Source organism: Falco punctatus (genome assembly GCF_963210335.1).
Source record: "Falco punctatus genome assembly, chromosome: 3".
Taxonomy (NCBI): Eukaryota; Metazoa; Chordata; class Aves; order Falconiformes; family Falconidae; genus Falco; species Falco punctatus.
Genome location: NC_137582.1, coordinates 108634594 through 108750932, shown reverse-complemented (window position 1 = coordinate 108750932; position 116339 = coordinate 108634594). Strand labels below are relative to the sequence as shown.

General features: G+C 45.6%; 4 protein-coding genes across 8 annotated transcripts; 2 read left to right on the top strand and 2 right to left on the bottom strand.

The window, feature by feature from the left end:
* Positions 1 to 20613: 20613 nt before the first annotated feature.
* On the top strand, positions 20614 to 39200 carry LACTBL1 (lactamase beta like 1). 2 transcript variants are annotated; one of them, XM_080379666.1, is made up of 8 exons: positions 20614 to 23397; positions 23882 to 23969; positions 27188 to 27329; positions 29361 to 29470; positions 29813 to 29970; positions 31682 to 31929; positions 34862 to 34967; positions 36781 to 39200. In XM_080379666.1, exons 2-8 carry the CDS (start codon positions 23949 to 23951, stop codon positions 37757 to 37759), a joined length of 1764 nt encoding a protein of 587 aa, XP_080235792.1. In that variant the 5' UTR covers positions 20614 to 23397; positions 23882 to 23948; the 3' UTR covers positions 37760 to 39200. The 2 variants fall into 2 exon arrangements, with proteins under 2 accessions (XP_080235792.1, XP_080235791.1); XM_080379665.1 differs by having other exon boundaries at positions 27185 to 27329.
* Positions 39201 to 59706: 20506 nt separating this feature from the next.
* Positions 59707 to 82026, bottom strand: LOC308060699 (guanylin-like). The gene is made up of 3 exons (XM_080379749.1): positions 80130 to 82026; positions 76453 to 76642; positions 59707 to 75558 (listed from the first exon to the last, which is right to left on the bottom strand). The coding sequence occupies exons 1-3, from the start codon at positions 80202 to 80204 to the stop codon at positions 75491 to 75493; spliced, it is 333 nt and encodes a 110-aa protein (XP_080235875.1). The 5' UTR covers positions 80205 to 82026; the 3' UTR covers positions 59707 to 75490.
* Positions 82027 to 83542: 1516 nt separating this feature from the next.
* On the bottom strand, positions 83543 to 100377 carry SDF4 (stromal cell derived factor 4). 4 transcript variants are annotated; one of them, XM_080379746.1, is made up of 8 exons: positions 100118 to 100377; positions 99341 to 99394; positions 98590 to 98950; positions 91980 to 92116; positions 91373 to 91486; positions 87672 to 87830; positions 86389 to 86564; positions 83543 to 84875 (listed from the first exon to the last, which is right to left on the bottom strand). In XM_080379746.1, exons 3-8 carry the CDS (start codon positions 98895 to 98897, stop codon positions 84699 to 84701), a joined length of 1071 nt encoding a protein of 356 aa, XP_080235872.1. In that variant the 5' UTR covers positions 98898 to 98950; positions 99341 to 99394; positions 100118 to 100377; the 3' UTR covers positions 83543 to 84698. The 4 variants fall into 4 exon arrangements, with proteins under 4 accessions (XP_080235872.1, XP_080235870.1, XP_080235873.1 ...); XM_080379744.1 differs by lacking the exon at positions 100118 to 100377 and adding an exon at positions 99726 to 100003; XM_080379747.1 differs by lacking the exon at positions 99341 to 99394.
* Positions 100378 to 100570: 193 nt separating this feature from the next.
* B3GALT6 (beta-1,3-galactosyltransferase 6) lies at positions 100571 to 111248 on the top strand. Its single transcript, XM_080379748.1, has one exon. It carries the CDS (start codon positions 100915 to 100917, stop codon positions 101956 to 101958), a length of 1044 nt encoding a protein of 347 aa, XP_080235874.1. The 5' UTR covers positions 100571 to 100914; the 3' UTR covers positions 101959 to 111248.
* The last annotated feature ends 5091 nt before the right edge of the window (positions 111249 to 116339 follow it).

Genomic DNA, 116339 nt, shown 5'->3' with positions numbered 1-116339 from the left:
AGGATGCATCGCATGCAGCGAGATGCATTGCTCATAGGATGCATTGCACACAGCAAGAGGGCAGAAACCCACTGTGGGTGAACACCGGGGCCCTGAAAGATGGTGGCCAGGTCCCTTGAAACCAGTGCTGGCTGTGGTATAAAACCCATGGCTGGGGTCTGTGGTGGGAGGGAGGAATGACAGAGGTCACTGTTGTATCCCATGGTGAGCACTGTCCCTTCTTCACATCAGCTTAGCCCCCCTGCTCTCTGGCAAACCCCCAAAAGACATGGACATGCTGGAGAGAATCCAATAAAAGGCCACGAAGAGGATGAAGGGACCAGAGCATCTCTCATGGGAAGCAGGGCTGAGAGAGCTGGGACTGTTCAGCTTGAAGACGAGAAGGCTCAGGGTGGATCTTATCAGCGTGTATCGATCCCTGAAGTGGGGGTGCAAAGAGGACGCAGCCAGGCTCCTCCCAGTGCCGCCCAGTGCCGGAACAAGAGGCAATGGGCAAAAACTGACACAAAGAGGCTTCACCTGAATATCCTGAACACCAGGAAACACTTTTTAACTGTCAGGGCTACCAAGCAGTGCAACAGGTTGCCCAGAGAAGTTGTGGAGCCTCCATCCTTGGTGCTATCCAAGTCACCTGGACATGGTCTTGGGACACCAGTCCTAACTGGCCCTGCTTGTGCAGAGGGGTTGGATGCGATGACCTCCAGAGATCCCTGCCAGGCTCAGCTTGTCTGTGATTCTGTGATTTTGTGATTATGATATATCACCTTTAGGTCATACTATTCTAATAAGCTCTGGGCACAGAGTCAGAGAAGATGCACAGTCTCTGAAGTCTTTGCTCTAACACATCACAGCAGGAGGTTTTGACATGAGTGGTGGGAACATTTCCAGAAAGTAAATGTAATCCTTGCAGCAAGGGCTTCATGACAAAATGTCTCAAAGACCATTTGGGAAAGCATTTTTCTTGGCTTGAGTCCTCACTCATGAATCTTTGAAGACCAAACCAACCACATACTCTGCTAGTGGCTAATGGTGCAGGAAACCAGCGCTCGGAGAGAAGGTACCTGTTAGAAAAGACAGTCTCCACAAGCCCCATAAAAAAACAGTTGAAAGCCTCGTGGCAGTCACAGATTAATCTCATGGCAATCTTAAGAGGCAGCTTATTCCAGCAGGTGAGGGATAGGAGAGCCTTAGGACTAGTTTGGGTGGCAGCGTGGGCTTTCCAGGAGTGGAGGTAGGGGAAGCCTCCCTAGGGCAGGAGTGGTTGGAGGACAGTGACCTTGAGCTTGACTTCCAACCATGCTGTCCTACAGGAACACTCCAGCTGGCTCCACAACTCCCACCCAGACAAGCAGTGGATACCCTAGGGTGGATGCAAGAACAGAACAAAACTATTCTTCAGCCCTCCTCAGTGTGTTATCTCAGCATCTGTAGCTTATGGATTTTTTAAAAACAGGTGGTATTTTCTCTTTTATTAATCCACTTAATGGCTTTTTGAACCCATGACGACTTTCAGCAACAAAGGCACCCTATGGTGATGAGCTCTGCGGCTTAATTACATGTTGCACTTGGCCATTCATGCTTAATGATGTGAGTCTCAACCGGTACATCTGTGCACTGGGTTGGGCTGACAAATCTTCAGTGAACCTAAAAGAAATTCACAGAATTACAGACTGGTTGAGCCTGGCAGGGATTTCTGGAGGTCATTTGGTCCAACCCCCCTTGCTAAAGCAGGGCCACCTAGAGCTGGTTGCCCAGGACCATGTCCAGGTGACTTTTGGGTATCACCAAGGATGGAGGCTCCACAACCTTTCTAGGCAACCCATGCCAGTATTCTGTCAAAAGTGCAAAGTCTTTGTCACTACCAGTGGAAAAATTGTGTTTAGAAATGTCAGGCGTACACACGGATAGCTCTATGATCTGTGTGATGGTGGCATTTAAACCAATGAAGTTTTGGACTGAACGTGCATCATCCAGGTTCGTAGGGCTGAGGGTAGCCCCAGTGATACAAAGTCACGGGCACAGCAATAGGGTCACCATCAGCTCCAGGAATCTGCGTGTGGCATCAGGGTCGGAGCTTCCATTTCACCACCCCAAGCTGCAAGCTGTGGGTTTGGAGTATCCATTAGCACCAAGGTGATGGGGATAAGTGGAAATAACAGCAGGATAAAAAACGTAGCAGAAAGGCGTCCCCAGGAGTCCCAGCCCAGTGACAGGGAAGTTCAAAAGTTCAGGAGCATGCCTGACAGTGAAACGTGTCGGAAAATAAAGACCTTAATTACAGTGACCATTTCTGACCCCACCATTGTTAGTGACTCGGTTGCTAAAACGCCGCGTTGAGCGGAGGCTGGTGGTGGTGACGGAGCGAGCCGGCGTGGTGGCAGGGCAGCAAGCGGGAGCGCTGGCAGCTGAGGCTGTACGGTACATCCCTCCAGGAAAAAAGAACCCTGTGCCATCATTTTAGGCTGAAAATTCCCCAAGCCTGCAGGTACATCTCTAGAGAAAGAGCGTGTAGCAAGGGCTGTGCATGCAAGCACCTCAGAGAAACACAGACATGGGAGAGTTTGCTGGCAGAGCAGGAATCCACAGGGGAAATTTGTGGAGATAAGTGCTGGATTTGCAGGTCCTTCTGCAGACGTTCCATGATGCCTCTAGCAGTGACTTTAACTTACAGTTTGATCATGTCAAGGGCCAGCAAGGCTGGAAACAAGGTATTATGAAGTGTGACTTTATTTCTTGCACGTGACTTGGGAGCCAGACCTGAGACCTATTGCACCCACAAGGTGAATTGTCCCCCCCACTCAAGGAGTTAACACAACGAGCCCCAGTCACACTGAGGAGTTAACAGTGGGTTCATCACATCAAGCCTTAGTTGCATGACCCAATTAAAAGGAATCCTTTTTATGAAACTTGCCTTCCACAGATTTATTGCGGTTTTGTCCATTTTGTGCTGTTAACTGTTTATTTCAGGCGCCAGCCTCACTCATCAGTGTTTCTTTGTGAGGGAGCAAGGTGAATCTATTCCTTTTACTCTTTGTAAAAGTAAAGCCAAAGAAATAAACTGTGCCAAATGCGGCGGCGGCCTGATCTCCACCAAAGTAAAGTAAATCGCTTACGAGAAGTTCTGGTCTCTGCACCAACTGAGCGGAGTCAAGACCTTTGTGCTGCGCCACGAGAAGGACCACAGGGTGGTCTGATGGCTCAGCAGCCTCTCCTTTCACAGAAAACAGTGGTGCTTCAGTAAGCATTGATTTGGATTACCAGTTTACAAACTACAAAAGGATACGGGCTGAAGTCCAGTGCTGGCAAAACCCCTTGCTTCTCTGCTATCACAGCCCCGCTGCGCTGCCCGCAAGCCCGTTGCTTCCCCCACCTCCTCCATCCTCACTGTCTTCATGCTTCCCAGGGGACATGGATGTGCTGGGCAGCTTCAGGCTTTGTATACACGTTGAATTATTTGTGAGGTACCTTACACATCCTTACCGAGTACTTTTTAGAGAGTGTGCTTATAAATATATTAACTCCTTACAGCTCTGAGACATGACACTGGACCCCTCCCCTTTTCCGTGCTGTTTAGGAATCAGTAAGCAAGGATAAAACTTTATTTCCTTAACAAATAATTTTATATATATGACCTAAGCTAACCTCAGCCTTTCACAAGAAGAAACCCCAAAATTATGTCATCCTACTGTCCGCAGTGTGCAATTTATCCAACAAACCGATGTTTTACCTTAGCCTACTGCTTGCCAACATGCATGTGGAACTGGTTTCCTATGGGAACTGGCTTGATGAGTTTGTTAGGCGCTTTAGAAGAACAGCTTCCTCTGCTGTGTGAGCTGACTCCTGTCTAAATCTTTTCCCTTGACTGAGAAAGATATTTATTAAGCCATAAGGTGCTTCTAAGCTCTGTAATGAATATTAGTATTCATGCAGGACAGGTATACAGGGGTGAGATGGACTCTAAGAAGCAGTCAGGCCTGGAAGAGTATTTAGGATTAAATGAAGGTTAAAAATGGCCTGTACAGGAGAAAGGATGTCTCTTCCCGTGCAAAGACAATACAGCCTTACAATGAAGCAGAAAGGGGTCAGGAGGAGCAGAAGCACTAGCAAACGGTGGAGTGTCTGCAGGTGCACATCAGTGCAGCCCCACTGCTGTCATTAGCGGCGCTGTTAAAATTCGCCCAGGTTTCGAGCTGACCTAGGGTCTTCAATGACTTACTTGAAAAGTAATTGAGAACACGGCAAAATGCTTCCAAGCTGCTTCCCCGAGCTGGCTGGGAAGCAAATAGCCTGGACCTGAGCAATCAGCTGGCCCGAGTGGAGCACCGGGGTAAGCCTGAGTGTGGATGAATGCGGCTCCTACTCGGCACAGAGCTCTTTATTGCTCTACACAGGAATCCGTTTTCTCTTCTGTTCTCTGCTTCCGAGCCCTCTGCGGCAGTAGTGGCAGGGTGGTAAGGTACACCTCTGCTCGGAACGGCAGGTCAGCGTTCCCAGTCCCCTTGCCTTTGGTAACTGCCGGATTTTGATCTGTTGATCATTCTCTTTCCACCCAAAAGGGATTTTTGTTCCCCCAGTTTTTACTCTGGAGATAATTGTATCTTTTCATTTTCCAGTGGTGCTGAATTGGAGGATCAGGGTTTTGTGTTGGGAGCTTGTTTAGAAAAGATACTTTGTTTAGACAAACTAATTCACTTTTTTTTTTTTTCTATTTTCTTTGTCTTTCCCTGACTCTTGCAGGGTCATCTTGGCTAGGTCTACAATGCTGGACAAGAGTTCAGTGTTTCACAGTAAAGAGCATCTGTGTCAGCGGGAAAGGCTGAGGTGGCCTTTATCAGGGTATTCTGACCTGTCCTGAAAACGCATCCCTTAGGCCAGGATGAAAGCACCGATCTCCATGTGACAGGGTAATGCTGGTGCTCTCCTGTATCAGGGTGAAGCTTGGCATGAAGAAAAATGTTGGTGTTAGCTCCCCAGTAAACTGGGGTACCAACCGGTGACCAGCTATGGTCAACCAGCACGGTACACCAAAGACATTACCCAGCAAGGAGAAAATACACATTTTTGTGCTGAAGAGTGACGAGGGACGTTCAAGGTGACATTCACCGCACAGGGGTGCATCCAGGACTAAAATGAGTGGCAGCCTCCGATTATCTCCTCCAGCCTCCTCCGTGCTCTGCATCCTTTGCACAGCAGTGGGACAATTCAGCGGCAGAAGGTCTGAAGGGATAACTGAGGCTCAGCTGTTTTAATTACCATCATCCCCTACGAGGGGTGTGTCTGGGGCTTTGGACAGCAGCTTTTTCTCCTTCACAGAGCACGTTGTACCTTGCTCTGCCTTCTGGGCTGACTCCATAAGCCAGTACTACCACAGCGGGAGGGAGGGAAGGGTTTCCTTGTATCAGTGCTGATCTGATAAAGGTATTTTCCCTGCCCGGTCCTCATGGGTTACCTCTTGCCACGCAGCCGCTGGGCTCAACCAGAATGTCTCTCTTTTGCTCTGCTTTTGGTTGCACATCGGTCTCTGCCCCTCACCATCTGTGGTGCACAGAGGTTTGCTCCCTGGAGAAGACAAGGCGTAGTTGGAGCCTCTGGGTGTGACATTGGAGTGAAATGCAATAGCCTGTACTAGTACAAAGCTGAACTACATGGACCCATTGGTTCCCTCTGGCCCTGAAGCATGGGATGGTCTGAAGAAATGTAGAGAAGAGCAGGAATCCAACCTGGATCTGACCAGTCATTGGCCACGTCACTGCTGCTGACTTTTCCTACCGTGCAGTAGGTCCTACCCCCTTTCTGTATCAGTAAAACAAAGGCAGAACAAGCAGGATCTTGCAGGAAGGAGACTCCAAATGTCCAAAGACACGGAGGGTGCAGACAGAGTGGTGCTGTGGGTCCCCGCAGCCCCAGTTAATTGTCACAGAACCCCAAGTGCAGGTTTTCTCCAGCGATGGACACTGTGTGTAAAGGACACACGTCAGCCCCTCGTGCCATGTGACTTGGGGTGAGCAGCTCCAGCTCTCCGAGGAGGTGAGCACTGCAGGGGCTTTGGGCAATGCATTCAAATACCGCTCGGTCTGTGACTTACGGTGTTCGGCCTCCCATGATCTTCCATCTTATCATGGAAAAATGTGTGTCCTGCTCAGCCCTAAACTGCTCCCTTCTCGCTGCCTGGAGAAACAGATTTTTGGCAGCACCTCCAACCCTGCCCAAGCCCTCAGTCTCACTCCCTGCTCTCTAAGTCCTTGCCTCTCATCTTTCCCATCAGTTGCTTGCTGTCTGGAGGCAGGGAAAGGCAAATAGGAGTTTGGAAGCGGGAGGCTTTATTTTTTCCCTAGAGACCTATTACTTCACCCTGTGCTGTCAGGTATCCTCAGACGAGACAGCCTGGCCTTTGTCTAACCCCTTGGGAGGCACTGGGCCTGCTCACCTCTTGGCTTTTTGCAGAAAACATCTGCAGAAATACATCTTCCTTGAGATTTGCATGCAAGCTGGAACAAGCACCCTGTGGTTCAGGGAAGAAGGACAGAGCCCTTTGTGGAGAAAATATCTCCATTCAGCCATGCAAACTAGCCCCAAGGAGAGTCATACCTTTGCAGGAATGCAAAAGAAAGGCTCTGTCCTGCAAGCTAATGCAGAGCCCGGGAAGGAGCTTGGCACTGATTGTATGTCGTGAGCTCACCAGAACTCCAGAGATGGTAAGGAAGCAGAAAAGGATTTGATTTTAATTTAAGTGTCTAAGGAAGCTGATTCTGCCCACCTGCATTCACCCACGCACACTTACAAACACCAGGATGCACGTGCCCCGGTGGTCTCCACAAGATCACTTGTGTGCAGTGTGGAGGACAAGGAGCATCAGCCACTGTGTCCTCACAGTGCCCTCCTGGATGCTCTTGACTGGCAGGAGAAGGGTTTTTTGGACAGTAGCTTTGACCCAGGAGTCCATATGTATTGCAGTGTGACCTTTTGCTTTAGAATTTCACTTGCTTCACCCTCTGTACCTAGGTGAGGATGCTTTCTGCTGCCTGTTTTCTCATTTTGGGCCATTTTGTGGGTCTGGTCTCTTTGTTGGGGCAACAGGAGGAGGAATGGCACGTACATGGTGGTGTGTGGCTGCCAGAGCTGCCAGGCTTTCTGCTGTCAGGCCACCTGAGCCACTGGTCTTTGTGCAAGCAACAGTTTTTACTGCTGTCAGTCATGTCTTTTTAATCAGCTTGTGCTTTCCTGAAGACAACTTGTGCAGTTCTGCTGTGAGGAAAGGCAGGATGGATACCATGGATTGTGGTATTTGGAAGAAAGCATTTCATGTGAAGAGCAGGGTCTCGTTTTCTGGGTTCCTACGGGGGTCTGCAGCACCACATTGCGGGAGTCGCTAATTGTAGCCCCTGGCTGGCTGGAGTTTGTCCTGTGGCTGAGTCCATGAGATGCTTTTGGTTCCCTGTGACTTTAGCAAGGAGCTTTGACAAAGGCTTTTGAAAGACTAAGTAAATTGCATCCTTCACAGCTGGTTTGCTGACACACTTAAAGCAGGCAGAGGAACACAATTTTCCTTTAAAGAAGACATGCTGGGTTCTCTGTCTTACATGCCATAACCAGTAATGAAAGTCAAGCACGTTCCCTGCACACTTCAAGGATGGTTTAACCCTTCTTGATCCGCTGTCCGCTGTGGGATGCACAAGGGAAGACACCAAATTGTTAATAACCTGAGCAATTCTGCAGGCAAAGGGGCACTGATGTGACCTGAAACAAAAAAGTCTGGTTCCAAACAAGGAGGAGGAATGGATTTTGAGGGGTGAGTAGGGCTATAAATAATGTTTTTTTCTTAGATAGAGATCACATCTACAGTTAGCCCTCCTAGAGTTTTAAAAACAGCAGAGGAAATTGCTAATTAAAAGGTACATAGCTCAGAAGACTAACTCTAAGCATCTGTTAAATGTTGTTTGTAGCTAAAGCTTGCATAGGTAAGTGTAGCTGCATTTACCTGCCAACAGAAATATTTCTCTGCTTTTCTTCCTCAATTCAGTCGATTTAAAGTCAAAGGTATTTTTTCATCATATAGGTGGCTGATGCTGGGTTTCCTGAGCATCATGTCTGGGCTGTATTTTTGTATTTGCTAATACTGTCAGTAAAAGCTCACTGTTCCCCTTGTTTGGATCTTACCCTGGAAGAGAGCAGGTGGGAGTAACTAATGTTAATTTGAGGAGTAGACTCCTCATTCCTTAATCACAGATGAAATGCACTTGCTTGTTCCCTTGGGATTAGACTTAAGAGGTCCTCTTCCAAATTTATATCCTTCAGGCTCATCCCCAAACCATCTTCCTTCTCTGGCAACGGAATACCTTGACTTCTGTTTGGGTGTGAGCTCTTCAAACGACGCCTTTTGCAGAGCTCGCTGTGCAAAGTGCCCTGCTCGGAAGGAAGCCCTGCCTTGGAGGACCTCACCTGTTCCTGTTGGCGTCTGTCTACATCCCAAGCTTGTAATAATATTTAGTTTTTTCCCAGGGCGTTGATGATACAGTTTAGGTACTTAATTAGGTTTGTGCTTTATGGTTAAGAGTGAGCATCAGTACAAATAAGTCTGTATTTCACCTGGGACTTAAAACCAGGGAAAGACTGCCTCAGCATGGCAACAATCTTATTGAAAAGGGAAAGTCTGAGAATATCACCATCGCTTTCCCTCTCTCCCACTGACTGTAAATAGTCCCCTCCTGGCCACTGAAGTAGATTTTCCCTCTAATTGGTTATCATGATTAGCTAAGCAAGCCATGTACAGCCTTTGTAAAGGCTCCTGCCTTTCCCCCGCAGCATGTGGAGCAGCGTGCAGGCACCGCGTAGGGCACGTGCTACTCTGCACTGCGGTGGCAGGTAACTGGGATAACACCTGGCCAGAGGTAACAGAGCCATGTGGGAATGCATCCAGGCTTCCCTAACCTCAGCTATGGATCCCTGAACCTGGCGGGACAGTGCACATCTCACCAAGCCTGACTGTACCTGGGGGTCCCAGGAGGGAAGGCTATGGGGGATGCTTATCAAGCCCATCTCCTGCCAGGACAAACAATCACAAATCATGGGAAGAGACAGTGATCCAGGAGCCGCAGATAACGTGGCAGTGATCTCAGGATGGGGAGATCAGGCTCAAACCAAGAGGAGCATCCCACAAGCGAGGAGTTAGCTGGTAGTAAGTGGAGAAAGTGGGATGGGAGGCACCGGAGGCAGCACAAAGGTGGTGGAAGAGAAGACTAGTTTCAAGAGAGGATGCCATTGAGCTAATACAATGACAAATCTTGAGTTAAAGGCTGCAGTAGTGAATGGACCACCCATCAGTGGGTGCAATCAGGCTGAAGTATGCCTGATGTCAAGTAACAGTCAGTATCCCAGGATCAAGCAGCGGACCGACACAGTTTGATATCTTCATATGCTTTCTGGGCAATAATACAGATGCACCCTCACCAAATTGGTAGACAACTGTAAATATGGGGAAGCAGGTGGTGCATGAATGGCAGAGCTTCAGGCCAGAGGGACCTCGACTAACTCAGGCTTGGGCCAACAAGAACCTCACAAAGTTCAGCTGCCAGGACAGCAGAGCTCTGCATCCAGGGCAGGATAATCCCAGGCATCAGTGCAGCCCGGGAAGCAATCCATGAGCCCTGCTCGGGAGCAGGAGGAGGACAAATTGAACATGAGTCAACAGTGCACTCTCATGGCAAATAAAGGAAACCACAAACTGGACTACATTAGAACTGGGACCAGAAGGGAGGAGTTATCACATCCCTCTATCTGCTCAGGGCTCCTGATGTTGCGTCTTGAATCATCTGTGTCTGCCCATCTGCCGAGTCCCCTCCCTCCACCCAGCACAAGAAGGATATGAAAAAAAGAACAGGGGAGGTCTGTTAGGGGGTGGCTGAGGTGTCAGGGGTCTCTGACACATGGCCTGAGGACAGGAGCTGTTTTGTGTTGTCAGACAAAGAGGTTGCTGGGGGGGCTGGTAAATCACAGCCCACACATACTTGAAGGGCAGCTACAGCAAAGCAACCACTTCTCGGTGATACCAAACAACATAAGGGCCACAGAGACAACAAAGCTTCAGGTAGGATATTAGGAAAAAATGTCAACACAGCATTAGCTCTTGCTCAGTCGGGTCCCACTATGACCTCTAAGACATTTCCCAAAGCATCTGCTTTTACCCAGACCCCCGCTGCTCCGTGCAGAACAGGCAGTCCCAGCCTACAACCTTGCATCCAGCTCCCTCAGCCACACAGCAAATACCTGTTAGGGTCATTTGTCTTCAATATTTGTTTGTGCAGAATTATACTTACCCAAAACTTTGCACCAAGCGAATTTTGGACACGTACTTGGGACCTGTTTATACGGGGAAGGAAATGAAAAATGAAGCAGCGTATTAAAATCAGCCTGTGACCGAGCAGTGCTGTGTAAATTGGATGGTCAGGGACACAGTCTGGGATACTATTCCCTACTTTGTGACCAACTGATAGAATAAGTTTTGATATAAATACTCATACAGTGTAGAAAAAGAAAAGGGCTCTAAGCTAAGGGTGGAAGAGAGGTGAAAAATGCAATAGAAAAGGAAGAAAATCAACTAGTAGCTGAAAAATGAGTATCAGCAAAAGAGAAAACATAAGAGAAGCAGAAAATTTTGACTCATTCAGACCAGACAATATTTTACTTGTTCTTAAAGGCATCACAGGGAATGAATGCAAACTGAGAGGGAGATGTATGCAAATTCGTATAAATTTATATGAAAATCAGCACATACCATCAGTCACTTGGCAAGTTACCCAGTGTCTCTGTGCCTTGGTGACTGCATATGACTGAGTGGGAGGTTGAAAGCGAGCGACAATGTAAATGTTGCAGTACATTACAGCAAGTAGCCCCAGCCCTGGGACAGGAGCTGATAGACTGCATTTACCCGGAAAAGGCCAGGGTTATATTTCTGCTGCCCTTTTCTCACTCCAAAATTAACAGCATAGCCTCACGTTCCCCACTGACAGCATGGGAAAGCCAGCTACAGAGGGCACAGTCAGGGAACTAACATGTACAGTTGAATTTGCTGGTCATTACAACTTCTGCCTCCAATAATTTTACCACTGTGTAAACAGACATATTCTATATTTCGGTTTCTCCAAGACCAGTTCAGAAATACCTGTGTTTTTACCCTCACATGCACATTTATCCTGTATCTTCGACTCTCTGTATTTAAGGATTCAACTCTTCTGTTTGTCAATATAATTCCTTCCACCCACACAAAAAACCAATAATAGTTGCTTATTCTTTGCTTTTCTTTCCAGATCACCTATCTTTAAATATTCTCTCAGAATGAAGCATTTATGACTGTTCATCACTATGGGCTTCATCCTTATCTCCTGAGACCAGTGGTCCCTGCATGTGACATCCAAACAATAGGACTCAATTTTCTCCCTTTCTTGTCATGGAGTTTAGCAGTTTATTGTGGGGTTTGGGGGTTTGGGTGGGTTTGGGGTTCTTTTTTCCTTCCTTGTGATTTGTTGCAACAGCTTTGTATGAATTGTTCTGGGGAACCAAAGTATTGAAATAAAAAAGCTACTCACCTGAGCACGCCAGTAACTCCACCAGGACACATCTGCTTGGGAAGCGTAAGTACTAACACCCAGCTCTGAAGACTGAGCAACCCTGTGAACATCTCCCTGATTCCTTTCACCATCCTACCCCTTACCTGTTGTGATGCTCACCTGTAGATTTTAGCCTGTTAGAAGAGGTGACTGGAAGTAGCAGAGGGCAGAAACGAGTATTTATAGTTGCCTACAAAATAGCAAGTACATTTTTAGGGCTATTCTGCTATGAAATAGGTTGGCATGCATCTAAAATTTCCACAGAAAAAGAAATAATGTGCATCTGTTTTTATGAGTACAATCAAGTGTTGGAGGAGGTTGTCCAGAGAAGTTGTGCAGTCTCTGTTCTCGGAGGTTTTTGAGACCTGACTGGAAAATGCCCTGAGAAGCCCCATCAGGCTGGATGGGTCTTTGAGCAACCTGATCTAGCAAAAGATGTCCCTGTCCCTGTCCACAGCAGGGACTAGGTGAGCTTTAAAGGTACCTCCCAACCCATTCCATGATTCAATGGACCAAGCCAGACTCTGTAATAAGCTCTGAGCTCTGTAGAGGGCTGCCAGAAAAGTTGTCAAGACCTGCCCACCGTGGCTGAAGAAGAGCTAAAGCCATTTTGCAACACACATCAAGCCCACCACTGGGCTCCTCTTTCCCCTCTACCCAGTTTGCTTGGTGCTTAGTATTTTTATCACGTGCAAATGATAAACAGCTTAGTGTTGTCAGCTTTAAGCTAACACACTTTCCCTGTTGGACAGGTGAAGCACAAGAAATTAACAGGAGTCTCACGAAGGCTAAACCTAATGCTCCGTAGGCTGTTCCTGTAGGATTGGCTGTGGGCTCAACACCCCGACTGCCTTTGTAGAGGGAAGAGAGCCCTGCTAAGGTAGTGGGTGCAAGGACAGCCCAGCCTAGTTGGTGGCATCTTCTGACAGGCTGCAGAGAGCGCAGCACTGCGCTGTGACCTTAGAAAATTTTAACAAATGTCTCACACTTCCACCTCCCGACGTAAAGCCTCTGGCAGAGGCTGTGTTAAGTATTAGAGAAATAGTCTTGCATTACCCAAGGAAGAAAATGCTCTTTGGCTTCAACATGTAGGACAAACTCACCTAGATCCTGCAACAGCACATCAGAGACTGCTGCTGGCTACCTCTTCTCCTGAGTAGGTATCTGAAGGTGTCTTTCTTCTCCTACGTAGGTATCTGAAGACAGACTGTAGGGTGGCAATGGGAACTCATGAACTTGAACAAATAGGGCAGTGAAGACCAAATAAACACAGAGCGCAGCTAGATCGCATGGCCACAGTGTGTCTGCTCTTGCAGAATGTGCCACCCATCTCCCCTGGGCAACGGCCTGAAGGTCTTCTCTTCCCCCAAGGCAGATGTGGCAGCTTGCAGGGTGGAACAGAGAGAGGTCACCTGGGCCTCCAGGGTGGCACGTGCAATGGAGCAGAACCATCCATCTAGCCCAAGCCCACAGCTGCAGCCAGCCTGCGTATGTCAGAACCACAGGAGATGCTGCTATGAGGTGGGATTGCCTCTACAGCAGCACAAAAGGCATCACGTGGAGCTAGTTGCTCCTGGGAACAAACCCTGTAGCCGTGGAAAAGGAGCATAGATCAGGAAGGGACTTTGTGGTTGTGAACCTAGTCTGTAGGCATACTGCAAACAAGCCTAGCCCCTCTAACGGGAATGGCAGGTTTTTACTGCTTAAACTCCAAAGGTATTCCAAGCTCTCCTTCCCTAATAACCTTCTCATCTCCAGCTTTCCTGAGTTCATGGCTTGTTCCCTTGCCACATCCCACCGGCCGAGCAAATGCCTAAAGGCAGGGGAGATGATAAACAAAATGGAAAGGACCATACTTACATAAATTAGGATAATCTCATTAACAGAGGTTACTCTGAAGCTTAGGGGCTGGCTCAAATGTAGCCAAGACTGGCTCAGAAGTGGCAGTTATTCCTTGCCTGAGTTTTTGTGGGAGCTGTAGGAGATATCTTAGGGTTGCACTCATGCTGCTTGGCCATCCTGGAGTAGAGCTGCTGCACGGTGGCTTTCCCCATTTTCCCTAAGTGCATGGATCACCCACATCACACCTCGCAGGGATTCCTGGGCATGCAGCCTGCTCATGCCTGCACTCCTCCCATGGCAATAGAAGGAGGAAATCCTCCTGCATTGGTAAAAAAGAGCACGGTGTCTCAGTGCATCCATGCCACAGTGGAAGCAGGGTGGCCTCCTGTCCTCTGTGCCTCAGTTTCACCACTGCACTCTCAGTTTCACTCTCATCCCGAGCTGAGAGCCAGGAGATGCCACTCTACAGTGTCCAAGTAGCACATTCAGGCTGTCACCTGGGCAAACTAGTAAGTTTTTGAGTCATATCCCTAAAACCCAAGCCAAGATAGCCATTGGCTATCTCTTTCAGCAATTAATCTTCCTTAAGGAGACTTCAAAAGAGCCATATTGATACAAAAGCACTTGCCAGAAGACCAGAATACTTTGGGGGTTTCCAAGATCTTACAGAAGACAGCCATGAGTAACTTGGTGTGACATCAGAGCTGACCCTGGCTTGAGCTGGAGGTTGGACTAAATCACTTCTGAAGGTCCCTTCCAGCTTGAAGGGCATCATGGGAAAAGCCAGGGGAAACCCAAACCCAGCTCAGAAGAGGCACAGTGTCTCTCTCCACTGTGCTGTTGCAGGACCTAAGTTTGTCCTACCTGTGGAAGCAAAAGGAATTTTCTTCTCCGGATTCCACAAGGCTATTCCTTTAATAATTCCACATCTGCAGCATTTGTTTTAAAAGAAGCAGTGATGTGACAGCTCAGCACAAGGGGGAGGTCTTGCTTTACCTTCCACTCTTCCAGAGGTGACCAGCGGACATCTCGGTGGTGCTGTGCTCTCCTAGAGTAGGTTTGTGAGTTAGAACTCCCTTGCAGAAAGGTCCATGCACACACTCAAAGACCAAGATACTGATGTTCATTGACCCCATTCTTCTCAGCCATCATCATCACCTTGTCTGTTGGGAAGGCAGAGAAGGGATAACCATGGGAGTGTTGGCTCCTGTAGGAGCAGAAGGGACCACAGCCAAGACCACAGCCCAACGGAGATGGTTCTCCCCAGCGTTGTTCAGGGCTCTCTCACCTCTGACAAGACAAATCAGTCCTCTTTGATTCACACTATCATGTTTTACTGTCCTTCTGCCCCATGCAGCTCACTGAGCACCTGACACCACAAGCCTGCTCCAGCTCTGGGCTAATTCTCAGCCCTCATCCTGCTCTTTTTCCCCAGAGGCATCCTAGCCCTCATGTTCACCCACCACCAGACCTGATTTTGTCCACCATTCCACCCCAACCCCTGCTTCCCATGGTGTCCTGCTGCACCCGCAATGTCCGTATCCTGATGTTCAAGCTATGCCCTTTAGTGTAACCCCACTTGCTCTCTGCCACCGCACAAGTCTGCTGGCACCCAGTGACATATGAAGACCAGCATTGTTCTCTGTTTACCTCCAAAAATGGAGAGATTTTGATCTCCAGGCTAAACTGGCACTTCACCTATAGACCTCCCCACTGACTACTGGAGGACTAAGGAGAAGGGTTTACAGTGATGGCTGTAACAGAGCTTTACAGAAGGCTCCCCAGTGATGGGTTTGTACCACTGTGGCCCACAGTGATGTCTGGGACATGTCCCTGTGCACGTTTACGAGCAGTGACAGCATCCTTCTGACCCAGCTGGTGGGCAAGGCTGAACGAGTGCAGGCACACGGCGTGTGAGGAGTTAATAAAAACTGCTGGATTAAAATCATTACATTGCCACTGAAAACCCCTGCTGTTAGCCACAGGGAAGGACCTCGTCTGCAGCTCCCTTACAATAAAATGAAGGGTAATTTCATCCAGTCACCTGCTGCTGACCTATTTAAAGTACCCGGAGGCAGGGCAGAGCAGGGCGCCGCTGCTTCAGCCCCCAGCAGCCAGGGTCAGGCTGCAGGGGAGGCATCCTGGTGTCACCTCCTTGGGGAATGGGGTGCCCACACCTTCTTAGCCTGGTCAGTGCAGGCAGGTGCTGCTGGCAGCATCGCTCTGCCTCTGCCCCCAGCGGGCTCTGTGCTGTGGGTGTGTGGCTTGGCAGAGGCTGGGGTGCCTGGCGAGTGATGGGGCTGCATGAGCCTGGCCACCACCAGCTGTACCAGGACTCAGGAAGGTCATTCCCCACCACAGAGAGCCCAGCCTCTGCACCCATTCTTTGGGGAGCCCTGCGCATCCTTCTTCAGCATTTGCCCAAATCCCACCACCCCGGGTCGTGTGGGCTGTGGAAGGGGAAGCCTCCCTGCATTAGCCACCACTGGGTCTGCAGCTTTTCCACCTGTGTTTTTAAGACTTGAAAAAATTGCAGTGACTGGGTTTGCACAACCATGGAAATGGGCTGTAGGGGTTAACTGTGCACTGGTATCTAGCTGGCTTGAAAGTCAGTCTGGGAGGCATTCGGGCACCAGCTCCAGCGTCCTGTAACATGATGGGATACTGCTCTGCTGAGAAGAGGTGCGCAGCTGCTACAAAACCCTTCCTTGGGGTCACACTGGTACCCAGCCAGCGTTGCCTGGCTGGGTTAGGTGGCTCTTCAGGGAGATACAGAGCTCAAGCCTTCAGTCCACTCTACAGAGGATATACAATAATATTAAAAGGTTATTATGACTTATAATAGTCAGTGTTTCCCAGCTCTTGGAGTCCCATGATGACTGTAGGAGAAACGCTGCTTCCATTGAAAGATGTTGAAAGCTTTTGTAGCCCCATTGGCACAGAAGAAAGGCAGGTGATGCAACCTCGAGAGTTCCAAAAGCCATCTGCAGAGACAAACACTCTTAGAAACTTCATATTTCTAAGCCACTCACGTTCCTCCAAGCTGTGTATTTCTTAGGACGTGCAGTGCCATCGAGCCTGGTGAACGCAGGTGGCCACAGGGGTCGGGTGCTGTGGCTGTGTGCCCTGTCCTCTCCGCCAGAGCTGGTGCACCCCAGGACAAGTGTTTCACCAAGCTGCTTCCAGAAGCTCCCCTGTCCACACTGTGCACCGAGCGTCACAGACACACAACCACTCCCACGTGCAAGTTCCCCTCTGCCGTGCCCAGCCTGCAGGATGATGGTGCTTTTGCTGGGGGGAGTTGCACTTGGGACAAAGGATGACCCTGGGGTGTTGTGATTTCCCTGGCGATGAAGAAGGCTGGTTGGAGAATGTGCACTGGATGCTGCATCCAGCCAGTATCTTCTCTGCTGGTTGCTCTCAGCCCTCTCTGGGGTTGCTGCTTATCCATGCACACCTCCAGTTCAGGCTGCCAGCTCTACCCCACCCTGTAGCCTCTCTAAACCCTGTCTCTCCACCCCAGCCAGCTGCCATTCCAATTTTACCAGCCCTCTCCACAGCTCCAAACGATTCTGATTTGTCTCCCCCCTGGTGACAGGGTGGGGGAAGGTGGCACAGGGGAGGCAGGAAAGGAGAATAATGGGCTGGTCCTGGGTATGTGCAGGATGAGGCCACTACCTGCCATAGGGACAGCTGGGACCACCTATAGTTTTAACTCATTCTGGCTGAAGCAGGTCAGGATATTCATCTTACCATGTCCAAGGAAGCTAAAAAAAACCCCGCTGGCCATGTCAGGGGTGATGGAGCTACCATGTGGGTAGAAATCCATGGGGAAGGGAATTTACCTGGGAGAGCCAGTGGCATGGAGCTCATGGGGACAGGGATTCGCAGACTTGCACCACGGATCCCTGCAGTAGGGGAGGGTGGTCAGTGTGTCTGTCTTGTGGAGAGGGAAGTTGTTGGCTTGGACTTACTGGGGACAGAAAAACAGCCTGAGTGCCTGCTGGGGCCCAGAGCCCCTCAGGATGCCTCGAAGCATCATTGTCACTGCCATGCGTGATGCCTGCCTGGATGAGGATGGTGCAAAAGAGCTGTACGTGATCTTTCCAGCTTTTTCCGTCCTCGTCTTGAATGCTGGCTTTGCACCGGGCTGTATTAAAGCAAGCATAGCTGGTGAGTCAAAGTGATTCTTCCCATTTCCTCCGCACAGATAAGGGCACACCTGGAGTACCATGCCTACTTTTGGGACACCCTGGTGTGGGAGAGATGCTGATGAACTGTAATGGGTCCAGAGAAGGGTCTCTGAGATGGTTGGAGCTGGAGCACAGGACACCAGGGGAGCTGAGAGCTGGGGTTGGTCTGACGAAGGAGAGGAGGCTGAGGTGGCTCTGATAGCATCTTCCACTGCCTGAAGGGGCTGGAGAAAGGGCAGAGCCTGGCTGAGGTGCACAGAGAAAGTACAGCAGCAATGAGCACGTGTTGCCATACGATGGGACATGCAGGAAAATTTCTTCGACTTGAAAGTGGACAAGCACGGGAACCGGGTCCCAAAAGTCTCTGTCAGAAATCAGGGGAAACGAGTCCTACCCTTGAAATCAGATTCCCTGTTGTTTCTCGTAAGGATTCCCGTATCTTCACTTGGCTCTGTGAAAAAAAAAAAAAAAAAAAGCAGTATTTCAAAATGTTACAAATTACCCTGCCAGGCCAGGTGGTATCTTTTTAACATACTTGTGATTGTGTGTATTTTTCTGCCTTACCTGTGGAGGGAAATCATAATAACTAAAGGACTTTGCTAGAGGCAAGAGGTGGATTACTAGAACTGTGTCCTTCATTTAGGAATAATAGCCATTAAACTCCTTGTTGCTATGGGGCTGCAATTTCCAGAGGCGATACCCATTATCAGAGAACTGGCTGCTGGCAAGCAGTTAATGAGAGAGCTTTGAAACGGCTCAGTAAAAATCCAGCTTCCCTGCAGACTTCTGAGACGTGTGTGAAAGGGGAAAGGGAGAAAAAGCTGGATCCAGCTGCGATCTGCACAGATGTGGGGTGGTGGCGGCTTCGCTATTGCTCCATGGACTGAGGAAAGCCCTTTTCAGACCCAGCACAGGAGGGTTTTGGCAAGGCTTTAGGGGCTCTGCTGGTCTGTGGCGAGGCAGGGCTTTCTGCCCTGCGTCCAGACCCCCTTCCTGTGGCCCGAGCCAACATCAGCATCCCACTCAGCCGAGAACACACAAAGGTGTCTTTAAGCCATAAGTACGCATGAGAGCCGGGGCACGGGGTGCGAAGGGGTTCTTACATCAGAGTCTTTCTTCTGCTTGTGCTGGGTTTTTGGCTCTTGACTGTGTCTTCCCAGCAGCAGAGAGGAGCTGGGAGAGCCGCAAATCCAGCTGGATGCAGAAGCTGCACACCCCCGCACCGACCCAGCATCTCTCAGCGGCACAAAAGCATCTCACCAGCCTGCCAAAGGGAAGCCAGGGACATGCCATCATCCTCCAGTTCCTCTCCACTGAGCTAAATCTGCAGTAGATATAGCAAAGATCCTTGCAGAGAGGCACATGGTCATCCCAAATTCTTAGGGAAAGGTAGTTTCCCTGCGGCCCAAGGCAGTTTGATGAAATAAGGCAGCTCACACTTTCACTTTTACTGTTTTTCTCCCTGTTTGTTTGTGTTAGGAGAGCACTGATGGGAATTAACATTCACCTTTCCCTTTCCGAGATGAGAAAGTCTTTATCTTGCTTTGCAGCCGAGGAAGAAACAGAAGGAACCTGAAACAAGAGGGCTCTGCTGCTGCCTGGCAGAGGCTGGAGGGATGCCCGGGTTGGGACAGGCACTGCCACCGTGACTGATGTCCCCAAGCATCTCACTCTCATGCAGGGTCTTGTTAACAGTGCAGACATCACTGATCACATGCTGACAGTAGCCCTTCTGGTTGCATGAAATTCTCCCTGAAGCAGACATGTTACATATCCCTGCTTGGGATACTACACTTTTTAATATATACCCTAAATGTTTTAATATATATTGCTGGAATTGCAAAATCTAAGTGCAGAGTATCTCGGTGCAGCTTTAGAGAAGACAATGGGATGTGCCACATTGCCATAGTTATGCTCCAGAAAGTGGAGGGAATTTTCCAGCGTTTAAAAAACCTAATTTCAGCATCAGCAGATCTAAAACATAAATGGATGGTTCGTCAGGGCCAGGAGTAAGTTTCTGGCTTTTCATTTTATTTTTTTTTCTCTAGAACCAACCTCTAGCCTGGCATTTCCACGTTGTAACCAAGAGGGTTAGAAATACAGATTTTTATTGACATGGTGGCCACTAATCACAGGACTCCAGGACCTGCAGATGGAGGTAACTGTCAAAAGATCTCGTGATGCAGAGCAGGCAGCCTGTAGTTTTTCAGGGGCAGGAAGACTGGACAGCCTCACCTAGTTTAACGACCTGCAGTTACCCAGTAAGGCTGTGGCATTCACACATGTATGTTTGCTGTCTGCATAACTCCAGGAGCAGGATATTTTTGCATCAACACATTGGCATGTTGAAGAAGGTTTTCTGGTAAATGCAGTAAATAAATCCAATGGATCAAATTTTGTCAGGGAGCAAAAGGGCTTTCCAGTTCCTGAGGGACGGTGAGCTGGGAGCTGAGGGCAGTAGCACGGGCAATGGGGCAGGGACCTCACCAGCCAGGACCCAGCCCTCAGTAGCCACGTGCAGTGAGCAGCACAGCACCAGACATTGTGGCCAGGTTCCATCAAGAGTCTCCATCACCAGGGAAGCTGGTGTGGATGAGGCAAGTCCACGTGTCAGGGTCAGGATCAGTGGAATCCATGGGAATATGGCTGCACTAGGGACCAGCAGTGTTACAACTCCAGCAAGGACAAAAGGCTCAGGTCTTGAGCTTAACTGCAGCCCTTTGGGCCAGCAGGCAGGGCAGGTAGGTTGCCAGGAGGCTTCGGGCGAGGCTGGTCTGGGCCATTAATTCTCTCCGGGCCCTGACAAATCCTCATGGAACATTATGTAGTACATCCCATGCTGTAGCATGGAGCAGCATTCTCCCTTTCTATAGACTTTCGTTTGACTTATATCACAGATCTGCTGATCAACAGTTTTTCAATAAAAACCCAAATCCTGAGGTCAGGGGATGATGGCGTGTTAAACAAAAGGGGGGGTTGGGAAGAATAAAAATCTCTATTACTGATTTTGGCAAAACCTTCAAAAACATGTGCCAGCTGTCTCCAATATTGAATATTTCTTCTGAGGCTTCTGACTCTTGCTTTCTGAATGCCTGAGATGGGCAATGCTGGCCACCTCCTCCATCGCCACCTGAGTCCGCACCATTGCTAGCGTGCCTGGATACAGGAACGTGCAGCTGGAGCCCATTTGGCACTCTGCTCTATCTTTTGACTTTCAAAGCTCACTTCAGCCATACAAAACCACCAAGAAAATGAACCAGCTGGTAATGGGACACAAAGGCTGACAATGGTGCCCAGGAGGACACAAAGGACACCCAGTGGGACAACAGAGTCCCTGGCTGAGCCCTGCAATGTGGGGCTGGAAGGGGGGGAAAAAAAAAATCCCCCTTCACCCACACGCTGCTTCAGAGGCTGGCAGGGAGCGGAGGGCAATTAGAGCCGCCAATTACTTTTCCTGCTGCAGCTTCCCCTTTGTCACTGCTAGAAGGCTGACAGCCAGTAACCAGATGATAGTGGGCTGTGTCCCTGAAACATGCTCACTGCTCTCCCCAGCAGATGCAAAGTGCCTCAACCATTCATTCCAGAACCTGCCTCTGTTCATTGCCTAATTCCTTCTTTTAAGCCATCCCTACACCTGATTCATCCAGTCAGGCTGTTTCATTTGAGATAGCGCAAGTATTGCGGGTAAAATTTTACCTGGACAACTTCTGTTGGTTTTGAATCATCAGATACCTAGAGCAGGAATAGAGGCATTCCCACAGTGGGATAGAGCCTGTTTAAGGCTGAGCTTCTGCGCGTGCTTCACTGCCAGACTTCACAGAAGACACGATTATTCACCACTTAAACATTGCAGGTTGAAGGAAGAGCTCAGAGGTGTTTTTTCTCCCCATCTAGGAGCAGCACACCTTCAAGAACAAGATTTCCCATCAGTTCCTTCTAGCTAGCAAAAAAAACCCCTGACAAGCTCTCTGCATTGGGATCTGCTCTGAACCAGTGGCCTGGGAACAGCTGGGACCTTCCTGGAGACCTTGAGATGCATCTTTTTTTTTTTTTTTTCCTGCCACCGGCAGGAAGACCTTTCAAAGGCAGAGATCTTGCAGAACAGTACCAGGAAAAAACTACACGGGATAGCTTTTCCTGATGCACTTGTGGGGAGTTAGCCTCGGTTAACGGCAAAGCTCCCAGCCAGCTGCACACTCATTCTCCTCGCTCAGCAGGGAAGGGGAAGAAAATAGGAAAAAAACAGGAGTGAGAAAGCTCTTGGGCTGAGATAAAGACAATAAAGTCCCATACAAATTACTTTTGTGGGAAAAACAGACACTATTTGGGGAAAACTGACTTCACTTATGGCCAATTTAAACAAATGTGGGTAGTGGGAAACAAAAAGATAGATATTAAGCCAACACCTTTCCCAGACTCAATTTCACTCTTTCACTCCAGACCCACCCCCCCAACCCTGCCCAAGAGTGGTGCAGGGGGCCAAGGGCAGTACAAAGTGGTTTCCCTTAGCTGCCCCTTCCTCCTCACCTTCCCAGTGCTCCAGCATGGGATCCCCACAGGCTGCGTCCTTTGGGAAACGCCCCCTCCAGTGGGGGTCCTTGGGGGGCTGCATTTTCTTCAGAAATATCCATTTGCCCTGGAGCAGCTCCCCCATCCGCTGTGTGGACTTCTACTCCAGCATGGTCCCTTCCACAGGCTGCAGGGAACATCTGCTCTGGTGCGAATCCTCCATGGGCTGCACCGTGTGGCACGTCTCCACGCACTTACGTGCAGTATATGTTCAACCTGGCAGCAGGGAGTAAAACTGCTCCTCCTTCCCTGGTGGCGGCTCTCTGGGTCAGAGGGATTCTCTGAGAGAGCAGATCAGGAGGGGCTTTGGTCAAGAAATATGGGAATAACAAATGAATTACTGCAAATCACACCGAGTTGAGGACCGGAAAACTGATTTTTTTAATGAACTCTGCAAAAATGGAGTGAAAATGAAGGAGAAATGGGATGAAAGTGTGCAATATATAAAAAGTATATGTTACCTACAAGGGCATTTCTTCTCTTTGGCTTTGAGAAGATCACTGCACAGACTGTGAAGGAAAGCCTGGGGACGTTGGTAGCAGGGACAGAAAGAAATAGGAGTTCCCAGCAACGAGGTGCAACAAAACTGTGAGGAGCTTGATCTACTCTAATTAGCAAGGAGGTCATCTGCAGCCCCATTCAGCAAGATTTGGGCACGACTCTGGGACACAGGGACGTGACTGCATAGGCTCCACTTGGAGTATTCCAAGCGCTTGTCAGAGCCTGGGCCACTACTAGAGATACTGAAATGAAGAAAACACCCTTACCTGTGGGCATCTGAAGAAGGCAATAGGATGACAGGACCCCTGAGGTGTATAATCCCCCTGGGTATGGTGCATAACCAGGGCCATGACCATATGATCCCTTTTGAAGAGCATTTATGATGTACTTTACATTACAATGGCCGTTTGTTATTACCATTTCCAGCTCACAGTGTGTTAAGAATAACCCCCCTGCCCGTTTTCCACTCTGCTGTGTTGGTCGAGCCATGAAATCCCCAGCAATACTGCCTTTTGGCCACATCCCTGGGCAGATGCTGCATTGCTTAGGAGGGGTGAGGAATGGCCGATTAATCTGTGCTCAGAGAAGCTGACTGTTGGGATTAGTGCTTCAGATGCTCTTAACATCTGCAGCACCAGGGCAGTCCCACATTCGTCGGCGCTGGAAGCCGGAGGGTAGCAGCAAGGCTGGTAAGAGCTCTTACGGTGGGGGTTTGCCTATTGAATTGCTGCTGCCAGGTAGCAAGACAAGAGGGAAATTTTATGCGAAAAATGGCAGCTGTGCCATTATCTTGGCACTTCCAAAACTGTCACACCATTTTTTGGCTGCCTGTGATTGCCAAGACTGAGGAGAGGACTTGAAGGACCCTGCAGAGCAGGCACAATGGAAATGTGTCAGCCCTGAAGGTCTCACAGCTCCAGTTTGGGGGGGGGGGGGTGAGGATGGCAGTCCCAGAGCTCAGGTCCAGCCCCTTGCAACCAGCAAGGTGCTGCCAAACCAGAGGGAAGGTGTTACTGAGGACTTTCCTCATGTGGTTGCTGTGGTCTACCTCCCTGTCCAAAACTAGTCCTCCCCTGTTGGTCTGCTTACCCGAGCTGGTCTTTGTTACTCTGGGCTTCTTTCATTGCTTTGACTCCTTTTTTCCCTGCAGTAACTTCTTTCTCTTCATCACAGGGTTTTATGAGCCTTTTGTTTGTGGAGACAGGCAGCACAGGGCATGAGAAGAGACTTCTGAGCAGCCATGGATGGGTTACAGCTCCAGGTAAGGCTCGTCTCCTGCAAATCACAACCTCCCACCATCCTTCAGAGTGCCCAGCAGCTAAGGGGAAAGAAAACACCAGCTCCATCCGCATCTAGGGAGCTCGTTAGCTGGGATCCCTTGTCTGTCACCGTGGGGAAACTCCAGGAGGCTGTTCAGGATTAAGCCCAGACGGTGCCTGAGCTCCTGGCTTAAGGTCCCCCACATCCCTCACCTCCCCTTCCCACAAACAGCCCAGCCTGCCCCCCCTCCCCCAAGCCTGCTGAGGGACAGCTGGAGATACACAGGGACTGTCCACCTCATGAGTTAATCACCTCCTGCTCAGATGTCAGGAGGAGATGAAGGCTGCTATAAATAGATCACGCAGCCCTCCTGGTTTCAGCTGTGATTCACCAGCACAGCAGAGAAGCATTAGGGAGAATTAACATTCAATCTCTCAGGCACTTCACTAAGTGCAAATGCCATTCTACCCCTGTCAATCTCCTTGCCTGGGGGAAGCCATCAGCACTTTCTGGAGGGTCTGAATGGGTCAAATGGACAGGGAAACCCGGAGGAGGGCTGTCAGGGAGCTAAAAACAGCCACTTCAGCCAGGGTGACTGAGCAGCACCTGCTGCATTTAGGAGCGTGGCAAGGTGCTTTGCTCCCCCCTTGCTGGGGCTGAGCTGGGACGGTGTCAGTTTGTTATGGTGTGCACACACTGGGATGCCTGACAACAGCCTCTGGGACCAGATGGTTTCTGGTGATGGTACATGCAGGGAACTGGGGTGGGTTTTTTTCGGTTCTCCCTAACCAGCGCTGAGCTGTGCCTGTACCTGAGCGGCTCATGAGGTCCATGGCAGTCTGCCCAGATGAGTATGGTGGGGCAAGAGTGTATCTGGATGGTTGATGTGAAACCCCCATTTCTCCTTTCCCCCCTCCAGTAATTTTTCAAAAATCAGGGGAATAAAGGCAGCATACAGCTATCCTACCCACCAGAAGCTGCTCCTGCACGTGTTTGCATTCATTTGCACGTGCCTGAGACCTTGGTAGCCTCTCTCCCCCTGCCTTGCTGTCTTTATGCTGGTCACTGAGCAGCGTACGTGCGATGGAGAAACCAGCTGAAAGGGAGGTGACACCAGCCGGGTCCTGGAGTGGGAAGCGTGAGGAGGCTGTTTATACAGCTGTTGATACCTATTTTATAGGTATCTACCCATCTGTTTTGACAGCCTCCCAGGTACAGGGAAAGAGTAATATTTTTTCTGAAAGGTATCTTAGAGGATAGAGCAGCTACTCAGGGTGATGAATATTCTTCTTTTGCATCTTTGGTGCGTTGTCAATAAAAGAGAGATCCATGTTTCTAGTTTCATGGCATTGCCACGGTTTTATTGCATTGCCACTAGATAATGGGTCAGAGAACAAAAGAGACATTCGGGGCACTCGTCACCCACAAGATGTAAAGGGGAGATTGGACTAAAGGATGGGAGTTCGGTGTTGGCATCTTTGGGTCCTCAGTTAGCGGTCTAGGGACTCTGGAGTTTGTGAGATGATGCATATACTAGAAAATCTTTTCCTTTCACCATGCTTTTAGGGACCATCAGGGTTTCTCAGTGAAGCAAGGCAGAAAAATCGTCAAAGGAACTGCCGGCTGGTGGGGGGGTCACCTTATTATGATGGGACTAAATCCAAGAAAGTCACCCCATGACTGCAAAGAGGGCCCTGTCCCACTCCTTGCTGCAGGAAAACAGCATCTCATTGCAGCTCTAGGCAACAGCCTTCAGCACAAATTGGAGCCTGCCAGCACAGGACTGCTTAAGACGTCTCAATACACTGGCTTCTCCTTGGGTGGGAATGATCTGCCCACTAAGGCCCTGTAAGAGGTTGGCATATCCAAACCAAGCTGGTTCTGGTGTCAAAATGGCATTCCCCTACTTAGGAGCACATCACTTAGGCTGCAATATGGGCTGTCTGTGTGCTCTGGGGGTCAGATCTGGGTGGATCTGCAGGCACCTGTATGGTCTTCAGCCATCCTTGAAGTTGTAATTGTGTTATGGAAGAACCTGAAGTAAGCTGCCTTCAGAAATGTATGCGGGAATGCCTGAACAGGCTAAAAGGCTTCAGAAATAATTGTGATGTATTTCTGTTACTGTACAGAAAGTGAAATTGCAACCTAGAGTTGCAGCAGCTGCAGCCTAGATTACCCAGTTAGATCCTTAGAGAGCCACGTGCCAGTCTGGAAGGGGCTTTGCAGATGCCCTGGTTGTGAGCGACAAGGCTCAACCGACCTGCAGAAGCTTTGGTAGGAACTACCCTGTATCTCCAAAAAAGAAAAAAAAAAGGGCCGTGTGGAAATCTAAAGGGAGTGTTTTAGTCTGTCTAGCCTACAAGTGAGTCCAGACAACCTGAAACAGCTTTGGAATTTGGATCATATTGGATGCAAATGGCAGGCCATATGTTTTATAACATTAATTGCCAAACTTTCAAAAGCACCCTATTGACCTTCTACCGTCAGGGAATGAGCACACAGCTCATGCTTAGGCACCTAATCATTTGTCATCTGTTCCTTGTTTTTCTTCAACATTTCTGTGGTAGTATCACCAACCTGGATTGTCTCCAGTGTTGTGAGAGCTGCACAAACCCAAAATATTAGCCCATTTTCCAAAACATGTAAATGCCAAGTTTGCAGATGGTACATGATATAACAGGAATTACAGGCACAAAATAGAAGGCTAAGGACAGTACATGGTGAAAAAATTCATCATTCATCTCTAAAAGCTGGACCTGCTCAGATGATCTGGCTGGTGGCTGCCATGAACAGGTGCTGGACTCCGGAAAAAAGGGGTTGGAAATACATCCAGGAATAAGTCGTGATGGTTGAGAAGGGAGGCAATGAGAGCTGTAACAGAGAATCCCGTCAGCCTGGCTGACGAGGTTCACCTGCAGGGAGGGGAAGAGCCTAAAGGAGTGGATGATGTCCTGCATGGTGTCCTTCTGCAAGAACCAACAAGGTAAGGAGAGTAACGTCTTGAAAAACCCATTGAAAGACAAGAAGTCATCTCTGTTTTTTTCCAGTCATTTCCATATGGGCTGGTATGCCCAGATCTGATGCTGCGATAGTACTGGAATTAGTCCATGCTCCTGCCGTAGCTTGATTCCGTGCTGCAGTGTGCCTCTTTCACCTAGCTGGTATGCACGAGAGGCGGGGTTTCTCTCTCTGATACCATAACTTTCCTGCTTACAGCAGACATCCAGCAGCCGGAGCCTCCTCAAGCTCACCCTCACGGAGATGAAGTGGATTCATGTGTTGGTCATCTTCTTCTTCCTGTTGTCTGTTGCAATGACGGGCTGCTTTCTGTGGCAGTACAGCCTTCCCAAGGTGGAGCCCGGTGAGTAGTCATCTTTAAGCTTGGTGATGGTTTGGCTCAGAAATTTGTAAGACCGTGGATGACTTTCTCCCCATGTGGACATTTTTCCCCAAAGAGCATTTCCCCAGACAGCATACAAATTTGCCTCCTCTTAGCTGGTGTGAGGACAATTAGCAATCACAGAATCTCGGCACGGTGGGGCTGGAAGGCACCTCTGGGATCATGGGATCACCGTGTCCAACCCCTGCTGGAGCAGGTTCCCCCCGAGCAGGCTGCACAGGATCCATCCAGGCGGGTTTGGATGTCTCCGGAGAAGGAGACCCCACAGCCTCCCTGGGCAGCCTGCCCCCCTGCTCCGTCACCCTCAAGGTAAAGAAGTTCTTCCTCATATTCAGAAGGAACTTCTTGTGTTGCAGTTTGTGCCTGTTGCCCCTTGTCCTGCTGCTGGGCACCACTGAGAAGAGCCTGGACTCTGGAAAAAAGGGGTTGGAAGGTCCTCTTGACCCTGGCCCTTAGAATATTTGTAGGCGTTGGTAAGATCCCTTCTCAGTCTCCTTCAGACTGAACAGCCCCAGGTCTCTCAGCCTTTCCTCACAAGGGAGATGCTCCAGCCCCCTCATCACCTTTGCAGCCTCCGCTGGACCCTCTCCAGTAGTTCCCTGTCCCTCTGGAACTGGGAGCCCAGAACCGGACACAACACTCCCAATGTGGCCTCACCAGGGCAGAGCAGAGGGGGAGGATCCCCTCCCTCGACCTGCTGGCCACGTTCCTCATGTAGAGGAGATGAGCACTGGGCTGATGGAGTACCATGTAACTTGGCTGATGTTCAGAGGAGCTCCGTTACTTCTGGCACTAATCTAGGTTAACTGATACACCAGAGAGACAGATTTCTTTTTTAACCTTCTCTATCTTTTCCATTAGCATCCTGTTGTAAAAGTCACTCCAGTTTAGAGTGGGGTTGGTATTTTTACACCTTACCATGTTCTCCAGCTTACGGGTTTGCTTCCTTTCCTACTCCCCTAATCTTAGATCTTTGAATTGACTCAAGCCTCGGTTCACACTAGAATTCCCTTGTGTTGATTATGGCAAACTCAACGGTTAGGCTCAAGGCACAGTATGTGCAAGGATGAAATATATACAGTAGAACAGGATAAGAGTTTTACGTAGCCCAAAGGTGGCATAAAATCCACGGTGAAGGTGCCAGAGGTACTCCACAGACCAATATCTTGAAAAGATTTTAGACCCTACATTTTTATCACAGCGTATCAGAGGCTGCCTGTAGGCTTCTTGTGTACCCATCCCCATTCATCTCAGGTTTTTCACAGTGCCATGTCTCTTCTCATCTGTATTTCTAATGTTTCATGCTCAGTTGGTAAGTGAAAAGATAAATACATGTTTTGTTTACAGCTTACAGAGCAGAGGAGCTGTGTTTATGAACACCTTAGGATCAACTGGGAAAATAGTGCCTCCAAGTAAGAGAGTTCCCATCTCTCACTGAGTTTAATGATCTTTGCTTGCCACAAAAAATTAAGATATGTCTCTGGCATGTGCAAGGTACAGCTAGTTCAGAAGACAGATAATATACTAGGTGTGCAGCTCATCAGCTGTTGTCACAGCATTAGATTTCAGGTGGCACTCACAGTTTATTTCCATATCCATTTTCCAAGTCTGTAAGATGCATGGGACAACTCCATCCTCCTGAACCTGAGCTCAGGCTTTCCCCCAGACACAGGCAGGGCACTTTCATGGTGTCTAAACCCACTGTCAGATACCCTACAGAGTCTTCTGTACTCCCAATTCCTTACTCTTCCAGGCTGCAAAGCCAGATAAAGCCTATGGCAGCTCCTGCCCATCCCGTGTCCATCCCATGATGGAGCACAGTGCCCTCTTCAAGCCCTGTTTTATGTGGGACAGAAACAAGTCAAGATTGACTCTTTTCCTATGCAGAAGTGTCCTTCAGTGTTGGGCAAGCAAGAGAGCTGACTGCTGGGTGAGGGTAAAGCTTGTTAATCTATTGAAGGTCATGTACGCTATCTTTGAAATGTTTTCCAGTCCCATCTGTGTTGGAAGTGAGATCAGAAGCTGTGCAGATGTGCCCCCGCTACCCTGAACCTGTACCGCTGGACCACCCCATCCCCATTCTGAAGGACTCATTGGAGAAGGTCCGTGAGGAGATGGGAACAGAGGGAGAGGGAGCTCATGGCTGCTTTTCTGAAGGTGCAAAGGGGAGAATATGTATTTTGCCCCTCAGCATCTCTGGGGAAGGAGATGGGGAATCAAGGAGGTAGAGAACATGTAAACCTAGAAATGGGTAAAGTTCCTTCACTGGATATGCAGATGTGGCTGTTCGACCCTGACTGGAGGGCAGCTGCCCACCAAACCTGCTCTGTCACTGCCCTCCTCAACAGGACAGGGGAGAGAAAATACAACAAGGGGTTGTGGGTCAAGGTAAGGACAGGGGGAGGTTACTATTTGGAAATTCATGTTTTCCCATAATTCTCCAGGTAGATATGATGCTGCGCGAGAAGATTCACAGCTCTGGTATCCCTGCCATGTCTGCCATCGTTATCTACAACGACACTGTGCTCTGGACCGGCAACTTTGGGAAGAAGAATGGTTCAGACCCCTCCTCCGTGGTGCCCAACGAGTACACTATTTACAGGTGAGACAGACGGATGGCACATGGGAGAGCTAGAAAAAGAGCAGATGCACATGTAGTGGTGTGATATCTGGATATAGAGCCGCTGGCACCCGCTGCATCTTCTATGGTCTCAGGTCCACTGCAGAAACCCCTTCTGGGTTACCCTGAAACTTCACGAGATGATGCTTCAGCCAGTCCCTGAATTATCATATGCTCATGGCTTACCGAGTTGTTTACTTTGGATTTTTTTAAAATACATTTTATATATTTAATTATATATATAATATTATATAACATATATATTATTATATATCTCTTTTAAATATTGTCAACATTTTAAAATGGAATAACAGTGACCACCCTGAAGAACCTGAAAAACATACTATTCCTTACTAGGGCTGTCTCCATGCTTTGAGGATGCCTAGGGCACGAATCTGAAGAGGGAGAGCTAGCACAGATTTTGTGAACAGCCAAGGGACAATGTCATAAGAAAAAAAAAAAATCAGTCTAGCAAAAAATGGGGTTTGGGAAGAGTATCCTCTGAAAACATAAAGTAGACCTGTAGGCTTTTTCATTCTCCCAGTGAAGTCAAAGCTGTATTGGTCATTATTTTTTAGATAGCATCAAGATCTTAGTGTGTGTTTAAAAAACAGATAAAAGGAAGTGTTTGCTTCCTTTAAAGATCTATTTTCAGTGATTTATAACTGTGCTACATCTGAAACCTATGGGCTGCACTCTGACTACCAAATGTTGTCCTCAGAACATACAATTAATTTTGGAAATTTCCAGCAGCTGCAATTACCTGTTTTTTTTCCCTCTGTATCATGGTAAAATGCCTGCATCGGTGACTTCATGCTGTTTCTTCCAGAATCATAGAACCACAGAATTATTTGGGTTGGAAGGGAACTGTGACGGTCATCTAGTTCCAAGCCCCCTGCCACTGGCAGAGAGAGGGGAACATGCCCCTGGGTGGGTTTTAACCACCAACCTTTTGGTCAGCAGCCAAATGCACTAATCAACGGCACCACAGAGACTCCCACCCCCCAGCCCAAAATCTATCTCCAGTCAGCATCATTTATGATCAGAGCTACAACAGTATCTGATCATCTTTGAACCTCTGACTTTCATTCTTGATTAATGAAAACATCCCTGGCAAATGACTTTTCTCTAGGCTGTCTTGTGCCAGTCCAAGAATGTCACCTCTGGTGGCACAGTGCAAATGCCCCCAGCTGTCCCTCTGAAGCCTGACCCCATTTCTGAAAAGCAACAAAAAAGACCTGGAATCCCATTCCAGGAGCCCTTTTGTGAATTCTGTTCTGAAGCCACCCAGATATCAGCTCTGACTATGAAATGTAAAACTTCATGGCACTTCAACCTTAAAATTCCAGTAAATTTGGAAAAAACAAATTGCTTGCAACTTGTTATGCTATCTGCTAAGCAATGATTTACGAAATATGTCATTATGTGATTATTAAGCTCACAGAAGAAGTTCTGTGGCCCAGTGCACTATTGGGGAGATACTAGTGAAGGTTGTGTCGTAGGGGCCAGAGTTAAGGATATTAATTCAAGCTTCTGACCTGCATTTTAGCCGTTCTCCTCTGAATTAGTAAAGATGTTGCAAGTGAAGGTACAGGCAGTGGGTCAGTTCGGCAATCTCATGTACTGGCTGTCTTTCCTCTTGATTCATGGGTTTCTTGATTCTTCATTTCTATAAATGTTTGTTCCTTGATAGAATTGCCAGTGTCTCCAAGATCTTCCCCACGATTATGTTGTACAAGATGTGGGAGGAAGGAAAAGTCACGTCTCTTGATGACCCGTTGGAACGTTATGCCCAGAACTTTGTTATTAAGAACCCTCTGGGGGGGGTCAAAGAATCGGAACAGAGATACACAGCAGATGGGCTGATTTTTTTGGAAAAAGGCTCAATGCCACTGAAGCCATCACCGGTTACCTTGCGCAGGATGGCCAGCCAGCTCTCAGGTGAGACAGCACCGCTACTTGCTTACCCCTGCCCACCACCGTGCCACTGGAAAGGGACCACAGAGAGAAGAGGGCATCTGCCAGGGATAACAAGGATGCTGTTGAGGTTATTTCCCAGTATGGACCCTGCGCCTTCGCACTTCCCAGAGGTCAGGCAGGACCCTTGGAAGCAAGCTGTCAGCAGCTTCGTGAAGTGAGAAAAGGAAACTCTTCTCCAGGCCACTTGCTAGGAAAGGGGTCCAGCTGTGCTGTGGGCTGGGGAACTGGTTTTCCCATGCAAGGTCAATATGTATTTCTTTCAACACGGTAGCATGACCTGAAATCAGGCTCCAATTGCATAACAGTTTTTTGCACTCCAGCCCAGGGCGCTCTCATTTTTCTGAGATGTAGAGTTGAGGGTCAAAGTGGCACCAAACCTCTTTGCTTTGAACAGATAGACCTTGATTGCTAAGCTAAATTCAGCTGTCAGTGTAGTTCCTGATCTGGGATTCCTGAGCTATTAATAGCTTTGTACTTTCTGGCAGAAGACTATTAATCTGCTGCTACCTTGATAATTGGTTAACTCTTACATTAAGGTACAAGGAGCTCACAGGACTCAGGAGAACTTTAACCTTTCTTGTAAATAAAGCTGCTAATACTTGACTCAGAGATTCCAGAAATTAACAGCCAAAGAGGCTGTGCTGAAATCTCATGTGGCATTTTGATTAAACTCTGTAGCACCTACATTATTCCAGACCAGAATAAATGCCTTAAAATTAGGACCTCAGATCCAAAGAGCATGGAGGCAAGCTGCAGTACCTCGGTTCAGGCTACAGCATCACCTGAAGCAAGCCAGTATCAACATAAGAACTCCCCAAAAAGGAATGAGCTCACTGAAATCTGGAAAAAAACAGACAAACAACCTCAAGTGGCAGCAGGAGGCAGAAAGATGTGTGCACAACCCAGCCCAGCCCCTCTCCCTGCAGGTAAGGGGTTGCTCTAGCCAGCCTGGTGATGGCCGTAGGGGCACCAGCTCTGCCTGGTCCCCTCTGACTCTTAGAAGCACCTGAAGATGCTCTGGCTGCTCCTTGCAGCTACTTGGGCTCAGCTCAGCTCCCAGCCCTGCTGCTGTTCCCTGCCACCTCCTGAGGTGTGAGGTATGCCCTAGAAACACTTGTAGAAAGCATATGTCAAAAGGATACCCGGTCATAGCATGCTGCCTTGTAACGTGCAGCCACCCCATTGCTTCCAGCCCTGTGCTGGATTTGTCCCCCTGCTTAGCTCCTTTTACATTCCTATGTCTTTTTATTATTATTATTTGAATAATGTGGCCCAAATTTCCCAGACCACACCAGAAGTGCACACCAACCATCTTGGACCCTGACAATTCAGTAGAAGGAGAAACAGTTTCAAAATCCCAACTGAAAGTCAAATGAATGTTGAGGTCACACGTTACATTTCCTGCCTGTCAAAAACCCAAAAGGAATACGTTCTGCTTAGCGTCAAGATCAAAGCCACTGCATGACATGCAGTAAAGTCTTTTTCATCTAAATTCTTCCAGTGGAAACTTATCTATAATATATCCTCGTTGTAAACGGGTTTTTTCTACATTGCATATTACAGAAGTAACTCCAAAGATTTTTCTCCTCAACAGTTCACAGGCACGTTGCTAGAGGGAAGCTCTGGCTTGTTAACGCTATGATTTTCAAATATAAATGACAGTCTGAGATGCTATTGTAAATTATTAACAACACGCTTGTCACATCAATTAGCAGCCCATGAGGTATAAATCAATGACTGTGGATTTTCTGCTATGCTCACTCATTCCCCGGTTTATCATTTCTAATGAACCTCAAGAGAGGCACAGCACTGCTGTCATGGTGCCGATTGAACTCTGCCAGTGGTGCCACGTTTTCTTTGCTGTCATCATGGCTCACTATCTACTGGAAGATGTTCAGCGCATCTGTTATCTGGGCGTTCAGCTGCACAAATAACCACCCACAGACCAGAAGCAGAAAAAAATGCTTCTGTTCCACTCCAAAGCCCAAGGACAGGCCAGCTGAGACAAACAGGTGCTGCTGCTACAAAAGAATAGGGCTTCATCCAGCTTTGCCACGATTAAGCACGTGCTCACCGAGCAGACAAATGCAAGTCGTTTTTCTGCCATGTGCCCTTCCCAATTTCCTCCTAAACTCGACATCAAAGTCAGCTGTAAACTGCAACGAGGACTTCACTCCTGATATAATCCACGTGCTGGACTTAGTGAGTCATATATCCCCTGCAAAGAACTGTGGCATTTTAAAAAGTCCTGGCCAGATGTTTCCAGGGGGTCCACGCTCAGTGTTGTGGAATTAAAAGTGAAAAGAACTTCAGCTCTTTAAACTTCCAATTCAGTTCTGAAACCCTGAATAAATTTTGCTAAAGCTAACAAAACAAACAAACAAACAAAAAAAGTTAAAAATGCTTTAGGCCAAGCCTGGAATGATTCAGAGAAGTTCAAGCCCTTGTAGCGAGGTGTAAAGAACAAAAACCTGTTTAAAGGGGCTGTTGTTACACACCTTTGCAGTCAAGGGAACAGTCACATGGAAATACGGACGGGGATTTCCCCCAGCACTCAATATGCCCTTCTCTTCCGAAATACTCTTGGGGATGCAGGGCTTTTGTAATCATTCATCAAGGGTTTGTTTGGGGTTTTTTTTACTGAAATGTAGAAACCCAGAGATGGTGCTGGGGTAGGACTTACATTACCCAGATTTGGTGGTCCACAACTTAAATACCATGTCCAGCAGTCCGGTGTGAGGTCCTGGCAGCACATTTGCTATGCGAAAGTGCATGCATGCATCATCGTTGTTTCCACCTTGCCATAGAACCTTACCTTTTGTTTATTCTTCACCAGCCTCAAAGCTTCTTGGACCATGATTTGTCTCAAATTGTTTGTTCCTCTTTTCTGCAGGTCTGCCCAGGAGGCTGCGATCTACCAGCCTGCTGTGGAAGGGCAACACACAAGATGCTCTAGCTCTCCTGAAAGACGATGTCTTGGTTGCTGATCCAGGAACCAGGTCAGGTATACTCGCTCACGAGCTTTTGGTCTGGGTTTGCATTCTTCACTCATATTAGCCTCACCTGGCTAATAAGGATACACCTGGCTCACAATGGATACAGCCATGCCTACACATTCCTGTATCCATCACAATGGATACAGGATACAGCCATTCCGACGGGGAGCTTCACCATCAGCCCATACACCCGTCATAGCCTGGGAAGAGTGACTGACTGTTGGAGGTGCCAGCATTTTTATTTTATCTTATTTTATTTTAATGTGTATAGAGCCTGAGTGAGAAGACTAGATGAGGCACGTTAAACTGCTATAGTTAGGTCCAATAACCCTTAAGCTGTGAAAGATGCAGATTTTCAAAACTGGAAAGGCATCTTAATTTAATCGGTTTAAATCATCATAGACTTCACTTAAAATCATGCTATGTCTGTAGTCGCTTGCATGTCTCTAGATTATCTATAAATTCTATTAATGTTTGTAACAATTTATATAGTCTATTACCTAAGCTGCAAACACTCAAAAAATATGAACAGTATCCAGCAGACAGCAGGCGAAGGAAAGCATTCAAAGTAACTGGGAAAAACTTTCCAAATCTGCACAGTTTTTAGGGAATAGGATTACATTCTGAAATAATTTGGCTAAGATTGCTGAGGCTTCGCCATGGCTTGAAGCCTGCAAGCTTAGAAAATTCAACGGCTCAGTCATAGCAACCTTGTGGTAGTCCCATGTCATGTACGTTACGATAGATACTCCTTAAACGATTTTAAGACTTTAATACCATCATCTTCTTTGGTATTTACATTATGCTCACCATTAAGATGCATAAGGACAGCCACTCAGAGTCTTTCAACCCTTTATTACTTGATACGTTGATCGTTTTAACTCTGTCTCCCTGCTCCTGGATGTACTTCACAGCTAATAGATCTTCTTCCTAAAGGAGATTCCCATTCATTGATATGGCAATTTTAACTTTTTATGGTTTTCCTGGTATGCTGAAATTCAGCCTCATTCAGATATAAAATTTTAGATCTAGAATATATTTATTCTCGAGGTGGAAACATAAATGCTCGTTAAGCTTTTATTCAGCTAGATGGACTGGAAATGGTTGAAGTGGTACCAAATTTATGATGGTATCATAATTATAATTATAAATCCAAATAGGCCTCAGGAAGATAGTGAGATGTGTGGCTTTGCACAATTAAAAAAGTAAAAATAAACCAACAAAACCCGAGGTTGAAAACATGATGAATTTTGAAAGTATGTTTGAAAAAAGAGTTGCCCATTCATGTCTTCATGCCATTAAACTTCATTCCAGTATAAATATTAAAATCACTTTATGGGTATTGAAGACTAAAACACTCAGGTGTCTTTAATAACTCAACATTGCTGGATGCAGCTTTATAGACTTTTAAGTGCTTTTCAAGTGCTTCTACCATCTTAAAGTAGCTGAGGTGCTTAAGTGGTTATACCGTTTTAAATCTCCAAAAAGGCTTACCTGGGATTTTGAGACCTTCAAGGTAAGCAACTGTAACTCTCAACTGCTCTTAAAAGGAATGGATATATGGCTTGGTGATGAATCATAATAAGTCAGAACTTTTCTTTCTTGACTTAACAACAACTCAGGGCCACAACATCTGGTTGTTCTCCATGACTCCTTCAGCTCTCCTCTCTCTTTAGCGTGTCATCTTTGAGAATGATGATAAAAACCAAGAATTTGTCCCTGGAGTAGAGACACACGGCTGGTGTTTTTGCCCAGCCATACCCACACCGTACCACGGAGGTAAGGCTGATCCAGATATATTCCTCTTCCTTTCCAGATGCCACTACAGCAACCTGGCCTTCTCGCTGATGGCACACGTGCTAGCCGACCATGCGGCTGAGGGGCAATACCAGCGCTGGGTCTCAGAGAACATCCTGGACCGCTTGGGCATGGAGGACACTGGCTTCGATATTACACCCCCGATCCGCTCCCAGATGGCTGTGGGCTTCTACAGCAGCGGGCAGCCAGCCCCTCTCTATGACCTGGGCTGGTACAGGCCTTCTGGCCAGATGTACTCCACAGCTGCTGACCTCGCCAAGCTGGCAATGGTCTTCTTAGGCACCTACCACCGTCGTCTCCTAGAGCCTGACACAGTGAAGACAATGCTGACCCCTCTGTTTAAGTGCTCCACTGAATACTTCGCTAACAAGACCGGCACACCCTGGGAGATTAATGAGCAACTGGGATATGATGTCATTAGGAAGGATGGAGACCTTGACGGTTACTCAGCCACCTTCTCACTCATCCCCAAGCTCTGCCTGAGCTTCATTGTACTGATGGCGGGGCCGAGGCCACAGGGTGGAGATATCGTGACTCAGGCATATGACTATCTGATTCCTGCCATGGAGACAGCGTTCAGAGAGGCAGAGAAAAGCTTGATTCCTCCTCCAAGTCCAGGCCCTTATGTTGGCTACTATACCTACTCCAACCTGACTTTCTATGAGATCAAAGTTGGACCTGGTGGGGTGCTGGTCATGCAGCAGTTTGGGCCTCATGTGGAAGAGCTGATTCCCAAAAAGTACCGGACAATCAAGCTCCACCACCTGGAAGATCGTGTTTTCCAAGTTGTTTTTGATAAGGAGTTCCCTTGTGTCCTGCACCTAGGCTCTGCCTCCATCTCACTGGAGACCCAGAATGGGCAGCTCTTTAACTTTTACCCGTTCGATCGCCAGGGTTTGTCTCCCGGGTTTGATGCACCAGGACTGAACACATACAACGTGGTGCGTGTGCTCCGTAAACCCGTATTCTATAGCTAAATGTCCCCTCTACTTATCCGACCACTTCTGGGAGGTGGCTCCAAATCTGTGTCTCACCAGACTCTCCTGTCTGTGTGGCTTTATGGATGCCATTTAAAAGGGAAAGACGGTGGCAGACGGCTCTTTTGCCCAACAAATATGTCATATCCCGCTTCTAAAATGACGTTAACGGCACGTGATCCCTGGCAGTGCACAGCCCAGCTAGTAACTGGGGATGCCTGCAGAAAAAAGAGGTGGGAATGTGCTGGCTGGATGGTGAGTGCATCCCATAAAAAAAATAGCCAAGCACTTAAGTCTCCAACACTTACACTGTTTGATGACTGTTGTGGTGATTGACTGGCACCTTCAAAGGGCTGAGGATGTCCCATCTCTCTCAGAAAATATCTCTTCTTCAGTCCAAGGGGGTTTCCAGGGCTCTTCAGGAGCCCACCTACCATGAACGAGATTCCTTACTCGGGTTTGCCAAAAGCATTATGGGCTAGAGAATGGCACCAGCCTGATGCCAAGCCTTGCCTGTGGTGTCTGTGAAGGAAGGGTCCATGTCTTCCCTGGGTCACAAGAGGGGAGGTGTGAAAACAGCAGAGAGCAACGTGGTTATGTATTTGCTCCGTAGATTTCTGCAAAAGCAGAAAGGATATTGTAGCACTTAAGTATAGAAGTATGAAGCTTACTCCTGTGAGCAGGGCCGTATAAAGCCATAGGCTGGTGTATCCCAGCTGGACTCAGGTCTGTGACTATCTCAGTCTCCAGGCAAGTGCGTGAGTGTGGCGTTTAAGTAGTGGGAAACTTTACGTGTACTTAGTATAGGAATCTTTACGTGTGTTTGAGGCAGGGTGTCTGTATGCGTATGTACCCGTTGTGTTTAGGCGTGTGTGAGGGAGGATGCTAAGGGAAAGTGCATTAGCCCCGGGAGCACTGCATTCAGGAGAGGTGTGCCTGCAAGCGATCTGCAAAGCCACAGGTGAATTTTCTACTTCTTTCTTGTGCCCACTCCATGCCAAGGCAGGACAGGCCAGTAACACCAACACCGTGTCACTGCGACGGGAACAGTGGCAGGCATGAGCGCAAGACAGGGCAAGTACCGCTGATGGAGGAGTCTTGGCTCCTGCAGTGCCCCTTCAAGTTGAGGAGAGTATCGTCATCGCAGCCCTAACCGGAGCCTGAAATAAAAGCATGCAGCGCCAGGGCAAGATAACTCTTAGGTTACAATGAATACCCTAGCTGCAGAGTATGGCAGTGGCTGCACAGCATGTAAATCCTGGGGGATGTAGGAAAGGGTAAACACACCAGCACAGCCAAAGGGCATGTTCTCCCCTACCGTGACTGGTATGAGGTTGGATCCTCTTGCAGAGTGATGTCCTGCTGCTGCTTGCCCACACCGAGTCATGGAAGTGGACATGTCTCAGAGAGGATGAGAAAATAAATCTTCCTGCTTCCCTTGTCTCTTGTTGTCTCTCACGGTTCTCACTCTTTGTGCGGTTCTTCAGCTTCAGTGTTGTGTAGAGGGGCCATCGCTGAAGGCGGAGAAAGCGATGATCTGCAGACTCTGTTCCCTGCCTTTTTTCAAACAATTTCAGTTCCCTGAGAAACATAAGAAATAACGTAGCCCTTGCCTTACAGGCAGTCATGGATGCTGCTATACTCATTTCCTCTGGACTTTGTAGGTTATTGCATTTCACACCTTGTACCACCTCGTATGTTCAAGTATTTAATCTGGGCTATATCAACAGCAATAAACTCGATGTGAATTCTTGCTGCTGTCATGTGTGTGCTCATGCCCAGAGGTACGTGTGCAGGCAGATACGTTGCCCTGGGGCTGATTTCCTGCAAAGGTGCCTACACAATGACATAACATGCCTGACACATTTCTGGGCTTTCAGCTCACTGGAGGTGATGTCTGATTGCAAGATATTTGAGTGCTCTAACCCTGGTCTTTTTGAGTGAGGGCAAAGTGCCAGTTTGGGGCTGGTTTTCCTGTTTTGGAACAAAAGGAGTGTTTGTTTAGCCATCAGCTACCTTTAAAGGCTTCCAAGAAAAATTAGGATTTATATCCCATGTCACTCAGTGGTCAGGATGAAGCCCCGCACTGGACTGTCTCCATCTGTCTGATGAAGTGGTTGAGATGTTTTACTTTTCCTTCAGTAATGCAGACACTAACAGGTCTGTCCTTTCCTAGTGAGTCACCCTCACACCTGTACACTGATACTTTTGGGTGCTCTTGGTCATTCCTATTAACAGCAAAGTGCAGCCTCTTCCTCTTCACAGCACGAACCCACACTTGCAGTAAAGCTCATCTCACCGAACCTTGGGTGGCACTGGGAAGGTGACCAAGAGCTTCCTACACTGCTCCTGTGGGCAGGCAGGAGAGCTCCCTTACCTGGTATGGAGAGCAGGGAGGAGACCATGGGATGTCTGTGCAGAGGGTTTGGGAGAGGCTGTGTGGGGCAGGCAGGGTAAGGTGGGGTTCTGGAGGACGCCAGTCATCCACAGAGAGTGGCGAGTCATGGTGCTGAGTCAATGCTACCGACAGAAATGCCCAATTTCTTCCTGTTACTTCATGCCCAACAGTATCCTAAGAAGAGCAGAACCAGCTTCTGTGACCTGGCGTGACCTGAGATGCGTTAGCAGCTGCTTTATACCAGCTTTAACAGCTCTTCATAAACTTCCCATTTTAATACAGAATCTAAGTTACCATTCTGAGTCCCTTTTTTAAGCTTTTGTGTGCGCTTGTTGCTGAATTAAAAAATATCCCAGTGCTATTTCATCAGTGTCAGAGACTGGCTCCAACAAGAGGAACGATAAATGTGTAAACATCTCCTCCACTGCTCACTTTTCGCAGAAGTGTGTGTTTTAAAGGTGACTAGCAGCAGCCTGTAGAAACCATGTGCTTAAAAATGTTTGGGTTTTTTTTTACAATTACTCATCAGGGAACCAAACAAACAGAATATGCTTCATTAACATTCCCAGCACCAAAAAGGTTACTCACTGGTTCAAGGAGACCAAATTCTGCTCCAAGGAGCACTGGTGGAGCCATGTAATATTGAAATAGGGTCCCTGAATACTGTGTCTAGTCTACAAGTTCAAAGGCTCTTGGCCACTAAGAATGAGGTTGATGTGGCAAAATATAAACAGCTACGTCTGAGCTAGCCCCTTTGAACTCCCTTCTAATCAGTGTGATTTAACAACTCTAGTCAGTAGAATGGATTCATCTTATCTTAAAGCACATATTTGAATAAGTTTATGAATCAGCCTCTATGAATTCCCAGCCTCCCGCTGGCTGAGACGGACCCAGCCCTTGCTATCACAAGCAACTCTTCTGTTAGACGTGAAGGATTTCCATGGGCTGCCTGCCACCTAAGGGCAAGTTCTCAATGTGTGGCATCAACATCACCCCGAAGAGCTGAAGTTCACCGATGAGCAGAACGTGGTGGTGTCTGTCGGGGTCCCATGTTACCATAACATTAGTTAAGCCAACTTCTTCCCTTTTAGAACTTCACCTTCAGGAGTATTAGCTCAAGTGAGGGTGATATCAAGCTTCAAGCTTCAACCTACATTTTGAAAACAGCAATTTATCCCTACGTGCTTCACTTCTTTATACTTCTCCTGAACCAGAGCAATGTGGCCCAGATGTCTGCTGGACAGCATCTTCGCAGAAGTTTTCTGTTTTGAAGATGGGAGTAAGATGATGTGTCCATCTGTCTGCAGCCACCACCGGGGCAGGACTCAGAAAAGACATGAAGTCAGGCTAGAGAAGGCTGGGTCTTGGTGTCAGGGTCCAAAATTTTGTTAAACACCAACTCCAGGCTCTGTGTTTTCCTCCTCAGAAATGTGTTGATGTCACAAAGGCGTGTGTTAAGTTCCTGTGATGTGAAGCCCAAGCTTTTCAACTTTTTCAGTTCCACAGGAGCTTGTAGGAGTTGGTCAAAAAGAAACATCAGCATCCATCCTTTAAGAGAGAGGAGGTGAAGAGAGCTGCTGGGTCAAAACCAGTCACTGTCTCCTTTTCACCCAGAAAGTGAATACTGGTAAATGTTTAACTACTTGGCAGTTAGCAGGGAAACATCAATATATATTGCTATGAGTGCAATTCTCACCTAGATAGGGTCATATATGTTTCAAAAGGCAAAGGCAAGTTTATGCAAGTTTAATTCTTTCTTCTCCATTCACTTTTGCCTTTATGAGCAGTCGTGAAGAAAATAGATGCCAGAAAATCTCCAACATTGTCTCCAGAGAAGTGAGTCAATCTCTATTTACATTCCATAGGCATTTGGGCAGCCCAGCTGCACACGAGCTGTGTGACGAGCTGTGGCTTGACGTGACAACGGCTCTCGGTAGGGCTCATTCTTGCACTCATAACAGTAGTATGTCACCAGCAAAGACAACCCCTACTTTAGTTCACTAGGTAGAATCCTGTGTTTGCACTTAGTAGTTAGGCCCACCATACTTTTGGGGTCCTGATGTCGTGACCATGGAGGAAACACTCTGTGGGCAGTTTCCAATATCAATAAGAAACATTGATAGTATCCAAGGTCCAGTGCCATAACATGAGCAGAAGGAGTAGAAGATCCTTAGCAGGATGTGGACACCTTGGAAGACAACTGCACCAAGTCTTCCCAGGGGCCACCAGATCTCCACAGCATCCTCTTTACCTGAAACACCATCCAGCACGTCCTGACCAGCAGTACCATGACACGTGCAGAGGAACTGGGAAGAGACCAAGTGTTAAACAAAAACAGAGTGCAGAAGCAGAGAGGACTGGCTGAGAAATGCTGTGAACAGCATCCCTCTGGGCTGCCAGGGATGCTGGGCAAAAAGTTGCTTGCTGTTAGGTGAAGGATTGTTCCTGTGGGACATGCTGAAGTTCGTCTCAAGCCATCTGATACTGTTTGATCAGGCATTTGGCTTGGGTTTCGTAGTGTGAAATATAGTGACTGACAAATTGGCCACAAAAGACTTATCACCCAGCAGGGACTGGAAATCCTGACGTGGGAGGGAGTAAGGCAAAGGGCTCCACATTCCCTAGAAAGAAAGATCTGCTAGCCTGATGCTAACATCAGGTCTCCATATGGGGTAAAGGAAAATAGGTCTCAGGGTCTTCAGGTTTGAAATAAAAGGGGAAAATGAGTGAGAAGACCAAGAAAGGCTCTGCTTTTGGCTTCCAGTGGCACTTTTCCATCTGTCACCACAGTCTGAATGAGGCAGTACAGCAAGAGCTGAGCCCTAGTCCTCTGGAAGCAGTGAAAAGCTGCCTAGATTTGGGCTTGGTCAGACTTGTCCTGGTTTGCCTGTCCTCAGGGAACAGAGGGAAAGTGTTTCAGATCACTATGAGCCTGACAGTCAACGCTGCTAGGTAACATGAACCAGGCATTTCCATATTATTCTCTTAACAGGCTAAAACTGATGCTTATTTTCATAAATTGGAGCATTGTCATTCATAACTCTTGCAGTAGGCAGGATTCCCAGGAATATATTCCCAGAATATCACACAAGTGATAATGTTAATGGTAGAGGTAGAATTATTGCACAGACACTGCTGGCATTGCCAGGCTGAACTACAGTCATACTACAGGCTCTAGCATTAGCCACGTGAAAAAATTATTTTTAAAATATAATAAAAGAAAAATGGATCTTTCAAACCCAAATACACTCAAGGACATCTTAGAACAGAGGAAAAAAAAAATCACTTTCCTAACTGGCTAGGAGGATTCAAGGCCATTTTGCAGACATGTAAACAGGAATTGCAAGAATGCAAGTCCAAGTATGGGATGCAGTCACCAGCCAACACTGAAACACTGTGTGTGACCTGTAATTAAGAGTCTCGTTATTTACCATGGCCACTTGGGAAACTCACAGACCTGCATCCTGACAACCCACAAGCTCCTGTTTTCTCATTCCACTGGAAGCCCACGCCATGCCCAAAGTCACCTACCTTCAGAGCATGTGGCCACTGGGAGCTCTTCTAATTCATCCCTAATCAAACATGAAAATCAACATGAGAGGGAGAAAGAGGCATCAGGACAGTCCTCCTGCCTGTTGCTCCAGGCAAACCACTTTTACTAGGTGCTTGGAAGGAAATTGGACAGAGCTTGCAAACCTGGGCTGCCCTGTGCCCTGCAGCCTCTCACAGCGACACCACGTGTCTCCCCTTTGCTTCGATTCCCAGCTTGGCATGTCTGGGAATGGTCCGGGAATGGTCTGTCTCTCCCGTTTTCTGCACTTCTCCCTCATTCCCGTGCTGTGCCTTTTTATCACAGGTTCTGCATTGCACAGTGCCACAGCAGGGGAGCAGGGGGGAAGCGGAGAGGGGAATGCCTCCATCCTACCTTTGTGTCCCTGCAATAATTGCTTTCAGGCAGATGCCGGGCAACCCCTGATAGCCGTTCCCTCCTCAGAACCCAATTATGAGGCTCATGGTTTGATGCCAACTCTTCCTGGAAGCTGCTCTGTCTGCTTTCCTTTAGCTCACAGTTTATTCCTCTAAGGAGTGCTATTTCTGCTGGAGGTGGGCGAGCACGTCTCGGTTCATTTCGGTTCCACCTGAGCACGGTGGATTAGGTGGCCTGATGCAATCACATCCTGCTAACAAAAGGCTGTGGGAAAACGTGGGAAGAGAGAAGTCAGCAGGAGGAGATGAAATGAGCACAAAGGGAGCTGAACGTCAAGGGATTCTGAGATGCTGCCTGGAATAAAAATGGCCAGGTCACAATTTCCAATCACATTTAGCTAATTATGGAATATACTGATGAAAGCATAACAAAAGCAGTTGTTTAAACAGAAAAACTGAATGATAGGAACAAGATACTCCCAAACAGGCAATTGGAACACATTGTGCACTGCATTCACCCAAACTGTGGGTGAAACAACCTCCTGCTGGCAATAGTGGGGTAATTCCAGAATGATAAATGGAAAAATGAAAAGGAGAAACAGCCCCTAAGCTGCCGTACCTCCTCCTGCAAGAGCTGGTAAGCTCCTTGCTGTGATAGTCCACAATGTCAGTTCTCCTCGGCCAACACGTTTGACTGCAGTTGTTTTGGGTTAAGACTCATCATCCCCAAATGTCTCTTGACATTGTGCTTATTGTGAGCGAGACGCTCCCGTGGGGGTGTTATTCTGGTTCCCCCACCTGCCATTGCACCTCTGTGCTCCTTCCTCGTGGGTGTGCAGAAAGGGAAAGATTGTTGTTCTGGTCTTCTGTGGCATATCACGGTTGATAGGCAAGAACCTGCATGATACCCATCCCCCACATTCCTCCTGGCCTCAGAAAAGGTTTAATACTTGTCCTGAATGGTGTGCTCCACTGCACTGGGAAGATGCGTCTTGATTAACCCCACAAAGGATTCAATTAAGATTTCAACCCAACCTTCACCGAGCAAGAGCTTTACAGAATCCGCACCTGGAAGAGATCATGGTGACTGTGTCTCATGAGCCCATCTTTAGGGAAAAAACCCCCATGAAATAAATGTTCAAAGTCCAAAACTACTGAGCGAGTGCAATTCCACTTCAGAGGGTCACCTGGGCTGGGAGCGGTGGGGAACGTTGTGTACCATGTCAAGGAGTTCCAACTCACAGGATTAGGACTTGTGGAAAGAAGATGCTATTACAATATGACAAGCCTCTCTCGCTGAGGATTATCTTTACATCAGAACATTTGTGGGTCCAGATTTCTCTAGGAATTAGCAGAGCGGCAGCAGCTTCCAAGCAGGGTGACAGAAGGTGACACAAATCACTGTGGGGACAGCTGGATTTGGAGCGCTGCCCCCGTTAATCCCTGCAGTTCTGCAGGTCTGTGATTTTGCACAGGCAACCCCAGTAAAAGCTGCAGACTTGCAAGCACTGTGTTGCTCCTGGGAGCCACGCCATCTACTGAAGGTGGCTCCATGGGGCATGGCAAAAGTGTCAGAGGTGGGAATCCAGAAATCTTGCTCCTGTCACTACAGGTTTGTGGGAAATACCATCTGCCACTTTAACATCAGTTACAGTTTTGTGGGCACGGTTAAAAAGTGGTCCCCAAGTACCAGGTGCCTTTCTCTGCTATGGGTGAGGGTCTGAAGATTCATCCTGATTCTTGCTTTTGTTTTAAGCTATCTGGGTACGCTCTTCAATTACTCATGCCGTTAAGTCCTGTGAAGTCTATTGAGCTGTATCAGTCTTGTATGCCGTGAACCTGAATTCAGTCGCAGGATCCCACCCAATCCTTGCTTGCTCTTGAAAACAATCATGGAAGTAGGGTATTCTAAGAACACTCCTGTTTCCTACTTTTCCCCATCACTGAATAAAACTGAAAAGGTTATACACTACTCAATCCTTTGCACATCACATCTGTCAATCCTGCCATGTGAGGCTGAGTCAGGACACGTAACCTGCCCAAGACGTGAAGAGATAGGAGGTGTTTCAAAATGAGAACCTGAACTGCCAGTGTTGAGTGGGAAGTATCAAGGAAAGACATTAAATCTCACCATTCTTTGGCATCCAGGTGCCTAAGCTGATGCTCAGAAGTAGCCACCTGGGTCTGTGAGTCGCAAGAGTCTACCCTTCTCTGGAAGGTGCTCACCTCAGGGTGAGCAGACCGTGAAAACGCCTTGCCTCCAACATCGGTGCACCAGGCTGTGGTCCCTCCTTCTTCTCCACCACATCCTAGGAATGATTCCTTACACCAGCAGGTAGCCTGAACATCTGGAAAGGCCTTGTGGAGGATCAGTACATCGTCACCAGCTGTGAGGGCTGAGAGTGTCCTGCACAGCCAGGGAGATCTGACTTTGCTTGGGCATGTGCCTCCAGTAAGCACTCACCTGCCGGTTCACCTGCCACTGCACTGCTCTCCTTCCTCTCCCTCCCACGAAAATGCTCTGCCCTCCGCAACCCTTGGCTATGCAATTTGCCTTGTTGGGTTTTGGGTTTTTTGGTTGTTGTTTTGTTTTTTTTTTCAATTTTGCATCTCATATCAAATTTCTAATCCATAAGAATCCCCAGATTCTTGCAAAACAGCTCCATAGCCAGTAGCTCCCATGTGGTGACATGGAGCCAAGCCCTCCTGCTGAAGCTACATGGCATGTACTACCTGGGCCACTGTATTCATTAAAAAATAAAGATCTGCACCTCCAGGCTGCTGGGTAAGACCACCCGCACTCTGAAGTGTCTCCCTCTACAAGTCGTCCTCCATGGTTCTGCTTCAACTGCAAACGTCAGCAAAATCTGTTCACGACAAGGTGTTAAACAGAAATATTGAACAGTGCTGGCTCCCACAGAATCACCTGGGATGCGACACCCCAGTCTGACAGTGAACCATTCATAACTCCTCTCTGAGTCAATCAGTCTTACACGGATGTTGTAATTACTCCATGATGAGATAAGTTTCCCAAAACAAGTACAATCCACTCCAATTATTCAGTTAAGGTTACACTTGAAAGACATTCCAATACGGGTAAGTGGGAAGTATGCAATCTACACAACCCGATAAGGCTTTTTTTCACAGCTGAGTTACTTTCTTAGGCGCAAAATATCGCAGAACATGTGGGTTTGTTTTTAAAGATAGCATGAGTTGGCAGCAGAGCCCCAGAAATAGTTCTCATGACTTCTGGCAAGGTTTAAAGCAATCTGAAGTGCTTTAACATCTTTTCTTCCCTAAGGACGGGGACATTATTTTGATGTGTCGTATTCACTTGGAATTTCTTGAATTTATCACACATGCAACAACAAGACGCCTGTGGTGGTTTTTAACCCTCTCCAGTTAGTCTGTTCCTTCAGTCTGAACTCTGCTTTATTATAGGTTTAATGCAATCTTTTGTTGGAAAATCCCATCTATATCCTGGATATCAGATGACAGGCATTGCATTCTGCTATACAAACTAAATTCCCTCCAGCCAGAATGCCTAAGAGGAGAGCAAGAGCCTACTCATTATTTGCTAGTTTCCTGAGGAGCAGATTTTAATTGTAATTATTTAAAAGTCCCCTTTCAGAAGCCTCAGGGCCCTGGGAGAAGCTCTGTGGAAGCAAGTGCTTGAAGCGTGAAGCCCACGATGGCTGCCTTTCCTCTCCCATCTCCATCTCCTGTCACCCTTCCGCATGAAAAACACACGTTCCCATGCCTCCTTCTGCTCCACATCTGGTTCAATAGCTCCACTGTTAAAACAGTGTCACCACCCAGATTTAAATAATGCTGTCACCTGGAACAATTTTCAGCAAACCTCACCACAGGTCTGAGCAAAGACTCCCTGGGATGCTCCTCCCAGTTTCCCTTTGATTTTCTACCATAACTGGAATTTTTTTTTTTAAAAAAATCTAATATTTCGTGGTGCCTTTTTTTTTTTTTTTTCACCACTGGGTCATCTTCTTTCAGGAGGTCACCTCAGGGACCTGTTGGAGAAAATGTGATGATGTTTGATACCTCAGTAGATAGAAGCACAGGTGAAAAAAAGCTTAGTAGAAAGATCAAAACCACAGCCTTGCTGATCTAGAGCAGGTGTCATCCTACGTAGGGACAGGGTTTGTCACTTCCCAGCCTGCATCATCTTGCCAAGAGGCGGATGTGAAAGGTCTTCCAAGAGCTGCAGACCACAGCGAGCTCTGAGCAGCTCTCAGAATAAATCTCCATTAGGGGGAATAAAATTGGGAATGTTCATCAGCTAGCTGGAGGGGGACGGGGGAAAGAAAAGACAAATGTAGAAACCAGGACTCATGCCCACTGTGGTAGTGAAGATGCCACCCATGCAAAGAGGCAGCCAGTGCTTTTTGCTTTTCTGCCTACTTCTTTTGCTGCTCCCATCGTGTAAAGTGATCTGCGACTGTTCACATGTGGGGTGAATTCTGTCTTTTGGAAGGTGATTAGCCAGTTGAATCCAGTACCCTATTTATACCTTTATTATTTTACTTATTTATTCATTTATTATACCTTTAGAAAAATGTGAGGAACCGGAGGACAGTGCCTGACCCTGAATTTCTCGCCTCCCCACCTACCACCACCAGCAGAAGCCAAGTGGATCTGGTCTATGCCACAGGCTGGGCCGGTGATCAGCTTTGGTATGGCTTGCTGGTACAAAAATTCCCAAAGGGGGATCTGCTGCTGCTGGAAGGGGGATCTCCTGCTGCAGCTCTGGGCTGTAGGAAAAGCCCCGGCTCTGTAGCCAGGGTCTCTGGTCAGCACTCCCTGCTCGGCAGTGGTGTGGAGTCCCAGCATCTTCCCTGCTTGGTGTCCTGCTCCGCGCACGGCTGGCCGGGGCTCAGGTGGATGTTGGTGCTGTGAGGCGGGCAGGGGGGCATCAGCAGATGAGATCTGGCAGCTTTGCACCGGAGAGCCTGCATGCTGCACACTGAGGTTGGGCATGTGGAGCGCAAGGTCTTCATTGATAGCACATGGCTAATGAAGAAGATGAGTGGGATGCATGGAAAGAGTACATTCCATTAGCTAGATCAGGGGAAGACTTAACAGCCGTTTGAGTTTGGTGGGTCATTATTTCATTGCTTTTGCAGGACACGCTTTGAAATGTTTTCTTTACATCCATTTCCTTGATGAGAAGTGACCACTAACTGCAAAAGGGTTTGTCTTCGTGTGTTTCACTTCCAGCAGGTGACAAAATGCTTTTGGCACAGGTCTACTGAAAAGCAAATGCATAATTTGTTAAGGGAGGGGGAAAAAAGGCATTGTTTATATTGTGCAAGGTTTATGGAGGTAACTTCACAGCCCATTCACCCTCAGATGCAAGTAATGTCGAATTCCTAAATGCTTTAAGAAATTCCTGGACAGAGCTAATGTGTAACAACAAAAATCCTTCACTACAGCATTTCAGGGTCATAGACAGATTAATGTTGGTTTTAAGTATTAATTCCGTTTCAATGGTAATCTTGGAAACAGTTAAACAGTTTAGATTCTTGATCCAGTAAGTGACATTTCTTCATACATGATCTTCACTTGCAATAGTGTCATACTTCTCTATGGAAAATGAGGTTGAAGGTCTTTGTTAAAAAGAAAGAGCAGCTATTTATATACCTTGCAAGAAAAGAAAGAAGATTTTTGTATTATTCAGTATGTGCCTTTTGCCTCTGATGTTCTGGAAAACTCTTGAATTAATCAGATTTCTTCTACAAGCTGAGTGAGGTGCGCAGCAGCAAATGCAAAGACCTTACAGAGAAAACAAAAATAACACCTTAAAAAAATACAGCATGACTAAGTAACCTAGTTAAACTTTAACTCTTTTGTACAAAGAAACCACAGCACAACTACTGCTATGGCTGCAGATTTTATAGTTTCAGATAAAGTCGTTTTGAAAACATACAGAAGGTTGGGTTTACTCATCCTTGCTATCATTAGGTGGCAGAATTAAGGCAATTGCTGCCTTATGAACTCTGCGCTTGCCTAAAACATGCCGTTAGTATTTCGTTTCCTTATTTTTATGGGGTAGATCTGTAAGATCTGTAAAATCAGTCTTAGCGTCTTTTTGAAACTATAGATTTCAAAAGCTGATTGATAGCTAAGAGCAGAATACAATTAAGCAGTTCAGAATCGTTCTTTGCTCCCCTGTGTGAAAAACCTTGAACAGTAGATCTAAGATATCTTCCAATAAGGCTTTCCTCTCCTGCCTGGTAAAGATATCCAGCTTCCTATGAAGCAGTTAAATATTCATGGAACTAAAGAGAAACTGTTCGGTCTGGTAGATCAAGAGCATCTCACTGGAAACCAGCCTATAACCTGCTGATGAGGGCACGTTACCAGGAGGTGGGACATCCAGCTGGGATGGAGAGGGGATTGAACCAGGACACTTGTGCAGCAGAAAAGCCCTCCAGCTAGAAAACCCCTCAGGTGAGGTCCATGCCCTTTGTGTTGGCCATCTAAACACACCCTTTGGCTTGTTGGCTCTGTCACGGCTGTTCCCCTCGCACCTCCATGGGCTGGGTGCATCTGACACGCTGCACTGCCACTGTTGCTTGGGGGTCGACCAGGCAGCCCGGTGCCTGCAAAATACTTCAGCATCACATCGTGGGTGGCATGTTCATCACATGTTCATCACATGTTCGTGGGTGGCAGTCCTGACCTGGAGCCACTCTGACTTGCTCTCAGCCAGCCCCACACTCTTGGTGCTGGTGCTGCTGCCTGGAAGCCCTGTGCCTGATGTACGCTGGCCCACTTCACGTGCTGTTAGGGGCAGGAGTTCGGGCTGAGCTGTGCAGCACCAGGGCTCCCTCAGTCCCACTTTCTTCCCCTTCCCAGCCCCAGATTTGCAAAATGTGATTCTGGTGACCTCCTTTTGAGGAATTCAGCCCTGCAGACTGACGTCTAACCTAAAACCTGGCACTGTTACCCCATCACTGCTGACCCAGGATCTCCCTGCCAGCCCTTTACAACCTCCTTGGCTCCCAGCTAAAGCGTTGGAACTGACTTTTCACTTTGCCTTAGCTGGAGGGACTGTTGTGGTTTGACCCCAGCCTGCAACTTTGTACCACACAGCTGCTTCATCGTCACCCCCTCTGCCTCCCAGAGGGATGGAGAGGAGAACTGGAAAAAGGTAAAACCCATAAGAAAAGTTCAATAATTGAAATAAAGTAAAATATAATACTACTAATAATAATAGTAATGAGAAGGGAGATAACAAAAAGAGAGAGAGGAATAAACCCCAAGAAAAACAAGTGATGCACAATACAGTTGCTCACCACCCACTGACCGATGCCCAGACAGTCCCCCAGCAGCGATCGGTGCCTCCCAGCTGACTCCCCCCCGTTTATATACTGGGCATGCTGGTGTATGGTATGGAACATCCCTTTGGCTAGTTCAGGTCAGCTGTCCTGGCTCTGCGTCCTCCTGGATTCTTGTGCCCCTGCTCACTGGCAGAAAAGAAACTGAAAAGTCCTTGATTTAGGGTAAGAACTATTCAGCTACAACTAAAACATCAGTGTGTTATCAGCATTATTCTCATACTAAACCCAAACCACAGCACTGTACCAGCTCCTAGGAAGAGAATGAATCCTATCGCAGCCAAAACCAGGACAGGGATGTGTGACATGAAATCAGGCCATAAAACATCACCATATATATAGCATGAGGACATAAATTTAGAGACAGCACGAAAAGCCTTGCTTGTAATCTGTAAGCTTTTGATCGTTTGTGTCGTCCCTCGACAGCTCCCTGATTTTTCCCACTGCTTAGGCAGCAGTCACCCCGCAAAATGATGGTTTAGGATGACTATTCCCATCATCAGGATTCTTCTGCCATCTCCCGGGTGAGAAGTGCAAACACCCTCTGGATGGATTTTTACAAGAGGTATTGGCAAACCCACAGTTACAGAAGGGAATTTCCATGTTCATTTCTGCCCTTCTCTTAAAACAAAGCAAACAAACAAACAGGCAAAGTGCTCCTCAGTCTTTATTCAAAGGGGCTCTGACGCTTAAATAATTTATTTGTACTTCTTGGTCTCAGAAAAATAGGCTATTAATGGTTAAGCTACGGTTGTAGAAAGACTCTTCAACCACAAGTAAAACTCATCTATGCGGGAAGCCTGGTCCAAACGAGGCACCCATTCAACAAGGCAAGTACCTAAAATATGGTGGAAATACTGAAAGCGGTGTATTTTCCTCTTTAACTCCAACCCTGCGGTGGCAGCATGCTGTACACAGTGACTACGAGGATACTTTGAAGAAAGTGAGTGAATTTCTTCCAAACTGTTTCAATCAATCTGGACTGCAGTTTTGCTAGTTATTTGGGTTCTTGCCTCTTAGTTCTCAGCCGGGCATCCCCCTAACCTGTTCTAATGCAGAAGTAAGGTTTGAAAGCTATTAAAAACACCCTAAGTGGGCTTGTTCCTAGCCAGTCCCTCTAGTTCTTGCTCTAGCAATACTGGCAAGCACTTTGATAGATTTGTGGCTGAGATGGACTTTGACACTTGTGATGTAACTCCTGATGTACCCCCCCATGTCTTTGCAACGGTAGGAAAACACAAATATTTCTCATACACCTCAGCCTTAGCCTATCTGGGAACAAAGGGTAAGGTTTGGAGAACCTTCAAAAATTTTTCTATTACACCAGTTACAAAATAGAACATTCATAAGTAAATATATTAAATCTCTGTCCAGCTCAGAACCTGCTATAAAGGTAGCCCCCTTCCCTCTTTCCTGCCCCTGTGTGGGACCCTCTCTTGAAGTCTTTTCTTGCCTCTGCCTTTCTGGCCAAGCCATCAGTGTGCAAAGCACACATGCAAAAGATCATGAATTTACACCTCTTTTCCTGAACTTGCATTAGCTCTGTGGTACCCAAAAAGACTTTCTTGTGTGGGGGGGAGTGGGTGGGATGTTCAATACAGATGCCTCCCTTCCCACCCTCTGCTTCGGGCAAGGAAAGGTGCAAAAAAGCTGCCTGATCCAGTGCAGGAGAGACAGATCCTAATTCTATCTACAGATCATCGGGTAAAAATTTGGTGACCATGGCAGGGTGGTACTGGCACCCTGGGAAACACACAGATTTTTTGGGATACGTGTTTCTGCGTTTGTGAAGCGCATACAAGGCTGACTGTGCATGGAAAACAGAAAGGCTGACAGAAGCTGAACTTGTTTAAGCTGAAGACCTATGACCAGAGATATCCCAGGTTGTGAGTTCAGGGCTTACCATGAAGGAAAACTCCATCCCACCCAGTCCACAAACTTTAGACAGTCTCATAAGCAAACAGAGGTGCAAATATTCCTGAGATAGCAGGGACACAGGCAGACGACCAAATACAGGGGCCATCCCAAGCACAGGTCACCGCTGTTAATTTTTAACAGTTGTAAATTGTATTTGCTTTATTAATTTTAGTTGATACACTGTCCATCTGGACTTGCCTATCAGTCTGGAGTTACTGTGATCTGGGCGCACATGGCTTGCATCACCCAGCTATAAATGTTACTAGCCACTGAGTAAGGTTACACTGAGGTGGTTTCAGTCAGCTGCAGGTTACCAGCTGGAGTTCATTGCCCTCAGATTTTACAACCCTGGTAAATTCAGAACTTTCAAGCGGGGACTGGGGAGTTTCACAGTTAATAAGGCTACTCACAACCACCCCAGGCAGCACTTGTCAAAAGTTTTTTAAAGAGTTATGGAATTCAACATTTAACCGCCTTCCCATTAGACGTGGGAAGAAGTCGTTAAAATGTCTAAATAGATCTTCCCATCTTTTTCTGTCTTTCCTTTGTATGACAAAATACCTGATGTGTGGAAAGCCACTTAGTGAATGGATTCGTGGGCAGTAAAGCATCTCCTAGCGAGGCCAGCACCCCTGTGAGCCCCAGAAAGGCTTCTGGAGCCCAGGATGGGTCCGGCACGGCTGCCAGGAGCACTGATGCTGCCAAGGTGCCGCATCTTTGTATCCCAGCCCAGTGTTTGTGATTACACTGATTACTCCAGGGGCCACAGAAGGAATTCTCTCTCACCAGTGTCTCAAGGACTGCCCGGGATGCTCTGTCTTTCCTGCAGAATGAGACGTGGTTCAGTACCTGGAGGCATCTGGGAACCGCGCATACCTGGCCATGGCACCCGCACATGACACTGAATCATCTTTTCTCGTGTCATGTGTGACGACCTCCTGTTAAAATTGTATGGTTTAATGAGAGAGAAGTTCTTCAGGTCTTCTTATTCAGGGCTCCTTTTCTTAAAGCGAATTAGTCTTGGGCAATTAGCCACTTTTGAGTAGGGCAATAGGTCACAACTCTGGACAAAAGCCAGATGATTTTTTTTTTTTTTTTTTGAAGGAGTTAGGAAAGTGTGTTTGAGGACCGTGGATACACCTTTGTGCCATGCGCAGCCTTGATGTAGCAAAACACATCAGCAACCAGGAGCTAGAGGGGTCAGCAGGAGCACCAGGTGAGCCCGCACTGCGCGATACCAGCCGGCACATGCACAGGACCTTCTTTCCAGCAGGATCCACATCGGACTTCAGGAAAAGAAGTTCCCTGAAGAACAGAAGGTGCAGTTTACCCTGCCTCATGCAGCTGTGCGGAGCAGCTCCACGTTGGCAGCTCCTACCGGACCCATATGACCGCAGAGTGACAAGCAGCGTGTTTGTGTATGTTAGACCCCAACTTTGGTACCCGTGCTCTGTCCCTCCAGCAAGCTCAGGAAAAAAACTCACAAGCTGAAAGATCTCAGCCAGCTCTTTTAGGTTAGAAGTTAGCAATTCTTGCTCAGCTAGAAAATAAGTGAATCCCAGTAAAGCTGCTGCGGTCCATATGGCCCCTGACATACAGCTGGCATACAGTTCCTGCTAGAACATGTCACCTGTGTACAGAAAAGGCAGCCTGACACACCAGCGATGTCAGCCAGATCGGCTGTGAACTATCGCGAGCTTCGGTATACAGCTAAGCACCCCAGAGGATCCTTTGATAGCCTTACAGCTTTCTTCCAAAACAAACGAGACAAAGACAACGTGTTCAACAAATACCTGCCGGGATGGTCCAATTTAAAGCATGTTTCTTACCACAACCCCTGCTTCCACAAGGGAAAATCATGGTGGTGCTGCAACAACCTCACAGCAGAAGATGACTCGTGCTCCCCAGCACCTGTGCCAGCTTCTGTTCCCATTCCCCCAGCTTTATGTGACATCCTTGGGCTTGCACTCCCCCAACCACCTCTTGAATTGAACCAGAAGCTCTTCCTAAGATATTTAGGCAAGGCCTCTAGAGGTATTTCTGGGACACCAAGCAATCTCTAACACAGACAGAGCCCTGGAGGCCCCATGCCCACCACATACCGTCGCTTCTGAGACTTCTTCACCACCTTGTTCAGGCTAACAAGAGTCGTTGGCCTGATTTAAACTGGTTTTAGTGCCATCTATCTTTGTTAGCAAAGGAGTAAGAAGAAACAATGTACTCTAACGCCTTGGGCCACCTTGTCTCACAGAAACCTCTCCCAGGCACAACATTTTGTTCAGCTGGTGAACTGTGGTCTTGTACCAATAGACCTGACAACCTAGCCTGGAGGAAAAGAGCTTTTCTTTTCACAATTAACGCCGCCTTGCTCCCTAATTCACTTAAGAATGTTAGTCACATTTAGGATTTAATGTAATTCTGTATTTCATAAACAAAAGCCTGTTAGGCAGAACCTGAGAAATGTAGATTCCTCCTGTGTCTTTGGGGATAAGCAGATATTTTGTTACTCGTGCCTTTACACATTAATCTTCCACTCGGTTTCCCTTTGTAATCCTGGAGAATTCATTGTTATTTTTTTGTTCTGGCTCCTTTCCTAATTGAAGCTAGGATGAAGGGACTTCTAGAGCCCCTGGTCCAGCCTCAGGCTTGGGGCAGGACAATCGCTGGCAGGAGATCAGGGAAGTCACAGCTTTGCCTGGGTCCATCAGGGACAAATCTGAAGTCCCCCGATTCACCACCACCCCGTTAATGTATCCCAGGGCTGCACCACCTTGCTGACACACTTGTGTTGTTATTTTTCATTTAAAAAGTCAGCAAGCGTGGATGCTCCCTAAGACTTATTGCTTGCTCTAAAGCTTATCTTCTATCTAGACCACACTGTAATCTCTTGCAAAGATTAATTTTGATTAATTCTGATTAAATCTGAAGGCAATGCTAGAAATATCTCCTTGCATCATCAATTTCTTCACCAGTCACCCCTGTATCAGCTGTCATATCTCTAGAGCATGCAGGAGTTCCTCTCTATATAGCTCTCCAGCTGTTTTATCCCATTTATTAGGTATATTGATCGTGTTCACCTAGCAAAACAAAAAGAAAGGTGGATTATGGGGAAAGTGTTCTAAGAATTTGAAGTCTGAACACCTTACCTGAAGAATCTGTCTTTCATTTACTCGGGAGAATATTATGGTGTCAAGAGTTTTTATGGGGATGTGCTTCTGATAGGTGGGATTTCTTTAGAGCAGGAAAAAAAAGGTAAACATTGGGTGAACGGCCAAAAATGAATCTAAGTTCATTTATTCTATAGCCAATAGGAACAAAGGCAGGCAACTCACTGCACTTAGGACACCGAGAGACACTTTTGCATTCTTACAATATTTCGTATTGGAACCACTGATCACGGATCAGGGAATGCTGCTGGCTTAAATCAGAGTGAAGCATCTGTTTTTAAGCAGCATCTCAATTCAGGCAGAAGTTTTTACTGGGGAGGGCACTGCCTGAGAAATGCTCCTTCTTTATCTTTGTCTAAGACAAGCCTTATGTAGAGCCCACGCCGTCCTAGGCACTGGGCAGACTGGGCACGGGAAAGCCCTGCATAAGAAGCTCCAGGGGAAGCATCAGCCAGAGCCCTACTTTCACGGTGTAGCACGCCTCATATTCTGGCTTTTAGGCCCAAGATTGTGTTTTCTGTTTGTGTCTGGAGATGTATCCACAGGCAACATCTCCTGTTCCCACTTTTATTTCTATGCAGCCTGAAGGACAAAAGAAAAACACAGGGGTCCAGCAGGTTCCAAATAACTGCATGCAAAAATGTCATATATATCTATTTCAACTTAGCAACTTTTAGTGGGCAATCTCCTCCCCCACAGAGAAGACCCTAGCTTATTAACAGAGGTATTTCTATAATTCCCAGTCCATTTTCTGTATTGCATTATTGCAATCATCAGCATCTAGTGGAATGGTTATTGGGTGAATCAACAGGTGAGGGGCTGTTTAGTTTCTTTCTTCCCAGCCTGTTTATGTTACAAGATGTGCCCGAGATGCCCAGTTCACCAGCTCCCCAGCACCCCCCAAGCAGCTGTCACCTTCATTCTTTGAGGCACTGGGGAGTTTGCAAGTTCTTTGAATTTTACATCAACAGAACTACATGTTCCAGCCCTGGGTAGCTGCAAGTCTGCTACTCTCAGAGAAGCTGATGCTGTAAACCTGACCTTTCCCAAAGGATGTTGGATGAAATCTTTATTTTTAATTCATATAGAAGGAAGTAAGAAGGCAGTGAAAAGCAAAAACCTACAATGAGAGCATGAAGTCTTCCTCCTCCGGACATCCCTATGGTACAAAAATGGCATTTGCTTCTTCCTCCTGGTATCTCTACATGCCAGTTTGCCCTCAGATGCCCACTTGCTGTGCCTGCCTCTACAACAGATGGGAGCTCGCTGTGCCCGTGCACAAAGCAGATTAAAAATCTCATTAACATGCTGAGCAAGACACAGAGCCTGAGCTAATTCACTTTTCTGGGAGGCAGAATAGATTAGTTCGATATTCTCTACTCATGGTTTCCAGCTGTTTGTGGCAGAGTGAGTTTGTGCCTGCCCACAGTACCACACAAAAATGTGATCTCAGCACCGGGGACTTCACTGGTATCAACGTTTGCATCTCCTGCCTGTTTTGTGATTGGTTCTTCCTCTTTGTTCTTCCTGAACCATTATTTAAAATGTATTAATAGCCACACAGCTCAAGATTTAATCTCTAAATGCAAATTTTTATTTGTATCTGCCACTCCTGAAGACATGAAGGATACTTGGGAAGCAAGTCCCCTGGATCATCTGATGGCAGCCAGAGCATCACTGCAATGCGGAGGAGAGCAACTAAGGGAAGGATAAAGAAAACCAGGTCCTGTGGTGGGCATGGCTACCTCGTGCTCAGGAGCCCAGGGAGTAGAGGCAAAATTCAGCTCTAACCACTGCCCAACTGAAGTTTTCTTCCTCCTCTAGAGGTGTTTCTCTTTCTTATCCTACCCAAACTAGGGTTCAGCATGTTTTCCACCCTTCTGAAGTGACTCTGGATCAGAGGCAGGATGGGTGGTTCCTCACTGAACTGATCCTCTCCCTGGAACCAGAGACCTGATAAAACATTTCTTTAACAGCTTTGAGACTGTCTCCAACAGCACAGATCCTTCTCTCTGCAGGCTCTCTCACACAAATCGTGTCCTGCAGAAAGCACCCTGAGCCTGCCGCTCCCTCACGGAGGAGCTGAGCCTCCCTGCTGCTCTAGTGACGGAGTGGGGCAACGTTAGTTTTTGTAATAAAAATCATTAGAACAGTTAAGGATGTCAGGGTATCAAACCAGATGCTCCAGGGCTGCTCTAGATCCCCTGTGAACAGCGTTCAGGTCACCTGCTTTAAAACCAGTGGTCTGCCTGCCCGAGCTGCTTCCCCAGCTGGGAAATCATCAACCCCCCGTGCCCCCAGACCTTACTTTGTTCACACAGGTAGACATCACACTGTTTACTTTTGACTGAAGCTGAAGAAATCCTTTCCCAGGAGGTGAGTTCTGCCAGTTCTCTGCGTTCGCTGCTCACGGTGAGAAGCATGTATTGCTCAGCTCGGTGCTTACACCTGAAAAGATTTGTTCAGTTGGACCTTTGTGAGGTTTATTATAAAAAAGTGCATTTGCTTGCTGGCGATGGGATGTTACGGGGTGCACTTGCTGTCACGGGGGCTGGGAGTTATCATGTGTTAAATCTCTGTGGCACAGCAGGGTTGCTTACCCCTTATACTCTGCCTTCTCTTGCAAAGAGGTTTGATCCCTGTGAAGGACTTGCTGAGGAATCAGGGAAGCAGAACGGTAAAATTTCTGGATACGTAACCAGCTCTGAAGTTGGGATGCTTTGTACTCAGGTCTCAGACGATCTGAGCAAACCTGACACTTTCCTCTAGGTCAGAAATCATTGTGCTTCATCATTTGTTGGCTTCTGAAAAGAAAATGAGCCTGTGTATGATTTCTTTTATTGATTTCATAGTGTCAAAGGACATGGAAAAGGTGGAGATACTCAATGTTTTCATGCCTCCCTCAGTTTTCCCTGCTGAAGTCCACCCTGAAACGCTCCTGGCAGAGCCTGTGGGAGCACAGCATTTCCCACAGCAGCGGGAGATGCTGTCAGGGATCTCTTCTGCCTGTTGGACACACACAGGTCCACAGGATGGGAAGGGATGTGCCCAAAGGTGTACAGCAAGCTGCCTGACATTATTGCAGGACTGGTTTCTATCATCCCTGAAAGGTCATGGTGAAGAAGGAGGCTCCTGATTCCGGGGGGGGGTGGGGGGTGGGGGGGGTGGGGAACACCACAACCAGACATCTCACCCATCTTCCAGAAGAAAAAGAAGGGGCATGTGGGGAACTACACACCAGCCAGCTTCACCTCGTTCCCTGGGAAGATCATGGGAAAAAATCCCCATAGAAGCTATTTCCAGCCACGTGAAGGAAAAGAAGGTGACTGGGCACAGGCAGCAGGGATTTATTGAAGGCACATCGTGCCTGGGTCACCCAGTTGCCTCCTGTGGTGAGGTGGCTGGTTCTGTGGACTGGGGGGGAGTAGCGGGCATCGTATACCTTACATTTAGCAAAGTCTTTGACATCGTGTCCCATTATTTATATATATATAAAAATTAGACATAATAGAGCAGTGGGCATTGTATACCTTAAATTTTGCAAAGTCTTTGACATGGTGTACCATTATATATGTATATAGATATATATATAAAGTATACATAATCGAGCAGTGGGCATCGTATACCTTACATTTAGCAAAGTCTTTGACATCGTGTCCCATTATTTATATATATATAAAAAATATACATAATAGAGCAGTGGGCATCGTATACCTCAAATTTAGCAAAGTCTTTGACATGGTGTTCCATTAATTATATATATATATAAAAAACATATACATAATAGAGCAGTGGGCATCATATACCTTAAATTTAGCAAAGTCTTTGACATGGTGTACCATTATATATATATATATATGTATGTATAAAGTATACATAATAGAGCAGTGGGCATCGTATACCTTAAATTTAGCAAAGTCTTTGACATGGTGTCCCATTAAATATATATACATATATATAAAGTATACATAATAGAGCTACATTAATGGTATCTGAACTGCACAGAAAGACTAAGGGAGGCAGAGAATTCTGGCCCATGGGACTTTCCATGTGTTGATGAGTGGTCCAAAATCCAGCTGACAGCCAGTCCCCAGGGTGTCCCTTAGGGGAACTATCGAGGCCAACACCATCCAATGCCCGTTACAATAATCTGGATGATGGGATAGAACGCACTTGCAGTAAATTTGCAGATTATTCCAAAGCTGTCAGGGATTCAATAGGCTAGAGTTAAGAGTTTGGAGGGATGGGAACAGACTGGGAAAAGGGGCTGGCAGGAACCTCATGACATTCAGCAAAAGCAAAGCGCTGCGTCTGATGGCATGGCGTGATACTGAGCGGCTGGCTGGCGAGGGGGGAAGCTCCGCAGAAAAGGAGCTTGGGCTCGGAGGCAACGGGCACGATCCAGGAGATGAAAATTCCAACTCTACTTCAGGAATATGTTTTGTGTGTGTGCAGTGAGCATGGTCAGTTACTGGAAGAGGGATGCAGAGAGGTGGCGGGAGAGGCGGCAGGATTTGTGCCCTTGCGGATAATCAGTGCTTGTCTGGGCACCCTGCTTTAGCTGGGTTTGCTGGGATTGGGAGGCTGGAGCACACGGGGACCTTCTGTCATCTTCCCTACGTGATTTTGTGGTTCACACAGCAGTATCCAGAGAACTACTGCAAGGGTGGAGCACCAGCAAGCGCTAACCATGATGAGAGGAGGAATGGAGAAATAAATTCAAAAGGCAAGAAACTCCATTACCGATGGGAATTGATCATCACGATAACACCAGCAGAAACAAGTATACTGGTACTGCACTTCATCCGTTGGGGCTGAAATGTGCGTGAGAGAGGACAGTCAAATAAAAATAAATCAAATACAAATCAAATAAAAAAGGGGGAAATGGAAGCCTGTTGGCATACAGTGTATGACACATTAAGTAAAATATCTTGGAAGCATCGGTTACACCAAAGAGACCCAGTCTGGGGGCTCCATGCTGAAATATCAACATCTGAGGCACAGAAGGAAAAAAGTTAAACCAACTTTTAGGCCTGTGATTGTCAGCCCTCGTGCTGTTATCAGCCCTCAAGACTTTTTTCCTGTTAGGTTTATTAGATGACCCTGGCTCGCCTTGGTCGTGGGCACCGACTGCAGCTCCTGGTTGCTTGCTGCTAATGACGGGGCAAGCCCACGTGCTGTCAGTGTATTTCTGATGCAAGGAAAAGTATAATAAACAGCTTTTGTTCATATTTTCTTTCCAACTTTGAGTTAAGTTCTGTCTTTGAATACATTTCTAATCGAAGGGGAATGTTTCCCTCTGTGCTCTCTGCTAGGACGGAGCTGCTGGGAGGTTCTGGAACCTTTGGCAGAGGATTTGAGCCCCTTTCCCACAAAGGATGGGATAAGGTTGCCCTCGTGTGGATACGGAAAGAGATAAAGCCGGGGGGTGGGGAGCTGAAATAGATTGGCACAGGGAGGTTCCTGCTGGCCTCCCCAGAGCCATCGCTCCTTGCTTCAGCTCTCCAGCCCTTCTCCAAAGGTGCAAAGCAAGCAGGTCCTCAAGGGTACGTCCACCTGCCTCACTGCAGCATGCTGTATCGCCACCCAAACACGTGGAGAGTCACCAGCTCCCCCTCGATGGCTCCTGTCCACAGCACGTGGCCACCAGGACCAGCATGCGTGGAGCAGGGCAGGAGCAGGAGGCATCAGGCAGGTCACTGCGTAGGGAAAACCAGGGATGCGAAGAACCAGGGCCTTAACCTTTTCCATTCCCTTAGACAGTACATCCTCACAGGCACTTCAGAGAAGATGCGGGACAGCCAATATGCCTCCAGAGGGGACCGCGAGCATCCCTGGGGGGACAGACCACTGAGGAGGACAGAAAAAATCAGCAGAAAATAGATAAGAGGGGGGTGAGGATGAAAATTGCATTTGTAGGTGGTTGGTAAAAAAGACCAAGGTTGGTCTGATCATTTCCATGAACAGAACTGGGAACAGTGGATTTAAACTGCAGCAGAGGGTTAATTCAAAACCAAAATATTTAAATAACAGGTATAGTGAAGTTTGGGATTTTACTGGGGAAGCTGTGGAGCTTCCTTTTCTTGTTGGTCCTTAGAAGTTAGTTGGACGTGCATCTCCCAGGGATGGCAGAAAGCATCACTTCTGCTCTGGGAGGAAAATGTAAATCCACAGCTCACCATAAACTGGGTGCATCAATAGATCTGTAGCTCGCTATAAATCCGGGTGGGTCGGTAGTCGTGGGAACTATTCTGCTCTCACATGGGCTCAACCTCGTCAGCTCCAGAGGGGCAGCCTGATGGTACCTGCATCTCTCCATTCCTCCCCTTTAATTCCTAATGCCCTAAACAATTAATTAAACCACAGCCATACAGCTGCACCCTTCCAGAGCCAGACCCATCTATCTGGTTCCACACGCTGATCTTTAACCTCGCTGTATAAGTCCTCTCCTTCAGTTATCGTTTGCCTCAGGCGATACTGTTGCACAGCCCATGGACTTTCTTACCTGTCTTACTTTCTCCAGGCTCATGTGTGGTACCGTGCTAGCTGGGGGCTTGCTGGGTTTTACTGAACAGCCCCTGGCTGGTGTCCTGGAGAGACCCTGAGGAGGTGTGACCCAGGCAGGGGAACAGCCCCTTCCTGAGGAGGGGTGATCTCCGTGGGCTGCCGACCACGGGGACCTGCCACATGCATTTCTGGATGCATCTTCTGGTACACCCAGGCCACAGGGCTGGTGTGTGTTTGGAAGGTGAGGTCAGTTACGTGCAGAGCTTTATCAGGCAATAAATGTTAATATTGCTCAGCCCCGAGTGCCAGAGTGTTACTGCAACAGGTTTGTTGTTTTTATTAAGAAGATGAAAGGCTGGTGGGAGAGAAAGCAAATAGCTTTACAAAGGCCCCGATGACTTGGATACCAGCTGGCTGTGTGCAGCAGCCTTCGCCCACATCCTCCCATAAACCTTCACCGCAAAGGAGAGTGTTTTGGTACCCAGCTGTACCTGGTCATTTGCCAGTTTTGACCTTCAGAGTCATCAGCCTGGCTCAGGAAACAGGATCTGCAATTGCCTCTAATTTATGCCAAGCAAACATTATTCCTGCCATAAATTCCTACCTATCTTTTGGATTTTATTTAATCCTAAGCATGTTGATGCTTAATAAACAAACACTGTCACAACTGTGTTTAAGCATTAATTTATCCAGTCTCTTTTCAAACCCAGCTACCTCCTGACACCCTGCACTCACAAACCCATGCTGGGTGCCTCCTCACAGACACTCCGGTCCCTCACTGATTTAACAGCTGCGGCTCTTTCCTTACGTTTGGGCTCGTGGGGAGCTACAGAACCTGGTACCCCAAGAGGCAAAGCTGCCCCAGGTCCAGCCAGCAGCAAGATCAAGGACGGATTTGCAGCAGCTGCACATCACATTCCATAGCTGCTCCCGCATCTTTGTCTCCCATGCGTGGGCACGTTGAACCCCCCAGACCTCATGGTCACTCCAGTAGTTGGCCTGGACCCTCCCAGTGCCTCTGGCAGCCAAATCCTCCAGGTGTTTCACCCTCAGGGACTCCTGGCTTGCAAGCCTCTCTAGCTGCTTGCCCCCTGGTCGCACGCTCACATAGCCACACGGCTCCGGCTGCTGCCACACCAGCTCCCCCAGCCACAGGGCCACTTTGGCCGCTGGCACACAGACCTTCTTCCAGACAGAATAAACAATACCTGGAAAAGGTACCAGGAAAAAGAGTTAGAAATGGAGTTTAATGAGAAGACAGGACAGAGCGTGCTGATCGGGAGGAGGGCAAGCACACCATAAACCAACCTTCTCTCACCATTATGGCCAGCCTTCCACTTTTACTATATTTAGTGTAAAACACTACAACATTGAGCTGAACATATAAAAAAAAAATAAATGCTTGCCTTGCTGCAGGGCCTGGCCTTGCCTGACAATTGTTTTACCTCGACTGTGACTCAGAGGCATGTTTGCCGTTTTCCAAACAAGCACTTCTGCCGAGCAAAGTCAAACCACTATCAGGTCACATGCGTGGCCCCTGCAAGAGGCAAGGAATGGAGCCCAGAGGGTGTGGCAGATGCTGGGAGTTTAAAAAAATATTATCTGAAAGGCAAGATCATAATTTAAAAGTTTTAAACAAAAAGTCTCAGTCTATTCTCACGCAGCTCTTGCAATTACAAGCAGATTCCCAGACAAGCCCCATAAAGGATAAAATTCAAAGCTGAATCCTCAACGAGACAAAGCAATGTATAAAATGTTTCTTGAGCAAAAGTGGCTCCATCATGACTAAAAAAGGGAAAAAAAAGGAAAAAAGGCATGGAAGGCTAAATGAAAATTAACGGAAACTGGGTATGCAGCTACCTTAGGAAACATGGAAGATCTCAGCCATGTCATTCTGCTGGGGATTATAATTTATGGGGCACATTCAGATTTGCACAACTGCTTTCATCCAGGTGCAAAACACGACGGCTGCGGTGGTGAGAGCCGGGCGCTGAAGACAGTGTCCGGGATCTGAAGTGTCAGAACGAGGCACAGAGGAAACAAGCAACACTTATTGCACCCGTTTTACTATTTACAGTGGACGTGTGTCTTTATGGCTTCTGTTTGACTCTTGACTCTCGCTCCTTCCTGCATCCCTCATCCTTCACCCTCCCTCCCAGGCACAGTCACCGCCAGCTCACCTTGGTGGCCCGTGGAACTGAAGAGCTGCCTCTGCTCACCACACAGGGCATCACAGCCCCTGCGCGGTTCCTTGTCTGCACAAATAGGCAAAAGTTTGATCCCTTGGGATCTCTGTCTAGTCCAATATTTCTCTGTGAGGGATCCCAAGTTAAAAAGGTACCTGACGTGGATAAATGGTCCAAGAGAGACAGTATGGATGCAGCAGTTACGGGAATGCTGCAGTCTGGCAGAACTCTGTGCAGTTGCCGAGAGGGTTTTCTCCACGCAGCTACTCTGTCCTCACGTATACCCTCTCGCTTCTACCGCTCTTCAGTGCTTTAGCTACTCAGTGAGCTGCACCTGCAAACTAATTCCACATAAAGCAACTAATAATTTGTCACTGGGTCAACTTCCCAGCATATCCAGTCCCCTGCAGAGTTCCACAGGTGGGATGGGATGGGATCCTGCTGTATTGGGGCAATCCCCAAAGATCGAGTGTACACAAAGTTTGTTCTACTGGCACCTTTTCTTACACCACCATAAGCGATAGACTTCACAACCAGAGGTGTGCTGGTGTCTACTCTCATGTCTTCGTTTGAAAGTGAACTTGGAGATGCAAGTGCCCCCAGGTGATATCTCCTTGGTGAGACATGGGAAACAGCCGATGCAGAAAAAACTGCTCATTATTCACTTGGATGAGGGTTCCACATAAATCTGATGGAGGTGACCAGGGAAACACACACACACAGAGCTGCTATCTTGTACTCTCCAGAATCCCTGCTGGAGGTGTATTTCATCTGACTGACATTTATTTGTCATCAATGAGACACAAGAACATGTATTAAAGAAAGCTAATTGTATAACAGGGGAAAAAGGACAAAGCATATCTGCGATCAGCTAGAATAATTAAAATGTGATTGCACCAATATTCATGTTATGTTACTCTTCTAAAGAACTCTGGTCTGCAGATGACTAGGCATTTCTGCTGGTGAATATATTTACCTTTGAATTCTATTTCTCTCCTCCGAGATGTTCTTTGAGCTTACTGTTCTGATGTAACAGCTATTGATTTAGTGACATGGGCAATAAAGTGTGATTTATAGCTAAACCATGGGTCCTTCTGATTCACTGCCTTTCATCATAATACTGATTAAACTCCACCAACTTTTCCCAAGCAGTGCTGGTAAACAGGGAAACACTCTGGGCTTTAGAAGAGTTTAGCACTGTGGGGAGGACCCCAGTGACCCAGCCTGTACTGGGGTGAGAGGCAGGCAGTGTGAAACAGCCTGGAAATACTGGATAGATTCTTTGCAGGGTCCGTTCACAGTGCTCCTACACGATTTCTTGCCTTATTCTGCCCTTTGCCCCCTTGGTAGATGTTGTGCGTACTTACTACGTACAGCAATTAGGGAAATATCATATCAAACAGGTTTTTGTCTAACAGGAGCCCTGAGCCAAGAGTTGATTGTCTGTAAAACTCATATGAGGAGGAGAGAAAGATATCAGCAACAGGCTGACGTCTGTACTGTCATTAGTGATTAAACATTAATAGGAAATGTTTAATTCCATTCTTTCATCCAGAAGAGCCTGGGAACAGCAGGGATAGCCATGCTGCAGTGCAAAGGGGAGAGGTATCCTGAGAATTTGCTCCCTCAGCTGCCTGGGGTCATTAAATGGTCCTGTAAGGAATATGCTGGGTTCCAAGATTTATCCAAAATCCCTATTACTGAAACACAAGAAGGGAAGATGGAGATGGGAGCACATTCCTGTACACATGTGATGCTGTAAAGAAAGAGATGGGGACAACTCCAAATTGCATTTATCAGCTGCAGACTTTGAAACACGTTTTTAATCTTCCTGTATGACTTCTTGGCCTTGAAGCCAAAGCTCGTGCAAAAGTGTGACAGGACACCCCTATTGCATCACCTAGAAAGGTGTCATTGCCTGTTAGCTTTCAAAATGCCTCTGTTGCTGCTGGCTTTACTAGATTCCTTCACACCTCTTGTAATTCCTTCATTGAGGAGCTGCCATTTGTTTCTGCAGTTTCAGTATTTTACTCAGCAACAGTGTGAGAAGATGGTTGATGTAGAGGAATGGAAGCAGTGGGCTGATGGGCATTGATATCCCCTTCCGCGAGTGCTTGCTCCCGCATCTTTTTCCAGAATTTGGCAGGATCTGGTCCTGATGCTGTAATTTGGACTGGTTGTTGAACATGACCTGAGGGCTCCTCCGATAAACCTATCACAGGTGGCTCGGGATCACAGTCAGGCAACAGGACAATGAGCAGATCTCCCTGCCACCCCAAAGGGGACAGGCTCTGCCCACTTGACCCGGCACCGCTCTGCTCCTCCTGCCAGCCCCGACTGTTTGAATCAGGCGGTGGCAGAGAATCTGATGGCATCAAAGGTACCTTATTGGGCATCATCTCTGCAACTGGGGATGTGGCTATTTCAGCTGCAGCCTTTGTCTCCTTGTCCGCTTCTGATTGTTCTAGTAAATCTAAGAGCAATCTCCATGTTGTCAAAGACATAGCAATTTTGTCCCCTCTCATGGCAGCCCCCAAAAGTAACAATCCAGCACTTTGCCATATCTGAATGTTGGAGACATTTTTTACCATGATGGGCAGATTATTCCCTTTTACACCACCCTAGCAGAGTTCTTATTGCCACCTCATCATACTTTATGCCACTTTTTTCAAATGTATCTATAAGCATTGTTAACATAGAATTTTCTTCTTCTGCACCCCTATCAATTAGTCCCCATCTACTCTGGGTACCAAAAGTTGCAGTTTGAGTTAAGATGGACAACAAATATTGCAATACACCCATATCAATTAGTTGCAAGGGCTCACCTCTCACCACATCTGTTACAGGGCACAGGTTCTCCCACTTGTCGCAGCTGCATTGGGCACCAGTTGTTGTGGTCAGAGCCCAACTCAGGCAGCCTTACACCAGGCACCCCTTGCTGCAGCACATCAGTCCAATTCTACTGTCCATACCGTATCTCCTTCCTCCCAAAGTGAGACCACACCACTCCTCCTCCATCCAACCCCCGCTCCCACAAGCCTCAGGGCTATTTAACTCCTTAGTGGGAACAAGCTACAGCTGCATATCATCCATGTCAATCAACCCACTGCCTCCGAGGCATGGCCACAGCTACATGTTATCAATGCCCATCAACCTACCGCCTCCATCCCTCTACATCAACCCACTGCCTTCATTCCTCTACAAGAAGCCACTGGTTCAGTGAGAGAAAAGGAATGGCACAGGGTTCCCAGCTCCCATGGGAAAAGGTTTTACATTCTGGTAGTTTCTATGTTTACCCCCTCGGGTCACCTATTCCTCAAGGCTAGGTAGGAGAAAAATCATGAACTTAATCACAATTACGATCATTAACTTCAGACCACAGCCTCCCAAGATCACATCCATCCTCTGCCCATGGGCTCAGGGGTGACCAGGAGGAACATAGTGTGAGGACTAACTAGGGAAGCTCTTTGGAGTAAGTTTCCATGTTGCCCAGGACAGCAGCAAGGGGTAATATTATATTCTGCTCTTCTGCCACCCCTTTGGCACTTTATTGCAGGTTTATTGCCATATGCAGCCCATGCTGTCCATGGTGCAAAACTCCTGTATTGTGGCCTTGCATGTGAAATGAGCAGAACACGAAACAAAGCATGGACAGTTAGAAGTATTTTTCACACTGATTTAGAAGTATTTTTCACATTGATTTATTGCTTTACTCTCTTCTGAATCCACACAAGAGGAAGTCTTTTCATTGTTGCTTTATTGCTGTTTGCTCGTTATAGGAATTTATATGTTTACCTAGCAACAACTTCATGACCTTGCTTGCATCTTCCTGGAAAAATACTAATACAGACAAAGGAAATAGTCTGGATACAAAACACGCTGAATGTTTTGAGAAGGGACCTTGTGAGAAGTAATTAACATTTTCTTGTTTAATATGCTGCCCACTGGGAACACGGCATTGAGTTGCCCTGTTTTTCCTGGATGCCTCTGAACTCTTTCCGTTGGGACCACATCACTGTGTACCTCAGCGATACGAGGCGCTCAAGATGTTTTACACAGCAAAGGGAGTTTCTGTTCCCCAGGCAAGGAGAGGCTTTCAAAGGTCAGAAAGCGCCTCAAACCGATATAAGAGTCCATATCTGACAACGCACCGTTTGGAAGGATGTTTAGCTCAAAGCGCAGCCTGCAGTCCAAATTTCCAAAGGTTAAAATACCAGGTTCACCATTTTTTGGATGCAGAAGAAGAAGTGGCTGGTTTTCTTAGGCAATGTGTGGTCAGGGGAGCCACCAGCTGAATCTCTGTAGTCAAACAGTCCCTCGAGAACCTTCCCAGGAGAAAATTGTACTGGACCATTTCAGTATTAATTTCTACTTCATGTTGGTGACTGTTGGGCTTGCTCACATCCAGCACCCTGGGCTCTTCCCAAAGCAGATACAGCTTGGGACACTGTAAAAGCAGCGTGCCCCCTCGCCAGCGCCGGCAGCGCACATCCTCCGGGCAACATGCTCGTCCCCACGCATCCCTCACCACAGCACGAGTAGACCTGGTCCCTCTCCCAGACCTAGCGCATGCATTTAAAAGAAAAGGTAAAAGTTACATAAGATTAGAAGCCACTGGAAAATTATTATTGTAATGAGAACATGAATGCAATCTTAACTACAGATGTTGCTGCTGATCCTGTATAGGAAATCGCATGGAACTGATGAATCGGGGGGAAAAAAAGAAACCACCCAAAATTGCTCTTTGTCAATCAAAACAGATCCAGGGTGGTTTGGGTAAGGACCAGTAACATCTGGTTAAGTTCATGAAGCTGCGGTATGGCTGCTCAGCTTCCAGCTTCAGTCTGTCACATGCTGGAATGTAACATCTGGTTTTGGGAGAAGGGTAGGTCTGTCTGATATCCCTATGCTCCTTTTCTAGCCCCCCTCGCCGCCTTCAGAGGCTGCTCAGTGAAGGCAGGCAGCTCAGAAGATGATCCACATAAAAGTCCTCTTCCCAATTCACCAGTTCCCCATTTTTAGCTCCTAGATGTATTTGGACGGCGGGTCCTTTCAGCACTGAACATAGTTCCATAACTCCAAGCCTGGACGACTACCCAAAATGATGTGAAGCATTTACAATGCCGTGGAAAGGATATGGTGAACGTCAGCTTCACCTGTGAGGCTCAGTGTCAGAAGTGCTAACTGGAGCCAGAAACACTCCAGAAACTTCTCTCAGTTGAATGAAAGGCAGAAGCAATTGGAAAGAAAAGATACCGTGTGTCATGACAAGGTAAATCATTATTTTTATCTTCAGAAGAACATTTGTTTATCATTCATGCAGAAGAAAACTCAATGAATGAGACAAGACAATTTTTTGGTATCATAACTCAGTAGCTTTTATGACATTGTAAATAGGAGGCAGGAAAGGAAGGAAACACGCAGGCAGTAAATGATAGCAAGCGGCATTCTCGACTTCTCCCAGAGAATGATGTGTTATAAAGCTCCATCTAACTTGTTTCTTAGGAAAACATGGGACTTTATGAGAAAAAACGGACAACGTAGAGATGCTTCTGACTCCCCGTAGCAGGCAGGGCTGCCTTCAGGTCCCAGATCTCCCTTGCAAGCTCTTCAACAAATAAATAACTGGAGGATGAGCACAAGGTACCTTCTGAGAAGGAAACGGTCGGAAGGCACGTGGCATAATGGATGCTCGATACAGGAGCTGGTCAAGCAGGTGAAGACTGTTATGAACCTCCTCAAGCTATCTGAGATGTTAGAACTGGTGATTAACAAGCTCTCCAGCTCACAACGTAGCATTGCGTGCCCTTGACTGTGAAGAGGTTCCAGTCATTTGAGGAGCAAAAGCAAAAGGCTGAGTGGATTTTCTTGAGATTTCTTGTAATCCAAGCCTGTCCCTCCACTGTGGCTCTGAGGCGTCACATTCTCCAGGTGCTGTTATTAAAATAAAAAGTGTAATTTGTGCATTAAAGTATTTCTTAATGTGACAAGAAGCAGCTGCATGATGCCATTTGTATGAGAAGTGGCTGCATGATGCCCTTGGCGAGGAACGGGCTTTTGAATCATTTTTTTTGCAATGCTGACCTTTTTTGTACGAAAAAATCAGGTACGCTTGAACTATGGAAGGGTGAGAAGAAGTTGAAGAGCTGTTTCTCCCCTGCGAGTGGGAGAGCGCTCAGCCTCCGGAATCTGTGAAAAGGTTGAAGAGCCTTTTAGATCAAGACAGTAGCATGGCCCTGAGGGCACCTGCAGGCTTTAACGGTGCTGACCGGTTTCATGGGGTCTCCATCCATGCCCTTGGCTCCCTGCCTGATCTTTGTTTCCAGCACAGCCACACCTGTGGCCACAAAACCCATTCCAAGGGACCTCAGCCCACGATCTGATTTCCAAGGCTGACTTTGGACCTGTCTTTTCATTAGGGACCTGCCTGGCAGTCATGGAGCAGCTCCTGGTGACCATCGTTGGACCTGAACCTGACCTGCACATTGACCTTCCAGGTTGACCTCAGCCCTGCCTCGTCACTCTCTATCTTTGTGGGACACTTGCATGGAAGTGCCCACTACAATATTTTCTGAAAGTCAAGAGCTATTAAATTAGGGGGGGAGAAAGTACTAAAACTCAAGGCTGAATTTGTGTAATAAACTTGCTTTGAAGGGGATCCGCTCAACTCAGTTATGGAAGGAAAAAAGCTGGACAGCATTTGAAAACAGTCCCGACTCTGGTCTTGAATTCATCTGACACTCCTTAACCAGGGACAGCTTCCCTTACTCATTACCTGAGTATTTTTTAATAATACTTACTGAGTATTTTTAATTCTTCTGTGTTCGTTCTGTTGTAGGTCTCACATTTCACATTGATATGAGGTTATGGCAACGATCCTTGAAAGGGTGTGTAGGGCTTTGTTGTGGCTGTTGCTGTTACAAGTCTATTTATTTCTTTAGTATTGGGTGAGGATAACGGAACCAGTTCACAGCATCAGTCTCTACAACATGTGGTTCTACTTCTCATATAAATAGAACACAAGGGGGGTGGGGGTGGTTTTTTTTAAATCCCTTGCAGTGTCAGGGTCCTGGATCACAAAGCTCCTCAGACACTCATGCTCTAAAATTTACATTTCTGTCCCTTGATAATTGTAAATGAAAATGGAGAAGAACAAAGACAATTAGTGTGTAATTGCCTGACCTTTCCCAAGTGGCGTCAGTGTGTTTATGCTGCAGTTGCGTTACACCCTTACCTCGAAACATGGTTTTCCAAAGCAGAATTAATCATTTGTTTAGCATTTATGTGGACCAACAAAATTAGAATAAACTTAAATGAGAATAAATTTAAAAATGAGAATAAATTTAAAATTAGAATAAACTTAAATAAAACGTTTGCATAACGCTTGTTATTTTCCCAGGCTTCAGCCCAAGCAATCACGTTCAAAGCCCATGGACAGAGCTGCCAGCCTGGTCCCTGGGCTGCCTCTCTGCTTTCACCCAGGCACGGGTGCAAGGTCGCGCTCCTGGCCGGCCCCTCCTGCCGCTGAGGATGTTCCTGAGGGTCCGTCAGGCTCAGGATGAGCGGTGGAGCTGCCCGGGGAAGCGGAGTGTTTGCAGACACCCGCGGGCTGGGCATCGGCAGGGCTGCGCACACATGCGTCAGCCAACAGCCCCCGTCTGCTTGCCCTTGAACACACCTTGAGGCGAGGCTGTGGGAGGAAAAACAGACCGAAAATAGGTTGTTTGTCTCAGGGTACCTGACATTCCCCTGAAGGTTACAATTTAGGATGGCGCTCCCCTCTCCCCTTGAAAGGTGCAATTAGGTGAGATAACCGAGCTGAGCCAGCAGCTCACTGCTGATGAGGAAAAGGCTGTGATTAGCTGAAGAATTTGTCTTATCTCTGTCAATAAAGGCAATGAAAACTAGAGGATATTTCTTTGAAATCTGTTTTTCCTTCTCCCTCTCATTTAGTATGCCGGCCTTGGAGGTGATGCTGATGAGTCCAGAGGAATAGATCGCAGCTTTCCTGCGCGGAGAAGCACTTTTAACATTTGCCATGGGGGTTACTTCTTAAAACAAAAAAATCTCCTCCATTAAAGCAACACCCCCCCACTGGTTAATACACAGACCCCCCCGGTGGCTAGTAGGTCTCTTAGCAGAGCCGCAGCAGGTCAGCTCGGGGCCGCTGCGCACCCACGGAGCCCGCAGGATGCTCCCCACAGACTGTGGTGCCACTGCCACTTGGCTGGTGGTGGCCCAGCCCGAGGAAGCCCAGTTCTGCTCTGAGCACGCCGTGCCCACCGTTCCAGTTCCCACCCGTGGGGAAACGCAGTCCTCAAAATGCGGTTTCTCTCATGGGTTTTCCGCAGCCTGCTACGGACTGGAACGCTGCTCCCGCCTGCGGGCTCTTGGCTTGCTCGGTTTGCTGCTTTTCTACCCAGGGCCACAACCCTCCCGCTGTAAAATCCCCAATTACTAGAAACCTCATCCAGCAAGTGCAAACCAGAGGTTTGATACCCTCTTTGAACCCTGTTTTTCTGTGCATCAGGATGATGCTCTACCCACATTGGTCTGCGGCACTCCTGCCGACAGCAGGGCTCTGCAGACCAAAGGGCAGGGGATTTGCAGAAGAACACACACGGGGGGCTCCAGGCCAGCCCCCTCATCGCACATGAACGCTGGCAGTGTATCAGCAGGGAGACTTTGGCTCTTGTCACGTTGCCACCGAGTTTTCTTTGCAAAATGCATAACCTGTCCTCTCCGTGTGAGCCCCTCCAAGCTGCTTGTGCTAAGGCTTGGTAATGTCTCAAGTTAGCTTTAAGAGAAAATAATAAGCCGCATTTCTGTATGCAGAGAAAGAACTTTAGGGTTAAAATAAGCCCAGGTGGTGTTTTGAGTGAGGAAATCCCATTTCCCAGAGGTGCCGATTTCAAGGCAGCAGGAAGAGCCTTAGTGTGCGGCTCTCTTTGGCATTTGCTGCTGGATGCTTTTTGTCCTGGAGCAGTCAACACACTGGATGTGAGGAATTCTATTCTACACCCATATAACTTTTCTGTCAAATGAAACAGGAATTTATACACCTAATTTTGTTGTTGTTGTTTTTGGTTTTTAACATCAGTTCTGGATTTAGGCACCTAGATCCTGGGGTAAGTGCTGAACTTTATAGCATTGATGGTCTTTTGAGAACTCAGTTGCTGAGTTGAGGGCTCCATATATACAAAATGGAGATAATAATTCAACAGTTAAAAGTAAAAGGAAATAATGTAAAAGCTATGATGTAGTCTTATACTACTATGATCCATATAAGGACCACAAATGGTTTTAAGTTCAGGACAATATTAACAAGATACCTTTTATTCCAGTGAAGACCCAGACGAGAAAGACCTTATACAGGAGAAAACCAAGTAGGCAAGCAGGCTATCGCAAAAGAATGCCCGCCCTAAACCCCAGCAAAAACATAAACCAATAGCCCCCAAATTATTACTAGCTTTTATTTCATATATAGCATATAAACATGGGCAGATCCTTTCTTCACAATCTTGACACCAATAAATAAATACATAAAGTAATGTTTTAATTTCAAAGTGATTCCAGCATTGTGGTTTGGACTTCCCTTTCTCCTAAACAAAGCTTAATGAACATTAATATCTGCCAACACAAAGGAGCTTCCATACAAGTACGTAGTAAGCATTCCTGTGCTCCTCTGTGTCCATTCCCTAAATTGGCAACAATCAGTACAAGTAACAGAATAAGAATTTTCTGGCTATGTTACTCGCTGCAGTCCTGTTACAAACACACGCATCTCACGTGCAGACCTGCAGGTAGAGAGGTAAGTTATCCAACACGCTGGAGAGCATGGGCTGGAAAAGCCGATAACCCAGTGGTGCTGGGCGGTTTATGTCGGGGAGGCCAAATTACAGGCAGATTTAATATTATAAAGGCTGCAGGAGGCTGCTCAGTTTCACCCATCACGTTCCAATCTAGATGTGATTGTGGAAAATTAAATTGTGCCCAGGATATTTTCGTTCCCGTGTGACACAACTCGGGCAGAACTGAAACCTGGCAGATGAGCTTTTAGAGGCTCCTGGTTGCCAGAACTGCACTGCTGGTGGCACCTGAGGTGGCTACTTCAGGGCTACCCCGGGATCTCTCCCTGAGCTAGCAGCTCCGGGCTGACTGCAGTGGAGATGGAGTCCAAATATCTATTTGGGAAAGTATGTGATTTTTGCAATATGAATGCACAAACTTCCTAGCTCAATGCTTTCTTCTTTGGATTGTTTAAACTTTATTCAAAAGCAACCTGCGCAGGCAGCATTGGCGCAGATTTCACACAAATCAGCATCTCGGACAGCCAGGTCTGTTAGAGAGAAAAAAAAAAAAAAGAGGGTTTCAATGAGATGGCAAGAGAATTTCTTGGAGAGCAAGGCCACACATGAAGGGATCTGGAGACCCCTTTCCATTACTGCTTTATGAGCTTTAATGTTCCTTGAAGTTATTACTGGTAGAAGTAAAACAGTCCTTGAAAAAAATGGGCTTAATGAATGAAATAAAACCTGAATTCATCGGGGAAGCAATGGGAACCGGGGAGGTAAGAGAACAGGACATCTTGTGGGAAGGGGGGTGGGGGGAATGTGGCTTGTAGGAGGATCACAACATTCATTATACTGGTAGTATTTCTTCCTAAAGTATCCACTGTGTTGGACAGTAGATAAATGCGACACAATAAAATAAAAAAGAGACACTAGCAGCCAGTTCAAGAATCAGTATGTGTACGTTGAAGACAGACCACACCGAAGGCTGACTCACCTCATTTACATCTCACACACCTCTTCTAGGCTACCTGGAAACCCCCCTTTTTTCTACACTGATTAGAGGAAGCAATTAGACCTGCTCACAACTTGCAATTAGCTAGAACCGAGCGATACGACCCTGCTTTTTCTGTAAGCTGAAGATCATGGGGTTTCTCACTTGAAGTCACGTAAGCTAGCGTGCAACTACTAGGAGGAAGCGTTTTCACGGCTGGTCTGTACAGGCTACAACTAAGCTGGGCACAGCAGGGATGCTCCTGCAGGGTGCTCACAGCTGGTGTAGTCCAGCCCTCGTAGGAGGGCTAGTAGAAAGGCAGCATGGACTCTCTCAGCTGCTTTAGAAGCCACAGAACAGCAATTACATTTCTTTGCCTGCTGCTATTGGGATGTTTAAGGTTGAAAAGTGCAATAAAAATGGCAACTATGCAACAGGAGCTACATACTCAGCCTCTCAAAAACCATGGATGCATCTTCTCTTTTGCACACAGGTTGGAACTCCTCAGGGAGATCTTTTTCATCACATGGAGAATAGCTAGTCTTTGAAACCGCCATGCGAGGATTGGCGTGTCTGGTCTCATCCATCAGCTCCTTTAGCTTCTTCACAGACTCAAGGGAGAATTTCAAGTCTCCATCCTATGTAGGAAAAACCAGAAAAAAAAAAAAAAGTGTCAGGAAGCCAGTCCTTAGGCAAAGCCATTCCAACCATAAGCTCTCCTAAAAACTATACTATATGGAAAAGACAGTTTTTGAAACAAAACCTAGATAAAAATCGGTGCTGACTGAAAGCAAAAGGAGCAGCTCTTCCAGGCAAAGACCTTCCAGACCAGCTGTGAGATCCAGCTGGCCCATCAGGGCTTCACTGTGTCCCAAGGGGCAGAGGCAGGATTAGTGCATTTCTCGCTCCCGTGACACAGCACCATAAAATCCGGAGTCAAAAGATACAGGCTGGGAATCTTCAGCCTAGAAAAGAGATGACTGGGGGGGTAAAAGGTAGCAGAGACTTACAAAATAACGAGTTGAACGGGGTAAATGGGGAATTTATTTTGTTCACTCTTTCTTCTAACACAGCAGTGGAGAACTTCAAGCGCTGGCAGCTCTAACCACGCCAAAGGGGCTCTTCCCTCACCCCGCACGGTGCCGAGAGCTGAAATCCCTCACCCCAAGGCACTGGGATTAATTTCCGTTACATTAAAACTTGTCCACACAATCAGTGGAACACAGGTTATTAGCAGCATAAACATGACACTTCTGACTCAAAGCCGATACCAAAAGCTTCAGGAGGCTGCGATAGTATCCTGGGAAATATTACTCCACGTTTTCCGATTGCTAGACCCTGCGCATCAGTTCATGGTCATTCCCTCAGCTTCAAGTGAATCGCTGTGGAGGTTGTAAACTTAAATTGCAGGTGTTGCAACGGCTAAGCTAGGCACAGAAAGCCTGTGAACGTCTGCTGATAATCAGAGTTTGGCCCAGAAGAGAAATAAGCATTTTCAAATTGATCTTTAGCACGTGTTTTAACCTGATTTAATGACCAACATCTTTAGCATGTGGTTTAACCTGGTTCAACGACCAACAGGTACTGAGAACACCCACTCCTTCAAAGAAATAAAGTGACTGATACAGCATGAGACCAAATATTGCCACTTGTTTCACAGTCTCATGATCCCAGTGTTAAATAGCGTGAGGTGGCGAGGGAGGGCAGTTTGCTTTGGTTCGTTGGGTGGTTTGTTGGTTTTTTTGTTGCTGTTGTTGTTTGTTTTCGGGGGGGGGGGGGGGGGGGGCTGTTTTTGTTTTTTACAGAATCGTAGAATTTTGGTGCTAAAGAATTAAAAAGACCCCAACAGATAAACTCTGGACACGCATTTACTTAAAGTCAAAATCTTTTCTATGTGCAATCAGTATATGATTTTAGTCAGGGTAATTTATCAGTTATGATTGTCTATGACAAAGGAACTTTTCCTGTATAAATGCAGCTGTCAGTCACAGACCTCAAAAGCATAAAACAGACAACTAAAAAAGGATGGATTTCCACAGGTACAGTTTCAGAGAAATCAGAAAGTAGGAACAAACCCCAAAATGCATATGTCTTGGTGACAAAAAGCAACAAAGGAACAGCAAAAAAATTAAACACCCCCACCACCACCTCAGATAAGATGTATCACAGAGAGCTCAGTCTGAGCAGCATCTCCCCTCGAGGTGAAAGTGCAGGCTGTGTTACTAAACTAAGAGATTTTTATCACAGAAATAGTGCAGGCCAGAACAATCCATCTCCATAGTTTTTCTGGTTTTACTCCACACCTAATAAACCACCTTCCTCCAATTTCCATCATATTCATTCAAGATCTGCGATGGCAAGTTTAAGACAGCAGTACTCAGTCTTCAAAAACACAATATGAAGTTCACATGAATTTCACTTCTGCTTCGCAAAACGTTTTGTTAAATGAATGACTTCTGAAATATTATGGGAGAGGGAAGGGATATCTTGGGAAGAAGTTCAGAAAACAAGAACGTAACAAACTGAACCCAGGGTCTGAGGTGCAGCCTCACCACCGCCCAGTACAGGGAGACGGTCACTGCCCTGGTCCTGCTGGCCACACTGCTTCAGGTACAAGCCAGGGTGCTGCTGGCCTCCTTGGCCGCACCGCTGGCTCACTGAACAGCCAGCTCAGCCTCAAGTTGCACCAAGCGGGGTTTAGATTTTATATTAGGGAAAATGTCTTCACCAAACGGGTGGTGAAGCCCTGGCACAGGCTGCCCAGGGAGGTGGGTGGTGGAGTCACCATCCCTGGAGGTGTCTAAAAACCACATGGATGCGGCGCTCAGGGACGTGGTTTGGAGGTAGGCTTGGCAGTGCTGGGGTAACGGGTGGACTTGGTGAGCTTAAAGGTCTTTTCCAACCTGAATGGTTCTGTGATTTATAACCCAGTTGTGTGCACAGAGTCAGACCTTAGGGTTCTCAAGTAGTCCAAGCGAAGAGTGTAACACACAGGCGGAGTACATTGCACATGTATTGGGGGGTGGGGTGGGGTGGGGGAATACAGATGTAATGATTAATTTAATAACATTCAAACTATAAAGAGGAGCTAAAACTCCAGAGCTGTATTTTCTACACCCGACCTAGAAACAGCTATTCTCATATCGTTATTTTTTTATGCCTCCAAGTGGAAAACTGACTTTTTCCATTAAGTAGGAAGCTATCTATCTGTTCCCCTGGAGTCTCTAAGCATTAAAAAAATGCTTGGAAGAAAGGCATAGCTTAAACCTGCTATCTCTGGATATCTCTGACATCTACAGGAGAAAAAGTATATTTCAAAGCACAAAGATAGTACCTTATCCCTGGAAACCTACTGCACATATATAAAGAGAGTCAATAATTGTTTAAAAAATATTCGTTCTCTTGGTACTCTGAGGAAGTTTTTTTTTGCATTGCAACCAAACTGAAATCTCCCAAACTGTTTCTAAGGATGACTGCAGCCAGATCCAACACACTCCCAAGTACAGAGGCACTGAAGTACCTTCTTAACTGCTTCCATGTTGCATGTAGTACCTAAAAAATAGGTGCTGTTTTAGAACATTTGATACAGCCTCCTCTAATAGCTTGTTTGCCTATTAGTATTTCAGTGGATCCAGCTAAGCATTTCTTTAGCTTTTTTTTTTTTTAATATGTGATATGTGTGTGGGCTCCATCAAACAACCTTGGAGATCATTTTCATAAAGAACTTTCTGCCTAGAAGCAGGCGAGACAATTTCTCTTTTGTCACACCTGGTTTACATCATTCTATGAAGTTAGAGGTGTCCTCGGTTCTTGCAGCTTCACAGCGCATGGGGTTATGTGCAAGAGAAAACCCTGGAAACACAATGCCTCAGTCAGCAAGGGATTTCAGAGCAGTGATTGGGGTGGTGAAGTTAATTAAACTGCAGCAGCACGTTAGCAATACCTGAAGCATTTTACAGAAAGAAAACTGAACCATAGGGAGATGAAGTTGGTTATCAAGCCAGAGCAAAGCAAAAGTTCAGGTCTGTTAGTTTAGTTCAAGATTCCTGTTGCAGCCACAACACTTCAGGTATCAGTACTTTATCGAACTTGTAATTCCAATAAATTAAAAAGCAGAAAACTCACCTGAACGTAGACTGCCTGGGAGCCGTGTACCAGTAAAAGGACTGCAAGGACTGTAAAGCAAAGAAAGCCTTTCATAGTGGCTGCAAGGTATAGCCTTTCCTAACCAGAGTTATTTTAGTTTCTCTAGTTTGGGTCTTTGTCTGTCTCTGGTCTCTCTGACTTTCTTCTTCTTAGCACTCAGGCCGCCCAGCAGAGTTCTATGCTCCCAATGCAAAGCTGGAGCTTTATAAAGACTTCACATAGCATTTGCTTGGTAATCCATTAATCTAAACTCTTTATTGACACATAATAAACCCTCAGTGGCCTCTCAGTTATCTACTGGTTAGCAGAGTAGGGCGGTCACACCCATAGAGATCCTGGGGGATGTATCCTGGGGGATGTATGTCTCTCCCGCTTTAAGAAACTGGCCATGACACAGGCAGGCAAAACATTCGACCCTACAACAAACAGAGGAGAGAAACTGATCTAAGACAACATCTGAAACTCGGTCTCCATATGGGATGTGTAAGCAGGTTTCTGGCCAGTTGCTGCAGAGCTGTGAGAAAGAAAGATTTGGAAGGAGACAGAAAAGAATTGATCTCTTGCACTGACCGCTGGCCAGTCAGTTCCCTCTTCTGGGGATTCCAGGTACTAAGAAGGAATCAGTAGATGAAGGCAGATAAACACAGGCTGCACCTGTATATAACCAGCTACAAAATGTCATTTTGCTCCTGCTTTTTGCAGCACCTAGTTACAACACACACATTAAAAGTCACAGCATAAAGGCTGCCAAACTGTTTCTCTGTGACTTTCAGTCTTATCCAGAAACACGGCAAAGGCACACAGACGGACAAGCACCAACATGCCTTACTCAGTTCTGTCCATCAGGCTCAGGTCCTTTAATTTGTAAATGATTTCTGGCATGTTGTGGCTTTGGAGTAACAACAGACATCATGCCGAACAATCTTCCTGATACCAGCAGAACAGAGGGTGGCAACAGTCAGCCACTAAGCAACTTTCTCCAGTCTCAGCAATATTTTATGCCGACAAAGGCTCTAGTTCTTACTGGATTCCAATCTATTGCTAAGATTACAGCCTGCCTCCACATCGAGCCCATCTCTCCATCTCCAGCCCATCTCAGGGTGGTAGAAAGGGCCCTGCACAGCCACAGCCCAGCCCATCTCCACGTCCCCAGCCCATCTCAGGGTGGTGGGAAGGCCCTTAGGAAAGACCTAAAACCAGCTGCCCTTGGTCCTGGCAGCCCTGGTGGGAGCTGAGCTGAGGCTGTGACGAAAAGCAGTGGCATCTCCCTCCCAGGGAATGGCCAAGTTGCCCTTTCATAAGATATTGCACATTCGAGAGATGGGAAGCGGAGGCCAGAGCAGCCCCCAAGGCTACACCTCTCCCGAGGGGGGAGGCACGCTAAGGCACCGCACTGACCCCCACGAGCAAGGCAAGGCCTCCGATGGTGCACGGGCAGTCACCAGTTTGGTTTTACAAAGGAGGAAAAAAGGGAGACAGCCAGCCTGGTTTTCTTCATTTCTGCTTTTTTTTAATAAATAAAAGAAATAAATCCAGGCACCTGGTTTCTCCCCCCCTCTTTCACAGCGCACCCTGTGGCGTTACTCGAGTGTCAGGTCAGTCTGGCACCCTGAGCACTCCTCACAGGCCTCGCCATCGCCTTCTGTCGCTCTGGGCTGCCGTGATTCCTTATCAATATATTTATAATCTATTAAACATTATTACAAGTTTATTAGATTTTGGATCTAAACGTGTTTGTTCCGAGTATCGACAGCAAGCGCAGCGCCGGCAGCCGCCAACGCAGCGAACGGTACCACAGGCGGCGGCGGCCGGTACCGCAGGCGCCCGCCCGAAGCGCGGAGGACGCAGAGTCCTGCGCCCACCGGCACCTCCGGCCGCAGCGGGGCGGCCCCGCCGCTCCCCACGGCCCCGAGCGCGGCCCCCCCGGCGTGCCAAAGCGCCCGCCCGCCGGAAGCCGCTCTCTATGGGCCGGCAGTCCTGCAGGCCGCGCCGCTCCGCCCTGTGGCCGCTCGCCGCTGCCCCCTGGCGGCCGGAGCGCGGCACTGCAACCAGGCGTGCCCGCCCGAGGGAAGCGGGGCGCACCCCCAGGAGCCCCCCGCACCTCCCGGCCCTGCCGAGCGGGCGGCACAGCCGGGCCCCAAAAGTGCCTCCGGAGCCCCGGGGGGGCGCTGGGCTCCCTCCCCGGCCTGTGGGCAGGGGCGGCTGCGGCCAGGCCTGAGGGAGGGGATGCAGCAGGGCAGCCTGCCCCTCTGAGCGAGGAAGGGGCCGCCCTCGTGGGCAACCGGTAGCCCACAGCGTGGTCCGGCCCCGCAGGGCACAGCGAGGGTACGTGCGGAGCCTATGCCACACCGGCTGCGAGGCACCCAGGGGCCAGCCCCGGCGGAGGGCAGCCGAGCCGCCGGCGGTCCGGGAGGGAGAGAAGGAAGCACCGAGCACTTGGCTACCTGCTCCGAGAGCCGGGCGAAGCGCCCCGGCACGTTCTCAGCTCTGCCGGAGGCGCTCGGCCGCAAGCTCCTCAGCCCACCGGCCCGAGAGCAGAACGGCGAGCGGGGCCATTCCCTCGGCTCACAGAGCCGGTAGCCCAGGCACCCACGGGCCGGCAGCGTCACTCCTACCTGGCACCTTCCCTGCCGGAGCAGGAGCCAGCCCTTCGCCTCTGCGGCCACCCGCCTCCATCAGAGCTGGTCCCCCGGCTCACAGAGCTGGTCGCCCGAGCTCTGCCGCGGCGGCTGCCTGGCTGACTTGTCTGCTCAAGTTGTATCTTAATAATTGGATTGCGCAAACAACTAGAATATAATACAAACGTGTAGTCAGGACATTTATACAATTATGAACTAATAATGCTAAAACCTTTGTCTTAACTAGCCTGCGAACAACCGAACTGTTTACACACAATTTTGTGTTAGTTAAGTGCAGGACATTATATATTTATGAAGCCTTAGAACAACAGCACAGCAAAACCTAGACCTTTTGTCAATCAATCTAAACCAATCACCTATGACTTCTGCTAAGCACCCTATTTTTAGAGACAGGATTTTGTTTTGAGCATCTCCAGATTCTAGCCATATTAAAATTTCACTAGCCTGCCGTCTTGGGGTGTTTGTACAGGGGCTGACTAACGTGGCAGACATTCTAAGCTCATTTAAACACAAGATTATTAACTGAATTTATCCCTCTCCAAGTCCTTTCAAAATTGCATTTTAGTTTGTCACCCCTCTGAAAAGCACTCACTGACAAACCTAAAACCAGCAACATTTCCAAAGCATGGAGAAAAATATTTAATGAAAAAGGGTATGTATATAAAAAGACTCTTGATACAAGGCATTTTACAAGAAAAAAAAAAGGGGGGGGAGGGAGGGGAATACTGAAACAGAAACAGACAGCAGCAATACTTGTATTTACATTATATTAAGAGAATAAATTTAATCAAATATAACATCTCACTTGGATTTTCAAGCAACCGTTCAGAAAGAGGGGTTTTTACAGTAAAGATGGAAGCAGAGTAAAAATAAATTTTCTATTTTAGACTGTAGTGGATATGACCCTTGTGTTGCAAGATGCTTTCAAAGATTACCCAAAAGCAAACTGATCATAAGGCTTCCCAAGTGTTGACTGTACATCGCTCTGGCAAAAGCAGTTTGCAAGCCAAGCCTGTGTATTTCCCCCCGCTTCATCATTCATGTGTTTGCCAGCATCATTGACTTGCAGAGGCAAGTAATTACACTAGTTTTAACAATGAATTTTCGTTAAGTAGTAATCATATACCTAGGTGAATCCTATTGCTCTGTCCAGCATCTTTGAGTCCACAAAGAAACCTTTCCCCATTGTTTCATTTTAGGAGGAAATTTGATTTTTTTTAAGACCTAAGCAATCTCCAGTCTCTCATGCTCCCAGTGCAGCTGCAAACAAAACCCCTGTCACACTATAACCCTTTTTCTTTTTAAAGTAGATGCAGAAGTTTTAGGTTGTTACCACAGCTCCTAAAGATGAAGGGAGAACTCAGGTTAAATTCTCAACAATACATAAGTAGGTTGAGATGCACTGAGAAAAATACTAGAAGATTAGCCAATCTGTCTACGTACGGATATTCTCATGAGGTCAGAACACACATATCTGAACGACAATCCCCTTTACAAAAGCCAACACCTTTCAGTGTCGTTTGTGATTTCCATGGATCAGCAGCTATGAGGGCAAAGAGAAGAGTTAAGTATTTGAGAAGCCTCCACCAAATATGGTTACCAAAAGCAACTGAATCTTCAGCTGGATTAACCGTACAAACCAGGGCGAACTGATGTAGTCCAGTATCTGCCTCGTTACTTTACAAGCCTTTTTCCCCTCATACCGAAGGCAACAGAGCTGCAGATCCTGTGTATGGACGGAAGGTTTTTTTAAGTCTAGGACAACACACTGTAGGCATGTAACACAGATAGCAGCAAAATAACTTTCTGTCTGTTTGGGGATTGGGGTTTTCTTTTGCTTTGTGGCCGTTTTTTTTTTTTTTTTTTGAAAGCAAGAAAGTGCTTCAGAGCTCTGGAAAAGCGAGCAGGATCAGAACTCCTCATGGACATTACGTGCGTAGTCCATAAGCTTGCTGCCCGTGAAGTATTCGCTATATTTCAGGATCTCCTCCAGCTCTAAGTGATGGTTTTGATTTTCATCTGCTACTGCTATCATTTGCTTTGCTTCATTTAGGGCGTTGTATTCATTCATAGGATCCATATATTCCTAAAACGAGTAAGAAAATTATTTTCAATCACTAAGCACACATTTCCACACATCAGAATTATGAGCCTTAGCTCTATGTAAGCATCAGCAATTATGAGAGCAACATAAGCCACCCCAGAGTGAACATAACTCATCTGCTAACACCTTCTTCCATCTTTTTAACAGGCTTACATCTATCCCCTAACTATTTTTCCATTCGCTGCTTCCCTGGCTGTTCTAACAGAAATCCAGATTTTCCCAGCGTATGCCAGTGTCTACAATAAAAATATTTTTTGACATTTTGGTTGAAAACTAAACTCACTATCAAATCTTGTGAAGATGTATCAATTCAAAAGTGGGCCACTATCGATCGATATGACCTGAATTTTCTGGTTTCTGGAGATAATCTTTTAGAACATGTTCAATTCAGAACTTTCTTGTTCCATTTTAAACCACCAAGCAGACATTACAGAGGTCAGAAGTCTCAGAAACGAAGCATTTTGCTCTTTTACCTAACCTGAAACAGATTAAAAGCTTTCAAGCTTTTCTAGCTTTCATCTCAGTAAAAAGGCTATTAATGTTACCTATGTAACAGTACAATTGTTTATCCATACTACCGCTATCGTTCGTACCCACGTATTTGCATACTGAAGTTGGGAAATTCAACATTCCCCCTATGTCAGGGAAAAGGCCAACGTTTTATAAGTTCCCCTTTCACACTGCCTATGCTGCAGTTTGAATTCTGTTAGTCAAAAGTATATTCTTGCATCCAGAAAGGAAAAAAAACAAAGCTGAAAGTGAGCCATGAGCCTCCTCCGCTGGCTGCAAAACTGCCACAACTATAGGGTAAAAGTACTTCGTATTGTTTGGTAGACTATTCTGCAGACAGAATAACTGAAAGAAAGCAACTTCTTCTAGTTTACTAGAAAGAAGTAAACTAGAAAGTTTACTTCTGCTAATCAAATTCTAAAAAGGCCACAAACCCACACTTGAAAAAAATAATTGGGTTTTGGGAGAAAAAAAAAAGAAAAAAAAAGAAAAAGAGAAACACACCGAAAGACAAGAGATCTCTGCTATTTTCTAGGCTACTGGGGCCCCAGGGTTTGTGGGTTCTCGTGGGTTTTGGTTCATTTTTGGGTGGTTTTGTTATTTTGTTATTTTTATTTTTTTTTTTTAATGAATATAGGTTGCCAGTTACTCCATTTGCAACTAAGTATGACTCATTCTCCCAATAATCTGTGCACCTAATGAAGTCTGTGACACGCTTTCAAGCACTCCATATCCATACATTTATGTGACAAAACCCTAAAAGCACACCTGTGAATACTCCTCCTCCTCTTTAACAAAACACCTAACAACACTATCTGTAAGCAGTATTGAGCAATACTATAACCCACAGTTTTGTAAAGCAGACCCACACACCATACTGTTAATTCAAATATTTTTGGACTTCATTGTGCCTAAAGCAATTTCAATCTTGTGTTTAAAAATCAACTACTAGTTTTAAAATCACTAGAACTATCTGAAGACTTACCTCCAGCTCTTCCATTGTGACAATACCATCATGGTTAGCATCAATGACCTCCTCAAATTCCTTCCTTCTGTCTTTTACCCAGTCGTCATCAATATCTTGAGCTTGCTGGTTCTCTACAGTACCAACAGGTAATGAAATGAACTCTGAAAGGGTAAGTTTCTTATCTCCATCTTGATCTACAACAGAAGCACACAGTACCTGAAGATTATCTGCTTAATGCCCATTAAAAATGAGAAATTCCTTCAAGTCAGAGATGTCACTGGTACAGTCTGCCTGGTTTCAGCAGTCTACATGACTCCAGCAGAAAATAACTGTTACTGTTTATATCTTTCGTTAGCCAAAAACTCTGTATTCAGGTATACACACAATGTTTTAGAAGGCTAAAAAACATCACTTATCAATATACTAAAAAAAAAAAAAAAAAAACAAAACACAAGAGTTTTTCTGGACCTGAAGGACAGACCAGATGGCAAGCTGAGCCTTTTTTTTTTTTTCCTGATTGAAAAAAGAAACAATCTACTGCAACAGCCATTTTCCTACATCTGTATCCAGTCTCCGCTTGTATTAGCGATGAGGTAATGCATCATGTACTCAAGTATCACTGGAAACTCTTCATATTTATTAAGCTAACAACCAGCAAAGTCACAGTTTGTTTTGTTTGTTTTTTTTTTAAACCAGGTGTTCTAGCAGTTTTCAATATGCATCATTATTGACTCACAGAAGAAAAAACATGTGTGCCAATACATATGAAATTTTTTTTAAAAAATAATTATTTAGAAACCTCAACCATTTACTTCCACTTTCATGACTGTACGTCATGACTCTCACATGGTTGCTGTACTGGGGAAGTACAAAGCAATTAATGTCCTCCTCATGGAACATTCACATCAATATATTTTATAGTATTTGATTATTCATCAAACCTTTCCTACTTTTGCTACAGTAACCCTACAATGCAGTAGCACTTCAGTGAGCTACTTCACTGTCAGCTGATCTTCTTCATATGAAGTACTGAGAATATCCTTCTAACATATAATGTCATGCTGTTCTTTTAACAGCCAGAGACTAAATATAGTTTTGAGACACACAGACAACTCCACAGAGACGCCAGCATTTGTGCTAAATTTCTTTTTCCTACTCATCACATTAGAATATGTGTAGAACAGAGCAAATAAGATGTGCCAAAATTTTGTATTGACCCGTGACAGGGCAACAACGTAAGTTTACCCAATAAAATGGGACAAGCAAACAACTCCCAAGAAATGTGTTCTACAATTGCATACCCAAATCTCGGATGATTTCTTTCACCATGAACTTCAGCATTCCTCTACTATGCTCTGGATGAAGAAAAGACAAGAATTCTTCTTCATTCAACAACAGATCAGGAGGTGGGTTGTCAGCTTGGTACCACCGATCCTTCAGGTTATCTAAAACTTCCTGTGCTAGAAATTTAAGAAAAAGATGTAAGCTATCATGTTCAAACTATTTAAAGTTCTTAAAAAATATGTACCTTTCCCTGTTACTCAACTGTTTAAACAAGGATGACCTATGGAACAATTAATTTTACAGTTCAACTCTTGGGGAAAGTGAGTGCTGAGGGAAAACAAAGTGCAATTAGTTTTGTCTAGTCTATGCTGAAACACTAGGAAAGATCCTTTAAACAAACAACGGAAACTGAAATTAGGAGATTAAAATAAAGACTTTGCTACACCTGCATTGAAACTTCAACATCTCAAGTGAAAACTATTGTCCTACCAGTATTGTTAGCTGGTTCTGGTAGGTGGTATGAATAATCCAGCTTTGTTCAGTGCTAGTTCACCTTTCTTATTTTCGTATTTTGAAGCCCACTACCAACAGCTCTTTCACCTGCCTGAATACCAGCAGTACCTGCTGAAAAAAAAAAAAATCTTTGTTTTCTACTTTGCCAGCCCTGTGCATTGAAAGAACCAAAACACTCTTCAACTTCAAAATATTCTTCAGATTCACTATCTCTGTGTATCGCAGTTGTGACACCACACACCTAATTAATATCTACAAGAATGGAAGAGGTCAACCAATTCTTTTCCTACCCAAATAATAACCATAGAACAAACCCCTTAACATTTAGCATGTTTTCTTCTATGAAGAGATAACATGACTACCATTAAATCTAGAAAGATGCTTTTCATCTGTGAAGCACCGCTGCACCAGTGCTTTGGCTAACAGCACCACAGAGGTTTACTCTACTCCACAGCACCTGTAAAGCGCCCACTTTGCCGATACAGTGGTTCCAAGCATGGATCAAAAGGGGCACATTTTACTACCTCATTGTTACAATATTCAGCTTTTGGCATTTCTTAACACAACATTATCTAAACCAAAACCAGCTGTACTATCGTTTGGAAATCTTTTTAGGTACATTCAAGCTCACAGGTTTTAAATTAACAAAATGATACAAGGATCTACCACAAATTTTGAGTTATGTATACCACACCAGCCACACCACAATTCCAGATAGCACCCTCACCCTTCAGAAAACTACATATGAATTAAGCTTAAGAACTGTATTAAAACAAGATTATAAAAAAGAAAAATCAAAGCCTACTTTTTACAGCAGTCAATAAAACATTTCAAAGTATCTAACTGAAAAAGCAGTATAAGCAAAGTCATAAAGTAGAGGACTAAGCTATGAAGAGTCTTGTGCCCTGCCTCTGCTCTTCCCTTCTTCCATCACCCTATCAAAGGCTCAGAATTCAAAAGAATCACCTACCCAGAGAGAACTTATACCCTTAGACTCAGATACATCACCTGGTATTTCAGCCTAAAAATGTGATTTATTGAAACTACGAGAGATTTAAGACTATAACTCCACAAAAGAAAGTTTGGAAACATCCAGAACAGATGCGAAGCTAAGCACCAAGAAACATATTTAGTTTTCAGTTACTTAAGGATACAAGTACTTAGTACTCTTTTTAGCTACTTTGCCTATTCTAAATGAGAAAGCATTCCAACTTCAGACCTAAGCCCTGCATTACGTTTTAGTTATCATAATAATTCAATAAAGGGAAATATTTTTACTGCAAGGAGAAAACACAAGTTGAAGTACATGTGTACTAACAAATACATCAGCTCCAAAGTCACTTTACATTTCCACTTCTTTCACTTCATCTTATACCATGTAGACAAACACTTCTGAAGTGCTGAATTTTTCCTAAATTTAATGGAGAATCATAATTTGTGCATGAGTTTCCACTAAAACCATGCATCTGATTTGAAGAAAAAACTATCCTGCAACACACAACGTGAATACTGCATACTTAATGGTCCTGAACATAACCAAGAAGGAAAAATACAGAGTATTCTTTTTCTGGTGTGAGGGTTTTCTACATGACACACTGGAAAAACTACTGTCTGTAGCACACCCTGCTATCTGCAAAACACACCAACACACACAAATCTGAAGCACTGGCTTTTCTCAAGTTTTAAAAACATTCTGAAAGTCTATAAAGTCTTTAGATAAACTTTTTTTTAAATTTAAATTTAATAAACTGCATGCTTTGGTTGCTGAGTTACAAGGGGGGTGGGGGCAGAAAAAAACCTCAGTCACATCTACATTTTTTAACTGCAGCTAGCAGTTAAAATTTAAGTCTTCGGTGAATGTTTTTTTTTATGAAGGGTAAAGAAATTCTTCAGAGTTTTAATATGAATCTTAGGGCAGTTTGTAAATAGCAAGTTTTACTCATATCAAGGACACAAGTATTAACACAGAATAATCAAATCACTTGCTTAGTCTTCCAGTGTAGCCAACCCCAAATGTTAGAAGTCACAAGTCTATCTCCCTTTGCCTACTATTATTAGTCTTAAATGAAACTCAGCTGTCAGCAATCAGTATGAAACTTATCTGCATAAATTAAGTCATGTCTCTAGTTTTGGCCAAACTGTAGTGTGCTGCGCAAAACTCAGAACATGCCTTAAGATCCACACATTCCATTATTATTATATGGACTGAAAGAGAGTATTTTTACACTGCACTAGAGAATGAAAATAAGTTTTGCTTATCGTCCTCAGGAAGCTGTAGATAACTAATCTGATTTTCCCAAACAAGGCTTGTTACCTAGGTAGAACAATGACTATGTACACACTTCCCTTATTCAGCAAATCTTTTATCTGATGAGCATTCCTGTAAACGTAGTTGACCACACTGCCATAGAACATGCAACACAGGTGTTTTCCCTGCCATAAAATTCAAAAGGTCATTTGCATTTTAGATGCTTTTTGATAAATGGAGAATATAACATAACTCACTTTTAAATTACTAATTCCTGCAAGGAAAGGCTAAGGCTTCTTGTTTTACTTAACAGTAAATTTTAACACTTCTAGATGGGGGGAGTGGGGAGATTACCTTTGAGAAGAGTTCCCATGTTTATACCAAGCCAGATTCAAATGGAAGTTTCAAAAGTAATAAGGAAGAAACGATCAATCTCTTCCTAGAGAACTCAGATGAAACACGAAATGATTCTTAGGCAACCTTCTGCTATCAACTGCTCTGCAGTGCCTAAGCACGTACCTACATATAAACACAGCGCTGCTCAGTAGCGCATACACTCCTCCACAATTTTAGTAACAGGAACTGTACGTAGCAGCTCCCTTTCACATGGAGCACCAGGGACCTGGTTATTAGGGGACCCCTATTAACAATGCAACAGTCCACAGCACAACACAGGTCTGACAAATTTTAGCAGACTGTTAAACATAAATAACTGAAAACTACTCAAATAGTAACAAACAACCAAGTTTTTTCAGTGTTAAATATTTACATCACGAGTGTTGGGAAGGCAGATTTGAGTTGGAAAGAAATCTAGTGTTTGTTTTATGACTTACGTTCTACATTTGTGCAGAAGCAGAACAACATCTAAAACATTCATCTTTCATTAAGTACAGTTTTGGTACTCTGGTTTTAGGAAAGTAAAAGAAAAGCTGACACACATCAATGGGCCGCACTTACTTTCTTCATCTATTTTCAACTCTTCGTTGTTTTTTATCTTCTCTGCAATCTCTTTTTCATTAAATCCCTTACTTGCCAAAAATTTAATTCTATATTCATCCCAGGACACATGGCCTGTAAGAAAGAACCATATCTCAGACACCACATAGTATGCTTAAATGACAAATTTTGGTTTCATTACTTAAAACAATCTGTGGTAAAACCTTTTGGTTCACCAGCATGGCCATCACGCTAAGCTTTATGAATCGCAACATGAAAGCTATCACCTGATTCACTTTTATGTTTCTTTAGACCAGACAGGCCCTGTGAAAATAACCTGTTTATGTCACTGTCCTCACCCCATCCCTGGCTCAGCCACTTAACTTCTTATCATTTCCTATGACCGCAAGTGAAATAACACAGCGGTCAACACGGGACTACAACGCTGACTGGAGCACCTTACTTCCTTGCTCTATTGTCTTCTGTACGGATCAAAACAGTTGTGATTACACGCAGTCCGAAGGAAGTTAGATTTCTGTCACAGCACATCTGAAGAGCAGTCAGCAGGTCTGGCTACTAACAACTGACACATGATATCACCAGGAGATGAAAGAATCATTCATCTTACCATCACCATCAGGGTCCACAGCTCGGAAGTGCATTTTATTCTCTTCCACAGCTTCCTGGAAATGTTCATCTGTCTTTTCCATGATCCAGCGTTGCATCTCTTTCGCACCTATCTTTTTATCGTTATTTATATCCACTCTATGGATGAATAGCAAGCAAGATTTAGATTTGGAGATTAGGGGGAGGTGGTATATATTTTATTCTAATTACTTTAATCAACAATAACAAACAGACTGCTACAGAAAAGAGTGTATTTATAACCCCTTCTCAGAAGTTGTACATTCTTCCAATTACAAGAGTAAACAAGTAGGAATTTAGCCACTTATTTCATAATTTAATTTAACTAAAACATCTAGGTGAAAATCCAGCCATACTTCATTTTGCTGTAAGTTAACCCATTTCAGTATTATGCTTTTGAGTAAAATTTTGAAGTAGAGGAAACCACAAACAGATCACTCATGGCATATTAGCTCATTCCCTATTGGTTCAGACTTGTCAACTGCCAGCTGCTGCAGACTGTCACTGCTTTAAAAAATTTCTTCTCTCACATTCTCTCAAGCCACTAACTCCCTCTCAATGTATCTTCTCAAGTTCTTTTTACCTTTATCTTCCAAGATCTCTAAAGTTTACTGATGAGCTGCCTCCCTGTGTCTGCTTAGATCACATCACAACTGTCATGACCATTAAAAACAATGAAAATATAACGTGAATAACCTTGGTGCAAGGACTGTCAAACTACTTGATACTCTGACTGTAGCACTTGTAAGTGGGGAAAAAACCCCAAACAAACCAAGTTTCCTTTATTGTACCTAGATCTCCGATAACACATCACAGCTGATAGTTTTTAATTCTTAACACATTTGAAATTTCTGCCCATACATTTGTTCACCATTAGGTTTCTGAGTTATCAGGCTCACTTTGCTTTGTCAAAGGATACGCTTGTGCTCAGTGCTATCGAGCTACAGAACTAAACTTTTTTCTACCTAAATTTATCAGTAAGCATCCAATCTGACAATCCACAATTCTCCTTAAGGTATTACCAATACTGCTTTATCATATTAAGATACACTGCCATACCATCCATTTCATTAACGCCTATTTCATTAAGAAGTTGTTAATGTAAAAGTTACAGTTGAAGAACAAATACAAAAACAGTAACATGCCACTTTAAGGCTTTTTTGAGCATATCATTAAGTATTTCTTCAAAAAAGATGTAACTATTTAAAACTGAAAAAACTAACATTCAGGAGGCAAGATGTTATTTAAAGCATACCAAAACCACTCTTGTTCAATTAAAAAAAAACAAACAACAAAAAACAAACAAAAAACCCAACACAACAAAAAAACCCCAACAGCTAAACTCTGGCTTTTTTAGCAGTTTGTTATCACCATCTTAACAGTACTGAAGTGTCATCATTGAAACTCAAGTTATTAGATACGAGATTTGCCTTTAAATGTCAACTAAATATTAAAAGCTTAAGCCAAATAGCAACCCTAACACCTAATCTTCTGCAACACTTAGCTCTATTAATAAATGTACTATTAGTAATTTTAAAAATTGTATCACGTCTCTCCACATCTATATGCACAGGCTCAGTATTAGCAACTTTTCAGTAGCAACGAAGAGACCAGTAAAATGGTCGCATTCTGCTCGCGCCACTTTGCACTTACTAGGTGAACAAATGTGGGTTTTGATCCGGAATAGGTACTACCGGAAGTGAGACAGGAAACCAAAGCATCTTCCCCTCAACATTTAACATGCTAGTTTCCTCACATCAAAGCTATAATATAACTTACTTCTTCCAAGCTGTACTTGCCATTTAAATCACATTGTAGCCAGGGAGAAAGGTAACAAATCCCATTTACTGGTGTTCTAACTCAGGAGTAGCCCTTTGTTCTATTACCACAGTGCACAAGAAGCCTCCAACGACTCAGATTTTCATGAACTAGCAGACACTGACTGTACAAGGTGAGCCGAAATCCTTTCAGGGTCCATAAACAGCACTTCTGCTTTTGAGGAGTATTTACAACTGCATGAAGTATCAGATATGATCCTGCTGTGAGGTTACCATCTAAGGCAATAAAAACAAGAGACTATCCATGCTTCCTTCGGTAACTACCTCACTCAGAATGGACTGCTTGAAAACATTCCTGCTAATACCGACAAGATTAGATCACTACCTGTTGCTGAACAACTTAATACTGGTAAGTCAGGGATAACTGATTCTATAACATGGTGATGGGCAACCAGTTTTCTGAGGCAGACAGGTCAGAACACTCAAAAGATGTTAGGGAAGAGCAGTACATTCTAATGAACCCTTTAAAAAAATTACTGAAGAACAAGTACTGCCAAGGAAGAATTTAAATTCAAGAAAACAAGACGAATCCAAGGAAGAACATCATCCCAGATTACAACTTTGCTCAAACCTTCCTTGGCAATCTGTACAGAAATCTCATGACAATTTCTCAAACTTCATGTCTTCAGCTCCAAATAAAAACCCGAATGAAAAGCAAAAGAACTTGATTGCTCTTTTCCTACAAGAGAGCGCTATCTCAAATTTGTAAAAACATAGGTATATGATGTGCTACTTCCCGAATTGACAGCAAAGAAAGTTTTTGTAAAAGCAGGGACTACTGTTACCATAAACTTGAATTAAAAAACAGACTACAGAGAGCAATTTATCTCATTACTTGTCTCATTCCAAAGACAATTATAGATAAACCACAGCCCAGACAGTGGCTGATGCAACATGATAAATACCATTAGTATTAATACATTTCAGTAATGGGCAGCATCAGACATAACAGCTCCTTATAATGCCTAAGTACAGGGTTAACACTTCACTGACTAGTCAAACTATATTTCATTATTCACAGCCAGAATGTTAATACTAACTTTGAGTAAGAAAAAAGCAAGTATGCTACTCCGTAGGATAATTCTAAACCTGTCCTTAACAAAACCCTATAGTAAGGGCTGCATTGAATATCGAAGTCAAGCCTGTAAGAACAGGTTTTAAATACTTCAGCCCAGTTTCTGAACCACAAGCCATTAAAAATCAGGTTTTTGTGGCCAGCTCTCAAAAGGTCCACATATGAAAGCATTATCAATGAATATTGGCCATTCAGGTTTTCCGGTTCCTAAATGCCAACACCAAAATTCTGCCGGAGGGACTGGGGGGGGAGCAGGAAGGCAGTGTTCTTACCTAAAGGTCTAAAGATAATCATTTCCTTGAGCACCTAATGCATACCACTTTAAAGTTGGTTTCTGTTTCATCCAAATAATGAAAAGCAGATCCAGAAAATAATTTTTAATAACAGAAACCAAAGCAAAGCTCTGCTTTACATGGTAGAGGATACGCAAAATTTATCAACGTATATTTAAATGTACCGGTTTGGAAAAAACACAAATCAAGGTGCACACACTACTAAAAACCTTCCAGTAGCATACAGCATAAATACTTTTTTCACTGAATAATACAGATCTGTACTCTAAACCAAAGATATAAAAATGGGAAAGCTTAAAATGTCCCCTCTCCTCATTCTTTATTCTACCTGCTATTGTCCAACATTGGCTGTCGTTGCTGGCACCTTCCCACTATAGATACAATGCATACCAGTAGAAATTAATACTGTTTTAGGCTACGAGACAAACCTCAAATTAAGAAAGGCTGCACGGATCCTGCCAAAACCGCTCCCTCTGCGCAGTCTGAACACAGAACACAGTCACAGCTGCAAAGTCTGAGAGCACTACCCTTGCAAGCACTGTGGGATTCAGAACAAGTTCTGCTTTGGGAAAGGGCAAGTTCATGACTTTTAAACAATGGGAAAAAAGGAAACCAAAAAGCTCGGCACGTGGTAGTATTTAACATAAGGCGTATTTAAACCTGTAACCTGACGAACAACCATCAAGGTAAGGCACTCGGCTAACACAAAGATTTTAATTTTTAAATCACAACTAGGGCTGCGGCTAAGTAGCTGAAAACATCAGCAAAATTCAAATGCTAGAAGAATTTCAAACTCACAGAGGTAAAGTCCACCATAAAAGCACTGACAGAAAGCCACACATATTACATTCTTTCGTACTTGAATTTATCAGTTTTGTTCAGTACATGTAATTTTAGAAGACAACTGACCCTTAGAAGCAAAGCTCACCAAACTGAATTCTAGTACCCAATGCTACTGATTAGTGAAATCAGCGTCACCGCAAACACACTTGATTGCTTTCAATACCCTTTCTCCTTCCCTCCTATGGACACCCACCTACACAAGCTGAACTACACCACACAGAAAAATAACAGAAAATCTATAGATTCCAGGCTAATTTAAACTATTTAAATGGAGACTACAGCAAATATAAGCTTTTGACAATTATGAGAAGAAGAACGGATGTCAAGTAAGCCCCTCTCACAGACTTTCTTGACCTGAAGGTACCTGGAACACTTACCCTTGGCAGGGAACGAAGGCTGAAAAGATAAACAGGATTTTCTGCACCATGCCCCAGTTTTACAGGGCAAAGTAGAAGTACTGGTTAGCTTGTAAAAAAACACTTCTGTAGACAAGTAAGGCATATCCTCCCCATGAAGAGTGACTTTGAAAACTAAAACATAGAATTATGAAATGCCACTTGTTCTTTCAGACACATATAGCTTGCCTGCCTAGAAAGCCACAGTTTGGGAAGCTTTGCTTCTGTGGTTCAACTTTATTTTTAATAATTCTATTAGCCAATAATATATGCTTTGAATTGACTATATCACACTGGCATGCTGTAGAATCTCAGCTTTCATAAGCTAAAAAACATGTGTGTTTTCTTTATGTCTTCAAAGAAAATATTTCCAAAATATCTGGAAGCCTGCGACTTACTAGGTTTTCACAGAAGTTCACAGTAATTCTCTTTTCACTCGGCCTTTACGAGTACATCTAGAAAGCAAAGCCCTTCGAATGCTGTCCTACATTTCTAATCTGATCATCTGATGAAATGTAATTTTAAGTATCTGAGTGAAGCTGATCTTGAATCCAATTGCTTTAAGTTTCCCGAGAGAACCACTTTCATAACAAATAGGCAGAAATGAACAGAGCCTGCAGCTTGCGAATGACAATTCACTAACCAACAGTCAAATGTTTCCAGTACGTACATAGCAATGAAGATGAAACCTTCTAAGCACCATCTTAATACTTGTATATATCCTACCAATGACGCAAGTGGTCTGACCAGCAGACAGTAATAAAGGATTCTACTCTAAATGAAAAAGGCACACTTGCCTATTTGCTTTAGCTACCTTTACTCAAGAGAACACCAGAAAAAAAAATAATAAAAGCCAATATTATTATTGATATTCCTTCCCTGTTAATGAAGTTTGCAGAAAAAAAAAAAAAGCAGCTCTGTTAAGCATTCTCACTTTATCTCAGGTATATGAGCATCCCCACACTATCATCAGCATTAAAAGCACCAATGTAATTTAAGTTTCTGGTCTAGTAAAATTAATCCTCTATTGCAAAAATGCAAATAAAGCAAATTCTACCACCTAGCTTCTAAAAGTTGGCACTGATTTTGAGTTCCATTTCCATTACATTCACTGATCTCCAAACATCTGACAGTTTGTTAGCTGACATAAAACATATCTAGCACAAGTGCTTCATAAAAGGAAAAATGCTTTAATGTCTATAACTAAAGTTAGAATCTTTATACCGAGCTAGACGAAATTTTCAAAAAGGCTACAAAAGAAAAATTTAATGTTTCTGTTCTCGTGTTTCATTCTCCCTCTTTTCTTTTTCTAAATTCTGAGGAACTAAATGCTTTGTCAATGGCACTGCTAACTTAATGAAGAAAGCTGACAAGTTCTGAATTCTTGGTATGCATAGTGAGGCATAGCTATTTTTAAGCTTGACGCATTTCATGCAAAACATATTTTAGACACCTCACATCTACTAGAAAGTTTTATGAACAGAAAACAACTGTTAGTTTACCACAATCTTATCCTGTTGTTTATCTGTCCCTTTTCTTCCTTTCTACTTTTACTACTGTCTTTTCAGTGGTTTTCCTCTGCAGTTATTTGCAGAAGTCGCAACAGAAACAAAACCAAGATCCATAGGAATATGAGACCAAGCAATAAATAAGATGCTTAGATTGCAAATTGAAACCAAACTTATAGTAAAGCCATAGAGCATATTACTGCTTGAACAAGACTGCAACAAACTCCCACCCTCCCAATTCATTGATTGTATGGTATCCTACGACCAAGGACTAATTCCTTGATCTAAAATGAAAGTGTAATTGATTATTCATTGAGCCAGGAAACCAGGAAAAAGTATTATTTCCATATTTGAGGAGGTTACATAGGTTTTTTCACATAGAAACAGTATATTTTGTCAGAAATTTTACCAGACCACAGCATCAATCCTGTATACTGATCATGACTATCAACACATACTTGTGTAAACCATTCTCAGGAGTGAGAAGACATGTTCATACCTCATTAACACAAACACAGCACTTAAGAGTACGATGCTTTCCCCCTCATCCCTGCAATTTTTAAGTATTACAGAAAAATTTGCAAAATTCGCTCTGATGATCAGAGGAGGCTGCAGTGTTCTTGGCAATGTATGCAACTTACTTTGAAAAGATGACCATGAGCTTCTTCCTATTCTTTCTGGGTTCTGAATCTTCCTCAAACTCCTCCATCTCTTTTCCTAGAAAAACTTCTTGATGAAATTCTTTGTTAAGATGTCCATCCATCTCCATTTTGACCCCATTCAAGTGATCAGGGGGCAAGATCTCATTCTCATCTTTGCTGTCAGCTAGCTTTTCTTTGAGGGCTGAATTATTTGCAGGCCTTGCATAAACATCCATTAGAAGAAATACAAACAGAAGGGACAAATACAGAGATCCCAAACTGCAGAGAAAGGCCTGTCTTGACATCATCTTTTCCTTTTTGTTCAAAATATTGGCTAATTACTGGGAATGGATTAAGTGATCTAAAAAGGAAAAAAACACATGCAAATTAAACTCGAGAACATAGTCACCTGAAACTTAGAAGAAGCTACGCACATGCATTTGCTGTGAAAGAATAAAAAGGCCTATTAAATGGTAAATATATGACAGGAAATAATCTCCAATTTGTTTTCACTCTGCACAACTGTAACCTCCTCCGACTGTGGAAGGTAACAGCCTTGAAATGGCCTAGTTCTGCTCAGAAAACTGTCCTCAGGCATTATGGCATGAGCAGACCTGACAAGTGGAACCCAACCATTTACTGAGAAGTCAAGGCAGCACACGAAGCACCTGCTGGCTGCTGGTGCAGCCCCGGTGCAGCATCCCTGCGCTTCCCAATCTGCAGGAACAACCGCCACAGCACAAGAGTTTACCTTAGATCTCAACGCGCCACCTCTTTAGGAAGGCTGAAAGACGTGAAGGTCCTTCTGGAAAGAGGTGACGGAGGGAAAATACGGTTACAAAGGCCACCCCAGAGAGCGGAGCTGCGAGCACACAGGGAGAAGCCGGCGGGAAAAGCAGCCCCCGGGCGGACCCTCAGGACCTGCCCGCTGGTGCCTGGAAACCGGTGCCACACAGGAGCCGGCAGGCCGCAGGGGCCAGGGCAAAGGAGCCCAGCCCCACAGACGGAGCCCAGCGGGCACGCACCGAGCGGCGAACCCTCCGCCGGAGGGCGGCAGCGCGGCCCCGGCTGCCTTGCCCGCCTCCAAGGGCGGCGCCGGTGCCCACCCCGCTGCCGGAGGAGCCACACGCACTCACCGAGAGCTCCGGGACGCTGCCCGGTAGGAGCGGGGGGCGCAGCCTCCGAGCACGGCGGCAGCCCGCGGGGAGGCCGCTCTCCCCCTCGCCCCGCTGCCTGGGCGGGCGGCGGCGGCACCTCACGGAAGGACGTCAGCCGGAGCGCGGCCCCGCCGCCCGTTCCCGGGCCCGACGCTGGGGCGGAGGCAGCGGAGAGCGCGCGCGCTACGTACAAGCGTCGTCAACGTGCGTGAGGGGCGGGCAGCGGCCATCTTGGAGTAGGGCAGCGGCCATTTTCCCCTCACAGCAGGCCCCCCCCCCCGGTCCGGGCGAGCTGCTACGGGCTGAAAACGGAAGGCGGAACTCCCCGGTGCTAAAAATTTGAATGGGGTCGCTCACGTGCTCATTCTTACCTCAGTTAGTAATAAAGCAGACCTCCTCCAAGCGTGACGGAACTGTCAGGAAACCTGCTTACAAGTACATCTCCAGTTTTGTGCTTATCGCTTACCTATTTTTCTTAGGAGCCCTTAAAATACAGCCTTTTGTACGTAACACACCGCTAGCAATCCTTAAACTGGCTAGCTAACACCGCTACTTTCACAAGACTACGTGCTCCGCTAGGCCACAACACAGCAGCACCGCCACGCACCAAAGCTGCCATCAGGGCTGGCAACACAGCCAGCCGAGGCGCAAACCTCCCCTAAGCCTGAGCCCCCGCCTCGCCTTGCCGTGACCCAAAACAGCTGCCGGCAGGGCGCGCCCGGATCCAAAATGGCACCGCCTCGGCCTCGCTGCCCTGTTGCAAGATGGCTGCCGCCCGCCGCCGCCGTGCGCGGTCAGGTGGTGCGGGGCGCGGCCACTCCTCCTGCCCCTGCCCCACAAGGCAGGCGGCGAGCGAAGCGGCGGCCGCTACGCGCACCGGGTCCGCGCTGGAGGCCCGGCGGGTGGGCAGGAGCCGCTCCTCCTCCCGGCCTGAGCTGGTGCTTCCCTGAGGAGAAGCGGGGAGAAGACATGAAACCGCCTCTGAGGGACGGCGAAGCACGGTGAGGGTTCCTGCAAGAAGCTTGTCCCCTCTCGGCGGCCGTAAGCCGCTCCAGCCCCTCCCCCCCTTCGGGGCGGGGCTCCTGCCGTTCCCGCCTGAATCTCGGGGGGGCGGGGCCTGGCGGGGGGGGGAACTTCGGCCTGTTCGCTCTGTCGAGGCCTGGCGGCCATGAAGCTGTTGCGCCTGCTGTGCCGCCACAAGACGGCCCTGGGCCTGGGCGGTCTCTCGCTCTTCGCCGTGGTCCTGCTTTACCTCGCCAAGTGCACCTCCGAGGGCCTCCGGCCTCTGCCAGCCCCCCGTGGGCTCCCGCACAACCAGCCTGCAGCCCTGCCGCCGCGGGGTGCCAGGGGGCCACAGCCACCGCCGGTCCCGCCACCCTCCCCTGAGGAGACCGCCTTCGTGGCCGTGCTCATCACGAGCGGCCCCAAGTACAGCGAGCGGCGCAGCATTATCCGCAGCACGTGGCTCTCAGCTGCCGGCCGCCCCCCTCACGATGACATCTGGAGCCGCTTTGTCATAGGCACGGGTGGGCTGGGGGCTGAGGAGCTGCGTAGCCTGGAGCTGGAGCAGAGCCGGCACAGAGACCTCCTCCTCCTGCCAGAGCTGCGGGATTCCTATGAGAACTTGACCGCTAAAGTCCTGGCCACCTACGTCTGGCTGGATCAACACCTGGACTTCCAGTTTGCCCTGAAGGCTGACGATGACACCTTTGTACGCTTGGATGTGCTCGTGGAAGAGCTGAGAGCCAAGGAGCCACGTCGCCTCTACTGGGGCTTCTTTTCTGGCCGTGGTCGAGTGAAATCTGGTGGCAAATGGAAAGAGAGCGCCTGGGTGCTCTGTGACTACTACCTACCGTATGCTCTGGGCGGTGGTTATGTGATTTCAGCAGATCTGGTGCACTATTTGCGTCTTAGCAGAGACTACCTTAACATGTGGCAGAGTGAAGACGTCTCCCTGGGGGTATGGCTGGCTCCCATTGATGTGAAGAGAGTGCATGACCCTCGTTTTGACACTGAGTATAAGTCACGAGGTTGCAACAATAAGTACATAGTAACTCATAAGCAAAGCATCGAGGACATGCTGGAAAAGCACCAGACCCTGGCTAAGGAAGGAAAGCTCTGTAAGGAGGAGGTTAAGCTCAGGCTTTCCTACATGTATGACTGGGGAGTGCCTCCTTCACAGTGTTGCCAAAGGAAGGATGGCATCCCGTGAAAGTCTGAGGAAGGAAAAGGCTGAATGTTGACAGACTCTCTGAGCTTGGTTACTGTTACTTGGGGAGAATCCCGGTAACTAGGGCTTAAAAAGTACTCAAAAAGATGTTGCACGATTCATTATGTCACGATTAATGAAATCCTGAAACTCCTAAGAGCTACTGATGTGGCATGATGTAAAGATGTTAAAAAAAAAAATAGATGACAAAAAGCATGGAAAGGCTCATATGACAGGATTGAAGGCAAATAATGGGTTGCAAAATATGGATAGTATAAAAAAATTGGGGAAGGTAACTTGAACGAAATGTTGCTGGAAGATTTTTAACAGATTCTGAGAATTATTTGCTACAGATCATGACAGGCCTTTATGCTATCTATAAGATTGTGAAACTAGCATCTGCTGTTTATTTCTTGGCAAGGAAGATGTGTCAGTTTGGCAAGATTTGAAGATTCTAATAGGGCCGCAAATCAGCTGCTGTTGCCAGTGGGAACAGGTGGCTGGGTATTGACACAAGCAGTCAAGTAAAGGGAACAGTTTTACCTAGGATATTTGCATTAGGGGAGGGAGAGGGTCTGTTCTTTGGCAAGTGCTTCGATTTACAAGAATGGAATTATTAGACCTTCTGTGTAACTTGTCTCTTAAGCTTTTTGTTGTTTTAAAGACATCATGTACATAAATTATCTGGCAGCTACAGAGTAAGTATATATTTAGAAAGATGGGTTAGTTATGGTATTTTGCAGATGCGGAATACATTATCTTATTTGGGGGGCAAGTAGTTAAGCTACAAAGCTAACCTTCAGTTGTTAGGCGTAGGTGTTGTTCTTGGCTTATCCTTCAAACACACTGTGCATGAAGAAACATTACCCCCCCCCCCCAACAGTAAGTAATCTCACTGACTACTACTCAGATGTTGTGGCTTTCAGATTTATATTGTTCAGGACTACTTCTGTAAAATGTAAATTAGCAGGATTAGGTCAGTGGAAGCTATTCAGAGGTCAAATGAGATTGTACTAATGTGGGTACCTCAACTAAGAAAGTAAACTCTGTATGCAGTCAAGAGAAATAGGTTCCCCCAGCCCCCAAATTCCTGTTTGAGGAGAACCGTGTCTCTTTTCAGGAGATACATTGCAATCTAAGGAGACTAGTTCCCCAACAGTCACATTTATATGCCTAAAGCTAGACTATGTGAATTCCCTCCTTCTCTCCAATAGCACCTTTTAGTGCAACTAAAAATAATTTTACAGGAGGTTTAAATTAATTGCTCAAGTAATATGTCAGTAAATGGGATTATGTCCCCTAGTCCTGTCTACACTGAAAATAATTCTAGTACTGACAAAGCTTGTCAGCATCACGTGCAGTATTGAACAGTAAATGCAGACAGGACATTCTTGACTGTAGAACAGATCACTTACACAATTTCTTCATGTTCTTTGTCTTCAAACCTTTAAGTATGTCTGTAATACAAACATTTATGAATGGCAGGTGCTCTAATATACAGAAATACTTTTTTCCCAGTACTAGAACAGAGCTACTGACTATTGGTAGCCTTTGTCAGCCCCAGATCTTTCAGTATAAGCAGAGTTTTTACTTTTATGCCTGAAGGGCATTCTTAATTATCAGTTTTACTGTTTGTTGCACACTGCACTTTCATACAATTTCACTTCCTCATCTCCCTAGGTCAGTGTCTGTTCCCACCTGTAGGAAGAGACAGATTCCAAAGGAGAAAAAAAAAAAAAAGGAAAGATGCCAATATATCTGCATTTTTGCATCTTAAATTAGCAAATCAGAAATTTGTACCAAAAGACTCAAGGATGGGGTTTTTTGTTACCTTGTTTTGATTAAATTGTTGAGGATTAAGGAAAGTCTTCTGCAGAGGATGGTAATTATTTTGAAAATTTGAACAAATCTTTGACTTCTTTCTGAAACAAAGTTAAATTAAGGTACTGAAAAAAATAAGTTCTTTTAGCATGTGTCCATTCTAATGCATGCTTATGTATTGACAGATAGGCAGATGTGCTTTTCAGCAAGGTATACTATTCCAAAACAAGAATTTAACAAGATTACAGGAAACTTAAATTGGTTTTAGCCTTTTAAAAAATACCTATTTGCCATTTGGGGTTCACTAGTGTTGTGTGTATATATATGTGATTAAATGCTTGTAATGTGAGTATTTATTTATAATTATTGAAAATGTATTATGTGTAGGAAAAATAAGATAGTTAAATGTCATTTTAAATTTGTTTAAGGAGGTACTGTAACGTCCATGAGAATTACATATCAAGCAGCGCTTGAATTTATTGGCGTACAAGCCATTATTTAAAGTACTGGGATCTGAACCGCAGATCAAAAAAGTCTGCTGCATGTCTCTCAAGCTAGTAAGAATGTACTGTTTATCCATTTCTATCAATAATTGTGTTTATGGAAGTTGTTTACATTGTTGACTTTGACTCTCCCTACCCAAAACTCTCATCTTCACCCCCGCAAAAAAAAAAAGAAGTTTTTTTTCATTGCTAGCAAAAAGAATGACGAAGAAATGCTGGATCTCCATCTGATAGTTGACCCCGTGGAAAACATGATGCATACAAGTACTTAATAGCTGAGAAATTCTCTTGAAGAGTTTCGTACGCGAGTGTCGGGAATAGTGTGCGCCCTGCAGCACTTAGCACAGCAGGTCTGGCAGCAGCACAGCCTGTTGCCTGCCTCAGTGCACTCTGCCTGCACATCTACAGGATGAAGCTCAGAAATGATGGTGACCACTCTTGCGTACTTGATGTCTGGATTTTGGTTTGACACAGCTTCGTTATACCCTTTTCTGTTTAAATTTACTCCTGTTTTGCTCTAGGTGCAAAACAAATTAATGTGGAAGGCTTGACAGATTCCTATCCTTTGGTAAGTGGTTTTAGTTTTCTGAGTAGACAGCCCCTTGCTGCAAATACACATTTCAATCCCAGTTAACTGGGAAATTCCCCAAAAGTAAAAGATGGAGTTTTTTAGAGGGTTTTTGGCATTTTTAAAAGCAAATTGAATCACTTGGGAGAGAGCAGGCATCCCACATGCTGTGTGGAAAAACCCAGAGAAACATTAACTAGTACTGGGTTATTATTTTTTTATATATATTTTACTAGAAAGAATTTGCATGTGAAAGACCTATTAATGTCATTTTGAGTAATCAGAAACATCTGTGTATTGGATGAGTCAGTCACTCAAAGTTTAAAACTTGAATTTCAGTCCAAAATTCAGTTTTAGTCCATTTTTTTCTAAAGCAAAATGTGAAGCACATTTTGAACATACGAATTGCATATTTTAAAAGTGCTAATTAAAGACTGTCTTTCATACCTTCTCAGGATTAGGTTCCATATTTCCCGACATCATCTCAGAAGTCTAGTATATGATGTTTTTATACTTAAAAAAACTATGATGTAATCTTTGTCTCACTTGAAAGTCAGAGGGAGGAGTCTTGACTTCAGTGGGTCCAGCATTTGGGAGGATGTTTAAGGGCTGCTGAGAAATAAGCAGTTTTTGGTCTTTAGAGCAGCTACATTAGAGTGGAAAGTTTTGTTGTGGGCCTTAGTGAAAACAAAATTAACCAGGAACAGATTTATCTTCTTTTTTTGTAGCTGTTCTTGGTGGCAATAGGTTAGTGATATTTTGGGCTTTTTATTTTTTTGACTAGCATTTCTGCTGGTTTCCAAGTTTTCTCTTCATAAATACATTTTTAATGCTATTGTTAGTGTGGAGGAAAATAATCGCCTTAGCTTTTCTAGATACCATTGTGATGTGCAGTATAAGTTAAGCAGCTGTGTCAAGTCTTTAAGCTTATGTTGGCATCCATTCAGGACTGCCCGGTACCAAGTTGATCTGTAACACTGTTGAGCTTTTTGTTATTATTTACACATTATTTAATTATTTTTTAAATCGGGCATTTAGCATTCTACCAGAGCTAATAGACAGATAAGTTAATTGATCATGACGTCCTCTCTCCGTGATCATATCTAAGACTTGATACTGAAATACTTAATGCTGACAATGGCATAAACTCAGCTAGAAAGCTGATTTTATTTCCCAGTGATTTTTTTAAGTTAACGTGCAACATGACTTAATTACTTTAGGGTGTAAAACTAAGCAGCTAAAACATTAACTGCCATACTAAAACTAACAGTTCCACTTTAAAAACCCTCAGGGTTCCAAGAATTCCCATAGTCAGTTCAAGATTTTAAAAAAAGAAACCCAGCATAGAAGTTAGTATTCCTGTAGCTGAATACTTTCTTTTCTGAATGTCTAACCTTATTCATGTGAAGTTTGCTCAAATAAAGCTTCTATGTGTCATCCTTTTCATAAATGTCAGGTTTTCTGTAGTTGAAATGCCTCATTTTTGAGTGTTTAAATTTGTATTTCTTACCTGTTACTGCTGATATTTTGGGGGCCAAGGTGTTAGCTTTGCAGATTTGATTAAAAGCCCAGCAGCATGGGATGGGGATTGAGAACTGCATTTCTGTTAATTTCTGTTCAGCTCAGCTCCAGCATCAGACTTGAAATACGTTTTTGGTATTGTTGTATGCCTGACAAACTGTCAACACCTACACTACTGTATATTTTATTTAGAACACGCTGCCTGCAAGACTCAAATCTGTTGCTACACGTACCTGTGTAAGATATGCTTTTACCTTGGAACTGGAACTTTATACCAACATATGATGCCAGTTACCACTTTCTAGTACAGACTATTGAAGTAAAGTCTAATACAACTTGGAAGCCGATCAGTCTGTTACTTGTAGCTTATGTGAAGCTGAAGGATACTACATGTGTGCCTTTATGAAACAGAATTAGGGTGGGGTGCTGTGCTGAGTATGTTTTAAACAATTGAATGAAATTGCACATTGTTTGCAGCCACATAACTGTACCGTTGGGGGTGGGGTGTGGCACACGGTTTATTTGCTCAGCATTTATATATGAAATAAACTGCTAGAAACCTGAAGCTATCTGTGATGATGAAAACTCTTGGCAATTGCTTAAGTGTATTGTATATGTATTTATGTCCTTTCATGTATGCCTTTATTGGCCAAAGGATCTGTGTGCTGTGATTTTTAATAAAAGACTTTTGCTGTATAGGTGGTGGCTTGTTCTATGTAAGAAAAGCTGCAAGCATGGTTATTTTCATTGTATTATGCCACTGAGGGGCAGAGGATTGGCTCAGTCTTGAGCAATGGCACAAAAATGCTTCAGTTAACGTCAGTAATAATGACTGATCAGCAGCCTAGGAGGAATGGCACTGGGTCACACGTGTATACGTAAATATATGTACCTGTTCATCCTAATTTGATGCTTGTAGCAGTATAGGGGCAGGACTTAAACCACAATGCAGTCAGAAAAAGGGCTTCTCGGACTAAAAAGTCTATTGATTCTGGGTTTAGCCAAGTAGTATTTTAAGCAGTTAGGCATCCATAAATACCATTGGCTACAGACCTGTTTTATGTTAAAAAAACCAAAACAACAAAATACCAGCGATATTCTGAAGAAGAACTGAAAATACTTCCAGAATAATCTGTTCAAATCGTTCCAATGCTTCAAGCAGTTTAAATAGCACTAGCTTTCTGTTGATTAAATAGGTCGTCCATTCTCTTTAAAACGAGCATGTTCTTGCTGTTGCCAGAACCTGGAAAGCACATTCTGGGCTGTAGCCCAGAGAAACACCTCTGGTAAATAAACCAAACCCAGAAGCACAAGATGACTGAGTAGGACCAAGTTGTTGCTTTTGGTCAGAAGTGTTCTGGTTCTCACTAGCAGCTCTTGAATTACTTCCTAAGACTGTCATTGGAGGTGTTTGTAACAAAGTACAATCTGACCAGGAAACAAAGAGTAATTTTCCCTTTTAATACTGTGATCTCAAAGTGTCACAGTCACCTCTGACACGTGGAAATCTTTGGCAAGTTTTATACGTTGCTAGCCATATCAATTAGGTCCTAAGTGGAGAGCAAAAGGTCCGCTTCACACCGAGCCCACAGTGACATTTAACTCCTCTGCTCAGGGACGTTAGGTGTTTATATTGCCTTATTTGCTGAGGTAGAGGCATAGAAAAGTAATAATAAAAACACTTCTCCAGTGCATTAGTAACTTAGAAACACTGAGGTCTGAAGAAGATTGATTTAAAGTGGAATTAAGACTGCAACATTTTTGCTGCTGTTGCATTGCAACCAAAACCATCTCAGGTCCTACATGCATCCTTCCTGTGAATTTCTAAGTATCTAACTTCTAAAATTAGCAGATCTTCAGCAGCTTATGATTTGTATTTTGCCACTATGCAGAAGCCTATGAGGAACAGAAGCCTTTTTTGTGTCCAGCTGTCATACCTGATGTTCTGCCTGTGGAAGAGGAGATGGCATACCTGGAAAACTGTATCGAAGTCGTTTAAGTGAGGCAAGGAAGCGCCCGGAGCACCGTTCCCCTGAAATAGCGTGTTGCAGTTGCAGGCAGTAAGGGCATTCTCAGAGCAACAGGTATGAGGTTGATGTATGTAGTATAATACAGAACGGTAGAAAGCCTAATAGTAAGATTTGTGTCTTGCAAGATATTTATAGATATGTTGCTAAGTAAAATTCATTTTAAGAGAAGTGCAAATCTGAAATTCCTCACCTACAAGGGCTGGAACAAGGAAGGATTTCAATGCTCTGGAATACAAGCCAAGTGACCATACAGAGCAGGGGGCTGGGAATCCGTGCTTGCATCCTGGCCCATAGGTCGTAATTAAATTCAAAATTTCATCCTCACCTCATTCCAGCAGCAGTGGTATTGAGCTTTAATTAAATTCATAAAACACTACAATTGCCAAATACATGCAATTTCCTCTTTTACTGAGCTAGTAAGTCCAATGGTCAATCAAGTTAAAGAATTGTCATTAAGTAATGCTGTAGTTAAAAACACACTTGAACAGAGTTCTAACCTGATGAGTCAAATCTACTAGTCCTCATTAGTAACCTTGGGGTTACTACAAGTAGACTTTGGGGCACACAGATATCAATCAGCAGATCCCTTATTACTTCTACTCACATAGGAACTTTATACTGAATTTGTTTCAACTATTTTTTGCAATTCCTTAGAGTATTTGAAAACCAAGACGTCACTAATGGCTTGTAAGAGATCATACCATGTAGCCTGTTACACTAGCAAGAAGAGTTATTTTCTTGTTCTATGCAAGATACTGAAAACACTAAAGGATTTAATGTCATTAATACTTCCATGTGCAGCCAGAGAAGCAATTTAAGCGCGTTGGTTCTGCTCTAGCTATGGCAGGGATATTGCTCTGCTGATTATCCGAGTACAGAGAAGAGAAGAATCTGTTTTAAACAAGTCAACAAGAGCTGTTTCAATCTGGCTCATCATTTACCTCAGGGTTTTCCCTTTTTTTTCCTGGGTTAGCATAGTAAAATCATCCCACCAGATGTATCTAACCAGATGCAGAATCATTTTAAAGGCTCTGTCAGCAGTAGTGCTTCTGCTCCCCAGCAGGATCTAAGGTAGGATAAAACCAGAGCTGCAGAAGTGATGCTGGGTTCTCCTCCCACTTTTAATCTGTGCATGGGTTTGAATGTCTAGGTCACAACACAAACTCAGCTTTTATCTGCATTTGGACCAAAAGCAATTAATTCCTCTATCAGCAAGAGGGGATAAGGAAATTTGACTTCAGCAGTACTGCATGCTATTCGGAGTCTTTGCAACCACTGCACTCAGCTGAGCACTACGACCATGGAATACCCAGGCATACTCTTAGGTAAAATTAAAATATTCAATGGGAAACTCTTGTTCTTCCTCTACCGCAGCAGTTTCTCAATAAAAGATGGAGATTAGAGCGCAGTATTGAGGAAGAGGTTCCTAGTGGGAGTAAAAGTGTGGTTTCAGCCAGCCCCAGGGAAAGAGGGCATCACAGCACCCTTCGCCCTTGCTCTGCCGCTGCGCTGAGGGGCAGGGGTGGTGTACCTCAGAAACAGAACCTGGGCTTCAAATACACCAGTATTTCTTCTGCCACTTGTGAAGTAGCAAGCAGACGGCCACAGCAGTGCTCTTGCACGGGGAAATGAGCTTTTGACCCCATCTCAAGGTCAGGATAAACATGCTTATTCTCTATTCTGAGGTATTTATTCAACCTGCTTGGTGCCTAGAGTCATAAAAAAAGAATGATCTTTGATTATCAGTCTCGATCAATTCCTACAAGGGTCTGAGGAAACCAGGGGCAAGTGGATTGGACCAGATTTGTTGGTTTTGTTCCTCCCCCCTGCCTCCAAGTCTGCTGGTGGGCACTATGAATTATGCATTACTGCTCCACCTCGGACCTCACCACCCTATGTCTTTAAACTGTCGTCTCAGGGACACAGCAAGTTTTCATTGCTCAAAGCTTGCTTCAAACTCAGCCATCCGATTCCAAAGAAAGCTAGCTCTGAAATTATTCCAAGGCTAAGCAATTTAAGGTAAATAAAGGCACCAGTATAAAACCTTGAATCTTCAGATTAATTATTTTGCTACGCGATGTTAGATGTTTTGCTTCCAACACAAATGATCAAACTCCTGTGGAAGTGAATGTAAGGAGAAGACTGACAAATAAGTCAAGGGAGCTAATTCAAAAGAGGCTGCCCAGCTCATCAACCAGAGAAGATATATATACTACTAACCAAGAAAGTTGCCTAAAAATAGACTTCATGGATTATTACATAAAAATACAGAGACAATCAGCGTCGAATGGCATGTGGTGTTTCAGTTTTACAATGAAAACAAGTCAGCTCAGAGGTGAAGAAACTTGTCCGAGATCATGTAAGGAGCTGGCAACAGAACAGAAGCTACAAACTGGTCATCGGTGCTGTGTGGCTAGTGCCGGGAAGTTCACGATAGCATTCCTGATCTTACACATCAGCTGATCCTAAGTTCTTCCTGCTGAAAGAAACGTGCCCGAACCCTGAAAATCCAACAGATTTTCATCCTGTTTGCCACAACAGAACTAAGCCATCAAACTGGCGCTGGTTTTTAATAGTTGGGTTTGTTTCCATCGGTAATGTCCCCCGGTCAGGGGTCCGTAGGCACCCTTAGCAGATGGGCAGCGTGGTGTGGTGGTAGTTCTCAGTTTTTCAGCCCAAAGAGATCAGCCTTTCAGACAGCTTTTCATTTACTGACCCCAAAGCAAGTTCTTACATAAGCCAGCAAGATCAGGTTAAATTGGTCACATCAGCTGAAGGTTTCAGTTAATACACAACACCAGATATTCAATACAAGCTTTCAGAGAAATGCAAAACCTGTTTGTTTTTTTTTTTTTTAAATTATTTCCCTAATAACTCCAGAATAGACAAGCAAGACATTACCTCTCCTCTAAACCCAAACCATTTGCAACAGGCAGCTGTTGCTAGAGGAGCACAGCCCGAGGACCATCTGCCCAAGAGCCAAAAGGAAGCCTTTTAGCTCATCTACCGTATCTTTTTTTTCCGGGAAGATTGCAAATAAAAGCAACTGACCCGATGTGACTTCCACAAGATGATGTCTATTCTCGCAGCCTAAACACTCCACACCAAAAAAAACCCAACCCCACAGAACTTTTCCTGCTGCTTTTCTAAGGACCAGTTAGTCCTCACCTTATGAATGATCCCAGGGAATCAGCTGGGAAACAACAGATCGGTTGCAGGTGAGGGTTCAGCCCAACTGTTTTGAAGGGGCATCCCCACACGGGTATCATCCATCTCTTTTCCCTGATAGAATTACAAGGTGTATTCCAATTTTTTAAAAAAAACATTTTCCTCCAAATTAAAATATTTCACGTACATATAATGAACTCACTTCTTTTTGCATCCTTGCTACAGAGATATAAAAAAGAATTTTCTTCTTTTTTCTTTTTTTTTTTTTTCATAAATAATTCAAAACAACTTTCAAATTTGTTATGGGGACAAGGTAATATATTTGGAATTCTCGTTTTCCTGTTTGCTTGCCCTATACCACGTAGTCACTAGATGTCACTATGTGCCCTTCAGAGCTCGTAAGGGGCTGAGTTCCTGGGCAAAAATAAAATAAAATAACGTCAGAGCAGGAACCTAAGCAGTGTCGACAGTTGTTTATAACTAAAATCTAGCTGTGTTCTCTAATAAGTGTCTGCTGTTTAACACAGTCTCAAATGGATGATCAGGGAAAAAAAAAAAGGAAAAAAGTTTTCCAATTCAGAAATGGAATTCTGAAGGAATTACTGAGGATGGAGCCAATATGTTGTTCCATGTAATTAATGATTGATAATGCACCCAGTTTTATTGGCTTTAGATACCCAATTTTAAAGACAACTTTTGCAGAAGCCCACAAAGCCCCCCAAAACAGAGAAAGCAAATTAACAAAAAATGATGAGCCACGTTTTGGTCAGTATGAGAGTGAAGTTTAGACACCATTTGGGAGCTACAATAACTTGGGATTATGGAAAAATAACGAACTGTGCCTGTTATGGAAAAAAAATGCAGCTGTGATTTGCCAAAATCTTCGGATGACTTTTTCATGTCTATGTATGTTTGTGGTTAAACTGGCCAAAAATTTTACATCAAAGAACTTTGGGGGGGGGGGTTGGCAGGTGGAAGAGAAATATCTTTTCAATGAAGTGGCTGGATTTTATAGAACAAGCCAAAACAACGAAACCCCCAGTCCCTGTGCCCCCCACTCCCCACTTCAATCAACTTTTTCCGTGGTTTCGTCAGCTGAAAATACGATTGATTTGAGTTGTTAAATTTAGCCTTCTTAAGGAAAGACCTCCCCCAAAATATTTGAAGAAGAATTCAGTTCCAAAAAATGTCTGTGTGTGACTCCTTCTTGAACTTCTGGGTTGATTACAGAATATGTAGAAAGGAAACCTATTAAAAATTATCAACACGCTGATCAAAAAGGAGCTTCTCCAGCCAGCCTTTGCTGGGCTAGAGAGCTAATTAATTTTAATTATCTTTAGTGAAAACATTCACCTGGCATTTGACGCTGAAATTTAGGGAGTGTTTAAAGACATTTGTAAAAGCAGGGTTTTTTAAGGAAGGAGTTATCGATACGTGCTGTTGCAGGGGAAAGAAATATTTGCTCTGAGCCAGATTCCGAAGACTTTATTGATTCTGAACAGCACCCACTCAGTAAACCAATTCCCTGGTGAGTGCAACAGCGCTTCCAGGGAGATACGGAGCAGCTTGGAGCATCCCTGCACTTCTGGTGTAGATCTGTGAACTCTATGGGTTCCACACTGGTGTCCCAAGGTGGATCTAGCTCTGTCTAGTGTCCCGCTTGGATCAGCCAGGGCTTCTGTCCATGCAGGCTGTAATGCAGGAATATTTATTTATCTTCAGTGGGTATGGAGTGGTACAGCTCTGGCCTCATTGCATCCCTGTTGTCAAGCTGTCACAGCCTTATGCTTTCATAGCCAGGTCACAAACATTGCCTAAAATCCCAGCTTCAGCCATACTGGTCACATCCTCTCCTCTGACATTTTTTTTAATTATCGGTTTCAATGAATACATGGGAAAAAATGTGGAAAAATCTAGACACTGATTCACGCTTTGATGAAAACTCAAAAAAGCCACAAGCCCACACCCACACCCCCTGCTGCCCGGTATTTGATGGCCCCGATTTCTGGAGATGCCAAGGCAATCACCTCTGCCCGGCACAGCAGCGTACTTTAGCAAATTGGCAGGGAAGCTAAAGGACATCTAACCATCCAAGGCCACAAGACCCACCTTGTGGTGTGGTCCATCTCATTCCCTGCTTTGCCTGACAGCCAAGATCCAGGGAATGCGAGTCTGGTTACAGCATCTGTTTATTTTCCAGGCAGCAGGCTGATGTGCCGTATTGAAATCTGAAGTGTTGGACAAGTGGAGAAGTTCCACACGAAGAGCCTGTAGTGCAAAGTGCGCCACACATAAGCAACAGAAGGGACTGGAAAATTAATAATACTGTCTTTTTTAAATAAAGGAAGGTTGTTGTTGTTGCCAGTGATCAATTTATTTGGGATAATGCCAGATGGCTCCAGTTGGCTTTGAAGCATCATAGCGCAGGACACTACAAAAACATTTATCCAGAACAGATCCTAGCCACAAGAGTTACAAATATTTACTTTATATATTTACTTTAGGGAACGACTCAAGCCAGAGATAGTAGATCTTGATTGCAAACATACCAGCAATTGAGGTGCTAAGAACTGGAGTTTTGGGTCTAATCTTTCTGATCTTATCTTGTCTAATATATTTGTCTTTCTTTCCATGCCTTGACCTCAATTAAGCAGTGCTTCACATGCTGGAAAACCACCCCTATAAATGTGCTGTGCTGAGCTCCACGCTTGAATCTATGGCTCTGCTAAGATCAAGGGGGCCAGGAGCTAACCCAGACTTAGATTAATTTCAGTGTCTTTTGTAGTTCCCTAGATGTTTACACACTGCACTCTTGCCTGTACCATTTGCTCAGCTGTCTCTGCCCTAGTTTGCTAGGCTAGTCCCTAGCAAGTGGCTTCTCCTTGAGTGCTACACTCTGTCCCTTCTGAAAACAAATCTTGCCGAGTTTGGCTGCGAAGAACGTTAGGGGAATCTTCAGCCATACAGGGATTTTCCCAAGCATGAGGTGCTATGCATAAGAAATTAGAAAAGTTGTAGCTATTCTGGCTTTCTTTATGATGAATGATAATCCTGATTGCTGCCTTCATGGGGACCCCTGGCTAGTAAGATGTCTGGTGGGGTTTTATCCTTCTCTGACTTGCCTTCTAGCAAACTGTTCCGCAAAGTGTTGCAGGGTGGTGGGTCACTCCACTGCTGCCTCTTGCGCTCCGGCAGACAGCAATGGGTGGCTCACCTTGGCAGCACCTGGGGGGGCACAGAGAGGAGAGATGTGACTGAACGGCAGAAGGGTGCCCTAGCAAGAGGCACGGGCGCTGAAGAAGGGAGAAGAGCTCCTACCGATGCACCGGAGAGGACAGCCTTCCCTCCACACCTTCAGCTTTACAGAGTCAGGGTAGCAGCTCCTTAACCAGGGGCTGAGGATGTGGTTACTCCTGGAACCCTCTCTCTCCTGCAAGTGCGGAGTAACATCGGCTTTTGAGTGCTGGAGCAGGAAGGTATTGGTCCTGAACATTGCTTAAAGCCACCTGCAGGGCTGGTCGCTTTTTTGTTATCAAGGAAGAACCGAGCAGTTAATTGCAATCAGGACTCCTGGAGCCCACCACCCCATTAGCCCATAGCTGTGGGCCAGCCTGCCAACCCATGGTCTGCGATGCCCTGATTCTTACTGGGCTCCGTACCCATCATTCCAACAGAATCCAGTGGAAATAGTTCTTAAAATGAAACTGATAACTACTCCGTGCCTCAGTTTCTCCCTCCATAAATTGACAACAACATTACCTCTTTGATGGCAAAGCTATCAAAGGCCTTTGGGATCCAGGCATGGCTGGATTTAGGGAAGTGCCCGATTACCTTACACTTTATAAAAGTCTGATCTGGCTCCTGAAAAGCTTCATCAAAGCAAAACCCGTAGCTGGAAGGTTTATGAGGACAGGGAGAGGGGTAAGAAAACAATAAGCAAGATCTAATTTCTTAGGAGTAGCAGATAGTCCCGGGAGGATATAATTGAAGTCTCTAATAGCTGCAGATAAGATCAGACTGAGTTACTATTTTCAGCCAGTCTCAGACATCAGGGCTGGAGTCACCGAAATAAATTCTAAAACCTGAGACAAATGAAATGCAGTGATCAGGAAGCTGCAGGGTCCCAAAGAGCGGGAGACAGCAAGAAATACATAAATATTGCAACTGGGTGGAAACAGCCACTAGGCAGGGATGTCCGTCCCAGTTGTGTGCATGCTGGGGTCACTACAGAAGAAACAGATGCCTGTTTGGGGAAGGACTGAGATGAAAAGAAGGAACTTGCAGGGGGAAAATGACCTTGATTGTAATTCCAGCTGTGATAAGAGGAACTTTATTCTCATTACAGTGCACCAGCATCAGCTCTCTGCTCCAGTTGCTTTTGGAAAAGCGCAGGGCAGAGCTGCAAAAGACCCAGAGCCTTGTTCAGCCCAGGGTGCTGCTCTGGGGGGTAGGTAGGAGTCTGTAGAAGGGGGCAATGCCTGGGTGCCGTCGGTGTCTCCCAGCTGGGGACCTGGCCACCAGGCAGTGCTTCCAAATGAGTTATACCGGTAATTTCAAAGGTCACCCCAGTGAAGACTATTGAGCCTAGTAGGGGAAAAGATTGCATGATCGTAGCAGAGAGATGGTGGGCTGGGGAGTGGGGGAGAATTTGGTTGGTTTGGCTGGGGGGGAGGTACTTACCCTGGAAATAAGAAGGAAGGCAACGTGATCCCAGAAGCCCACTTTCTGTTATGAGCTGGGCAATTCCTGGGTGCTACACAGCACCCAGCCACC

Excerpts from the sequence above, each read along its gene's own strand:
- LACTBL1 (XM_080379665.1), top strand. The coding sequence starts at position 23,949 with ATGGATGGGTTACAGCTCCAG. Across the intron at positions 29,471-29,812 it reads TGAAGGACTCATTGGAGAAG|GTAGATATGATGCTGCGCGA; the intron begins GTCCGTGAGGAG and ends ATAATTCTCCAG. Across the intron at positions 31,930-34,861 it reads GATGGCCAGCCAGCTCTCAG|GTCTGCCCAGGAGGCTGCGA; the intron begins GTGAGACAGCAC and ends TCTTTTCTGCAG.
- SDF4 (XM_080379746.1), bottom strand. The coding sequence starts at position 98,897 with ATGATGTCAAGACAGGCCTTTCTCTGCAGTTTGGGATCTCTGTATTTG. Across the intron at positions 91,487-91,979 it reads TGTGGACCCTGATGGTGATG|GCCATGTGTCCTGGGATGAA; the intron begins GTAAGATGAATG and ends TCTTTCTTACAG. Across the intron at positions 87,831-91,372 it reads GTTGAAAATAGATGAAGAAA|CACAGGAAGTTTTAGATAAC; the intron begins GTAAGTGCGGCC and ends TTAAATTTCTAG.
- B3GALT6 (XM_080379748.1), top strand. The coding sequence starts at position 100,915 with ATGAAGCTGTTGCGCCTGCTGTGCCGCCACAAGACGGCCCTGGGCCTG.
- LOC308060699 (XM_080379749.1), bottom strand. The coding sequence starts at position 80,204 with ATGAAAGGCTTTCTTTGCTTTACAGTCCTTGCAGTCCTTTTACTGGTA. Across the intron at positions 76,643-80,129 it reads CCCAGGCAGTCTACGTTCAG|GATGGAGACTTGAAATTCTC; the intron begins GTGAGTTTTCTG and ends TTTCCTACATAG. Across the intron at positions 75,559-76,452 it reads CATGGTTTTTGAGAGGCTGA|ACCTGGCTGTCCGAGATGCT; the intron begins GTATGTAGCTCC and ends TCTCTCTAACAG.